Source organism: Peromyscus maniculatus, chromosome 7, assembly GCF_049852395.1.
Source record: "Peromyscus maniculatus bairdii isolate BWxNUB_F1_BW_parent chromosome 7, HU_Pman_BW_mat_3.1, whole genome shotgun sequence".
Taxonomy (NCBI): domain Eukaryota; kingdom Metazoa; phylum Chordata; class Mammalia; order Rodentia; family Cricetidae; genus Peromyscus; species Peromyscus maniculatus.
The window spans coordinates 75414909-75558293 of NC_134858.1; the positions used below are offsets into that span (position 1 = coordinate 75414909).

Here is a 143385-nt window from a genome sequence, read left to right on the forward strand (position 1 = left end):
CAAGGGAGATAATCTGATTCCAGAGAAAGCCTTTCCTGAGGCTGTTCTCCAAATACCTGGAATGTGTATGTCCAGAGAGTGATCAGTCTATACTGTTAGTCCTTCTTAGGGGAAAGTCAATTGGAAAAACTATGAAGGCACACATGATTTTCATAACAGAATACAGCTGATATATAACAAGCCAAGTAACACCAAAAACTCCTTGGGATTTGGCTTCCTCTGGAGGAATTCCTTGATCCCTCCAGGTAGTGACTTTGCCATAACCAGCTGAGTTCTTATGATATATTCCTGCGGCCCGCAGCAATCTGGCTATGTGGGAATACTAAAAATATGTATTCAACTGAATTGAATATAATTATTATGCACTCCCTGTATCATTCATACTCACAATTTAAACTGTCTTCATTGCCCTGCATTTTAAATGAGTCATGTCACCAACAAGCTCCCACATACTTCTTTGTCACCATCAGGAAGGTGCTGGTCTGTTCTCTCAAGCCCTACCACGTTCTGTATGTTCTCCTTCACACCCGTCCGTCCTTCCTTCCTCCTCGATGCTGTCTTGCTGTGGAGGTTCCTCGTTGCATCACAGGCCGTGTGTAAGATGATTCTAAATGATCTTGCCCCATCTACTGAACCCTTCTTATCCTATCTTCCGAAGCATAAACAATTTGTTTTTAAAACCTCAAGACACTCTCAGCTACCAAAGCCCTGAATGGCTTCTCCCAAGTCCTCTGCTCTGTACTCAAGTCCATGCTCCAGTATCATTTCAGCTGCTGGGTCTACAAGCACACTCAGTCGGAGGAATCCTCCAACTCCGGTCAGTTTGCACACTTACGTCACTATATGCCTCTGTTAGACAGCTCTCCAGCCTCTCAAAAACTCTGCATAAAGCCCAGGTTGATGGAGAATGAGCATTAACAGAGACAGGCAGGGGAGACAGCTGAAATGTCATTGGTTGTTAGAAGTCAGATCATCCCTATGGAGCATGCCACAGAGCGACCAAACCTCTGGAAAGGCAAACAGTGACTTTGTGTTTTGACTGGAATTGTCAAGAGTTTTATCTCGTTTGTCCCCTCATCTTCGTAGTGGCTGTCACATTCTAGAAACTAAATAAATACCCTGTTGAATGATAAAAAAAAAAACATCAAGTCATTTTTCCCATGGAAGAAACTGAGGTCAAAGTGCCTTTAACATACTGTCTTAAATGTAATGCCACTCCATCGCTGGCCATGCGTCAACACTGAGGACAGCTGTAGGCATAGTGAAGTCATGTTTGGCCCCTGAAGGAAATACAAGCTGGGAGAAGCACCACCACGTTCATAGAAACTTGACTGAAGACTCCTCCACGCCAGGCTGAGTTTCCTCTCTGAAAGGAAGAAAGGCTAAAATTCTCCACAGTCCCAGTCCTCATCCTATTGTTGAAAACAGACTGTTTTCCTGGAGGGTCTGCAGGCATGCCCTGGGATCCTGGTGCAACTAGTTCCTGCCATCATGAGAAGAGGTACAAGGAAAATTCCACCAAAGATGCCAAGCAAGGGCTAGAGAGAGAGCTCAGCTGGCAAAGAGCTTGCCTGGCAAATAGGAGAACCCAAGTTCGATCCCCAGAATTCATATTTTTAAAAGCCAGGCATAGTGAAGCAAAACTGTAATCTTAGCACTGTGGAAGGGAAGACAGGAGGAACCCTGGGTCTCTCTAGCTAGCTAACCCAGACAATCTGGAGCGCTCCAGGCCCGTGAGAGATGCTGTTTCAAGGAAAAGGACAGAGGATTTCTGAGGACCAACACTCAAAAGTTTTCTTCTGGCTTCCACGTGCTAGTGCAGACACATGCAAATGCACCAGCCTGCACATACATGCACACACACACATAAAAATGCCACCCAAACATTCAAGGATAAGATATAGGAATTTAGATGCTATTTAATTTGTATCCCCTCCTCCCAGGCCACTGGCAGTGCTGTAGCTAGACTGGTACAGGAAAGGAATTATGATAACTATCACAGTGGTCAGACTGAGACATAGTTTTAAGTCATATAGGGATCTTTAAAAAGAATGATGCTATACGTAACTGATCTAAAGATGAAAGCAAACATGTTTATAGATAGGTAGACAGGTATATGAACAATTTAAAAAAACCACCTCATTTGGTGCAAACTTTGCAAATGTTACTATGCTTCTAATTTTGTTCAGGCTGGGGAAAAAACTCTGTGTGTGTGTGTGTGTGTGTGTGTGTGTGTGTGTGTGTGTGTGTGTGTGATGCAAAGAGAGATGTTATATTAAATTCATAGACTGGGCCAGATACTTTTCTCCATCAAAGTATAGTTTTGGCCCCCGTATTATCCCCAGGGTCAGAGCAACTTTTCAGCCAACTCAAGTGACATTTTAATTCTGGAGCATAAGTAATTTTGACCATGGTAGAAATATCAGCGCCCTGGGAGTGGCTATTCTCCACGGGATAGCCTGGGTTGCTTCCTGGGCCATACGGAGGCCAGGAAGTGTGCGCTAGAACAGATCTGGGGCTCCAGTGTGGGCTGGAGCTGGTGAGAACCTTGCCACCTCCCTCTGGTCATACTCTCTTGAGCGCCAGACTCAGTTGAGCAATGGAGTTTGTCTTCAGCTTCCATCCTTTAGCCTGGTCCCGTGCTGCTGCCCCCTGACACATGGGTACCCCTGAATCTACGCTGGCTTTCAGATGTCGGCAACTTCAGAGACACTCAAACTATGCTGACTGCTGGAAGGTCATCATTCTCTGACAGCAACGCTCTGAAAGGGGTTGATTGTAGACGAATTTTTAAATGGTCTTATTATATTAAAATCAAGGAACCAAATATAGGGGTTAAGCCTTAAAGACATCAGGGAAATAGGAAAAGCCACCAGCCAACCTTACCCCCACCAACTCTGCAGCTTCCAAATGCGAGCTACTTCCTGTTTTACCCATGCCTTTATTGCCTTGCTGTTCTGCCCTCTCATTGGCTATCTTAGCCCAGCTACCTCACTTCCCCGTCACTGCCTGTCTATACAGACCTCCACTTCTCTACGGTTGGTATTGGGATTAAAAGCCTGTGTTACCACGCTTGGCTGTGTCCTTGAACACAGGGAGACTCTGCCTGCCATGTGATCGGATTAAGGGTGCATGCCACCACCGCCTGACTTCTGTTTATGGCTGGCTATGACCTCTGATCTCCAGGCAAACCTTATTTATTAGCATACAAATAAAATACCACCACATTTCAGCACAAATAAAATATCACCACACAGAGCAGTCAATCCTTCGAGTATATTTACATAAAAAGATAAAATATGTGTTGCTGGTAGAAATGACCCCAAGGCTATGTTTCTCAGGTGAAAACAGTAGTGTCAGACTGCGAACACACTGCAGAGATCCCATGTCATGATTAACCTCGCTGACACCCTATCCGGGCTGTGTGGCTTAGATTAGAGGGCCCTTTCACACACAGTAACTCATCTGATCCCACGACAAATGAGGGACACCACATTGAGTGTTCTGCCAAGTGCCATTACGCAAACGATATACCTAGCAGGTTCCCAGTTAAGCCACAAGGATCTCACCCCACACTGCTCCCCACCCCCAGAGTTCTCCACATACTGTTTTATTCCCTCCATATTTTACCAAATCCTAAATCCGTGGGTTCATCGTTATCTTTTTATTATCTCTTCTCTCTCACCCTTTCCTAAGCAACCTTCCTGGTACTCCAACATTGACAAATCGCTTCACCACAGGAATTTACTTATTATCTCCCAAAGTAATCAGTTGTCTGACCTAGTTCTGTCCAAAAGAAATACAAGATGGAGGACTGTTTTAATCTACTTGCTTTATTTTTGTGGGTTTACAAATAATTTGAAATCATGGTTAATCTCATCCATATATTTTTTTATTTTTTATTTTTTGGTTTTTCGAGACAGGGGTTTCTCTGTGTAGCTTTGCGCCTTTCCTGGAACTCACTTGGTAGCCCAGGCTGACCTTGAACTCACAGAGATCCGCCTGGCTCTGCTGGGATTAAAGGCGTGCGCCACCACCGCCCGGCCTAATCTCATCCACATTGACGGTAGTGTTTGTTTGTTTGTCCTTCGGTGTCGAGAAGTACACAGGTAGCCAATGTAAGGGAACAGCATTGGCCCAGGACACCCAAGACCAACTTCTCAGCACGATGGAGATTTATTTGTACCAAGGGACAGAGGGCAAGAAATAAGAGACTAAGACAGGAGATAGAGAATGAGGGGGAAGGTTTCCTGCAGCCTACCTATTCTTGCTGATGGTGTAGTCTCTGGTCACCACTTCAGTGATGGCAAAATGGCATTTCTAGAGCTCTCTTGGGTAGGAAGCCATGTCTCTAATTTAAATTTTTCTAGTAGAAAAGTAAGTCGAGATAAGTGAAGTTAGTTTTAAAGTTTCTTTCTGTAAAATGTACACAGCATAAAACTTACTACTTAGACCACAGTTTATTTATCTGTTTGCTGGCAGACATTGCAGTGCTGTGTTTGGAGCTCTTTTCAAGACTGCTGCCATGAGGACTAGTGAAATGGTTCACTGGGTAATAGAGCTCACCAGGCAAGCCTGAGGATCTGCGTTCAATCCCTGGACCCCATGGTGGAAGGAGATCAGTAACTCTGACCCCCACACAAGCACAGCAGCACAAGTGCCTTTCCACCGTCACAGGCACGCACACTAGAAGAAGCTTAAAGATCACTTTAACAAGGAAAAGAACAGTGTGATGAGTGTCGGCACCGGAGCATCTGCATCCTTGCCTCCAGTTCTACTGCTGTGAAATGAACTCTAACTGCAGTTTCCATGTCAACATGCGATCAATGGAAAGATGCATCTGCGGCGCTTTGTATAAGGTCTCAAAATCTGGGACAGTCACAGTACCACTCAATTTAGATGTGAAATTTTATTCTATATTTACATTTCATAAAATTTATAGTTAGAAAAGTAGATCCACAAATTGTTCCAAACATACTCTAGAGGGTGTGAGTTGATTTAAATTAAACTTAAAATTCAGTGCCTTGCTCACCCTGACCACATTTTAAGTGCTCGTAGCTATTAATAGCTAATGACTTCTGTATGGAACACAGCAGATCCAGCTGATGGGACAAAATGCCTGCCCCTGACCCCAATCACAATTTGGTGACTTCATCCTGCCTCTCTTAGCCTATCTTCCTCTACTCCCCAGCATACATCCTAGAGTAGACTGACTGATCCGAAACATTAATTTGACGAAATCTACATGGAACACTTGCCTATGTGCAAGCATTCTGCTAAGCACTGCATGGAACAGGACACAAAACCATGTCTGGATGGGGCATAAAAAAAAAAGGCCAGCAGATTGTAACACTGCTAATGTCACAGTAAAGACAGAGTACATCATAAATTGCTAGAAGCCTGAGGGGAAAGGATCTGATAGGAGATGCACATAAAGGACATCATTATAACACAAAAAACCCCAGCATCTTCTCAGTTTTGAGTATGTTGGGGGAAAAGATTTGATGGCATGTACAATAATAGTACATCTTAGGAATACGGGAAGATTCTAGAATGAAGGACAGATCCCCCGTGGAAGAGGTTAGAGAAAAGAGTCATGGTGGTGAAGGAGCCAAGCCAGCATGTGTAACCAGCCTGAAGTGAGAGACACCTTTGCCTCTGAGGAGCAAAGAGAAAATGACGGTTCATGTAGAAGAGGGCAGGTAAGCAGGACCCCGCTCACGCAGGCCTTTATGCCATAGTAGAGAGTTGCCATTTTTTTATTTTTTATTTATTTATTTATTTATTTATTTATTTATTTATTTATTTATTTATTTATTTATTTATTTATTTATTTATTTATTTATTTATTTATTTATTGCTTTTTTGAGACAGGGTTTCTCTGTGTAGCTTTGTGCCTTTCCTGGAACTCGCTGTGTAGACCAGGCTGGCCTTGAACTCTCAGAGATCCTCCTGGCTCTGCCTCCTGAGTGCTGGGATTAAAGGCGTGCGCCGCCGCCGCCGCCGCCGCCGCCGCCGCCGCCGCCGCCGCCGCCGCCGCCGCCGCCGCCGCCGCCGCCGCCGCCGCCGCCGCCGCCGCCGCCGCCGCCGCCACCCGGCTAGAGTTGCCATTTTGTACCAAATGCACTGGGAAATCTGTTGTACATGTTTTAAAGATGTTAGGTAGGCTGAAACTGGGAAACACTATACTCAGTGAGGTAACCCAGGCCCATAAAGACAGATACATGTTCTCACTCTTACGTGTATCTTCGTGTTGAATCCTTTGATTTGTGTGTTTAGCTTGGAGTACCTGTAGAATCCAGGAAAATAGAAACGGACCACGGTGGGGAGGAGGAACAAAGTTCTTAGGGAGGAGAAATAGTAGAACATAGGCGATATGAAGGGGAAAGGGGGAATAATGGGAAGGGGAGGTTTAAGCAGGGAGAGGGCTGGGAGGGCAGGGCAGAGTGGAAACTAACACTAAGAATGTTTGGGAAAGCCACATGGAAACTTAAGCTGCTATTTTATAAGCTCCCTGTTTATTTGGAATTACCCTACACAGGAAATAATGCTCCTGCAGGAAGCCATAGGTTGCCAAATAAAATCCCAGTGCCGGGTGTTGGATATCCCTCCCTCCATGAGTTGTTGGTTAGGGATGTCTCAGAGATGTCCAAAATAATACAAGCTATTGCCATTGCTTTTGGTTGCCCACTAGAACACGACGGTGCTGAAGGTACCACACACTTTGGTCATAGGACATGGAGCAATCAAGTTGGTACCAGGAAGTTTCCTCCTACCAGAGAGCCTTTAGCGTATTGAGTGCTGTGTAGATGGCTGGGGTGGCCGTGGAGGTGTGGGGGGAGGTATCAGCAACAGTCCTATCTAGTTGTGAGCACTGTGAGTTAAAATAATGACTGGGGTGGCAAGGTATGCTCATGAGTATATATGCTCATGCAGTGGTGGCACAAATATTATGGGAGTGTCCAACCACTTTCTGATCAGATTGAAGGCCACTGCACATGAAGAAACTCATGCTTAGTAATGTAAACCTGGCCAGCTGGGGAGCTCACAGGTTCTGGGGACGGACCTACTTTTATTATTTTGGCTAAATGGATATAAAACTGCCATCTAAATCCATATCTTTTTATTAATAGATCAGTACATCTCTTAGACCTCATCAGAGAAGTTTCTATGTGTAGTAGACAGTGGTCAATGTAGAAACTCACAAATGGTTAAAGTGTAGAGAAGACATGTTTATGAAGTGCTTACCCACAAATGTGACATCTGTATCACAACTCTCCTCCCAAGGCCCAGAGACCATCTTGGAAGAGGAAGCAGAAAGATCACATGAGGTTAGGGAGGCCTGGAGCAAACCACCTCTTGAACAGGACAGGACCACTGCACTCATGATCAGCAGCAGTTGTGGCTGTCTGCAGACGGTCAAGACAGCCAGCATTCTGGCCCCCACCTGGAACTGAGTAGCGATTGACTTCTGATGGATCCCAGGGGAGGAAGAGTCGGATTTCTTTAAGGGTGCGTCCCCCTCCCAGTAGGTCACCCAAGCTCCCACATCTAAAAATATATGGGCAGCTTAAACTGGACTGAGTGGATTCTTTTTTTTTCTTTTTTTTTTTTTCTTTTTTTTTCTTTTTTTTTTGGTTTTTCGAGACAGGGTTTCTCTGTGTAGCTTTGCGCCTTTCCTGGAACTCACTTGGTAGCCCAGGCTGGCCTCGAACCTGAGTGGATTCTTTTAAAAGATAAAAACAAAAGACAAGGATGTGAAGTTGGGGGAGGGGATGTAAGTGGAGATTGGGGGTATGAGTTCCAGAGAAGTTAGGAGATGAGTACGAGGTGAATACAGTCAAAATACAAAATAAAGAATTAACGCAAATATTATATTTAAAAGACATCGAGTTAATGCTTAATTTATCTTTTTACTTTCCTTCTATATATTTATTGAAAGAAGATCTCATCATGTCTCTGTAGACAGCCCAAAACTCACTGTGTAGCCCAGGCTGGCCTGGGGCTTGCTGGGATCCTTCTATCTCCTGAGTGCTAGGATTACAAGTGTGCTCCTCTTTTAAATCTTGAATCCTTCAAGGGCCTTTCTTTCCCCTGAGTTTTAACCTCCGCTGCTCTGTCCAAGTTTCCCATGTCCTCATACTCCTTGCTACAAAGATTTAGTTCTGTGAACAAGAATTGCCTCCTACTCCCCAGCACCTGGGCTACCAATACTTCACAACAAAATAGGACATCATTTTATGTCAGGTTGGGGTTACCTGCTGGCTGGTTTGTGTCAACTTGACACAAGCTAAATTCATGGCAGAGAAGCAAACCTTGATTGAGAAGATTAAGAAAATGCCTCGGTAAGATCAGGCGGCAGGCAAGCCTGTGGAGGCCCACAAAGGATTCCCAGTGAGATCTGAGTTTGCTTTACCCGGCAGGGGTGCATAAAGGGATGGATTGATGTTTGGAAGGGACTGCACTTGGCTGAGCTAGGGGGAGGTCTTTTGCTCCACCCCTTGGCATTCCTTTAAAAAGCCCTTTAGAAGAGACAGAAGGGATCAGTGGATAAGGATCCAGGCCTTCCTGAGCTAACTTGTGTTTGTATCTTTCTCTCTTCCCTCTATATGTCTTTCCAAGTATTTCTCACTTCTCCCTCCCCAAGAGTACTCTGGGGGAAAACTGGAAGCAGGACTCCTACACAAACCTGTAGGGCATTTTCTTAATGACTGATGTGGGAGGGCACAGCTCATTGTGGGTTAGGCCATCCCTAGTCTGTATAAAAGCAGGCTGAGGAGGCCTGTGAAGCAAGCCAGTAAGCAGCATCCATGGCCTCCGCATCAGCTCCTGCCTCCAAGTTCCTGCCCTGCCTGAGTTCCTGCCCTGCTGTGTTTGATGAATTGTTGTATGGAACTGTGAGTGAGATAGATCCTATCACCTCCAGGTTGCTTCTGGTTATGTATGGTGTTTCATCACAGCAATAGTGACCCTAACTAAGACAGGTGACAAAATAGCATTATCAACCCCTGTGTAACCTCGTGATTATGAGACTTGAACTTTTCTGTCCCTTCCAAGTTCTGGCTTGGAAACTATGTACTTCAAAGAATTCTTAAGAAACCCAATCTTTGATCCAAGAAAGAAGTGCTTGCATTTGGCCAGATGCACCCCGCTGACCTACACACCAAAAGCTTTCCTGAATGGCTTTCCCTGTGGATTCTCAGTTTAACATCTGCAAGACCAGGCATGAAAGGGTCCCACATTCAGTGACTTTCCAACCGCGGCCTTGGCAGATACATTTCTGAGCCTGTTTCTACGTCTAAAACTGGCCATGATTAACTGAGAAGTGAAAACATTTAGCCGTAGTTCATGATCAAACCGTTCTCTGTGCCTTTAAGGTTTCCCCCGAGGAGAGAAGGGAGGAAGGGAGTGACCCTTAGTTGACAAAAGAAAATGTCACTGTTTCCTCTTCCTGTCCAGAACGGTTAGATCTCCTAGCAGATAATCTCAGGAGAAGGTCGTTAAAATATGCCGAGGGCATTTTTTCACTGTAACTTTTTTTTTTTTTTGAGTTCACAAAAGGCAAGTGAAATCCAGCTTCTAGGAGAGCAGCCTTTCTCCTGGGTCCCACCCAGGCCCACAGCCTGCACTGGCTTTAAAAGGCCTGGATTCTCCGGAGCTACGGTCCGGGATGCATGTTCCCGCAGCCTCCTCTCTCAGGCTCCCGCGCCCCGCGCCGTGCATGCCCCGCCTGCTCGCACAGCTTGCCAGGTCGGGAGGTTCAGAGCGCGGCCGGGCCGCCGAGGCCAGTGCCCGGGAGTAACCCTGCGGGCCCGCCCCTCTGCACAGGCTTCCCGGAGCGGCGCGGTGATTGGCGGACGCCGACGCGGGTGAATGGGGTGACCCCGCTCCCCCCACCCCACCCCCACGCCTGCCCGAGGCCCGGCGCCCCGAAGCAGCCCGGAAGTGAGGCCATGGTGGTGGTGGTGGGGTCCTCGGGGATACGCAGGATGCATCATTCGGACAGAGAGCATTCGGCCCCGAGGGTCCCTCCTGCCGCCGGCGCTGATCGCCCGCTCGCACTAGAACCTTGGAGCCTGGGCAGGGCCTCGCTGAGCCTGGGCTAGCCCAGACTCCTGATGCTCGCTGTGTGTACCTTGTTGAACATGGAGTTTGGATTCAGCCGTTTCAGTAGACCAGACGCACACTCTTTTCGCCATGCAGACCTCAGTGAAGGAGGCCTCTGTCGTGGTACAGTGTAGAGGGGGAAGATTAATAAGCAGCATCATTACGGAGTGTGAGAAATGCTGAGAAGGAAGCAAACTAGAGGAGAGATTGGTTTTTGGCAGGGGAATGGCGCCCTGGTGGGGCTTCGGGTAGGGGTACAATGGGGATAGGAAAGGAGCACACAGGCTTTGAAAAGGCCCGGCTTTTGCAATGTTCTTTCCTCATTCTCTCAGCTTCTGAAATCTCAAGGCACTTTCATTTTTTTATTTGCTAAAAGTGCATCAGTTTTCATAACGTAATGTTTTTTATTATCTCAGTTCCTGGAGTATAGCATTTCCCGGAAGACAGAAAATATGTACGTGATGTTTACTGCCATCTAGATTTCTGGCTGGGTGCAGAGGGTAATTTTTAAGACGCATAACACATTGGTGAATGTTCGATGAAAATCAATTCCTATCTTTTTATGCTTATCCCACACACTCAGGGTGGCACTCCTCATCTCTGCTCTTTGTCAGGCTTTCTTGAATATTTAACCACAACACAGCTTTCTAGGCATTCATGCCCTCAAGTCTACTGACTGCTGAACTAGCTGACCCATAAACTACTGTCTCGGTGAGATGAAAGCACAGCACCCCATAGGATGTTTGTGTTCGATTTTTGTGTTGCCATAGTTACCTGCAATGCCTCCATCCACAGTAACAAATGAAGAAAACAACAGGCAAATAAGCGAACACTCGTAGCATGAATTTGAGACTCCCAAAGTCTTACTGTGTCTTGAAACAGCCGACTAAATCTAATTTGCTGTTATGATTATGAAGAAAGTAAGCGGTCTTCTTGGGATGTCGTTGTGTATGTTTTTAAGTATACAGTCTTTCACTAGTCAACTTCAATAAATATCCATTTCTTTTTTGCTTTTTTTTTTTTTTTTTTTTTTTTGGTTTTTCGAGACAGGGTTTCTCTGTGTAGCTTTTCGCTTTTCCTGGAACTCACTTGGTAGCCCAGGCTGGCCTTGAACTCACAGAGATCAATCTGTCTCTGCCTCCCGAGTGCTGGGATTAAAGGTGTGGGCCACCACCGCCGGGCCTTTTTTGCTTTTTATGTATCTGGCCCAACACCATCCTAGAAGTTTCTGCCCTTGACTTGTGGAAAAGAGATACTAGAAACAGTAAGTGATACAAACGAGTACAGAGTGCTCTGGTCTTGGGAAAAGGTGAAAGAGAAACATTTTCTTCTGCTTTACATTCTGTGAAGCAAAGCCTAGGGAGAGAGGAAAATAAAAAATGAAAAGGTTAAATATATGCATATTGAAACTCTATAGAAGTCAATCTTATGTGTCAATAAGATGCAGAGTGATAACATTGTATTCTACATTTCCTAGTTTAAACAGTTTAAAAATTGCTCCAAATTTATGCTCAGAGGGAATCTGCTTATCAGCTTCTATATTTGTTGAAACAATCTGATAAAGGGCAGCATGCTATATAATCAATTAGGTTAGAAGGCAATGCTGCACTTTGACATAAGAGACTATGTAGCTATGCAAGCCAATGCAAGCAGTAGTTTTCAAAAAATTAAGCTGAAGATATGGTTCAGAGGTTAATATCATTTACTGCCCTTTGAGAGGACCTGGACTTGGTCCCCAACACCCTCATGGTGGCTCAAAACCATCCCTCACTCCAGTTCCAGGGAGATCTGATAGCTGCCCTTTTTTGAACTCTGAGGGCACCAGGTATGTACCTGGTGCCTGGACATGCATGCAAGTAAAACACTTACACACATAAAATAAAGAATACAACTCATTAAAAAAAAATCAAGGTGCTGCACAAACTTGTCAAGTTTCACTTGAGTCTTAAGTGGTAAAAAGTGAACTGAAATTGCACTATCATATTTTGACATGGAAGAGTATGTCTAATAGTACAGATACACATAAGCAAGGCTTTTGATGAAATACTTTTTCAGATAACTAAAATACCCCATGACCTAGAATGACTATGTCTTTGAAGGCTAAATTTTAGAGAACTTGCTTTTATAAATGATAGATCCAGGGCAAAGAATATCGAGGGTATGTCTCCAGCTCTAACAGAATATAAATCACTTTAAAAGCATGTCACTTCACCAGGGTAGACTCCCTAACAGCCAATTTACACAGCTACTGTTGGGCTAACAGTAAGCTTATCACTTGCTTTTATCTAATCTTTAGCTCTTTGATATGGTATTGAATTAAATAAATTAGTTCTAAAATTTATCTTGATATTCAGCAAAGTAAAAGACCCAATGATAATCTTTCCTGGTTGAAAGCCTTATTTTCATTTCAGTTACAACTTCATTGAGATATGATTTACTGAACACAAAATTCAGCCAAGCATACAATTCAAGAAGTTGACGGCTGAGCATGGCCAGTTCAAGACTTAATTTTTGCCAACTGGCCTTGCAGCCACGAGTATGCTACTTTAGTCTTGTATGCCTTGATTTTCTCATCTTTATGCTGTTGACAGAAGACGACTAGGGGCTGGAGAGATGGCTCAGTGGTGAAAAGCGCTTGTTCTTACCACGCGCTGGGGTTCAAGTCCAAGCACCTACATGGTGGCTCTGAACTGTCCACAAGGTATCCAGTGCCCTCTTCTGACCTCCTGGGGCACCAGGCACACATGTGGTGCACAGACATACATGTGAACAAACACACGCATAAAACATAATAATAATAATAATAATAAAAAGAATGCAATCAAAAGTAAAATTCCCTTTTCTGGGAAATGTTTCAGTATTAAAAGAGAACGGGTACATTTTTTAGTTTATTTAAATGTAAAAAAATTTGTATGAATGTTTTGTTGGTGTATATTTATATGCACTATATTCGTGCCTGGTGTCTGCAGAGGCCAGAAAAAAGTGTTCAGTCTCCTGGAACTGGACTTACAGATAGCTGTGAGGTACCACGTAGGTGCCTTTAACTTCTGTCTTAGTTAGGGTTTCTATTGCTGTGAAGAGACGCCATGACCACGGCAACTTTTAAAAAGGAAAAACGTTTAGCCGGGGTGGCTTATTTCAGAGGTTTAGTTCATGATCATCGTGGTCTAAGATGGTGGTATGCAGGCAGACATGGTGCTGGAGAAGTAGCCGAGTGTCCTACATCTTGACTTGCAGACAACAGGAAGTGGTCTGTCTCCCTGGGTATGGCTTGAGAGCCCACCTCCACAGTGACACACTTTCTCCAACAAGACCACACCTACTCCGGCAAAGCCACACCTCCTAATAGTGCCATTCCCTTTGGGGGCCATTTCCTGTCAAACTACCACAACGGCTGAGCTAGCTCTCCAGCCCCCAAAATTTGACTAATTATTGCAATAAATATAATAGCGCTTGATATTCAAATTAATACAAATTTAAGATTTTTTTAAAAGGTATTTTTACTTATGTGGGTATATACATGTGTGCTCACATGAGTTAATGTGTGTTACATGTGTGCATGTGTGTGAGGAGGCCAGAGAGTGCCAGATCCCTTGGGACTGGAAATACAGATGTTTGTGAGCTGCCTGATGTGATTGCAGGGATTTACACCCAGGTCCTCTGCAGGAGCAGCAAGTGTTGTTCAGTGCTGAGCCATCTCTCTGTCAGTCTTCACATCACCCTAATTGTATTGCTTTGAGTCCGGGACACAGTCTGAAACAGAGCAGAGGCTGTGCCTTCAGTAAGCTTATTAGACGACAGGATAATAAATAATAAAAAAGCAGATGTGGTGTGTCAAATAGTGATGAGCGCTAAGGAATAAAACCGAATCGTGAAGAAAAGCTCCAGAAAACAGGAGTCAAAGAAGGCGACAGGATGGAGTGGCAGAAAAACGTCTCTTGCTTCCGGAGGAGGTGGTGTTTATGCCAAGATCACAATGAAACAAAGTTGCAAGCCTTCGGGATGTCTAGGTTAAATCCCTGGAGGCTTAGAAACCAACAAGAGCAAGGCTCTTGAGGTGGTCTGCCGCTTGCTCAGTTCAAGGAGTAAGAAGGAGGCTACTGTCTGGGAAAGGCCACAGTGTCCGTCATGGCTTAGTCCTGGAAACCTGACAGGGGTGATGAGGGAATGAAGAATGGACAGACACACGTACAGAAAAGCTGGGATCAGAAGGAACATGGCCCTTTGATGGACCAGCACCACCTATCAACCTGGGACCTCCCTTATTATGCACAGGAGAGGCTATTGAGTCTCTTAGAGGAGGTCTCTGGACGGGAGCAGTCTCAATCTGCAGTCATCCTGGAGGAGGAAGCTGCAGTTGCTAATTTTTGCACACACAGGTTAATCATTCATTCACACTCACACTTGGACCAGAGAAAGGCCTTGCCATGCCTCTGAGCCTCACCCAGATGAAGGCTTTGCTGGATCCCTTGGGTCTGAGGCATTGGGCCTTGTCAATAATGCACATTTACTCAGGACTCCATTCACTCCTTACACATTCACTCAAGGCTTTCTTGGCCCCCCACAGAAGGCAGATAATTTTAGAAGAATAGAGAAATAGCAACATGTTAAATAATTAAAGTCCAAAGGCGACTGTTAGGATTTGGGCTTTAATTCTCTGTTGAGATATGAAGTTGGTAGTACTACACAGAACTGAAAAACAGAGAGAAGACACAAGAGAGAAAGAGAGGAGGTCAAGAGGAGAGAAAGAAGCAAGAGAGCGAGCTCAATAGATGGATCTGTGTTGTCCTTAGTATAAAACAACAGTCGTCCTAGATTCTAGGTAACTTTGAAATGTCCAGAGACTGACATTTTAAAGACAGGTTTTGTTATGTCATGCAAATATCTCCTAATGAGACAGTAGCAGTTTTAGTAATTAGAATTGTATTATAATGAAACTGTTAATTGAATTTTTAATTCAACTGCAGCTGCTATCGCAATAAAACAAATTAGCCAGGATATTAAATAATCTCTTCCTTAGATCTAGACCCAGTGATAAAAACTAGGGGGGCGGGTGCTACCATAATTTAAAAGTAAATAAAGAGGAAAATCAGTATTTAATGGAGAAAATGTGATGCTTTTTTTTTTTTGATGTTACCATGTGAGTTTTACCAAGGAACTACCTTGGATCACATATGATGGGTAAAAGGGCAGCAGTGGCTTCAGGACAGTCTCATAGTTCTGGTGACCAAGAACCCAATTCTGTGGTACCCAAAACACTTCCCTTGAATTCCATTATTTAGTAAGCCTGGCATTGATGATAGGTTCATTTCTATTTGGGAAAAAATAGTTAAGATGGGAAGTTACACCAGTTCTGTGCCTTTCTTGCAGATTTACACTTGAATCCAAAGTTACTGAAACAGGGATGTCTTAGGGTTTCTATTGCTGTGAAGAGACGCCAAGACCACGGCAGTTCTTATAAGGGAAAACATTAATTGAGGTGGCTTGTAGTTCAGAGGTTCAGTCCATTATCATCATGATGCTATCGGAGAGGAGGTTGAAAGTCCTACATCTTGATGGCAGGTAACAGGAAGTGAATTCAACTAGGCATAGCTTGAGCATAGGAGACCTCAAAGCCCACCCCTACGTTTCCTCCAACAGGCCACACCTACTTCAACAAGGCCACACCTCCTAATAGTGCCATTCCCTGAGATGATGGGGGTCAATTACATTTAAACTACCAGAAGTATAGCTGTGAGGGTGGTCATTTCACACTCTGTGGTGTAAATTTAGCTGCTGGGGCAGAGAAGGCCCTGCTTGCCACTGATTGCATAGGTAAGTATATATTGCGGGGGTTCTCAACCTATGGGTCAAGACCCCCTTTGTGGTCAAATATTAGAAATCCTGCATATCAGATACTTACAATTCATAAAAGTAGCAAAATTAGAATTGTGAAGTAGCAACAAAATCATATGATTGTGGGTCACCACAATATGAGGAACCGCACTAGCATTAGGAAGGTTGGGAACCATCGACATACTGGAAACCCTAAGGCTCTGCTTGAGGAAGATGAGAGTATGGCCTTGCTAATAGCCTTGAGACGAGTTCAAATGCTGGATAGTGTAGGAAGTAGAGCTGAAACAGGAGCGAGTGTGACACTGCTGATTTTATCCTTCACCCATTCCAAACAAGGTTAGAGACTTCTTGTCACCCACCAGGGACTGCTAAGGTCTGTGCAAGTAATGCAGCAAATCTAGCATGTTTCTCCTTTCAGCGGTGTTTACAATCTCAAGTTGTGATCTTTAAAGCACCCCAGAGATTGAGACAATACAGCTAGGGAACAAATACAATGAATATGTGTAGACGAATTTCTAAACAGTCTTATTAAATAAGAAAGCAGAGCCAAACACAGAGGTATAAGCTGTAGAGCAATAGGTGCCAACTAACCTTAGCTCACCATCTCACCCTAGCTTCCAGAGAGGCTTCTTCCTGTCTAACCTGTACCTTTATTGCCTTCCTGTTCTGCCTTTTTATTGGCTCTAAGCCCAGCAACCACACTTCCTCATCACTGCCTGTCTATACAGACCTCCAGGTCTCTATGGTTCGTACTGGGATTAAAAGCATGTGTCACCACACTTGGCTGTGTCCTTGAACACAGAGACTCTGCCTGCCCTGTGATCGGACTAAGGGCATGTGCCACCACTGCCTGACTTCTGTTTATAGCTCGCGGTTACCTCTGATCTCCAGGTAAACTTTATTATTAACATACAAATAAAATATCACATTTCAGCACAAATAAAATATCACCACAAATATGGGCTAACTGCGTGTGCAAAGACATCCTTTAAATGATGGGAAGAAAATATAACTTTATTTTATTTCAAAGTAAGAAAAGCATTATTTGGTGTTTGATTTTGTGGTGGTTTGAAAGAAAATGCCCCCCCAAAGGGAATAGCACTATTGGGAGGTGTGACCTTGTTGAAGTAGGTGTGGCCTTGTTGGAGGAAGTTTCTCACTGTGGGGCCTATGTTGAGGTCTCTTGATCAAGTTTCGCTCAGTGTCACAGATCATTTCCTGTTGCCTGTAAAATGTAGGACTCTCAGCTACTTCTCCTGCACCATGTCTGTCTGCATGCTCCCATGTCTCACCATGACAACAATGGACTGAACTTGTGAAACTGTAAGTGAGCCATCCCAATTCAATGTTTTCCTTTATGAGTTCCTGTTGTCATGGTGTCTCTTCACAGCAATAGAAACCCTAAGACAAGTATTTCCTTACTGTTTGTAATTAAAGTAAATACAAATAGTTTGGCCGTATGGGCTTAAAACATTTTATTGGTGGAGACAATATAAACAGTTGAGTATGGTATAAAACTTGAGATTGAATTTTAATTTCAATTTGAAAACTTAAAACTCAAAAAGGAAAGAACATATAGGGCAGAAAAGTTAGCAAGTCTCTTAGGAGACAGAAGGAAGAGTGATAATAAAGGAAATTTACTCCTGTGCCATCAAAATATGTCTTTACATGCCACTTGAACAACACTCTGTATATGTAGATATCCATGTTATGAATGATTAGCACTCTGCACTGCTTCAGGGCAGGTGGTCCTTAGTGTTTGTAGAAGTGAATGGCGACTGTTACAACAGCAATTTGTGTATGTTTAAATTATCTAATGTGTATATAGTTTATCTGTACTCCTATTACAAAGGTTTGGGTCCTGGAGCATTGCTGGTACATGATAAACATTACCCTATAAACGAAAGTGCCTACATTGAATGGTTGGCTGTGTTGTGTCAATAGGTGTGGGACTGTGAACTAACACACACACACACACACACACACACACGGGTAAATTTCTAGTGCTTGAAATGGGAGTTGTATGATACTTGGATGAAGAAGGCCCTGCATTATAAAACAGCAGCAAAAACCAGAAAGACTTTCATGTTTGTGTCCGATTCCCTTTTAAGTGTTTAAATTTGCCCAGCTGAAAGACATTACTCTACCAACTTCTCCATTACAAGACTGATAGTTTCGTAGAGTGGAAGAATCAAAATTCCCAATAATGTGTGAGCAATCCATCCAAGAATTACCGTTACAAAGTGCCAAGTGATTTTTTGTTGTTGCTTCATCTTGCCCAACCGCAGCCCCAAACTGTGAACTGGGTCCCTTTCAGAATGGTGTCGAAGCCCGTTAGGGAGGTGGGCACCTGCCAAAAAAAAAAAAAACGCCGCACCAGGACCCTGCCCCCGGATGCTGGAAAGAGTTCAGGGCATCTAGAACTTCACTGAGGCTATTGCGCAGACTCTGCGTCCCACGCAGGCTTATTAGGAAGAAGCCAGAAAAGTGCTCCGAGACACGTGAACCACAGGGGACCAACCCGGGCCTCCGCTGAGCACCGCATCGGATTCTGGAATTTACAATCACGAAAGTTCTATCGCTCCAGGATTGGCTCCCAGGCCGCATGACATCATAGCGCTTGATCCAGCCTCCGGGCGCGGATTGGCTGGCCGCGCCATTGTGACGTCACGGTCAGCCCACGCCGGGGTTGAAGCTGCCGGGCGCCTTCCTCTTGCATCGCGGCAGCCGCTCGCTCCTGTTCCCGCGCCCGCTTGCACATCCTCCTGCTCGCGCGCTCCTGCTCCCGCCCGGTGCTCCCCGCCGCCGCTCCGGCCGAGAGGTGAGCCGCTTGCTCTAGGAACTTGGCGGGTGCCGTGGCACCGGGGCGCGGCCGGGCTGCTGGCGCCGTGAGGTCCGAGCTGGGCTGGCGGGCGGGCGGGCGGGCGGGCGCGGGGGGGGGGTGATTGGGGTGGAGGACCGCAGGCACCGACTGGGGCCGGGCGAGCGCGGGGCGCGGGCCGAGCGGGGCTCTGCCGGGATGCTGTCGCACCTGTTCGTGGGTGGCAGCCACTTTGGCGCGCTGACAGGCGCGGAGATCGCAGGGAGGGATGGCGGCGCGCTAGGATCTTCCGCAGAGCTTTCTCCAGGCGGCAGCAAGGGCTGCTGAGCAGGAGCCCCGCGCGGGTCCGGGCGGCACCGGGCGCCGGGGCCGCGCGCCGGCCTTTCCCTGCCTTCCTCTCCTTTGCCGCTGCCAGGGACCCTCGCTAGCCGGCGACCACTCTGCCTTACATTTAGCAGCCCTGCTTGCCCCGCGAGGGTGGGGACTCGGGCGCCGCGCTGTAGGCAGCGGCCTGGAGTCAGCGGATCCATAGTGTGCACAGCTCGGGAGTTTTAGGAAAAGTGCTCTTAATTGTTTCCCTGCCAGCAAGGTTTCCCTTTCCCCAATCCTTGGGGTGGAGATAGTAACGCCCAGAGGGAGAGTTGTTCTTTTTAAACGAACTTGAAGCCCTTCGGCGCCTTTGAACTTGGTAGCGTGCCCGCTCACGATTGTGAGTTATGCTCATCTCTAGGCTCCTTGATTGCAAATTTGAAGGATGCATTGGCTGACTTTTCGTAAGGGGCGAGGGCGATTGAAAGAATGCAATGCGTGACTCATTAATTGGACACCCGAGAGGTGTCTGATGAGAAATTGGTGGGGAGCGATCAACCTCTCCCTAGCTCCGATTCTCTGTTTTTTAATGTCAGGGCCGGTGGCAGGAAGTGTTTCTTACAGTTATACGGGAGGGCCAGTGTTGCCTGTTGGTTTTGTAATTTGTTCCTCTATAACCTGTTGGTTTGTACTTTGTTGCTTGCAAGTCTCAGGCCACAGCATTTGGGTCAGAATCTACAGCTGGCTTTGCATTAGGTGAACGCACACTTTAGATTTCCATTTACGGTTGGCCACACGTGGATCATTTATCAGTTCAGCCCAGGTACTGCCAGCGACCTTGAAAGAAATGCTACTTACGTAGCTTTTGAGATTTTTCTCCTGATTATAACATCACCGTGGAGAACTTTCTGTAGGCCATCTCATTTTGCATTTTCTTTCAGTTTCGAACTGAAGACAAAAGGGGAAATGTTACACACTTTCACAGAATGTAGGGTAAACTTGAAAGAAAAATGAAGGGAAGCATGGCTGTCAGATTTTTCAAAATAGGTATCTCGTAAGTTCAAACACTGTACTTGCTTGACTGGGTTTCCTTGTCAGTAAACCGGGTTCCATGTTGCCAATTTATTAGGTGGTTTTTGAGAGACTATAAATGAAAGAACCAAACTGGGGGTCTGCTCAATAGTGGTTTGATAAATGTTTCCTTTTACTTTCCTGGGATTAACAGTGTTTCTCTTGGCCAGGACCTTAGCCCTGGGATGTCTGCTGTTAGCAGAAGCCTTTCCCCCAGTACTTTCCTCCTCTGCGTTAGCCATAATTACTGCTTGGGCTGCTTTTAGAGGTGAAGTACTCACTCTTGTGTTTTATTTCCAACGTGAAGTATATACACAAATCAAGTCAGAATTGCTTACCTTGTCTCCCAGGCACCGTGGCAGAGGAGAGCATATATGTTGCCTTTTTCTCTACCACTCACTAGCCTTCCCCATATATATACGATTCTCCTTTGGCCTGCCAACTCATGGTCACCGTGGACCACCTCCCCTTAGCTGTCTGGCTTTCCCTACATGCATTCCCTTCCAGTTCTCCTGTCTGCCCTTCTCCCTGGCCTCTCTTCCCTGCCTTTCTTGATGCGGGGAGTTGAACCCAGAATGTCACACATGCTCAGCAAACCTTGCCTCTGAGCTACTTCATCAGCCCTGTTTCATGGACTAATGATAAGAGAACCTATTTGCTAAGTATTTCTTTCCACGTCCCAGGGTCCCCTTGGGGAGTCTCATCACCCACCGTTTTGTTTGTTTGTTTAGAATCGGGAGCTAAAGCCTAGAGATGTTGGTTTTTCTACATTCACCCAGCCCTGTCTATCTCAAGCAGCGTTCCCACCCTGGCCTCATCGCCTCTAGGCACCTGTATGGCATTTATGTAATCGTGCTGTTTGGTAACTTTAAAAACCCTTAAACCTTCCAGGATTAACAATCGGCTGTTTCTCAAAGCTGCCTAAAATATGTTTATTTATTTATCCTTTCCTTGATTCATTTGTTTTAAGACAGGCTCTCATGTAGTCCAGGCTTGCCTCTGCTTACCAGTTTCTGCAGGTGACCTTCAACTTCTGGTCCTCCTGCCTCTGTTTTTTGAGCACCAGGATAGTAGGCCTAGGCTAACACATCTGCTTTGTGCTGTGCTGGGGGTGGAACCCAGGGGTTCAGCATGCTAGGCAAGTGTTCCAACCGAGCCATCGCCCCAATGCACGACTTATTGTTATTAACTTGCTGACTTTCTTTAGCTGGTTTGTATGAAATGTGTGTGTGGATGGGGTGTTTGCATCCAAAGATGAGTGAAGCGGTTCCTGATGCCAAAGCCCTTCTTGATTTGGCTTACATTTTGAGCCTCTTTGTACACACTTTTATTCTTCACACAAAAGGGAGTCAGAGGTAGGTTTCTGGGGCGCGTGTCTGCGTGCTTCACGGCACAACTGTCTGTCAAATACTGCAGTCTGTAGCAGTGCTGAATTGGTCAGGATGCTTTTGGTGCAGGGAGAACTAGCTTAACCCCTGTAAGGGCCTTGAAAGCAAGACCTTTGCTCCACTTCCCTACAGCCCTCTGAGATACAGGTTCTGTCCTTAGGCTCATTTTGCAAGATGACTCTACCAGCGACTGTCTGGATTCCCCCTTGAGGTGCTTAAGTTAAGCCTTGGCCACTTTAAGCAATCACTGGGAAGAGTTGGATAACCTGGTATCCATCCCAACAGTGGGTTGACTCTTGCCACACCTAACTGGCTGCTGTGCCTTTAGGGAGGGCTTGCATTAACATCAGTGTGTCGAAAATAAGTTAGGGGAAGTTTGGAGTGAACATGTGTGGAGTTATTGGGCAAGAAGGAAGTGCAGGTGACCGAAGCTGTTAAGACGGCAGAAGCAGAACGTTAGTCTGGCTTTGCTGTAATAACAACTTAAATTATTGAGTTGTTCTATCAGACTATTAGATCACTTCCCTGAGAGTGGACCTCAGGCCTCATTAATTGATACCAGAACATTCTCACTTAATAATAAGATGCTTGGGGTTGGAGAGCTGGCTCAGCAGTTAAGAGCACTGGCTGTTCTTTCAGAGGACCCGGGTTCAATGTCCACCACCCACATGGCAGCTCACAACTGCCTGTAACTCCAGTTCCAGGGTACCTGAAACCCCCATGCAGGCAAAACACCAATGCATATGAATTGGGAGGGGAAAAAAAAGGATGCTCAGTTTAGATACTTGTCCAAGGTCATGACTCATGCAGCCTAGATGTTTCTGATGCCGGATCCTGTTTTCTCTTCTGAGGTGTTCAGTAACAGAATGTTACAATGGTTCCTTTTTTTAAAACTAGAAGAAATATATTGAGTGCTATGCTTAAGAAATAGGAATCTTATCAGCATGTATAGGATGGGTTGGCTGGGATGGAGGCTTGGGATGTGGAGAGGGCCTGAGAATGTGGAGAGGTAACAGTCTGCCTTACCTCACATAATGGTGCACGTGATAGACTGAAACACAGGCTTGGGATGCAGAGTTAAAGCACACACATGCTAACCAGCGTTCAAGTGTGAAAAGGCACGGGTGTTTCAGCATTGGTGTGTTGAACTGACCGCATGGTTCCTTGTCTTCACATGCCACCAAACATGAGAAATCAGCTTTGAGCACTGGTCTCTTTCTCTCTCCCTCTTTAAAAATGAAAGGAAGAAGTGAACATGTCTTAGTTTCATTTTTACCAAGAATCAACCCTTTGTTTCTGTTTGGCGGTGGCTAAAGGGTGAAACTTGAGATCTTTTAGGTCTTAGAAAGACATTACAACTGGAGGTAAAATTGCAGCCGTGGAAGCAGATTGCTGCTAGGGTTGGCTTCTGGAGCTTGAAGCGTTACCCTAGGAGATGAGGGTTCAGCCTAGAGAAGCAACTTGTTATCTGACCATGTGTTGAGATAGGACGCTCTCTTCCAGTCCCTCACTTCAACCATAAACGTTACAGTCACCCAACTTTGGTTCCCATTGGCATGTTTGCCCCATGGGGACATTTTTTTGTTGACTTGTAGTCATCTATTTTAAGCATTGTGTGGCCCCTGGGTTTAAAACAGTCCTACTTGGTGAGTTTTTAGAGATTTAAATTCCTGGTTAGGGAGATGGCTTTCCTTGCAAGCCTGAGGAACTGAGTGAGCTACTAAGAACCCGTGGCTGGGGGTGCGAGCCGGGCAGGGGGGTGACGGCACCCATTTTCACTCTCAGCACTAAGGAGACATTGGTTGGCAGGTCCCTGGAACTCCCTGACCATCCAGCCTTGATGCCTGGGAAAGTTCTACACCAATGAGAGACCTTGTTGTGCTCCCCCACCCCCAAAGGGGGGCCGCTGAGGAATAATGGTATTATGGTGTCCTCTGGCTTCCACAAGCCCACACGTGCACAAATATACAAAAAAAGCTAATTTCCTGTCCTTCCTGTCCCTTCCTTCCCCTCCTGTTGTGTGTGACGTTCAGTTGGAATTGTATCCAGGAAATAAGGGGTACCCTAGTACTCTTTATTGGGAGTTAGACTTTAGTGCTTTGGGCTTAACATCTCACATTGTTTGGGGTTCAGGACATAGCTTGTTATTTTTGTTGTAAGATTTTTCAATGTTGATTCTGTCTTGCTTTTTCTAACTAGAATAACCATTTTTCTAGAAACATACTTGTGATTTTCAAGTATATTCTTAGTTACTATACGAGGCTAGAAGTTCCCACACATGCTGGTTGTGGTTTCTACTGGTTGATTTCTCCTGTTGCCCCTTCCTCTTCCCCTGCTTAACACTTAGATTCTTGTTACTAACTTTAGGAAGCCATTTTGGACAGGCTTCATTGGAACCATGTGGGGAATTGGTTAGGGAATGTGCTTTGAGTTTCTGGAACCAAGAGCGCTGTTCCTGCTTTGTCTTGGCACAGTAAATGCTGGGACAAAGTGATTGTTATGAATTCTCCTTCCTTAAAGAATATTCTCAGGATACCAAATTCAGTAATTACTCATTTGTTTCTCTGGGACTTCAGCAATATGGTGTGTCCCCAGGGCTAGTGTTGAAGGCACACCTGCTTCTTTGGAGAAGAAACAAATTAATATTTACAGAGGTGGCTGACACCTCAGTCAGCCCTTGGTTAGTTGATTCGCACAACTGAAAATTAGCATTTGTTTCTGACCAAACTTGGAACTATCGATGTTATGATCTGAGGTGCATCTTGTCTGCATCTAAGTAAGGCAGGCTGTAGGAAGCATTTTAGAGCAGTGGCTTCCAAGTTAGCCACACACCTATGTAGGTTCCACACTTACTGAAGTGTGGACTGTGGCAGGTAAGTTACGCCACTTTCCCAAGATCCCGACTTGCGTAGAGAGCTTGGATAATAACTACAACCACTTGGAATGGCATTGGAACCATCAGTTTTATGTGTGGAAGTTAAGTAGGGTATTGGCTGGTAAGTGCAGTACAGAATTCCCTCTGTACAGGACACTACTCAAAGCATTGTTTATAATAGCAACAGGTGAGAAGAGCCAGTAGGGCAGATGTCCCGCAGCAGAATAAATTGTGCCATCGCTTGGCAAGGGACTACACCAATTGGTGCGTGCTAAATGGAGTTGTTTTTCACCATAGGCCACTTGGATGAAGTGCCCAACAGAAATGAACAGCTCACTGAACCTTATAAGATAAGAACCTGAGGTGTACAGAAGAGAACTAAGGCTCAGGAGTGTCACTTCACTCTTTAAAGCTCCACAGCTAGTAGAGCCTGGTCTCAAGTCCGGAAGGGTGCTGCAGAGCCTCCTAGGTCTTGGCAGTGCCTTGGCCTCTAAGACCCGGTCACTTAGACGGTCAGCTGTGCTTCAGAAGGCAAGTGGAGGTCAGAGCCACCACATTCCGGGAGGTTGGTGACAGCATAAAGCTTTTGTTGACAGTAGCTAGGCAAAGCTCTAGAAGTGGACAGGAATAACACTTGTGGTCGGGGCTCAAGAGGGTGGCCTTTCCTTTCTTCCCTTAACTCCTTTTGTAGATATTCTGGTCTTCGGGCGGCTCTGTCTGTGGAATCGGAGGGCAGCGCTGGAGACGCGCCTCAGTGGTAGAGCGCTCACTTAAGTTTGCCCGGGGCCCTCGTCCTCTTCTCAGTCCGAAGGAGTGCAGACACGGCCCTGCTGGTCTAAGAAGCCTGTGTGGAGAAGCCTCGTCTCCTGTCGTCTTGGCCTCGGGAATCCAGCCTTGGTGTCCTGGTGTGGCCCTGGCTCCAGTGGGTTTTCTTTACAAGGTGTAAGGCCTGAGAGGTGTGTGCTGCACTGGGTAGCAAAGGCACCCAGAGTCTCCGGGGAGCATCCTCTCAGTGCCCGGTGAGTGGACATGTAAGTCCTGAGCATTTGGGGAACACTAGGTCATCGTCCTGCTACCGGCACCGTTAGGACTGCTGTGCTGAGCCAGGGTTGCGGCCGTAAGCTCCTTCCCCCGTTCCGTTCTCCTGGGATCCCTCCGTCTTCTCAGCACTTCTTCTTTCTAGGTGAGCACCGAGTCACTCAGTTCGTCTGACAGAACTGTGATGACCTGAAAGTACCATCGTTCCTAAAATAAAATCACAAGTCATATGATGGCTTATGTATTAGCAAGGAATCAGATAATAAAACCATCCTGACCTTGGCCACGGTCTGCAGAAGAGATGAATACATGAATACTATTATGTTTGCTTTTTTTTTTTTTTTAATAGCACATCGCAGCAGGCTTTGAAAAACAGCCTGCACATGTTGATTGTGGCCATACTGCATTCACCTCCACACTCAAATAAGAGTTATGATATAGATATCTAGTTGAATTTTAACGAAGAAACGTGTTTTCGTATTGCACGGCCTAGGTCACACAGGCTCGGATGGAAACCTTTTAAGCCATTTTCTGTTGCAGGATCGTAGAACTCTGTTACAGCCTCCTCTCTTTCAATTTTAGCTTGGGCTGTGATGCAGCCTTTGTGCGCTTGGTACAAATTAGCTTGGAGAACATTAAAATTTATTTTGAATATTCAAGTAATCACATCAACCATGAGACTGCAATCAGATAGGAATTTTAAGTAGCTACCCAGAGTAGAAAATATTGCTTAAAAGCCTCTTGAAAATTGGTCTCCCAGCTATTTGCAGTGGCAGTCTGTTGGCCTCGTAGTTTCCAGTATCATTGGCTCTACTGAGCTAGAGCCCAGCCCAAGCCCAGCCCCTAAGGCAGCTGCTGAAAGGAGGCAAGTGGCGGTATCTTGATGATGACTGTCTTGGCTGGTGTCTTCTGTTCAAGGGCTCTTCCTGCAAGAAAGAATTGCTCCAAATGGGTGGGAGCTTCTCCAAGGAGACTCTTCAGATACATCACGACCTCCATGTCCCTAGAAACGCAGTGACTCCTGTAGTGGCTTCATTTTCAAAACAAGTAGCGTTTGGGGTGGGCTTAGTGACCCCAAAGGAGGTTGGCTGTGACTGGAGAACACTGAGCCCTTCCATTTCTTCCTCCCCATCCTCCTTCCCCGCTTCCTTTTTGGTGGCACTAGGAACTGAATCCAGGACCCTGTGTAAGGTAGCTGCTGTTGTGTTGTGTTTGTGAGACAGAGTCTCACACACAGCCTGGGCTGGCCTGAAACTCCGTATGTCACTCCCGTTGATGGCAGCCTCCTTTATCCTGCCTCTACTTCCCGGGTATTGATATTTCAGTTATGTACGTACCACTGTGCCCCTAGCTCACGTACTTTTCATTGAGCTATAGAACCTTTCATGGGGCTGATGTAACTTAAGGGTCTCCAGAGTCTAAGCTTGAGGTCAGCATTTGTAGACACTCCGATAGCTCATGGGCTGTCTGTTGGTAGGGTTTCAGTGCGGTAAACATTTGTAGATGCTCCCATAGCTCATGGGCTGTCTTGTTGGTAGGGTTTCAGTGCCTCTCCCCACTCACTGATTGTTCCTGTCAGCTTTCTAGTCCAACTCTTTTTTCCCCCACCCTGCAGGCTTCTAATATCTCTTATCAAAGTCAAAGTCTATGTGGCTGTCCCTACAAATTCTGCTATTTTTCACCGTGGTGGTGAACATCAGTCCATATCGGTTTGCCTAAGCCATCGAGCTAGAAGCCACGCTCCCATCAGCCCCCCTCGCTCCACCTACTGCTATCAGCTGCTGGGTATGGTCCGCTCAGGCCTGGTCCATCCTTACCCGCTGCCCGGCTTTCTCAGCACTTCAGTTCTTAGATGATTGCAGTTTCTCTCTGGCTCCTTTCTGCCCCCCTTGGGTTCTGCTGCCAAAGTGGCTTTCTGACACATCATTAGGATCATTTTAGCCTGTCCTAAAGGCCTCCTCGGCTCATCCTTTGACCCCATGGCCTTCATATACCTCTTAATCTGGACACTTAAGACTTTATATTCACTTGCCCCGTCTCTGCTTCATGTTTTATTTGGATAGCTTCCTCATTAATATCTGTACCTATTCCCACTGTTTATAAAGCAAAGCAAAATGATAATTGAAAAGCCTTGTTTTTCATGGGGCAAAACCTGACCTCTTTGATTCTTCTGGCTGAATTGTGAGTTCTGACCCCTTCTTGGCTGCTTGGCCCAACATTTTAACCTCTTGTGTGTCTCAGTTTTTTCTTAAAACGAGAATGACCAGTATTTTTCTTCTTCACAGTTCCTCAGAATCTGTCTGGCAAGAGTTTCTCTGTGTTTCAGAACCTGTGTGCTTTCTGGGTGTAGTGTAGGTATCTGGCAAATATTTGCATAAACATTTCTCCGAAGTGTCCTTCAGACGTGTGCTTGAGTCTGCACGTGGCTGTGTGATGCTGATGAGATAGATCCCTGAGAACACTGGACTGCTACACGATTCTTCCCAGTTGAGGAGCCCACCTGATCCGAGGACTGGGGCATGTCTCCAGGCCAAGAGAGTAGAGCAGTGGCGGCCCTCAGAGCATTCACATCGCTAGACATTCATCCCACCTGCCTAGGACCAGGGGTGATAATGACTGCTATTTTAAAGGTGGTGTTTATTTGCATATCACACTGTATGCTTCAAGGTTGTTAGTGCTAGAACAGTCTGGTGGCACTATTCCCAAAGAAGGAATAAGTAGTGAAGATACCCATTATTAAAATAATAGTGAACTTGCCACTCTTTTTAACCTTATTTTGGTTAGCATCATGCCCAGGGGAAGGGTGGACAGAGCTGGGTTAAGTAGCCACAAGGCTACCCAATTCATTGATCATGCACAGTCACTCATTATAGAGGGTGGGAACGTAAGTCCTAGCTGGGTGTGGTGGAGCACACCTTTAATCCCAGCACTGGGAGGCAGAGGCAGGTGGATCTCTTTGAGTTTGAGGCTGGCCTGGTCTGTGTAGTGAATTCTAGGCCAGCCTGAGTCTGATGGAGGACACTGAATGAACAGATAACTCAATGGTGAGGCCCGAGGTAGGATGGTGTTGAGAGCCAGGGGCCAGTCAAGGATACTTTCATGAGATTGGAAAGCCAGGATGCTGCAGGAATCGGGCTGGTAGAAGAGGAAAGAGGCTTGCTGTTGGGGGATGGAGAGTCATGTGAGGAATGAGAGTCAGGAGGACCAGTGATGGAGCAGAGAACTGTCCCTGTGGGCCCTGTGGCCACCCGGAGGAGTCTGAACATTTTCCGAAGAGATTTCACCTGTCACTGCCAGACTGGAGGGGGGTTTTGGGAGTACAGTGGAGCTAGCCTCAGGTAGCCAGTGGCTTTGTGGAAGTAGATCAAGTTTTAAAAATCTACAACATCTAGGGACTGGGGAGGGATTTAGAAATAATCTGGTCTCTTAAAGTTTACTAGGGCTGGAAGCCTAAATGGCTTCCTGGAGTTTTCACAGAAATTGAAATAGAGCAATACAGGAAACTGCTTGTCTAAACCTCTTTATGTCTCTTGGCTAATGTGCTAATTTGGGAGAATAGGGCATTGTGGACGCTGGTATTTTTATTTTATTTATTTTTATTCTTTGGAAATTTCATACATACATACAATGTTTTGACCATACCTCCTCCTCTTCCCACCCTTACTACATCCCGGAGTCCCCTTAGTGCCCACAGTGTACGCATGCGTGCAGGTCCATTGGCTCATGGGCCGCCTGCGGGGGTGGGGGAGGGTGGGGGGGTGGGGGCACATCCCGGAAAAAGAACTCATTTTCCCTTCCCAGTCAACTGCAGCTAGGGGTGGGGCTTCATGCTCTCCCCCTACTCAGGCTGGAATGTTGACTGGCTTGATCTCAGGCAGCCACGGCTGTGAGTTCCTGAGCACAGCATCCGATGTCCGGAAGGTACTGTTTTACGGCCGCCCAACCTCTGACTCTCTGAATCTCAGAGTTCCCTCCTCTGTGATGTTCTGGGAGCCTCTGGGGGAGAGGTGATGTAGATGTCCTGTTTAGGGCCGGCCTGAGCACAGCATAGTCACTTACTCTCTGTACTTTGATTAGTGTGAGTCTCTGTATCTAACCTCGAGTCATTACAAAAGGGATTTCCCCAGTGAGGGGGGCGGGCTGCGTTAATCGTGGTCAGCCAGAAGTGATACTAGCGGCTAGAGCAGGGTCCCAGGCTAGCTTGTTTAAATAATAATAATAATAATAATAATTATTATTATTTACATTTGGGGAGAGAGGAGAGAGAGAGGAAGTAAGAGAGTGTGTTTCAGGGATTGATCTCAGGTTGCCATTTTACCCTCTGAATATTCTCTGGCCCTCACTTGATGTTTTTGAGAGTGGGTCTCTATGTAGTCCAGGCTGGCTTGGAACTGCAATCCTCCTGCCTCCGCCTAGGATTTATAGGCGTGATCTGCCACTTGCAGCTTCTGTGGGCTTTTGAAGAAGCAGATTTGTTTCTGGCATGGAGAGTTAGATGACTTAGGAGGTGGCTGGCTTTTCATTTGAATCTTTAGAGCTGAGAAGAACTTGGAGAGAAGAGTGGTGAGGGCCTACTGTGTGGAAGGCCTACCTTATGGAGGGTTTACTGTGTGGAGGGTCTGCTGTGTAGAGGGCCTACTATGTGGAAGGCTCACCTTATGGAGGAGGGTGTACTCTGGAGGGTCTACTGTGGAGAGCAGCATGTGAGATCATGCCCTTAGTTCCATGCTGTAGTGATACGGGTACCTCCAGGAATCATGAGTATCCTTGGACACCAGGAAGAGCTCTAACAGCACCAGCTTGTAGAGCAACTTCAGTGTTTCTCAGAGTTGACTGGTTTTATTGTGTCATCATCATCAGTACTGAGGGTTCTGCTTTGCATAAATATGTAGTACAAAATGGCAGAAGTTAACTTAGGACCACTTTGGAAATTGTTGGAAATCTGTCCTAATCCCAAGCCAAAATTCATTCAGCAATTTTTTTTTTGTTTTTGTTTTAATGAAATCCACGTCAGCAGCTTCAACAGCAGTTTTTAAAATAGAATATACTAAAACAATAGCATCCAAAGATATACTAATTTGGTATTTACATGCTGAGGAAAGATAGTGGGAAAATACTAGACGTCTTTGTTTTCCGTAAGTAAACTATTACATTTCTGTACAAGGAGAAGACTTGGTACAGCAGAAATGCAATTTGTACTGTCCAGTCGTCTTTCCCCAAGGGTTTTCAGGTGGCAGTGGTTGGGGTGGTAAGGCATGATGCTGTGGGCTGTGCAGCCTTCACGTGTATGTTCAGAACCAAGGCTGCAGTGACGGGTCATGGAGCAAGGGGAGGGCTCCAGGCAGCCGCACCTTGGACTCATTCCACATTTGATGTGGAGTTCATTTTTGGTCATCGTGTATTCCGACACCTTTTACCGTCACCAACTTTTTCATGACTCCAGCGTTCAGTGTGGGACCTCTAGTTTAAGAAGGTGGGTCATAGCCAAAACTTAAGTCAGTCGCTCAACGTGGCCCGAATACAGTGAAGCGATGTGGTTAACGTGAGATGTGTCGGGCAGTTGCCATTGTTTGGGGACGTACAGTTCCCCAGTAAATGTTTATTTACAGAGTGATTGCTTGTGATAGGTGACTGCATGTGCCATAACCACCCTCCCCCTTCTTCCTAGTGTTTAGTCTAAATTGTGTTTGTTGTAGTTTACGTTATAACCCCCCCTTTTTATATCTTGGAACGTTTTATTATTTATTCCCTACTGAAGTCAAAGCCCACTTTGGGCCAGACTTCAACTAAAAATGAGAATAGTATAGAGCCCACAGTGCTGAAACCTGTATCAAATCTCGAAGACGATTGCTTTCAGCTGCATTGGAAGACTTTAACAAGCTGGTCCTGGGACACAGCAGGGCCCTCCTGACTCAGATAGAAAACTGTGTTGTCTGTCTCCTGTGGCAGCTCCAGCCACTGTCCACACTAGGGAGTAGAAGCAGGAGCCTCGAGCTTGGCTTTCCCTGAGTGCTCAGTAGCCTGGCTCAATCCTGAGACAGCTTCACCCTGTCTGTCAGTCTGTCGGCTTCTCCATTGCCCATGAATCTCGAAGGAAGGCCAGAAGCATCCAGCCGCTGAAGGTGCATGCCCTGGACGAGCTCCAATCTTGTTTGGTTCTGCCACACTGGTTCCTCACCCATTTTTCCAGTCTTGAGCCCAGTGTGTTATCTCTAGGAGGGTGTGTACACTGGCTCATCCACCTCAAGGGCCCTGGCTTTCCTGTGTGTGTCTGGAGTGTGTCTCCCTCCCTCCTTCCCTCCCTTCCTCCATCCTTCTCTCTCTCCCCCTCCCTACAAGGTCTCACTATGTAGCCCTGGTGACTTTCTTGGAACTCTAGGCCAGGCTGGCCTTGAACTCTCAAAGATCTCCTTGCCTATGCCTCCCAGCTGCTGGGGTCAAAGGTGTGTACAACCGTGCCTGGCCTGAGTCTCACTAGTTACAATTGCTCTATTTATTTATTTATTTATTTATTTATTTATTTATTTATTTATTTATTTATTTATTTATTTATTTATTTATTTATTTATTTAATTTGTATGTTTGTTTTTTGAGACAGGGTTTCTCTGTGTAGCTTTGCGCCTTTCCTGGAACTCACTCTGTAGCCCAGGCTGACCTCGAACTCACAGAGATCCGCCTGCCTCTGCCTCCCGAGTGCTGGGATTAAAGGTGTGCGCCACCACCGCCCTGCTGCTCTTTATATATTTTGAGTCAGCCTGGACTCTTACTTCCTGGTCTCTCTGTTGGTTATGCCCTTAGTCTGTGCCTGAAACACCCTGTCTTCCCCATTTCTGCTAGCTGTCCAGCCTACCTGAGCTCTACGCCATTTTCTCCAGGAATCCTCCCGTCTCCTAAGTGTCTCCAAAGTCTTGTTTTGTACGACACCCCGCCCTCATTCCAACATACCGTAATCTTGAGTTAGTTAAATGCATACAGAAATCAGGTCCTACAAGGGCAGAGCCGTCCCCACCCCATGACAGCAGACCTCTGCCTTCAGAATACTTCCTCTTTGCCTCACAAGCCAGATGCATCCTCACTACCATCTGCATCAGTGGCTCGCAACCTTTTCTAACACTGAGACCTTTAACACAGTTCCTCGTGTTGTGGTGACCCCCCCCAACCATAAAATTATTTTCGTTGCTACTTTGTAACTGTAATTTAGCTACTGTTATGAATCATGATATAAACATCTGATAAATATGCAGTTATCAGCAAAGGAGCCTCGACTCACAGGTTAAAAACCGATGCTCTAAATCCTGCCCTATCTCTGACCAGGGAGAAACTGCCTGTTCCTTTCACTATGACCAGAAATCACTCAAAGAAATAAGATTACAGCTTACCATTTGTGGTGAGCATAACTGTAAACAGACCAGGTTATGGATGTTCGGAGCCTTTTAGTTAGTGGCTTTGCAGGCTGCATGGAGTTGACTGTAGCCTGTGGAATCTAATACCTGCATTTAAAGGCTGTCCTGACACCCCCCCCCTCTTCTGTCAGTGAAGGTTCTTGCTCGTCCCTCTCAAATGATGTAAAAAACGTCTCCTTGCTGGTGGAGGGAGCTGACTGTTCTGTTTCAGATGCTTTCCACATGGGTCTCTGATTTCATTCACCCTCATCCAGAGGCTCCTGGGTCACTTGTAAGTTCTTACCTGCGATTCGTGTTCATGTACTTGCCCTTCTCCATCATCCTGCCCCTCGGTTCCTTAAAGCACTGAGCCTATGTTCTGTGGCAGCTGACCCAAGTCTGGCAGTGGAAACTGGTCTGCCTGCCTTTGTCCTCCTCCCCGCTTAGGAAGACCCCAGTCCTGTGGCCCTTCCTTCTGATGTAGACATCTTGAGCCTGCAGATGCAGCTGCTGCAGTGGCCTAGCCAAGGCCACTAGGGGTCAGGGACAAAAATCTGAGTTGCTTAGATACCAGGCCACATTTGCATCTTGGCCTCACTTCTGATGACAGTACCCCCTTCCCCCCCCTTTTTTTTAATAAGAAAATAAGTAAATGCAACTTAATTACGAAGTTAAAATAAAATCGAAATGGCAGTTCCATGGCTCTTTGCTGCTCCTGTTCAGTGTGCTTGCAAGGTTTTCCCAGAAGCCACTCTGGCTTTGGTTGTCCCCTCTCTGAGTAGCTCAAGGTCACAGGCTCTGCCCTCTGGGCTCTGTATTATTGAGCTTTACCAGTTGAGTCATGGAGGAAAGAAATCACAGCTTGATGACTTGTGCTAGAAGGGAAATGGGCGCTACTTGTTACAACATTTTCACATCTGTTTCTAAGTTCGTGGTTTCTAAACCCCTTTGTTTTTCAGAAATAAAGTGGATGTAGTGATTAAAACTACAGTGTTCCCCCAAGAAAAGGGGGGAGGAAGCTGTTTTAGAGCATTTGCAGAGTGTCTTGGCACTAGAGCTTATTTTCTCTGGCACCACATTGCCTGTCTACCTATCTGGAGATGTTATTAATAAAGCAGTTGCATACGCCGCATGTGAAAATCACTTCAATTACGATCATCTTTCCTGCTGTTTTATTCTCCAGAAAGGGAAATAGGATTGAAGTGAGAGCCACTTCATTTTTAGGTGACGAGCCCAACTTCCTGTTCTCTCTTTCTTTTGCCTTTTGCCTTGCTTAACTAAGTTTTCTATGTTGCAGACAGTGGGCTGTCACTTACAGTAATCAGTGTCCCCGTGAGACAGAGCCCCCTAGCCACGCTGCGAGCATAGACTGAGCACAGCCAGGCTGAGCTAGGTTACGGGAAGGACCCGCTGCGCTTCACTGCCAATGTCAGCTGTATTGTTCTCTATGAACAGTTCAGGTTTTCCTTCTATCTTCAAACCATTGTTTCCCCTTAATATGATCATGTGCCTGGCTAGTAGGCATCACTCTGTAATATTTTCCAAACTAAGAACGCCAAGAGTTTCTTGTGTTGAGAAACTCGCAGCTGTCTGTTTTGTGGCTGTGCCCTGGTGGTCAACGTTCTGAGCTCTGGTTCCTAACACAAGGGGTGTGCTGTGCGCGGCACAGCCGGGAGCCTGTGCACTCGGATGCACAGTGGTTCGCTCTCATGACGCTGCGCTCTTGCAGAGGAATCCATTCCCAGACCGTGAGAGGAGATGAAATGTGCAAATTCTCATTTTGGAAAAGACAGTGTCGTGTACTTTACCCTGTCTCTCTTCTTCACTCCCATTTTTTCTTCTCTTTCCCTCTTCTCCCTCCTCTTCCTCTTCCCCTCCCTGTCCCTTCCTTGTCCCCATCTCTCTTCCTTCTCTCCCTCTCCCTACACTCCTCTTTCATTCTCCATGGATATATTTGAATATGAGTACTTCATGTATGCAGTGGTTAGTAATTGAATGCATTCTTTTTTATTGAAATTTTAAATTAAGTTAGCATAAAAAGTAATGTGTTTTATTATCGTATTTTCTTTATTGTTTTTTCGAGACAGGATTTCCCTGTGTAGCCCTGACTGTCTTGGAACTTGCTCTAATGACCTGAGTGGTCTGAAACTCAGAGATCTGCCTGCCCCTGTTTCCCAAGTGCGCTCTCTCTGTCTCTGTCTCTGTTTCTCTCTGTCTCTCTCTGTCTCTCTCTCTCTCTCTGTCTCTGTCTCTCTCTGTCTGTCTGTCTGTCTGTCTCTCTCTCTCTCTTTCTCTCTCTCACACACACACAAATAATAAAATAAACCTTAAAAGAACCCTCATTTTTTTTGTTTTCTTTTTTTTGGGTGTGTGTGTGGATATTTTAAGTTTAGAAACTAAATTTTCAGTATCTTTTGGAAATAAAACCTTGGGGGAAGGAATCTGTGTAGCCCCTATTACAATAACTGTCAGAACTTTTTGACCCCATTACATTACTTTAAAAAAAAAAACTATTGAGCTTCATAGAGCTCTAGTTTATTCAGATTATATCTATTGGTGTTTAGCCTGTCAGATACTAATTTTTTTAAATTACTTTGCAGTTGAATTTTTAGGTAATATTTTTCTTCTTACCTGACAGCATAAACAGCCTCTTTGTGGAAAATGTGCTTTATGAAACTACAAAACAGCCAGGCGGTGGTGGCAACATGCCTTTAATCCCAGCACTCGGGAGGCAGAGCCAGGCGGATCTCTGAGTTCAAGGCCAGCCTGAATTACCAAGTGAGCTCCAGGAAAGGCGCAAAGCTACGCAGAGAAACCCTGTCTCGAAAAACCAAAAGAAAAAAAAAAAGAAAAAAAAAAAGAAACAACAAAACATTAGTGCAGACTAGAAAGCTTGATGGTTTTGTCCATCTCTTAATTACTTGGCTAATGAAGGACGCCTGGATCCTCTCAGTCCCCTGCATTCAGTAGATTCAGATCTCACACGTGAGAGGGAGATGGGGAAGTAACCTTTGAGTATTATGAAAACAGTTTATTTCTTACCAAAAAGAGTCCAGAGGCTACAGGCCTCTGGACTGCATGTTGAGAATCCTGCCACAAAAGGCCCTACATATTGTATTTTTAAAGAGGAGCCTTCTTCTTAATTATTACAAAATCATTTTTCATTTCTTCTTTCTGTGTGTCTTGCCATCATTTCCTCCTGCTTAAGATTCTTGACGTATGCTGCAGGGTATGTGTGCACTCCTTCACATTTTACCTGCGTCAGGTGGACAGCCATTTTGGACTTAATTGCATGAATATATCTGTAGAGGACCTTACTTAGGTAGGGTACGATTTACTGTTAATTTGTTCACAATACTGGTTGTTGGTAAGTTCTGGAAAATCTGAGCAGAAAGGAGCAAATAAGGTCATGATGTATGTTTGTTGGGGTGCACTTTTTAATCCCGGCACTCGGAATGCAGAGGTAGGTAGATCTGAGTTTGAGGCCAGCCAGGGCTACAAAAAGAGACCCTGTCTAAAGAGCAAAAAGATTATTTTTTTTTTACATAAAAGATTGTCATTGTAGCAGTAGTAGGTTACTTTTTAAAAAATACTCATTTTACTTTTATTTTTTAATTATCCCTTCCCATGGAATATCTTTGCTTTATAATCTTTGGACCTTAAAGTTGGCTGAACATCACTTAAAAATACATAATGTCATTTTTATCCAGGCTTGGTGTCTTTCACTGTTGATGTTGGAGAATGCCTTTGTTTTAATACAGAACTGCTGCATCATGTCCCCTTGATCTTGCTTTGTGTAACTATTTAACCCTTAATTCCCTGTGTTCCAGGGAATTAATTTTTTTACAAAGTGTGGTCTCTGGATCCTAGTCATTGTTGCGCGTCTCCTGGTTCTCCAGTGCAGTGAGTTACTGATTGTAGTTACTAGCTTTTCTGTTGGTTATATTTGCACTGTCCAGTCTAGTAGTCACCAGCTACATGTTGTCACCAAGACTTGAAAAGTGACTGATGTAACTGAGGAACTGAATGAATTTTTACTTTTTATTTTTACTGAGTTTTGTTTTATTTTTGAGACAGATCTGCCTGCCTCCATGTTGTGTGACAGACTTTTCCTGGGGAAATGTTAGGAAGTGTGTGCACAGAAACACACACACACACACACACACACACACACACACACACACACACACACACACACACGTTAGGGAGATCAGGACAGATCAAAGTACAGTTACCACCGAAGTCCAACTTGCTGAACCAGTGAGTTTTACTGAGGTCACTTACAGGAGCAGAAATGACTCAGACAGCTGCTTCACCAAGGCCACCCCAGCATGAGTGACAGCTCACACAGCTGGGGACCTGGAGCCCAGTCATCTGCTGGCAGCTCAGCAGGTCGGAGAGTGTCCTTCCCAGGTGGCTCAGCTGGTCTGAGCCGTTTCAGGCACTTCACTGATCTCTTACTTCCAAGCCGTTGGGCATGTCTTAAAGTCTCCTTTGGAGCTTGGCCCCTGAGAGGGATTACTGTTTATACTCTTTGAGGAGGTGGGAGGAATCTAGTGAATCCTGTCAGTTTTAGGGACTTCCTGAAGTGGTTTTGAACTGTCTTGAACTTCCCTGTAGGAGGGAATGTTTCAACATCAAGGAAACTGCTACATAACACTTCTCTTCAGGGACCCTATACCAGCCAAGCCTGGTTTTTGTTGTTATTGTTTTAATTTAATTTAATGAATTTACGTAGCCAAGCTAAGAAAAGTCTGTTTATTTCTTTTCTTAAGTTTTAATGAACAATTATTGTATATATTTAAAAAATATACAGTCGGCATTCGATATACACATACAAATATAGACAGATGTTATTAAGGCCCTCCAAACTCTTCTAGTGAGACACACACACACACACACACACACACACACACACACACACACACGCACACACACACACACACACACACACATTTAAATTGTTGTAAGTTGTAGCCACCCTGCTGTGCCTCAGAACACTAGAAGCTATTCTCCCCACCTGCCTGTACTTTCGTACCTAGTATCCAGTCTGTTTCTATCTACTCTTCCCCCTGCTGCTACCTGAAGGACTTTGGGGTTGACCTGATGGAAGCACCAGGGAATGAAAGTAGGGAATAAAGAAATATCAGACGCATGCATCCATAAAAGCTGGGGTCGGGTAGGACATGAATTCTGATCCAGACCAGCAGCAGCCCTGAAACTCAGCCGGTCTCTGGAGGGGAGCAGTCTCAGGCTGCACTCATCTTGTAGAAGGAAGTTGTGCTTTGGTATTTTCAGTACACACTGTCAGTATCCGTACTAGGACCAGCAGACGGCCTTGCCACTCCCATGGTGGGGGGCCTTGGCCTCCTTGACATGGCCAAGCTCATGTCAACAGTGCATCCTTAGGAGATTGTCCACTCCCCATGCCCCACCCTCCTAACTTTCTTTGTCTGTGGGATTAACATTTAAAATCCCACAAGTTAGCCGGGCGGTGGTGGCGCACGCCTTTAATCCCAGCACTCGGGAGGCAGAGCCAGGCGGATCTCTGTGAGTTCGAGGCCAGCCTGGGCTACCAAGTGAGCTCCAGGAAAGGCGCAAAACTACACAGAGAAACCCTGTCTCGAAAAAACCAAAAAAAAAAAAAAAAAAAAAAAAAAAAAAAAAAAAAAAAAAAAAAATCCCACAAGTGAAAACACCAGGTATTTGTTTTCTTGTTGTGCCTGAACTGTTCATGGGTCTCTTTTTTTAACCCATACTGTCACAGATGACTAGATGACTTGCTTTCCTTGTTTGTGGCATGGTAATACCCCATTGTGTATGTGAACGATTTTATTTTCATCCATTTATCTATCTACCGAAATCTGTGCATTCATTCCATCTTAGCTCTTGTGGATTGTGTTCTTGTAAGCATGTATGTGCAGGTAGCTCTTGGATTTACTGGCTTCTTGTAATTCTGTGTGTGTGTCTGTGTCTGTGTGTCTGTCTGTCTTGCTGAGGATGCAGCCTCAGCCATCCTACATGCAGAGTGTAAATGCTCTGTGACCAGCCAAATTCTTAGCCCCATGGCTTGATGATCTCATTACCTGTGGTGGTATTGTGTTCCCTAAAATATTGTGTACCCTAATAAACTTATCTGGGGTCAGAGAACAGAACAGCCATTAGATACTTAGGATAGAAAATGTTGGCACTCATGCCTTTTTTTTTTGTTTGTTTGTTTTTTCGAGACAGGGTTTCTATGTGTAGCTTTGTGCCTTTCCTGGGACTCACTTGGTAGTCCAGGCTGGCCTTGAACTCACAGATCCGCCTGGCTCTGCCTCCCGAGTGCTGGGATTAAAGGCGTGCCACCACCGCCCGGCGGCACTCATGCCTTTAATCCTAGCATTCCAGAGGCAGAAATCCATCTGGGATCTCTGTGAGTTCAAGGCCACTTTGGAAACAGCCAGGCATGGCTTTAATCCCAGGGAGTGATGGCAAAAACAGAAAGATATATAAGGCATGAAGACCAGAAACTAGAGGCATTTGGCCTGGTTAAGCATTCAGGCTTTTGAGCAGCAGTTCAGCTGAGACCCATTCGGATGAGGACTCAGAGGCCTCCAGTCTGAGGAAACAGGATCAGCTGAGGAATCGGCGAGGTGAGGTAGGTGGCTTTAACTTGTTCTGTTTCTCTGATCGTCCAGCATTCACCCCAATACCTGGCTCCGGGTTTGTTTTTATTAATAAGAACTTTAAAGATTCGTGCTACAATTACCTTTGGAGATCTGCCCAGGAATGGGCGTGCTGGTTCATACGGTAGTTGTGAGTTTAGTTTTTTGAGGAACTTCTTCCTTGCTGTTTTCTATTAGTGGACAGCATTATCCACATCCCTACCAAGAGAGTATGAGTGCTCCCTCTCACGCTCCCCATGAGTGTTTACTTTTATCTTTTTAGTCACAGCCATTCTGATTGGCAGGGGGTGATTTCTCAGTTTCCCGGGTGACACCAAGTGTTTTTTCTATTATTTCTTTGCCCTTTTTCTTTTGAGAAATGCCCTGTCAGATTGTTTGCCTGCTGTTTGAAAAGAGGATTGATAACAATAAGGAATATTTCACAGATAAGTGTTATCCTTGCCCAAGGGCCTAGCTGATGTTTGTTTCAGCCCATTGTAGCGCGTGTGCTGAAATGAATATTCCCACTTTTTAAAAAGGAGGAATCTTGGCCGGGCGGTGGTGGCGCACGCCTTTAATCCCAGCACCCAGGAGGCAGAGCCAGGCGGATCTCTGTGAGTTCAAGGCCAGCCTGGGCTACCAAGTGAGTTCCAGGAAAGGCGCAAAGCTACACAGAGAAACCCTGTCTCGAAAAACAAAAACAAAAACAAAAAAAAAAAAGAGGAATCTGGCTTTCGTGGTTGAGTGCGTGAGTTCTCTGTACTTGGGACAGCCCCTCATGGAGTGTTTTCTTCAGTTTGCCTGGTTATCCCTACCAGCAACTCTTTAGGATGTTCCCTTGTCTCACCACTGACCTCAGTTTCGCGAAGGCTCCCCCTGTCCACTCATCTGTTCCCCTCGGATGTACCGTAGCAAGTGTGTTTGACTGTCTGGTTTGCTTTATTGATGAGGCTGGAACTGGAGAGACAGGAAATTAAAAAAAGCAAGTCTAATTATGAACTGGAGAATGAGCTTTGGAGGGCAAACAGTTTAGGGGGCGATTGTTAAGGTTGGGCAGGGTCAACCTAGCTTTTGGAGAGAATACCTTCTTGAAAGGGAAACGATCCAGACAAAAGTAGAGGGGTGCAAAGACTCTGTGAAACAGGGTCACCAGTCCCATTGCTGATGATACACAGAGGAAGGAGAGCAGTATGCCGAAGAGAGCCTGTGCTTGGGAGTTGGTTGCTGCACCAGGAAGTGGAAATAACCAAACTGTCCATCAGCTGAGTAATGACTCAAGAAAAGAAGATCTATACACACAATGCAATACTGTTCAGCCTCTTTGTAATGTGGATAGAACTGGAGAACAGTATGCTAAGAGGAGTAAGTCAAGCACAGAAAGACAATTGCTACATGTGCTCAGGTCGACAGGAAGCTAAAGTGTTAATCTCATGGGAGAGTGCTAGTTATGTTATCAAGGGCCGGGAAGGGGAGGGGGAGAGGGACATGGAGAGAGTGTTCACAGGTGCAGTTGGGTAGGAGGAGTATCCTGTCCCGTTTTTCAGCACAAAACAACCATGGTTGCCTACAGTGACATATATAAAAGTAGCTCCTAGAGATTTGGGGTGTTCCTAGTGTGAAGAAGTGGCGTGTCCAAGATGATGCACATAGATGCCATGACTCTATCATCACATGTTTATGTGTGCAGAATGTCACACTGCACCTTCTAAGTGTGTAGTTATGTCTGTTACAAATAACAAAGATGGTCTTAAAATAGACACTGAGTGGGGAAGTAAACAATAAAGGTTTTGAAGTTTTTTAAACTTTAAAACCGTGGGGTTAGATGTCATCCTCAGTGTTCCACAGACACTGCTGTCTTGTTGCAGAACATTCCCTCTTTCCAAAGGAGAGTCTGTGCCGCGGCTCTTCCGCTCCCCGCTCACCACCCCAACCACCTCACTTGCCCCATTTCTGCAGACTTGCCTGCTGATGCCTTCCTACAGTGCACAGTGTGGCCCATCCTCTCTGTTGGGTGACGGTGATGTTTGAAGACAGAGAGCTAGTCATATGGACACCGAGTTTGGCAGAAGTATGGTTCTGCTAGTTAGTATTTTTCCTGGGAGTAAGGCTCCTTGGGTGTGGTGTCAAGAGTATTCCTGGAATGGCTAGCTAGGATCTAGCCTGACTAGATAAGCAAAGCTGCATGGGTGGGACCAACGACATCCCCCAAAGCAGACTGAATCCCTGGGAGAGCCCAGGAGGGGAAGGGCTGGCTGGGAATTTGTGTTTAAAGAGAGAGGGGTATCCGGTTTCAGGTTGGATAGTGGGATCCTGACTTAGAATACCTGTGGAACCATAAGCTCACCTAAACCGGGGTGTTATCTTCTGCTGTGCTCCATGGGGAGCACCCCAACTCTCTGCTCAGTACACAGATGGGCACTCCAAGGTTTAAAGGCAGCAGGGTGGGAATCTCCCTGCTTGGAGGGCTTCTCAATCAGTTGGAAGCAGCTCATTTTTCTGCCTCCTGATGAGTTATTTTCTGCCTCCTGATGAGTAAGGCAAGGAAAACTGAGTCAGCCGTAGCTGCTGGTGCCTTTGGCCAGCTGATCAAGCCTGTTGTGTTCCCAGTCTGCTTGCTAGTGTTACTGCGCAGCTACCATTCATCCATAGGATTGTAGTGGGCACCCTTTGTGTGCTCGTGGTGGGTCAGGTGATGGCCACAGCCTTTGTCTTGATGCTCACTAGATTGTGTCTAAAGTATGAATAGACAGTGGGATCTAACCCGGGCTGGAGCTTTTGGGAGGAGTCCCCAGGAGAGCGTACTGTGTGGTACACATTCGTTGCCCATTAGTGTAGATGAGAGTGAAGCAGGGAGCCTGGAAGACTTGTCAAAGCTTCTAGAATCTGCCTCAGGTAAGGGTGCACTGCTGGGGAAAAGGAGATGCCCCTGCTCAAAGCTTTGGGCACAGAAGGCTGGGAAGCTGATGTTAGCCGGAGCTTAGAGGAGCCTCTAAGCCAAAGGAGGGGTACAGACTCACTCACTGTCCACAGATCAGGAGGAACAAAAGGCTCTAGGCAGGAGCAGTCCTATTAGTTTGGGTGGGTAGTTTAAAAACAACACACTGGTACAATATGTTGATGGGTAGGCGAGAGCAAGAATAGACCCCTACAGTGGGTATGGTGGTACATGCTTATCATCCCAGCACACAGGATGCGGGGCACAGTGATCGTGAATTCAATGCCAGTCTTGGTTCATAGCAAGCCATTCTCAAAGAGAAATAATTAATAATAATAATAATAATAATAATAATAATAATAATAATAAATGTCTGAAGCCATCTTAGAGTTCATGTGAAAGCAATTGGATTTGCCAGTCACACATGCCTTTAATCTCACTGCTAGGAAGGTAAAGGCCAACCTGTTGTACATAGAAAATTCCAGGGCAGCAAGGGCAACATAGTTTTTTTTTTTAAAAAAAAAAAAAAAAGAAGAAGAAGAAAGAAAGAAAGAAGAAAGAGAAAATGGCTTTGTCTGGTGTGATGGGGATGTAGGTGGGAAGACTTGGGTTTTACAAAGTTCTTGGGAGATAATAGGCCCAGACATGGTTGAATTACCGATGCCCTGACTCTTCCATCTGCTGTTTCCTCTCATGCCTCTGTGGCTCTTCCCATGTTGTGCCCAATGCTTTAGATACCCTCCAGCATTGTCTTAAGGCTCTTCTGTCTTGTAAAGTTCTTACTGACTCGGCCAGATGCCACTAGTTACGGTCTTCTTGGAACAATTCACTGAACAAATATTTAAGCATGTCCACATGTTTTAATGTGCTGATTTAGTCACTGCTGACTTGGCTTTCTGGTGAAGCAGATTCAACACACGGCCGTTACAAGGTTGAGGCAGAATCTGAAATGTGGCAGGCCCCACCACAGTATTTCTCCCTAGAACACAGCAGCCTCCGCCCACCTCCCTTCCATGGGAACTGTTTCTGCCTGCTCTCACCGGCCAGCATCTCAAGTGCCAGGGGAAGCTTTGCTGAATCCCCACAGTGCCTCTGGCCTGGCTGCCTGCCCCCACCCTTTACCGTTTACCCTCTGTTGTTCTGTGTCTTGCTGGGTGCCTGTACAGTTCTTACCGCTGATCTGATACATGTCACTGCTGTGCCAGACACTGAGAGCTTGCCTAGGTCATTCCATCCAGAACAGCACTTTTAAATGGTTGGTATTTGAAAAATACCCAGATGGCATGCCAGCTTCATTATTTCCTGCGATAGATGTGAGGACTCCTCCCCTGCCCCCCAAGACAGGGTCTCAACTATGTATATCACTTATTAACTAGAACTTTCAGAGATCCACCTACCCGTGTCTCCAAGTACTGAGATTAAAGGTCTGAACCACCATGCCCAACTAAACAGACGCTCGTAGACTTGGACACTTGAAGTTAATGAGTAGCAATGTGATTGGCACTGGCATCTTGGAGGGTATGTTTGCACATTGACTTTCTTGGAAAGATGTAGCAGTGGATAGGACATCCTCATTAATTAGAAAGTAGGCTTGAGTGTGAGGCCATGCCGCAGAAACCAGTGACGTTTAATATTGTGCATTTCTACCTTGCTTTAGTCTGCATGGGCCCAGGATTATCAGTGCCCCTGAGTAGTCGTTGGCCCCAAGTTAACCCGTATTACCAACCACTGAACCCAGGTGGGGGCTCATGTATGCCCTGTCTCCACTCGCCTTTCTATTGGTTGCACATTTCACTGAAAGTTCTTCAAGCTAACGTTTCTTATTTGCAGCCAGCTTGGGAGATAAAGACACACATTTAAAAAACTTACAGTGGGCTGGTGAGGTGGCTCAGTGGGGAGGGTGCCTGCCTCAAGACTAGTGGCCCAAAGTTCGATCCCCAGGACCTACTATCTATAGTGGAAGTCGATAACCAGTTGATGTATGCACACACAACAAATAAATACAGAAATGTATTTTGAAAGTTTTTAAAACTTACTGTAACCTGTTCCTCTACTTTTTGTCTTAATCTAGGGCTAATCTCTGACCCCTTGTTATAGGTCTTTTTGATTGCCATTAAGCATTTAATACATGTTTTAGATGTGCATCTTAAATATATAGATATGTAACTAGTTCCCATAGTTTTATAATCGAATCTTATGTGCTTTATTATACCACATTTTATTTTTATTTTGTGTGTATGAGTGTTTTGCCTGCATTTGTATCTGTGCACTGTAAACAGATGCTTCCTGTTCTGACTGCCCAGTCCCAAATAACCAACTTAGAGACTGAATATTACTTATGAATGCTTGCTTGGTCAATAGCTCAGGCTTGTTACTAGCTAACTCTTACACTTAAATTAACCCATATTTCTTTTTATGCTTGCCCCATGGTGGTACCTTTATTAGCATGGCACATTGTCCTTCTCCCTCTGTGTCTGGCTGGCAACTCTGACTCCGCCCTTCTCCTTCCCATCATCCTTAGTTTGGTCACTCCGCCTATACTCCCTATGTGGCCAATCAGCATTTTATTAAACCATTTCAAGTGACAAATCTTTACAGTGTGCAAGAGTGTACACAGTGCCCACAAAAGCCAGAAGAGGGGTTGGTTCCCCTGTGCCTATAGTTATGAATGGTTGTGAGCCACCATGTGGGTGGCTGCTGGGAATGGGACCCAAGTCCTCTCTCCAAGAGCAGTCAGTGCTCTCAACCATCTCTCCAGCCCCTTTACAAAGTATATTAAAGGACTATGGGAGAGGCTTGTGGCTCCTCCTGTTCTCAGTCCTGCATGCTGAGCACAGTGGACATCCTTAGGTCATAGTATCCTCCAAGGCAAATGAGAACTTCCTTGAGACTTGTCAGCAAAGCCTTGCTAAAGTCACATCATTACTGTATGTATGTACTTGCCCACCATTTTGAAGCAGGCCTACTGCCCAAGAGTTGGTAGGTCCTAATTCCTACTGCCTCCAAGGTACCAAAGTCAATCTGATGCTTAATTAGAATGAAAACTTAAAGTGAAGGAGAGTGTGTGTGCTACCTGAGCTTGTCACCGACAGCTGGCTCTCTGACATCTTATAGAATCGTTGTCTTGGTATTAGGTTCCCCTGTATATAAAGTGCTCATCACAAACTTTACATGATGACTTGGATCCTGTAGTTCGTGGTAGGTGTCTACAGGTTGCTCGTTTGATGCACGCTCCTGTTTTCCTGGCAGACTAGATTATACCTCTTCTAATTTTAGTGGCAGTTAAAAGCCTGAGCAGCCAGAGTTGGATCTGTTTTCCACCTGGTACATGTAGGCTCTGCAGTTTCTAATGTGTGAGTCTCCACTTCTGTAAATAGGAAAATTACCCTTTAAGGACTATTGGGAAGATTAAATTGAACAGTTTGCGTGGTATAGTCCTAAGTGCACAGTGGTGGTTACTATTGGGATTGTTGTCATTGGTGTGTTTCTGTAACTAAGGGTCCCATCCTGAAGCCAGAGTCACCAAAGGAAGAGCGTTCAGGCTTCATAATGAAATCTTCTTACCTCATTAGTGAGGCATTACAGACGATAATGATGCCGAACTTGTTTGATGTTGGGACAAATTAGGCCTGAGTTCATGCCACCCCATCCTATTAAACCCAGAACAACTTCTCCCTACTTGCCGGTTTCCTGCAGTGAGACAATTCTCAGACAGGGGCCACTTGTCACCATAAGGCCATTATGACCCTGGTAGAAGTTAGACAACTCTGAATTGAAGCTGTTGTATCCCAGGCCTTATTCTGTGTTCGGCAAGTAGACAACACTTCAGGGTGTGGGTATAAAATTTCTCAGTGATCAAGTCAAAATATTTTCCTAACCGTTCATCAGCACCTGCACAGGGACTGGAAAAATCAAGCTGCTTTACACTGCTTTAGTCCCTCTGATAACTCATAGCATAAACAGAATTTGGCTGACTCAGCTGCTGATCACCAGGGCCTCTCTTCTGCAGAGTGCTATGTACACAGTTAGGAAATCAACCAGTGTTCTCTTAAATACATGACGGAGTTTGAATTTTTAAAAAATAGATTTATGATCCTCTCTCACAGACCAAATTGACTGTTGCTTCATAGGACCCCCCCCCCCCCCCCCCGCTTTGAAGATTTTTTTTTTTTAAAACAGCAGTCCACATTTTCAAAAGCCAGATGACAAATGAATATCTATGATACACCTTCACATAATGAGGAGATTGTGTGTATTAAAATAATTGGGGGGCCGGGGGAGGCTGGCTCAGTTGTTAAGAGCCCTTGCTGCTCTTCTAGAAACCTAGGTTCAATTCCCATAGCCCACACCAAGTGTTTCACGATTCTCTGCAATTCCAACTCCAGGGGATCCAATGCCTCTGGCCTCAATGGGCACTGTACCCAATAGTATTTCCCCACACATAGGCATACATATAATTAAAAATAAGTCTTTAAAAAAAGAAAAGAACTGGGTGTGGTCGAGCACACCTTTAATCTCAGCACTCCAGAGGCAGAGAGATCTCTGTGAGTTCAAGGCCAGCTTGGTCTACATAGTGAGTCCCAGGCCAGCCAGAGTTACATAGTGAGACCCTGTCTCACCAAACCAAAACAACAAAAAAAGAAAAAGGTCTGGACATTCTAGCCTCTGGAAGTATGAGAAAGAAATGGTTTAATAAGCCCTTTCATCTTGAGTATTTGTTACAGTGGCCCAGGATGGCTGTAGCCTTTTTCCAGTTGGTTGGAATGCATTACATGGCTCGTGTGTATGACAGAAATGGAAATGCAGGCGATTTTAGACACGCTGTTGCTGAACAGTTTCAACTTTTCAGCTTTTTTGTGCACCAGGAAATATGTGATAGCTTTTCCAAATCAACTAGGCTATTTATGCACCATTTTGTTTCTGTTACTTGCCAGGTAGGTAGTCAGTTTTAGCTTTCAGTGTATGTCCGTCCGTCCCCCTGTCTGTCTTGTGTTGGGCTTTGTGAATTTGTGCTGAGTGTGGATAATAAGGAGTCCCACGCACTTTTGATCACCATCTTGTGTGGTACTCCTGAAGAAATCTGGTTTTGAGAGCATTTTACAGTTTCTTTTATTAAAATTTACCCAATTGACTTCTCTAGGAAAGGCTATTTATAACTTCTATACACAGATGGGGTCTCCTCCTCTTACATCTCCTTAATTTTCCTGTGGGGACCTCTTAGTTAATCCTTAATGGACTTCATGCTCATGTCATCGCTGGCCTTCCTTTGTTTTGTTACAATAAAGTGGTTTTTCTGAGCTCAGAATTGAATATTGCTGCTTGGGGAGAGCTGGGCTGAAGGGACCCATGGCAGAACACCGGCTCATAGTGCTGTGACTTAGGAAAGCTTTAGTAGTTCACTCAGATGCAATCATGTGGCCTAATGTTAGCTTTCCAACTAGATACTTGTCAGGACTTAAGCACCCGTGCACCTGGTGGAGACAGGAAAGCGCTGCCTGAAAGAGACTGGATCTAGATGGAGTTTCCAGAGGTGGCTCCGGAAGCCTTCTCAGTCTGCAGCGGGGTCGCGCCCATTGAGTAGCTCCTCTGTGCAGAGCCAGGTGGCAGCAGGAAGTTGAGTCACATATTGTGACAGGAGTCCCTCCACATGTAAAATTGCTCTCTTCTTGTCTTTTCTGGTTTTTTCTCTTCTTTTTTTCTGAGACAGGCTCTCTATGTAGCCTGTGGTTGGCTTGGAACTTACCACCTGCCTCCACTTCCCCTGAGTGCTGGGATTAAAGCTGTGTGGCACCGTGCAAGATAAAATATTTTATTCTTGCCATTTTTAGTGGAGTTGATAAGAAATTAATTAGATAATCAAAAAAATTCTTAGTTTTTTAAATAATGCAATGAACTTTTATGTTTTATTATCAGAAACACCTAGGATATGACAATATAAAACCACTGAGAGGATTTTTGTTAAAAAGGGGGGGGGCACTGAGACTATAACTCAGCAGAACACCACTGTGTGAGATCCTCCGTTCACTCTGCAATAGAGGGAGGGACTGAGGTGAGGGAAGCGTGTCCCACTTGAGAGAGGACGTGACAAACTCCTGGCTTGCACTTACTGTTAAACGAAGCCCTGGAGCTGTTCCGGATTTATCCCGGTGTCTTTGCCCATCTACAATCCTGTAAGATGAGGTTTTGAATTTGTTGTCATGACTGAAGTAGTTCAGCCCACAGTGTGTCTCTGAATCTCAAAGATGACATTTTATTCAGGGAGGCTTTACTTGTCCCATGACTTGCCTGCTCTTTGAAAAGGAGCCTGTGTGCAAAGCAGAGCTCCCGGAAGGGAAGCAGAACCAAGGCCGATGGATGCTAGCACTCCATCCCTGTGGTCTGGGTAGGTGAGTGTTAAATGAAGCTAGGTCAGACAGCCATGGAGCAGGGGAAACACCAGTGTTTGGGTGACGTGTAAACTCTGGGGCAAAGTTCAGAGGACCCCCCTCTTCCTTTTCCAACACACACCCTTTTTACTTTGTCACACCTAAAGTCACCGCCATGTAGAGCAGATTGAGGATGGGGGTGTTCTGTCTTTTGTTTCTGATAAATGCTTAGCCTTGCTTGTTGGTTAGTTTTTCTTCTAACAGTTATAGATTTTTGAAAATTGGACTTTTTGAGAGGGTTGTAGATTCATATGCAGCTGTAAGAGAGTATTCGCGCGCACACATATGCATGCACACATGTGCGCGTGTGCACACACAGAAGGATCTGGGGGCAGGGGCACATGGCAGAGGATGAAGGGAAAAGGGAAAGTGATCAGATTACATTTTAATTTAAAATAAATAAAAGAGATAGCACATGGATCCTAACCACCCTTTCCCTGTTTCCTCGGAAAACGCCCTGCCGACATGGACCTTGGTACAGTCTGGCATGGGATGGTGTCGTCAGTGTAAGTTTACTCAGATTGCCACATCTTTTCCCCCCACATCACCCTTGGCAGCCACTGGCTCTGCACCAGCCCTGTAGTTCCATCATTACAGAATGTTATATAAGTGGACTTCTTCGACTGGGTTTAAATCTTTGGAGATTCACCTAGGTTGTTGGTATATCAATAGGCTTTTTTTTTTTTTTTTTTTTTGGTTTTTTTCGAGACAGGGTTTCTCTGTGTAGCTTTGCGCCTTTCCTGGAACTCACTTGGTAGACCAGGCTGGCCTCGAACTCACAGAGATCCGCCTGCCTCTGCCTCCCGAGTGCTGGGATTAAAGGCGTGCGCCACCACCGCCCGGCTAACAATAGGCTTTTAAAAAATGTCTTTTATCCTTTGACAGATTTGTACATGAATACAGTATATCTTGGTTCTTTCTCCCCCCAAGCCTCCTCTCCTACTAACCCTGGATGTCTCCCAACAATGTCCCCTTCCCACCTTCATGGCCTCTCTTTCCCCCCTCCCTTTTGGAACTCAGCAAATAGAGTTAGTGCTGCGAGCTGGAGCGTTGACTGCTGGTGTTGACCCTTGGCAAGTCTTGAGCGGGTAACTGTAGCTTCAGCGAGTTCATGAGTGCCATTCATGCCGTGTCTGTGCCATGTCCAGAAGATAACACTCACAGCATCCTTCTCCATCCTTCGGCTTTGACATTCTTCCCTTTGACATCCCTCTTCCCTGATGTTTCCTGAGCGTTAGGTCCTATTTAGGGCTGAGTACTCACAGTCATTTATTATCAACAGCTTAACCAGTTGCTGCATTAACTGCCAAAAGAAACTTCTCTCTGGCCAAGGTAGAAAGCAGCACTTCTCAGTGGATATAAGTGTAACTAATTTAGGAGGCAGTTTGAAAACATGTCCATTTAGCAGAACAACAGAACCAGATTCTTCCCTTCTCACTCTCAGGGCCTTAACTACCCGCCCCAAGCCATGGGCTTTTGACCTCATTTCCCTCTTTTGGAGCAGGCCTCAAATTGAATCGGAAAGGGGTTGGTTGCCTCCATAACTTTGATGCACTATTTTCCAGTAGGCATACCTTGCCAGGCTGGTTAGTGCCCTGTTCAAGGTTTACTGCTGGATAAAACCATTGATAATGTTCCTCCTCCAGTGATCCACAGCATCTTCTGGTACTGTGAAAACTAGCCAGCAAGGGACAGAGCTTTAGACCAGTTCCAGCTTGGCTTCTCTAATGTCCTGCAATCAAAGTGTGTCGTGCCTTCAACAATATCTTACAGCCTGTTGGGCAACCAAGAGCAACACTAACAGTGGCTGGCTTGCATTGTTTGGGGGCCACCCGGGCTAACAACTCATGGGAAGTGTCCCATGCCTGTTATTTTATTATTTATTTTTTGTTAATACTAAGGACAGGACATACTGCTGTGTAACTGTCCACCCATTAAAGAACATCATAGTTACTTGAATTTAACTTACCATGATAAAGCTGCTTTGCATGTGTTTGTGTGAACACAAGTTTTTATTTCTCCCAGTGTTCTGTAAGTTCATTGTGGCAACAGAGTAGTATGTAATTGTGGGTCTTTATAATAGGTTGTTTTTTTTTTTTTTTTTTTTTTTTTAATTTGATTTTTCGAGACAGGGTTTCTCTGTGTAGCTTTGCGCCTTTCCTGGAGCTCACTCTGTAGCCCAAGCTGGCCTCGAACTCACAGAGATCTGCCTGGCTCTGCCTCCCGAGTGCTGGGATTAAAGGCGTGGGCCACCAACACCCAGCCTGTTTTTTTTTTTTTTTTTTTTTTGAGACAGGATTTCTCTGTGTAGTTTTGGTGCCTGTCCTGGATCTTGCTCTGGAGACCAGGTTGGCCTCGAACTCACAGATCCTCTTGAGTACTGGGATTAAAGGTGTGTGCCACCACCGCCCAGCTACAGTAGTTTTTATTGATATCCTCTTGAGTCGCTGTAACTTTGGGGCTGTTAGAAACAATCTCTCTGGTAGGTTCTCATTCTCTTGGGTGGATATCTAGAATTGCTGGGCCACAGGAAATTCTTTCTCATTTTGAGAACTTGTCGAACCGTTTTTCCTAACACATAAACCGTTCCATAGTATGACTGTCAGTTAGCATTAGTTATCTGACCTGGCAGAGGCAGGTGGGTCTCTGCAAGTTTGAGGCAGTCTGGTCTGTATCGTGAGTTCCAGGCCAGCCAGGGCTGCATAGTGAGACCCTGTCTCAACCACAAAAAACAACAACGAACCGGACAACAACAGATTCCCCACAAATATCCCATATCTTTGCCAGCACCTGTTTTTGTCCACCTTTAGTATAGATTATCACAGTGTCTGTTATGTGGATCTTTTCAAAGAGAGAGGGCTGCTACAGCAACCCTGCTTTGCGGTCCCCCCTGGTGTGACCACCACAGTGACTCTGCTTAGGTTAAAAGTCACCTGTGAACCCAGTTGACTGCTTCTGGGCTTCTGTGAAAGAAGGGGAAAAAAAAACCTTGTATTTTTTTTTTTTCCTGTTAAAAATGAAAGAATTGCTGTTGTTATGACACAGAATGGCATGGAAAACTTTTTAAAAGATTGAAAGTTTCTTTTTTTCAAAATAATTCAGGCTCTCTTTTTGTGGCCTAAAGAGCTAACATATGCAAGCTGGGGGGCTTCTCACGGAACTTCACATCCGTTTGGGGACTTTGCAGGAAAGATAGCGGGGCTGTGTAATGCATGCTGGGGCGATGTCATGTGTGAAGTGGGGCGGTATTAGCACACGTGAGGAATAATTTCCCCGTTGGTAGGGTTTTGTTTCACTTGGAGAGGTGGTTTGAATAGAAGTGGTCTTCCTGTCTCTTAGCTGGTAAAATGACAGCAAACGAGGAATTCGGGCCAGAATCTGCTGGAAGAAAAACCAGCTTGTCCTTGAGACGAGGCTTTGTCGGTGTGATAGGATATACGGAGGCAGCGGGGTGACTAAGCAGCAACAGCCGTAACGGTAGGGGATTTTGTTAAGCGTTCAGAAGCCCATTCATTCATGAACCAGTTACCAGAGCAGACCACTCTTCAGAGAGCCGTGGAGACGCTCAGAGAGATTTCTCAGCCTCCAGAAGAAGGACCCTGAACTTCTAGGGATAGGTTCCAGACATCTGTGTGTTAAAGCTTCTGGGTGACTGAGGTGCAGCCACATTTGAAAAGCTATTGCTAGGAAACTGGGAAATCACGAGGGCATATTCATTTCCTCACTTGTCTGGGCTTACATGGGCAGTCACATGCATATCCAGGTTCTCTATAAAGATACAGATGTGAATGTCAAACTGAGGGTTTTATTGCTGTGACAACTCTTTTTTTTTTTTTCAAGACAGGTTTTCTCTGTGTAGTTTTGAAGCCTGTCCTGGAATGAACTCTGTAGCCCAGGCTGGCCTTGAACTCACAGAGATCCGCCTCTGCCTCCCTGAGTGCTGGGATTAAAGGCGTCACCGCCACCCGGTGCCCATGGCAACTCTCATAAAGTGCTGCAAGCCGCAGGAAAACATAATGGAATTCAGCTACTATCACAAAAGCTTCTACTTGGAAAAGTCAAGGACTTCTCCAAAGGTCAAGCCATGGCTTAAGGAGTCTTGGTGATATTTTAGCTTTTGTATATATTTTAGCTGGTTCCTAAAATGATTTTCTTGTGTGCTTCCAAGAACTCCTAACTGTGTTTATCTAAAATGCCTATCAAGCATCCAAGGCCATACGAAACAACACCTGTCTCCTAGGTCAGGTGGATAGCTTTATTTCTTTTGCAGTTTAGGGTGAGACCCTTCTTTCTTATAGAACCTTACTAACAGACCCCTAACTTCTTACCTAACCACTTCTCGGAATTCAGACTGAGCACATAGATTCCCTTTTTGATACACTTACTGGTCATTAGCACTCAGTTGACCTCCTCCTTTACCACTCCCATTTTGGATTGTAAGAGAAAGCCCGGTGGTCACTGCCTGAGGAAAATTCTTACCTGCCTTTATGACCCCATAGAATTCAAGCCTAGGGACCTTGCTCAACCAGGGGACTGCTATTGCTTGGGTTTATAACTGGATTCCTGGGAGAGTTAGGTAGATAAATATAGAGAGAAATCAGGCAAGAAAGGAGCTAGGCACGAGAACAGAACTGAAGCTGTGTATACAGGATGTTATCCCAGAGGAATTAAAGCAAGTGGACGATAGAGCTCAGTGTGCTGAGATTCTATTTCCCCAAAATAGTCCTCGACGTTAGTAGTTCTCACTTCTGAGCCCCTGGGATGTATAATATTAAGACTGATCCCTCTAATATTATACAAGAATAAAGGAAAATATTTAAGTGAGGCTTATACTTCAGAGGTTTAGTCCATTATCATCATGGCGGGAAGCATGGTGGCATGCAGACAGACATGAGACTGGAGAGGCAGCTGAGAGTTCTACATCTGGATCCGCAGGAAGCAGGAAGAGACTGCCACAGTGGCCCTGGCTGGAGCATCTGAGACCTCAAAGGCTGCCCCAGTGACGCACTTCCTCCCACAAGGCCACACTTCCCTGTAGTGCCACTCCCTATGGGCCTATATGGCCATTGTCATTTAACCCACCACAGTGAATTCCAGAGGTTTCCGCTCTTGAAGAGCTTAGGCCTAAGTGGAACTGTGGACAGATGAACAGATGGTTTTAAGTAATAATCACATTTTACAGATAAAACACCCTTTTATCACTGATTGAAATACAGTGGAAGTGATGGTGGAATTGGAAAATGAGGCCAAGGGAGGATCATGGCCTCTTTTTCTCCTAAGACTGCAATGGGCAGTGGTTTCTGAGGCCTCTATTACCACCCATCTTAGGGGAACACAACTGTTTTGGGGGTGTGTTTATGTGTGTGTTGTAATGTGATACCATTTAAAATTACATTAATTCTCTATATTCTCTTAGAGGTCTGTATTCAAGCAATGTTGATAACTATCTTCATCATCTTAGTACATTCAAGTGCTCCTTTGGAAGGTTGTCTGGGTGTTCTAAGGGTGGTAGGCTGTAGAGCAAAAGACCCAGGTTCAGTGTCTTGAGTGCATGACCATTGGCAGCTCAGCACCTCCCTAGGTAAAATGCTTCTTGATTTGGGACAGTGAGGTCCAGATAAATCCATAGCAACTTAGCAACCGACCCAGTCCACTTGCGTTTTCCCGTATGAGCGCATGGCTGATTGGTAGTCGTGGCTCACAGTATCAAAGGGAGAGAATGTCACACTGCCTGTCACCAGGCCAGGAAAAGATCAAAATTGAAAACCCAGTTTCTCCTGAGGACTGTTTCCACACTATCACCATGTCAAAGAACTGGAGTCCTCTTGGCCGGAGAGATGGCCCTAGTGAAAGGCACTTACTGTTCCTGAAGAGGCCCAGGGTTTAGTCCCCCGCACCTCAGGTGGCTTGCAGCTGCCTGCAGCCCTACCTCTGATACCCTCTGACACCAGCGTTCTGTGCACATGCACATTAACTCATACCAGGTACACAAACATACAAAAGCAAACCCACCCAGAGTTTAATTAGGGAATTGAACTAATTAAAATTAATTAAAATAGTAAATTAGGGACCATCTATATAGAAAACTAAGAAATTCATTATGCACTTACCATTTGCTGGTTGTGAGGAGTAAGAGGCAGGTCAGACACAGACTTACATATGCTCTGTACTAAGGATGAGATGGAACCTGATCTGCATTCTTCCCAGAGAAATTCATGACCAGTATCCCCTCAGCGTTCCAGAGAAATCCACCTAGAGATTTCTTGCAGGTCCCATGATTCGATCCAAGTATCATTGCTTGTGATTACCATCTATAATAGGGAAGAGCAGAGCCCTGAGGTTAAGCACGTTTCACTGCCCATGACCTCGTAGGGAGTTCCAGTTTTGGGCCAAGTTCATAAACACCAGTGTACAGTCGATCAATGTTGTCTTTCTAACAATGGTGAGAATATACGTTTTTGCAGCACAGTGTGACTCACTGGGTCACACAAAGGTATAATTAGCCTTGTTTCACAGACTAGAGAACTAAGACACTAACAGATTGAGTAACCTTTTCTCTGTCACTCTGAATGCGAGGCAGCCACTTGAACCCTGGCTTTTTGTTTGTTTGTTTGTTTCATTTTTTTGAGACAGAGTTTCTCTGTAGCTTTGGAGCCGTTCCTGGAACTCGTTCTATAGACCAGGCTCATCTTGAACCCAGAGAGATCCGCCTGCCTCTGCCTCCCAAGCACTGGGATTAAAGGCGTGCGCCACCACTGCCCAGCTTGCTCGTTTTCTTGTGTCTGAGTTTCTTAGGTTATTTATATATTGCTTTTAAGGCCCAGAAAAGCACATCTCTGTCCCGAGTGGAAAAGAAGCTCCTTTTGATTTTGAAAGGGGCGTTCATGCATGAGTGCCTGTTTGCATTTTTAAAATGGTTTCATATCTTACAGAATGCTTTTGCTGAGCATATCGCTAAGAGGAAAGCAGAGCATTGAGGAAGGGCTCCCTGGGAAAATGCCTCTGTAACTAGCATTTCAGGAAGCTGTTGTTGTGGGTGGGTCTTCCTCTTTCTTTCCACTGTAATACCAAGTGTATCTTTCCACCTCTGGTATCTTGCTTGTGGACTGTCTTGCTCAGAACAAATTGGAAGAAAGAAGGAATTAATCTAAGGTGGTACAGCGCTGTGTTTGCTAAAACCTAGCGGGAAATAAGCAGGTTCTGTGTAGACAGTGCTGAGTGCTGAATGAGTAGTCCAGACCGCAGAGCTACGGGAAGCTAGAGAGAATGCCTAATGAGGCGTGGAGGAAGGAGAAAGGGTCGGAAGTGAGAAGAAAGCAGAGTAGGAAGGAGGGCTGAAGATGTTCTCTAGAACAGAACAACTGGGCAGGTGGTAAACCCCTGCACTTCCAGGGCTTTGAGGCTGAGGCAGGAGGATCCTGGGGTTTGAGGCCAGTTTGGGCTACATAGTGAGACCTTGTCTCAAAACAAACAAACAAACAAAGAAACAAACAAACAAACAAACAAACACCTCCAAACTACTACTACCACAGACCACAACAAAAAGCAAAGCCAGTGGAGTAACTATTAGTTTAGAAAAGTGTCCTCTAGCTGAGTTTAGAATAGTAAGTACCCCCACGCCTTCCTTTCTATGTGACGGTGTGTTCATGAGTCCTGGGGTCAAGTACTTCAGGGCTTCCTGTATGCTAGCCAAGTACTCTGTCAATGCAGTGTGCCTCAGCCCCTAAAATAATTCCTTTTAAAAAAAAAAAATACTAACCGGCAGCAACAGAAATTGGAGATGGAGGCTTCCCATGTGAAACATCTCATCTTATTTTAGTGCAAAGAAATACTGATTGTAGCAACATTTTAAACGTGATTGTCCCCAAATTGTCCATTATATCCTAACAGTAGGGAGGCTTTCCCTTCTGGTCTGTGACCCCAATTTGAAGAACACATCCACGCCTTGCTCTTAGAGTTACTGATCTGAGACCCTGTGCTGGTTTTCTTCATGTTTAGCAGAAAAAAGGATGTCACCAGGGTGGTAATGAGAGTTAGGGTCTTTGAGTGAGGGGAGAGCATATGGAATTTCTAGAGTAGACAAAGAATGTAGCTTTGTATATGTGGGAATGGTGACATGCAGTTGGACGAGGCAGGGAGCTAACATGGCAGGTCATGTTTTGTAGCCAAGATTTCACCCAACTTTATTATTTAAATGCCAGAATTTTTGAGGGATTTTGTTATTAGGTTATACTCATGTCCTAAAACTTGTTAGTACTTGTGTGTTTTTTTCCCCTTGGAGACTTGTGTAGTTAACATTTCAATTTTTTTTTTTTTTGTTTTCTTTTGTTTTTGAGACAGGCCTTCCTATATAGAGTAGGCTGGCTGGCAACTCACAGAGCACCAACCATGCCCTGAGGCTGTGTTTTAACAAAAGAAAAAAAAATTGCTGCTTGTTCTCTCTGGGAGCTAATGTTCTCAGTATAGAACACCTCTAAAATTCAGGGATCATGTGTTGTGGCTATGGCTGTGTGTGTGTGTGTGTGTGTGTGTGTGTGTGTGTGTGTGTGTGTGTGTGTGTGTGTGTGTGTGTTGGCAGCCAACATGAAAGAGTGTTCCATGTCTCCTGACCCTAAGTTGACCATTAAAAGGGATGGATGAGCCAGCATGCAGGCTGTTAGGTACCAGCCTGCTACCTCTCAGGGCATAGGTTTGTTAGCTCAGCTTAGTTGGCTGTTTGTAGGTGAACTTTGACAGTTCAGAAAAATAAAACACAAGGTGATGATGTGGTTACATAGTAGACAGCTAAACTTCCATGATACATTTTAAGCCAAAAGGAATTTGACTGGCCTGATTTCACGGAAAAGGAGACTGTCGCCTGGCAGTATTATTACCTTTTGCAGCCAGATTTCCAGACTGTCCCTGGCATGGATGGGTCATCAGGTGGCCTGGTTGTGGGTTTAGGGCATCAGCTGTCTTTGCTGTGGTTTGTATTCCGACTCTTGGATGTAGTTACATTGAGCCTTACCTGTCCAGGCAGGTTGCCTTCACCCCAGGCCCTTCCTTTCCTTCCTGGCACCTGTCTTTCTCTCTCTGACGCGTAGACTCTTCCCGGGAGCGCTCACACAGGTCAGACTTGCTGCTGTTTCCATCTCAGCCCCACTGCCACACTCCTGTTGTCCTTCTTGGGAGCCCAGTGGGAAGCAGGCAGAGGGGACTGGTTCGCTGTAAAACCCGTCGGGGTGTCATTATTCAGTGTTTGAACGTGCTTCTGGTAACTCTGCTATATGATTCACCTGGGCTTACACTACATTCGAAGGGAGCTAGTGAGGAGATAGATGGAGGGTGGGTTTTCCACACCAGCAGAGCTGGGGTTCTCTTTGGGCATGCGGTTTGCCCTCTTGGGTTCAGAGTTTACAGTATTTCATGCTGTGGTGCTTCTGATCTTTCCTTGAATTCAGGCCTAAGGATGCGGAACTCTAAGCCCTTCCTTGCCAAAAGTGATTTAGGTGGTGTGCTGGACTCTTTTCTCCCATCATGCTCTCTTTCAGATGCCTCTTTAAATACAGGGAGTGCCAGCCTCTGTCAGTTTTCTATAGTGGGATATTTAAAATGTGACACAACATCGTCTCGTGATTACCGAAAGTAGTCCAGAATTTTGTAGTGAGAAATGACTCAGCTGAGAGTGTCTGCTGCGAAATGTACATAATAAAAAAAGGAATTCGGGGCTGGAGAGATGGCTCAGAGGTTAAGAGCACCGACTGTTCTTCCAGAGGTCCTGAGTTCAATTCCCAGCAACCACATGGTGGCTCACAACCATCTGTAATGAGATCTGGTGCCCTCTTCTGTGTACATAATAAATAAATAAATAAATCAACACCTGGTGGGTGGTAGGTATACACCTGTTTTCCTAGCACTTGGGAGACTGAGGCAGGAAGATCTCCAGTTTGAGGGCACCTTAGGCCTTTTTGTCTGTTACTGACAGAAAAGATTTTCCTGAGATCTAGTCTAACTTATCATCCCTCCCTCACTATTTTTTTTCTTTGTCCATGTGTTTTATGTGTGCTCTCGAGCTCCTGAATAGCTTTGGGGGTTACTGTTATGGTTGGAATTTTAAAATGGATTCTGGTATACCTAGCTATGGCCTGCAGTTTCCATGAGGCCATCTGGATTGAGTGGAGGGCAGAGACGCTCGGCTAACGAGGCTGTGACTTTGGTTTGGTGTCAGCAGGGTGTCGTTTCTGGGGATAGTAATCCATTCTTGTCATGTCCCCTCTTGTCGATTTGTGGGGAGCCAGGCAGATGAATGAAAGGCCTACTGTTTGCTACACAGAGGATCAAAGCTCCTCCTCTAGAGGGTCCCAGTGCCTGCCTTGGTTCCTGCTAGCACAGTGGTACAGAGCACCTGTGTTCCCACTTGGTCCAGCACAGTCGAAGTCATGTCACTGGGCCACACAGCTTGGAAGCTGGAAACCCCGGCAGATAGGCAGGCTGCAGACCCGGCAACATGATTGGACATCGTCGCAAATTGGGTCCTGGCAACAGCTAGGCCAAGTGTCGAGGGTCCTTCAGGGTCCCGTGCCTATACAAGGGTGTTGCCCACAGGCCGCTCAGCAGTGGGCCAGTCCAGCCTGTCAGTGAAGACCTTTTTCACAGCCCCCTGGCATAGCAGATGAGGCTTAGTGAGGGAGAGGAAACTGGACAGGGCCCCGTGCTGGCAGATGGCCTACAGCCAGCGTGGGGACAGAGGTGGTGTGAGCAGCTAAGGATCGGCACCTCTCTACTTTTCCCAGTGTGCCATCTGCAAGGTGTGCCATGTGACTGCCCACTGTTGAGCCGGGCCGAGTGCACCCAGGCCTCTGAGCCACTGTGCTCCTCTGTAGTGGGCACAGTGCCCTTTCTCCTGATGGACACTGGCTCATACACTGAGGCCCCCTGTTGGTGCCAGCTTCTCAGGGCAGCCTTCTCTAACTCCGTTTTTGAAAATAAATCCCGTTCTGAGGTTCATTCCGTCCCTTTTCCCCCACTTTAGTCTTCTTGTGAAAGTAGATCACATTTCATGTATGTAGCTGTCATTAATACAGTTGTTCCCCTTAGGCATCTGGGTCTGCTTCAAGACCTCCCCTGAATGCCAGAAGCCAGAGACTGTATGAAACCCTATACATACTTTATTCCCCCCTTCTCTCCCTCCCTCCTTCCCTCCTTCCTCCTTCTCTCTTCCACCCACATTGTAACAAACTTTGACCTTTTCATTTGAAGCACACCTTAAAGTGCATATTCTGACCTCTCCAAATTGCCAGCGCCAGTATTCTCTAGGTCCATAATAAATACAGGCCGTGTGAACAGCCAGTCCGATAAATAGATGTGACTGAGTGCTGGCCCTATTGGTAGCATGTAGTTGGTGGGGATGCCCTGGACCAAGCAGTTTGTGCTCCAGACGGGATGGTGTGAGCTGCTCCTCTTTCCTCAGAGTATTTTACAGTCAAAAACCAGGAATTATTTTTTCTATTTTCACCTTAATATTTTCAGACTGCAGTGATTGCAGGTCATTAAAACCATTTAGATTGCTGTTTGTTCATATTATTTCTTTCTCCCCCACCTTGAGTTCTGTTTCCTAAACTACTGTAACTCTTAGGGTTTTAAGACCTTCATGCCTAGCACCTGGTATAGACAGTAAGTGTGGGTGTAAATGAAAAACATGAATGGCGTGGATCGGTGAGTTGTGAACAGAAGTATGGCATTTGGTGCCTTTGGTGATGTCTGTACCTTCTAAGAACAAACAGCCTCAGCTCTGAAGAGCATACGGACACACCCATATGGGAGTCATGGGCCTGAGTCACAGGCCCACCTCCCCATGTCCCTTCATCACAGGACCCCCAAACTGTTGTGTGAACTACCTCCCTCTTGACCATTTCCCATGTCTGTTCTTTCAAAGACTGTCTGGCTGCTTTTCCCCTTTGTTCCTAAGTTTGGTGGGAAAAGTTCTGCAGATCTCAGGGAAGGGTCATGCAGTTGAGAAGAAAGGCGTCCTCAGAACAGATGTGGCACTCTGGCAGTCTCCTCCTGGGTGTGATTTGAAGGGAGCCCTGTGCATGCCAACTCCTGCAGGCCTCACAGCAGGGCAGGTTGGACAGATTATCCATTCCAGTGCTGACATCAGTGTCTCCAAGTACTAGAAACACGAGTCCTTTTGGTATCCCACTGCTGAATTCAGTACTCTTGGACTGGAATTTGACCTTACGTTTAATCAAGCTGCTTTTCTCTGGCCACGTTAGCCTAGATTCTCAAACTGAGCTCTGTCCTAGGCTGTTGTCCTTGGAATAATGGGTCATTGAGCAGTTCCCGGAACTTATTTTCTTCCCAGTCCACTAATGGCTCTCTTGCCCTGTCCGCTCCCCCACTCCCAACACACACAACCAGTTAGCATTGTACCATTTAAAGCCTTTCTTCACCCCTGTCTCCAGCTTTCCGTTGGCCTCTGCTTAGGAAACCAAATCTTGCAGCCTTCTGTAAAGCCTCTTAACTAACAGGCAAAGAGAACGATTCTTGTACTGTACCCCCCGTGTCTCTCTGGGAACTGTTCCTGATGTTAGAAGCTGTTAGTTGAATTTTATTCTTCCAGCACAGCATTGAATGGGTGCATGCAGCTATCATGGAGGTGCATTCTAACATCTGCTGTCTTGAAGGCCTGGCTTTGGCTTGGGGTTCCTTACACCTTCTGGGCACATCTGGGTGATGCTTCTAAATGTTCATCCCTGTTTGCACACAGTTGGACACAGCAGGTGATATTTAGTGTTTTCGTTCAAAAGTCATGACTTTATTTAGATAATCTCTTGTTCTTTCAAGTTCCTCTCCTGAACTATTATCCATCCCCACACCCCACCTTTCCCCCAGCGGTTTGGCAATACTTAGAAATGGTTTTGAAGGTTATCAGAAGAATTGGAGACTCAGTGATACTGTTTAGTGGACAGGGACCAGGGATGGGTTAATGATCCACCAGGTACTGGGCAGTAATCGTTTCCCTCAGAATGTCAGTGGTACCCAGAGCAGTACAGACGTTGGTGGCTGACTGGTAGCAGACATAGGAGAGCTTCCTACCTGCCCCAATACTGCCCTAAAGGACTTACACGTAGTAAATAAATGCTGTCTATAATCATCCAGTCGTTGAGGTAGTTACGTCACTGTTCCCCTCACTTTACAGATAGGAGGTTAAACGACCCGCCTGCCACATACTGAGTAAGTAGAGAAATGGGTTTCAAGGCTTCAAGGTTTCAATGCCTTTTAAAGCACCCAGCCCCCCGACCCACTCACTGGCCAACTTAAACTGTGCCTGTATCCTCTTAGTGTGACCCTTCATTAACTGAGGAAGAGCGCTCACCAGGTAGTAAGTCTAGAGGTAAGATGCCTTGGGGGAAAGAGACTGTTTGGTAGTCATAGTCTTTGTTTCTGAACCAGTGGCCTATCACTGGGGATGGAGGTTGATGCTGTCAGTTTCTACCACAGGCTGAGGGTGCCAGTGCCTTCCCAAAGCAGGAGAGATGCTCGGACACAGCTCAGGAGCTGCTGCATTCCAGCATAGGTGGTTCTCCTAGCCCCCTTCGTATTCCAGCTGTATTGACGTAATTATAAATACTAGAGCTATCAGATATTTTCATGCATAAAGGTGTTTATCTGGAAACCAGCCAGAGAGTACACATACTTGAGTGTGGTGAGCCGAGAGCGGGAAGGAAGCAGTTACTGAAACTGGCTTTGCTTTTGCCCTTGGAAGTTACACTGTTGTTGGTGTTTTCTTTTTTACACAGTATTTATTCTTTGAAAATGGCATGCATTGATAGAGTATATTTTGATCATATCTGTAAGTAGAGTTTTTCTGTCCCAACCACCGGCTCCCAAATAACTGAACAGAGGCTTGATACTACTTTTAAATGCTCGGCCTATAGCTCAGGCTTGCTACTAGCTAACTCTTATACTTAAATTAACCCACCACACCTGGCTTCAAATGTAAACTCTGAGAAGACTATTTATTTGAGAAAAAGGTACACAAAATATCACAAATAATGACTTACAACAGAGGGATATGAGAGAACCTGAAAGCCAGTAACTTTTCCTAAGCCATTCATTTAGAAGGTACTTGCTTTTTGGTTTTTTGAGACAGGATTTCTCTGTAACAGTCATTGGCTGTCTTGGAACTTGCTTTGTAGATCAGGGTGGCCTTGAACTCACAGAGATCCATCTGCCTCTGCCTTCTGAGTGCTGGGATTTAAAGGCATGTGCCACCACTACCGCCCAGCTCTTGTTGCTTGTTTTGAGACAGGATCTCAAACTTTGTAACCCTTGCTGACCTAGAACTATGTGTAGACCTGGCTGGCCTCAAACTCAGACTTCTGTTGCCTCAAAAATGTGCACTTCCGCCGGGCGGTGGTGGCGCACGCCTTTAATCCCAGCACTCGGGAGGCAGAGCCAGGCGGATCTCCGTGAGTTCGAGGCCAGCCTGGGCTACCAAGTGAGCTCCAGGAAAGGCGCAAAGCTACGCAGAGAAACCCTGTCTCAAAAAAACAAAAACAAAAACAAAAAAAAAAAAAAAAAAAAAATGTGCACTTCCACACCCAGCATTAATCCAGAGTCTTAAGGATGAAGCACTGACTCACTGCTGTGATCAGTTTACTATTTTCTAATGCTAAGTTGGCTTGGTCATTTGCCAATGGATTATAATCCAAACTTATAAAAATCTGTATATGACTGGGAGAGAGGAAGGGGACCAGCAAAAGGATGGCAGCTGTGAAGGTGTGTGAGTGTGTGTGTGTGTGTGTGTGTGTGTGTGTGTGTGTGTGTGTGTGAGAGAGAGAGAGAGAGAGAGAGAGAGAGAGAGAGAGAGAGAGAGAGAGAGAGAGAGAGAGAGAGGCGAAGCTATGGTAACAACACGGGGGGGGGGGGGGGGGGGGGAGGATGGACTAGCAAGATGGCTCAGCAGGGAAAGGCACTTGCTGCCTAGTGTGACAACCTAAGTTTGAGCCCCATGGATCCACAGGGCAGAAGGAGAGAACCAGTTCTGGAACTTGTCCTCTGCCTTCCATGTGCATACCCCTACTCTCCCTTTAAATAAATACAGTAGGAATATTTTAAATTATATGGTATATGTTATATACGATGTATGTTATATACAATATTATGTATATATAGTAACAAGCAAGGACGCCGCCACTCCTCTCCTCTTGTCCTTGAGTGTGATTTCCCTGTGGGGATGGATGTCTGCCACCTTTCAGTCCCGTTCACTCTTCACACCGAGGTTCAGCATCACAGGGATGGCTTTTATGGAACTGAGAAAAGACGTTCAGAAAACTGGGACTTTGTTTTTGATGTGAGTTCACAGGATGCATCGTTCTGAGTTTCAAATTAGACCTGGCATATCAGTTGCATGGAGGAGTTAAGAACAGTTTTGTTTTTGCGGGAGGAATTCAACCTTTCCCTTTGCACCTTTGAAAATGGCTTGTTCTTGTTCTTTTAGGAAAATGCATATAAGAAGTATTTTGAGTAGACACTAATCAATGTCTCCTTTTCTCTTTAATAGGTTTTAAAATGGAACATTTTGATGCATCACTCAGTACCTATTTCAAGGCATTACTGGGCCCCCGAGGTAAGGCGGTTTTTGGTTTTGTTCAGCATCTAGGGCTTCCCTCCCATCTCTTTATGGTCTCTTATAAATATTGCATGAGGAGATCTTAGAAAATGTTTTCTGTGGTGAGATCAAAACTTTATCCCCAGTAACAAGGGGCCTTGCCAAGTTCTCTTGCAGTTGAATGCTTTCCCCTGGCTCCTGGGACAGACTCAGCTGCTGTGGCCTTCTCTCTGCTGGCTTCAGCTGCCATGCTTACAGCCTGGGATTAACGGTGGTTCACTTTTCTTAAATCTTGCCAGTGCATTCCAAACACGTACTTAGCCTGACCATCAGACACTGTCTCCCTTGCAAAGTTTAAGGGCTTCTTCCCTCTGAAAAGCGGGTCTTGATGTATCACCCAGGCTGGCCTTGAATCCATGGGGATCCTCTTGCCTTAGCTACCCAAGTGCTGGACTGTGTGTGCAGCACTACCCAAACAGAAGTATGTGCTTATGGTACGAGGCATGAAACCCAAGGCTTCATGTGGGCTAGATAGTGCTCTGTTGTTGAGCTATAGTGTAAATAAGCACATTCAGGACTTTTTCTCTCATTTTAAAAATTTAATTTTTTAAATTATCATGTTTATTTTAGCATATGGTAATGGTACAAAGTAATGGGCTTCATTTTGACATTTCCATGTCTACAGAATGGCATTGCTTTATATTCATTCCCTTGGTTACCCTCTCTTCTGTCCCCTCCCACATCTCTAATAGTGCTTTAAGGACTTGTTTATAGCTCATTACACTTCATGTCATACCCTTGAAATCCCTGGTTATACTGCTGTGGTAGTCTTCATTATCTCTTGGTATTTTTTAAGTAAATTAGCTCTGCATAGCCTTTTAGTATTACCTGTAGTGTCTTTAGAAAAGAATTTTTTGAGGGGTTCACAGAGATGTGTTAGACTTCCGTCACGGGGACAGAATCACTAAAAGTCATCTTACAGGAGGGAAGGTCATTTCGGTTCCTGGTTCCAGAAGTCTCAGTCCATCCTGGCCCTGTCTTTCTGGGCGTGAGACAAAGCTGACTGTCATTGTTGGAAGAACATGGCAGAGGGTGTAAGGACAGACCCCAGGATAAGGTGTTCCCTCCAAGGGAAGCCTTACTGACCTGTACTCTCCGTCAGGCCCCACCTTCTACAGTTTTCAGGGGCTCTAAGTAGTCCAGTCAACAGTGAACCCAGAGATGGATTCATCCATTCGTGACATCAGGGACCTCACAGTCCAGTCGTTTCGCTCAAAGACCTAACCAGGAAGATGTTTGTGAACATCTTCTATCAGACAAGAGTCTCAGTTTCACTCATGATTTTTAAAGTGTAGAAGAAAACAGCCAAAGAATTTCATCTCTCAGTATGTCAAAGATGAAATGGTGTTTGATACCATCTGTGATAAGAATAAAGGTGTGTGGTGATACTTTGTTTGTACTCCAGCAAATAAAATTTGTCTGAAGATCAGAGAACATAACAAGCCACTAGAATAAACATAGAGGCCAGGCAGTGGTGGCACACACCTTTAATCCCTGTACTTGGGAGTCACACACCTTTAATCCGGGTGTACACCTTTGTGTAAACACTAGAAGGTTGAGACAGAAAGCGATATGGCTGGGTAGAGAAGGGAATATAAGGCAGGAGGAGACAGGAGTTTGGTACCCTTAAGGCTGAGGACTCAGGGGCATTCAGTCTAAGGATTTGTAGAGGAGCTGGCGAGATTAGAAGTGGCTGTGTTTTGTTCTCTCTGATCTTTCAGCATTTACCCCAATATCTGGCTCCGGGTTTTTATTATAGACCATTTAGGATTCGTGCCACAAGGGTGTGGGGAGTCTAACTTGGTACAACCTCTTTTCTTCTATGGTAGTTAAAATACACATGACTAGTGATCCTGAGCTGATATCTATAGTGATTCTTGACCAGTTATACAAAGATAGATGAAGAATGCTCATTTCAGAATTGTCCATCCATTAGGAACAGGTTAAACGAGAGGGTGGTCAGTTTGAAGGAAAAACAAAACAAAACCAAAAACGAGTTAGGTTGGGAGTGGTGGCACAAACCTATAATCCTGCACTCAGGAAGCTGAAGCAAGAGGATCATGTATTTGAGAGTAGCACATCTGTGTAACAAGTCCCAAGACGTACCAAGCTGTACAGTGAGAGACAAAGAAAAAAACAGATGCATTTGCATCAGCTTGTGTCAAGACAGTGCCTTCTTGGCTATAAGAGACAGAAAATCCAACTTTTAGTTGTCTGAAATAATAATAAAAATGATGATCTTGCTTTGCAAGGAAGAGTAACTACTGGGCTATTTCAAGGGTTCTCTGACAGTAGCCAAGAGCCCTGTTCTTGATATTTATCCACTTTGTCATCCTCATCTGAGCAGCGTAGTCTTCAGGATGGCTTCCTTTATGACGGCAGCCCCTCCAGGCTGTACATCCAACATAGGCAGAAGACATTTGTACATTGTATGAGTTGAAGAACAAAGGCTTTTCACCTAAAAGCTTAGTGGTCACAGCTGTTCCACATCTCCATTTCTGGACTGGCTACCACACAGAGCAGCGAGCTACCCTGATCAGCTGGACCCCGAGAAACCCTTTGTCTGGGGCTAGGGTTGGGACCAGCTGATATGGGTACCCCTGGAGGGAGGATGGGTACTTGGTGAAAATATACTGTACAAAAGAGCAAGGTGCTGGACTGAACCTTTAAGTAAAAGAACATGAAAAAATTGTAGGTAATTACATATATTCGTTGCATTTATAATATATATGCAGACAGAAGATGTTAGCTGGTTAAGTGGTAACTTAACTTTTTCAATATAGACTGCTAAGGCCCAGAGCTGAGAACAAAAGGTGTTAGGAATGCCTGCCTTTGTAGCTACTTCCCTGAAAGACTTCTGAGAACTGACGGTTCTTAGAACCGACAGTACCATCCGCCACCATGCTGGTGGGGAGGATGTAGAGGCAGCATCTCTTTCTGAAGCCAAAGAAAGCAAGCCGTGAAAGATGCTGGGAAGGCTCAGAGTGTCTGCAGAAGGCTGACAGACACATAGTTCACCAAAGGGAGCGCGTGGTTTATTGAACTGTGAGATCAAGGCAAAGAACTTAGGGGGGTGAGCATGGCAGTCCAGCCAGAGGACAGGGCTGTAGGTATCAGGTACCTGGACCTAGGTGAGAGGATAAGAGTGGGGTGTCCTCTTCTACACAGGTAGCCCCTTTGAGTTAGTATGGGTCTCAAGTTCCTATAGTGCTCTAAATCTCTTAAATAGTCCCTGTCTGATCATAGCCCACCCAATAGCATTTCATTATTTTTACTCATTGGCCCTCTGCTGCTGGCCTTCTAGTCAGGCAGTGTCCCTAACCTGACTACAGGGCACACAGGTTGTGCCTGCACATGCTAGGCACATACTAGGCACATGCTGGGCACTCACTGAGCCGTTTCATGACTCCATGTTAACTCAATAAACATAATAAACTTGGTGGGTAATTTAGCTTTAATTTTCTTTCGGGATTTTGGAAAGCACGTTTTTACTGTTTTACGTAGCAGAAACACAAGTAATCAATCATTCTCAACCTGTATCAAAACGCTGTGCTCTGTTTGATGTGTATCCGTATGTATTCTGCTTTGTACAGATTTAATGCAACATTAGTGTCAGGTGGATTGGGAGTGGGTTTTCTTATGCGTATCTTCCTAATCACTGCACATTTTCTTCTGGTGTTTTTCAGATACCAGAGTGAAAGGATGGTTTCTTCTGGACAACTACATACCCACATTTGTCTGCTCTGTCATCTACTTACTGATCGTGTGGCTGGGGCCAAAGTATATGAAGAATAAGCAACCGTTCTCTTGCCGGGGAATCCTAGTGGTGTATAACCTTGGACTCACCTTGCTGTCTCTCTATATGTTCTGTGAGGTAGGTCAATGTCTGGCGAGGGCTTCCTTCCACTGCTCTCTCTGCTGGGGCTCCTGTCCTGAGTTGTGTCCCTACGTGAGGAAAGGCAGCTGCCCCACTCGAGGAGAGAGCTGGGCAGCTAGCCTAGTAATGCATTTTGAGTAGGTTTTAAAATTGATCTTTAAAAAAACAAAACAGCTGTTTGTACAGATGTCTCCTAGACTACCTAAAGTAGAAGCCTTTGTTATCGATTCTTTTATTACTCATGTTTCATGTGACATTGAAACTAAACTAAATATCTTAAAAAACATTCATATGCATGCAAAGTACAGGTTGGAAAATGAACAATGTGAAAAGCAGATCTGTGCACATTTTATTATTTATTAATAGATGCTCCTTTCTGAGGTGGAGGGAGGTGGAGGAGGAAGGAAGTGGGTGGCACATTGGTAAATTCTGTGGCAGTCAGCCTTTGTTCTGATCTGATAACTTGTCAGGTCTCACAAGTTTTGTTTTTAAAGTTTTGCTGTGCATATTCATTGTACCTGGCCCCGTGTTAAGACGAGGATACTTTTACACAAGTGTACACTGTGTGTATAAGCTGATTTTAAAAGCTGAGACACATGAATGGTAAGATCCTCATTTAGAATTTTAATGGGCTGTGTGAATTCAGGCCCAATACTTTTACATGACTAGAACGTTCAGATTAGGTATTTTTGCTTCAAAGGCAATTAATCAGAATCAACATTTCAGTTTTCCCTATTTTGCAAGGGATAGTAAAGCCAGGAAGGAAGGGGAAAGTTGTCCACTGTTGATAAGCACAGTTTGCGTCTTTGGGAAGGACTGTATTTTCCAGGCTCACATTAACCTCTTGCTAAACCCCCTTGGACAGAGAATTGATATCTATACACGGAATGGACACTTTCAGCTACTCTTATCGTGGCTTTAATTCTCCAGGGGGTAGTAGAGAAGAGGAAGGGGGAGGGGGAGGGAAGAATTGCAGTGGTGACTTCCTGGCTCACACTGAGCTAGTAGAAGCTCCTGGGACAGTTGGAAGGGCTGCAGCTGGAAGGGATGCAGTGGGAAGGGATGCAGCGGGAAGGGATGCTCGTCCCCTCACGTGTGCGCCCCTCTGCCAAGGTGTGACTGGGTGAGAGCAGCACTAGCATTGCTTTTATGTTACACACTCAGAAATGCCTGTGTGCGTGCGTGCGTGCGTGTGTGTGTGTGTGTGTGTGTGTGTGCGCGCGCGCGCGCACGTGCGCCTTTTTTCTGGCCCATTCTAGAATGAAGGCAGTTTAGCCTCCAGGATGGCAGGATGGAGATTGCAGGCCCAGAGGCAGGGCAGTACACGGGCATGACTCCTGGCCCAGTGCTGGGCCCTGCTCTCCATGCTGGAAGGACAGATTGCAGCAGCCGTCAGGTTCCAGAGCAGACTTGTCTCTCACATCTTTGAAAGATGACAGAGCCGTTTCTTTAAGGAAGCTTCTATAGACTTTAATAGTGTACGTAGTATGTTCTAGAAGGAAATAAGGTGATTGAATTTGAGAAGCCCTAAGTGTTTGCCTTACATGATGTTTCGCTTTTCACAAGTCGCAACGACATAACTATTATGTAATTTAGCGTCCTATACAGATATCTCTGAAGTAGAGAAGAAAATTGCTATATAAACCACGGTTTGTGCATCTGATTAGGGGCTTCTGGACAGCCTGTAATCAAAAGCACAGTTTTTCCTCTGGCACTGTGGTAAGCGTGAGGGAGTTCTGTGAGGACCATTTAGCCCCATGTATAGAGAAGAGATGTAAGAAATAGACAGAGGGACATCCCACCCTCAACCCCTAAGCTTACAGGACATAAAGGGTAACACACGACAGGCAGCTGTTACTTGTATTAAATCAGGTTTGTGAATTTGTATTCTAGTCACTTATGCCTGAGTGATAAACCCTGTTGCTCCAACGTGATCATCATGTGTGATTGCTGTTGTTTGATTCTTCCATAGGCTCATCAGTGATTCGACTGTAGTGTGTCCCTTGTCAAGGCTGGCACTTCATTTCAATTCAGGTTTTTTTCTGGAACTAGCGTTTGTATCCCATTGCCTAACAAGACACATACGGCAGCCCTGAAGCCTCGGCTGCTAAGCTGAGGGGATCCTGAAGCCTGTGGGGTGCCGTGCCATGCACAGCCATCTCCAGTTACCTTCCTGCTTATTGACATATTGAGGCTGTAAAGAATTTTTAACGCAAATATGTAGTCGTGGATATTTTTGTTTATTGATTACCAATCTGCCTTGAGAAGTTCTGGGTCAGTACAAGGAGAAGTAATGGCTGCAGGAAAAGGAAGGCCGTCCCTCACCTGTGTTTCCCCCCCACACCTCCCCATATTCAGGCCAGGGATGTTGCCATTCACAGTCAGGGTGGGCCTTCCCACGTGAACCTCTCCATAAACACACCCAAAAGTATGCCTCAGTAGTGCCCTAGACAGTTCCTAATCCAATCAAGCTGATGTTTAGAATTTACCAGCATGGGGTTCTCACCGTGAACACTGACGTGGATAATTGACACACGGTGGCACATCTACTCAGCTGAAATACACTCTCAGGGGGCAGGGAGCACACGGACTCTGTGTGCCTCGGTAAGAGCCATTTCTCAATGCTCAGTAACTAAGGCCCTCCTTTCCCTGCTCCCAGAGTGGAACGAGCCACTCTGACCACCGTGAGGGAATGCAAACTCTGAACTGAACCAGAATAAACGCTTCCTCCTTCAGGCTGCCTTTTGTAAGGTAAAAGGAACCAATACAAAACCCCCTGCCTTCATGATAGCCTGTTTCTGCACCAGCTGGACCTGCATTTCCCTGTCAGCCCGGCAGCAAGCCATATCGCAGTGACTTCTGCTCCTTTGTTCCAGTGTGACACAAGGTGTCCCTCTGAGGCAGCCGCTCTGTTCTGACGTGAAGCTGTTCTGATGTGTCTGCTCTTTTCCCATTATGCCTCTGACCTCTGTGGCCCTGCACGGAGTGGATCTAATTGTGTGGTCTGATGGAGTCTGAAAGGGCACGTTCATCTTGCTCAGCCTGTGCCTCACACACTGATCAGGACTCAGCAGCAGCTCTCAGGAAGCCAGGGTCCGTGCTGTGCAGCCTTTGCCTTTGGTCCCCCCAGGGGTGCTTCTCTTCCAGAAGACACGCTCCAGGCTCCCCTAGGCTGTCCTGCTCAGCTCTGCCTGAACCCCACCAGCGCTAGCTCTTGGGTTCTTCCTCCCTGCCCCCCAGTCTCTTCAGTGTCTCTGCTCCCAACTGAAGTGTTTTCATGGTACACCCATCAGCATCTCATTCCAGCCCAGCCCAGCCCAGCCCCACAGACAACCTGTGAGTTCCCTCTACATTGTTGTTTTGGTTGTTTACACCACAAAAAGTAGCCTTGTATAGATAGGAACAGGGAAAAGTCAGATACGAGAACCACATTTTTATACTATTTAACAGTCAGTTATAAATTACAGGTTACAAGCAATTACTTTTTGAGTATGCCTTTTTCTCTAGTAGCTGTATGTAGAACGGCATGAAAAAAATGTGATCAAATGATCTTTCCAACATCAGAACATTTAAAATTTTGTTTTAAAAAAATTATTCCTGAGAAGACAGACCTGGTTTAACATACCAAGCTTATTCCTTATTCTCCTCCCCAGTGCTGGGCTTACATACTTATGCTGCTATTCCTGGGTTTCCCAGGGGTTCTAGGGTTCCCAACTCAGGTTCTCATGCTTGCCCAGCAAGTACTTTACCAACAGAGCCGTTTCCTTATCCCCAAATCAGCTTTTTTAGAGAACCGATACTGGGCGTGGTGGCACATGCCTGTCATAGCTGGAGGATCAGATCAAAGCCACCCTTGGCTACATAGTGTGAGGCTAGCCTGCCACACATGAAACTCTGTCTCGAAACAAAACTTCTTAAAAGTACCCTCTAGCTACCTCTCTGAGGTCATGCTTCTGAAGTCATGGTTTAGCCTATGCTAATTTTTTTTTAACACTTTAAAACAGAAGTGTTTGTTGAATGTCCCAGATAAGCGTCCCATGTTAGCATTGTCGGGTTGTGTGAGATGTCTTCCCCTGACTGTCTGAAAGATGATGGAAGAACTTGAATACAGACTTCAAAGAACAACTAGGGGGTAGGGCAAACCAGCTTAACCTTCCTGGTTAAGAGGTAGAGTTGGGTGTGTTTTGTGTGGATGGGTGTCCAACCTGGGTGGTTTCTGCCTTTGTTCAGGTTGCCAGGAGTTCAGACTGCCTTTTCTTTGAACCAGGCTTTGAAAGTCATGGTGCTTTATTGGAGAGGTAGAGGTAGAGGATGCGGCGTTTGGGTTGGGTACTGTGCCGGAGCCTCCTGGTCTGTAATTGGAAGCTGTTAAACACCTCCCTAGACACCTCTGGGCTCTGCCTTGCTTGGGACTCTGATGTGGCCAGGGAGCAGTTGCTTTGGAAGTATTATATTCCAAACTCTCCTCTTTTTCTTTTGGCTCAGACTTTCCTAAAATAGATAACATTATTGTGGGAAACACGGGATTTGAAGGACATGTTTTGTTTCCCAGAATACTTTGAAAAGGGTTTTTGCTCTTGCCTTCTTTAAGGAGGGTGTAGAGAAGTTGACTCAACTGGAGAGACCAGTGTCTGTAAGAAAGCTCTGCTAGGTGTGCCCAGCGTTTTGATATTGTGACAAGACATTGTTGCCTATGAAGTTCACACCGTGAAATCATCAACCCCTCCCTAACATGCAAAAAAGTCTGAATGTTCTAATTATGTTTATGGTTTTATGTTGGGGTCTATTCATAGCTGTCCCTGGGGTGCACAGTTGTAGGTTGGACATGGCTGGATTGTTGCCCAAAATTGGTGACCCTTTGTTCCCTTACAACTGAAGTTCCTTGTTCAGAAAAACTCGCCCGAGGGATTGTAAGGGAATAGTACTTGCCCCTCAGTCTGTCTGAAGCTCTTCTGAGAGGAAAGGGAGGATGTAGTCCAAGCACCTCCTCCCTCCTCACCCACACAGGGAGGAAGGGAGAGAGGGAATGCCTTTGCCAGAGAGGAAGCCTTGGACCTGATTCTCCAGACTCCTCAGACCTAACTTTGCTACAAAGTAATGAAGTAGTATATGGGAAGGCCAAGGCTGCTCTTTCTTTTTCTCTTTCCCACTGTCTGTCTGTCTGTCTGTCTGTCTCAGTCGCTGTCTCTCTCTCTCTCTCTCTTTTGAGATAAAGTCTATGTACACCAGGCTGGCCTAGAACAGAGATTCTCCTGCCTCTGTCTCCCCAGTGCTGGGATTAAAGGTGTGTACCACCATGCCCACCTTACCAGTTCCTGACTAAAGCAGGGCTTTGCAAAGCAAGACTAAATGAAGTAGGTTGGCTGAAGGAGAGTTTTAACCTATAAAGGACACTGGCAAGGGCTCCTGTTTCCGCCCTGATTGTAGATTCTCAAGTACCGGAAGCAGAAATACCATACATTTGGCTGGAATCCTATCAGACTTATGTGGAACCTACCAAAGGCTGTGCACCGACTTCCTCATTTAACCTTCGGTCTCCATATTCCTGTTCTTTTTTTATTGTATATAAACAGTTAAAAAAAAAAAAAAAAAGACCTCCAGCATAAAGAGGGCAGGGCTGGTACTGAGAAGATGCCAGGCATACTTGCTTCAGGTCGGCCTGTTTGCTCTGTGCTAGAGATTTGTCAAGTGTGCAGGAGCGGTCCTCATGGGTAAACAAGGGTGGTGCCTTCAGCTGTGTTCGTGGTCATAGAAGGAAAAACACTTCTGAAGGGCCTGGGTGTGAAAGTATCCTCACAGGCTTCCATGTGCTCTGGACATGAGATTGCAGATTGAAAGCTACCTGCTGCTGTGACTCCATTCATAATAGTGTCCAAAGTGGCCCGATACGCTGTTGGGGAAATGGGTGCCTTTGAATTCAGAATGGCTTCTGATTACTTACAAATCAGATGTCTGCTAAGGAGATAGATACAGGTAAAGGTCTAATTTCCCCCAGCATCCTTCATGGATCGACGAACCAAGAACCCAGAAACAGGCATGGAAAGCATAGAACTGCTGTGTGAGTTACCCATGTCATTTCTGTGTCTCGGTTTCCTCACTTACAATGCTCACTTTTAGCAGATATAAAAGCATACACACCCCAGCAAGCAAATCTGTGAAATGTCTTAACGGCTCTTAGGAGCGTCCATTGGGCTGCGATATTGTCATATTCAAGCATTGAGAGCTTGCTTTCACTGCCCTTCACTCGTCTCTGCTCAGGGAACGATGTCCACATAACTTACCCACCTTTAACCACCCGAACCAGACAGCCCTTCCAGCATCCTGGGGCGTTGGGGTACCGGGGTAGAACTGTGAGGAAAGAGCTTCTCCAATTAGACTGGAGTGCTTCAAATGACCTTATTTCCCAGGAGGCTTTGGTAGCATTCCAGGAAGTACTGTGCCGAAGGTTAGACTTCATTTGTGGTTTGAAGTCAGTTCTCACCCTTAAAGGTCGTTCGCGCCCTTCTTGCATCAAGCAGACCTCGCTGTGACTGATGCTCACCTACACTGTTCTTAAGGCGAAAAGATACACAAAACCTCCATCGGCTATTGGATTTGTCTCCTAGGAGAGAAGGAAGCCGCTCGCTGTGTTTTAATTATAGCTCTTCACACACTCCTGGCCTAATTAAGGGTTGCTTTACTCCAAGGAAGGAGAAAGCGCATATGGCCTTACAGTGGGAGCTGCCCGTATCTTGGTTACTTAGGGAAAGCCACGTAAGTAATCCTCTCTTTGTTGTCCCTGGACCGGTTAGTGGTACAGGGAGTGTGAAGATCGAGACAAGCTGTTCCTTGTGGCCGGCTTTGTCACTCGGAACCGTCCCTTAGCTGCGTCTCAGAAGCTCAGGGTCGATGGCAGTCCTTTCCCTGAGTGCCTCGCTTCGTCCATCCTCTCGGGCCCTCTTGCTGCACCAAGTCTGCTGACACACAACATCTTGAGAGTCTCAGTGAGAGAAGGCTGCAGTCTAGGTGGCCTCCACAAGGACCAGGAGAGGTGGAGGAAGGGCAGGCTCAGGCCAAGAGCATGGCCACCGCAGGAGCAGCTGATGCTGTATGGAGCTGGCTGTTGCTGACCAAGCTCACCACCCAGTGCCCACCCACACCCGTGTTCTTTATCCTCCAAAGGTGTTTTACATAGAGATTTTCATTTTCCTCTTTTATCCGAGGCCATAGGAAGGGGCAAGTAGGATTTTGAGTCCCATTGCTTATAGAAGGAAGTCCCACTTGGATTCCTTTAGAAACAAAAATGAAAACGAGGCACGTACGTGCCTGGAGGGCTCTGCTGCTCCATTAACAAGAGTCTTCCTTGCTAAGAGACACCTGCAGAATTCCAAGAGGTAGGCTCTTCCCTAAAGAACAACCCCACCCTGCACAAGGAGGTCAGGTCCTCAGTACCTGAATAAGTGTCTTGTACTCATGGTCATCCAACCCAGGATACAAAGATGGTAGCTGAGAAAATGGTGATGGTAGGGTCTAGATGTGACTTTTTTTGGTTGTTGTTGTTTTTGAGACAATCTCACTATTTACCTTAGCTTCCATGGAACTTATTACATAGACCAGGTCACAAACTCAAAAGAGATCTGCTTGCCTCTGTCTCCCAAGGGAGATTAAAAGTGTGTGCCACTGCACCCTGCTAAATGCGACAACTTTTAATATGGTAAAATTTCAAGAGGTGTAGCAATTGAAGGTAACAATTTTAGCACATTCCTCTTATTGTACATATTTATCCTCATGGGAACTTTACTGCATTGTCTGTGACCTTTTGGGAAGGAGCATTTCCTCTCTGTATCTCAGAAGATATCTAGCGTTTCTGTCATGGGATGAAGGCAGGACAGTAGACAGTGTATTCTGACGGCATGACCCTCTTCAGTTAGGTTTCCTGCGGAACCAAGTCCACCTCCTCACCCTGCTTTCTGGTCCTCTTTTCACTCTGGTTTTGTATCTTGAGTCTTGAAAGTTCTGATAGGTCTGGGAGAGACAGACCTAACTGGCCTTGAAAGAAGACATAAGACCAAAAATATATGCATGCCTAGGATGTTACCTCATCATGCTGGTCTAGAAAAAATAGCATTGTATGTGGTCTGTTACGGAGTCTAGCGTAGAAATTATTGAAAACTTGGGCAGAAAACCACTTAGAGATAATGGAGTCCACCCTCACTTTGACAGTGAAAAGCACAGTGCTATCGGTCAGACCTTCCCAACCCACAGGGCTTTTCATCTCAAGGCATTCTAGACTCCTGGGCTGTTCTTTGGCCTTGAAAACTGTGTAAACTCTGAATGTTTCCATGTGGAGAAAGTAACAAAACAGAGGGAAAACATCAGAAAGGAAGTCAAAAGAAACACCAGCTGCTAGCTCAGCATCCATGCGAGTGTACCAGGCCTGGCATTTATTTCTCACGTTAAATTGGATGAAAATGTGACAGTGTGACTCAGCATCCATGCGAGTGTACCAGGCCTGGCATTTACTTCTCACATTAAATTGGATGAAAATGTGACAGTGTGTCTTCCAGTCCTTGTCCAAACATGCTGCTCACTGTAGGGCATCTGTGCTGTTCACCAGGCTGAGCAGTTGTCTCAAGGGCAGTGGGCCTGAAGCCTCCTGGATCCTGGCTCTTAGGTACCCCTTCCCTCAGACCCTTTCTGACTGATCAGTAGCATGAAACCGCTGGGTTACCACCGTCCGAGCTGCATACTGAATTCTCTTGAGACCTTTACAAGAGGCCCCTTGAGGTTATGTTTCATGGTGAGAGTGAGGCCAGGCATTAGTAATTCTTTAGAAGCTCCCAGGTGATCGTGCTGTGCAGCTACAATGGGACCCACAGCTGTTTCCAAATTTCATCTGATCAGAATCACCTGTTAAAACACTGGCCAGCTGGTAAATCACAGCGCTCAAGAGGTGGAGGCAGGAGGATCATTACTTCAACCTTGGCTACCTGAGACCCTGCCTCTTCACACACATACACACACACACACACACACACACACACACACACACACACACACACACACACACCACATTGGGTTTCCTGCCCATAAATTTCAGAGTCACAAGATCCAGGGTGGGGCCTAAGGCTGTTACAAGTTCGTGGGGGGGGGGGGGTGTCAGCTCTGCTGGTTGGGGACAGTTCTTTGAACCAACATCATTAGATTCTCTAGAGTTTGTAATCTGGGTCCCTGAGTGCCAGCCTTGGTGATCTAGGGTTTTGGATTCTGAAGGTGTGGGGTAATCCAAGAATGCATTCCTCAGGGGTCCTGGGTGCCTCTGGTGGTGCTGGACGAGGATACACACTTTGATAACTAGTGACTGGGTCCTTGTGTGTGTTTCATGCTTGTGTGAGATGAGACTTAAAGCATGCCATCTCAGCACCTGGCGTTCTGTGGTTATCAGGAACACTCAAGATTGTTCCAGACTATAGACGAGTAAACAAGCCTGGAGCTGTGCTTTTCATAGACAAATAGCACCCCATGGCTGTTAGGAACATGGCAGGTGGGCAGCGTGGAAAGAGAGTAATTCAAATAAACTTCCTGTCCGGACCGTTGGCGTGGGTCCTCAGGTCTCATAGGCTGCTCATCTCGCTGTGTGGAAACTGCCGAGGAAACAGGCCCTGGAAGAGAGCCCGTGAAAACTGCAGGACTATAACAAAAGTTTGCACCTGGTTCTGGGGTCTTCTGTGACACCACAGTGTGTGCAGACAGCTCATCCGTGAGTCCAGAGGGCGACACAGCAACAGGAAGTGACAAGGAATAAGGAAGATGGACTGGGTTGCTCCTGGTGTTTAAAGCCTGGTTCCAGGCCAATGGTCTTGGTACCGGCAATTTAGGGACTCGTTAGAACTACACATGCTTGTACCCCCGTGCCCCAGATAGTCCATGACTGGCACACTCACATCTGAGTGCACTCAGGTTTGAGAACCCCGGCTTAGGGAGCGTGGCATACAGAGACAGGATGCCATCTTGGAGTTGCACTGGTCTCGGGCATGCTGAGGCTCCAGGTAGAGGGGGTTTCTGAGGGCAGCAGCCTGGGAGTGACTTCAAGCTCCCCTTCAGCCTTCCAGTGTGCTGACCCTGTGTGAACGCAGGTACAGTGTTAGACTTCCCTCTCTCCACAGTTCCCGAACTTGCCTCAGTACAGCCCCGAGTAACTTTCCACATACTCGAAACGAATGAAGTTCAGCTGAACAAAGTTCACTTGAGCAGGGTTCTCTGCGGTAACTGTTTTTCTTCTCTTTTTTCAGTTGGTGACAGGTGTGTGGGAAGGCAAATACAACTTCTTCTGTCAGGGAACACGCAGCGCAGGAGAATCAGACATGAAGGTACTGTTTCAGGGGTGGGCGTGGGTGGGCGTGTCTGTGTGTGTTTGGTTCTTCAATAAAGAACTTCTACAAAAGGCGAAAAAGACCATACCCTCTCAATCCTGAGAATTCCTGATGACATTTTGAAAAGAGAAAGAAAGAAGTGCTGGGTGTGTGGTAGGAAAACATGAACATGAATGGCATACAGAGGATGAAAATGTGAGCCGCCCTCTCTGTAGAAGAAATTCTGTGAGCAGTTGACAGGGGAAGATTGTGTTTATCAGCTTTCATATTTACATAAAAGAGATCATTTGGATTTCAAATCATTCTTCTAAGTGCCTTCTGAGTGGTGGTATTAAAGGTAAAATCCAACTTCCACTCTTGAGGATTGGAGTTTGTTTTTTTTTAACAGAAGGCTTACAGTCAAAGCTCAGCCCGGCCAGCATTTCCTTTGGACATACTGATTGGACCAGCAATGGGTACCACACATTCTGGTTCCGTTTCTTCCACGATTCATGCTACCTCACACCAGTCCCTCAAGCCCAGAGCATCCTTCTCCCTCCTAGAAGCTCTGCAAACTACTTGAGAAAAGTGCTGTTGAGGCTGGAGCTTCCCGGGGCTTTTGTGTTGACTTAGTTTTGCTTGAGATGGGATCCTATAGGGCCTCGCATTCTATGTAGCTAAAGATGATCCTGAACTCTGGATTCTCTGGCTTCTACCTCCAAATCCCAGGAGTGCAGGTGTGCGCTTCCTGTTCTTCTTAGAGTGTGCAAGAGTGTCAGGAGCCCTTGGCAGACACCCCTGCTGCCCCTCCAGTCCTCCCAGGATAGCATGTTCATTGATTAAAGGCACCCACAGTGACCAGAGCTCAGACACCCGAAGGCACTGGGAGCCAGCGGGGCTCTCCAGCTTTTTGTGTTGAGTGTACCTATGTATAGCATGTTCCAGGTGACATTCCAGAAAAGCACTGGAGAAAAACCATAAACCCTTTGCTTGTAGATCATCCGTGTCCTCTGGTGGTACTACTTCTCCAAACTCATAGAATTCATGGACACCTTCTTCTTCATCCTTCGCAAGAACAACCACCAGATCACAGTCCTACATGTCTACCACCACGCCTCCATGTGGAATATCTGGTGGTTTGTGATGAACTGGGTTCCCTGCGGCCATTGTAAGTAATAGTGTGTTTGGGAACATGTGATAGAGGCAGACTGGAAACTTAGGCACTCAGCAAAGATGTTGTCTCTGTGAATTCCTAGGTTAAGCTTTGAATTTGTGTTCAGTTTTTTTCTTTTTCTATTTATTATTATTGTTTCAGTTAGCATACATTGTAAAGGGTTTCATTGTGACATTTTCATAGCATTATACTTTTTTCTCATTTGTCCCTCCTCCGACTACCCCCTCAAGTTCCCTTTCTTTACCCCTTTTTGTCTCCTCCTTTCTACTTTCTTAGAACATCTATTAGACAAAGTAATCCTAAGCAGAAAGAGTAATGCTAAAGATATCACAAGACCCAATCCCAAATTATACCACAGAGCCATAGTAACAAGAACGGTAGAGTACTGGTACAAAAGGGGCATGTGGACTCAAAGAATAGAACAGAAAGAAGACCAGAAATCACACAGCTACCACATAATCTCTGACAGAGTTGTCAGCAGAAACACTCATTGCTTTAAAAAAAAACAACACAAATTATTCATTAGTAAATAGACTGTTGAATTCAATACACAGTTCATTAAAGGAAACACAAATGCCCAATACTTTTAAAAAGTGCTCAGCATCCTTTAGCTACCAGGAAAATGCATGTTACAGCTGCTTTGAGACCCCATCTCACTCTAGTCAGAATGGTTATCCTCAAGAAAACAAACCAGTGGGGGATATAGCAGAGCGACAAGCACTTGACCAGTATCAGTGAGGTCCTAGGTTCAATACCACTAGAGGCAAATGCCGGTAAGGACATGGGCCAAGAGGAGCTGTGACTCACTTCCGGTGGCACTGTATCCTCATTTAGCTGATGTGGAAATCAGGAGGGAGGTTCCTCGGGAACTGAAGCTAAAACTACCATATGACCCTCCTGTACTGCTCTTGGGTAAAGAGCCAAGGACTCCAAGTCAGCAAACCACAGAGGTACAAGTACTTTCATGGTTATTGCTACGCTCTTCACGATAGACAACAAATGGAACCAGCCTGGATGGCCATCCACAGGTGAAGGTCAACAGTGCACAGTGGAATTTTATGCAGGTATAAATCATAGCATTTGCAGGAAAATGGAGGCAAGTGAACGTAGCCAGGCTTTCTTTGGACCACCAGTTCCCAAATAATGATATGGAGACTTATTAAATATGAAAGCTTGGCCTTAGCTTAGGCTTGTTCCCAACTAGCTCTTAAAACTTAAATTAACCCATTTATATTAATCTACATTCTGCCTCGTGGCTTGTTACCTCTGCTCAGTACCATGAGTCTGATTTCCTCTGTGATTGGCTGGCAAATCTCTGCCTCTCTTGATTCCTTCCCAGAGTTTCTATCTCTGCCTGGAAGTACTGCCTATCCTCTCCTGCCCAGCTATTGGCCATTCAGCTCTTTATTAAACCAATTAGAAGGTGCTTTGGCAAAACACATCTTCACAGTGTACAAAAAGATTATCCCAGAACAAAGTAAAATGAGCCAGACTCAAATACTGCATGTTGTATATCATATGTGAACCCAAATATAAAATTGTATATGTGCATGTATTAATGTGTAGGTCACAAAACTAGGAAAAGGATCATGAGAGAGGAGGAAGAGAGCTTAAGGGAGGTGGGAAATAATGAGGGTAATGGAGTGTATGTAAGAGCAGAGGGGACTGCTTGCTAGGGAAGGTAGGAAGCCACCTTGACAAGAGGAGGGATAGGGAAGGACACCACCAGGAAGGGGAGCAAACAAGAACAAACTACAGCCGGGGCGGTGGTGGCGCACGCCTTTAATCCCAGCACTCGGGAGACAGAGCCAGGTGGATCTCTGTGAGTTCGAGGCCAGCCTGGGCTACAGAGTGAGTTCCAGGACAGGCACCAAAGCTACACAGAGAAAAAAAAAAAAAAAAAAGCACAGTGACAGAAATGTATGAAGATGCCACTGTGAAACCCATTATTTTGTATGCTAATTTAGAATTGAAATCATTAAAAAGACAAGCCTCTTCAATAGATGGTTCTGGAAAAACTAGAAATCCACATGTAAAACTAGGGAACAGAACACAGATCTCTTGCTCTACCCCAAAATCAATCCTAAATAGGTCAGAGGCTGTAAAGTAAAACCGGAAGTTATGAACCTGTCTAAAGAAACCCAAGGCATCAAGATACAGAAATAGGCAAGGACTTTATGAAGAGGACCTGGGGTTGCCTTTAATGAGTTTGTGTGACCTAAGAGCACAGAACTTTCTCTAGCAGTCAGTGTCTTGTGCTGATTGGGTAAAATGAAGGAACTACCAGCCTGGGTTACATTAAGAAGTGGGGGATGGGTGGTCAGGTAGGTAACTCAGCAGGCAAAGGTGTTTGCTGCCAGGCCCAGTGCCCTGAGTCCAACCCCAAGAGCTCATATGTTGGAAGGAGACAACCAACTTCTACACCCCTTGTTCTGTCTAGTGTGGATGGTATGTGCTGCCAAGTGATGGAGTCTGTCTGGTGTGGTAGGTATGTGTTGGGGAGCAAGGCCTTCTTGGCTACAGCACACGTTATGAAGCCCCTATACCCTCTCACTGAGTGGGGCTACCAGTCCATAGCATGCACTGAAGTTTGCTAGCTCTTTAAGGTTGGTTATGGTGCTGGCATTTGCATCTTCAGGTTCCACTTAGGATTCCAACAGATACCTCAGTCACGTGGTTTTTTTTATCCTGACATTGAAGAATTTGACTTAGAATCTTAGGATCTGCTCATGGATTCTCCCCTGTCCCCAGCATAGTTGCTGATTTAACTCTGCCCACCAAGATTCACAGCTCTATCGGGTGTATAACTGGACAAAATTTTCTAAATGCAGTGCCTTTGCGCTTGGGAGATAGGTGAGACCCTTGGGGGATGGGTTGAGCTCAAACCCCGCCCCCTCCTTTTTTAATATTTTTATTCACCAATCACAGTTTTCCTCCCTCCCCACCCCCATCCATTCCTCAGAAAGGGTAAGGCCTCCCATTTAAGTCAACAAAGGCGGTACATCAAGTTGAGGCAGCACCAAGCTCTTCCTCCCCTGCATCAAGGCTGAGCAAGGCATCCCACCATAGGGAATAGGTCCCAAGAAGCCAGTTCATGTGCCAGGGACAGATTCTGGTCCCACTGCTAGGGGCCCCACAAACAGACAAAGTTACACAATTGTCATCCACATGTCTAGGGCCTAGGTCCGTCCCAGGCAGGTTCCTCAGCTGTCAGTCTAGAGTCCATAAACTCCCATGAGCTTGGGTCAGCTGTCTCTGTGCGTTTCCTTGTCATGATCTTGATACCCCACCTCACCCCCGCTTGCTCATATAATCCCTCCTCCCTCTCTTTGATTGGACTCTCAGAGCTAGGCCCAGTGCTTGGCTGTGGGTCTCTGCATCTGGTTCCATCAGTCACTGGATGAAGGTTCTATGATGACAATTAGGGTAGTCATCAATCTGATTACAGGGGAAGGCTAATTCAGGCACCCTCTCCACTATTGCTAGAGTCTTAGCTGGGTCATCCTTGTGGATTCCTGGGAGTTTCCCTGGTACCAGGTTTCTCCCTAACCACTTAATGGCCCCCTCTATCAAGATATCTCTTTCATTGTTCTCCTTTCCTGTTCCTCTCCCAACTCTGCCATCCCAATACCTCACATTCCCATCCCCCATCCTCTATTCTCTATCCCCCCTCCCCCCAGTTTACCCAGGAGATCTCATCTATTTCCCCTTCTTGGGGATGATCCATGTTTTCCTCTCAGGGTTACCTAGCTTCTCTGGGTCTGTGGATTATAATCTGGTTATCCTTTGCTTTGCTTTACATCTAATATCCACTTAGAAGTGAGTACATACTGTGTTGGTCTTTCTGGGTCTGGGTTACCTCACTCAGGATGATTTTTTTTCTAGTTCCATCTGTTTGCCTGCAGATTTCATGATGTCATTGTTTTTTACCACTGAGTAATACTCCATTGTGTAAATGTACCACATTTTCTTTATCCATTCTTTGGTTGAGGGACATCTAGGTAAGCTCAAACACTCTTAAACTAGTGTTCATCCCTTACCACCTGTGGATAAAGCTAGCCCAAATTCTAGTATGGACCGCCCTGCATTTGATTACATTCGAAGAATATTTTACATTCCAACATATCTGGACAGCTAGCCCCACCTGGCCCATGGAAAACTAGAGAGAGTATACATGACCTCTGCAAGGCTACAGGACCAGCTTCTGTCATAGTCAGTAGAAACTCCTTCTAACATAAGTCCGTGTATCTGAAGCGGGGGTGGGGCTTTGGTTCCTTAGTCACTGTTGAGGATGAAAGTGTAAAAAAAAAAAATGTATTGTACTAGAAATTGAAAGTCGTGGTAAAATGGATCTTTCATCTCGAAGGAACTGACTCTAGATTCTGCTGTTTACCACAACCATAACTATAGTCCTAAGGAGTAACCGTAACTTCCAAGTCTCCTCCAGACCTCAGCAAAGGAATGGAAACAGCATGCTGCCCATCACTTAGCCTCCCCCAGTATTCAGAATGGCACCTCTTAGGCATCTGGGAGGAGAAGTCCGCCTCCCCACCAGCCACACCTGCAGGTGCCAGGGCTGGGGCACGAGTAGTCACGGGAGCTTCAGTTGACCACTGGGATCAAGGTGTCCTGGTGGCTGCTTGCCCTGCCCACCTAAGTGGAAACTGACTTTCCGTTACACATCCGTGTAGTACGTAGAGCTGCAGCGGTTGTTGTCCTCTGGAGTCTCAGGAGTTTCTCTAGCTCCAAAGGGTCTTGAATTTCCCCCGACTGTTATTTGCGAAACTCTAATGCATTTCTCCAATCCCCTTTGTTCCCACAGCTTACTTTGGTGCCACACTCAACAGCTTCATCCATGTCCTCATGTACTCGTACTATGGTCTGTCCTCTGTCCCTTCCATGCGTCCCTACCTCTGGTGGAAGAAGTACATCACCCAGGGGCAGCTGGTGAGTAACTTAGTCACTGTGCCCAGAACTGGCTCCTTGCTGGCCACAGCCCTCTTCCAGGCCACACTGTTGTTTAATCAAATCCAGTTGATCTAGTTCAAGTTTCACCGGCAGATCAGGGAATGCTCTTGTAACTAGTAGATGGAGACACTGCTCTGGACTGGGGGTGCCTCAGGTCTTGAGCTCCCAACTTCAGGTCAGTCATAGTTCTTATTTTGTGTGTGTAAGCACATAATGTGCACACGTGTACTCAGGTCCAAAATGAAGCTGAAAACTGCTTATCTGTGTTCCCAGGAGTTTCAGGTAGAACTTCCAAGGTGCTGAGTCCAGAGCCTTTGTAGCTTACTGGAGAGTGAGCCTGTTGGCTAAGATGGGTACAAGGTGACTGCTCTGGCCCCGTATAGCAGAGCACCTCACACTGCTTCAGATGATGGGCCCTGGTAGAAGCAGGCCAGCAACTGTCTGGTCTGGATGGTTCTTCTCACCATTCTTTCTTAAACCTTGGCCAGTTGTCAGTATATTATTGGTGCACATTCCTCCCCCCTCATGAAGTCTTCCTGAGCTGATTAGTAATACTACTGTTGACCAACACTGGCGCCTTTTGTCCTGGGTGCCAAGTACTCGTGCTAAGGAAATGATTTTTGTATGAGTTGTTTCAAATGTTGTCTCCATTCTGTAGGTGAACACGTTGAGGCAGGAGGCCAAAGCTGGCTGCAGGGGCAGGCACTGAGCCCCCCAGCCCAGGCTTGCCGTATACATTTGTTCCAAATGAATCTAATTTAGATCCCCTGAATCAATCTTGATTTCTCAAAATTTAAAAATAACATTCTGAGACGCTCCTTCTGTGTTTGGTGTTTCATTATCACCTCTGCCAGCTGCTCTGCAATCCTTATTAATCTTGTTCTCACCTGTGAGGAAGGGTAATTGTTCTCTAGCCTCCTCTGCTACCAGAGGAGAAAGGATGCAGAGATGGATCGATGCCGTAGTCGGGGCTCTGGCAGACAGAATGTGGAAGAACACCATGGGACATTGACATCCTGCTGGGCTATGGGCCATCTGCCTCGTTATGTCTCGTCTTGGAGGACTAGCCTGAAGAAAACAGGGAGCTGGTGGAAGCTTCCAGACGTCACTGGGCTGGCCTCACCCGTTGGTCCTCCTGAAGGTTCTTTAGTAGTCAGGTGGCCCTAACACCTTTTCAGTGTATCTCTACACGGGGCCACCGTTTTTTCAAGGTCGCTCATCAGGAGTCATCTGTGGAGCTGGCCTTTTGGCCAAGAAGAGTTTTAATGTTCATGACAGCTTTCACCACATTAAGTGAACACAGATCCCGAGGAGGAAGCATATCAGTCAGATCATGTGTAGCAAGCGACATCTCTGGCCCCTTCAAACACATACCTCGCTCCTCTCTCTTGTATCTGTCGGTGCCGAGTCCTGGAATAGGATGAAGGTGGTTTAATAGCTTTGAGGAGAGAGAGGGAACTTGGAGAAGACACATACATACACAGTTTAGGATAAAATGTGGTATAGAGGGCTGGCAAATGCCGGTTCCCAAACTTGGGTGGAAGCTCCGATACACAGTTCTGGTTGGAACCCCATCTGTGTTCAGCCCTGGCCTTTCTCCTCTAGGTCCAGTTTGTACTGACAATCATCCAGACGAGCTGTGGGGTCATCTGGCCATGTACCTTCCCCCTCGGGTGGTTGTATTTCCAGATTGGATACATGATTTCCCTGATTGCCCTCTTCACGAACTTCTACATTCAGGTAACCCTCGCCTTTCGCTGGCAGCCGGCCTTCAGCCTCTCACTCAGGAGGGCTCTGTCAGCCCCTGCTGGTGCTGGCACTGTGCTCTGAAGGAGCCTGCGTAGGGATGGAGGGACCGCCCGCTTTGCTCAAGATGCGGGAACTGGGCATCTTGGGGCTCAGGTGGGAGATGAGCAGTGTGCTTTATTCCTTCCCTCTGGCCTAGTGCAGAGAAATAGAGGTGATTTTCAATCAGAAATCTCAGCCTCACTGCCCTGCTTGTCAGAGCTAAGTGACATTTCCATCGAAGTCCTCTGCTATAATTGAAACCTACCATTTTGTCCCACTTTTCTACGGCTCAAGTTGGGGCCATGAGTTTGGTCTCATGAAGTGATAGAGGTTTGCGCACAGACTGTCTCTGGGGGCGCCTGACCACTTGGCATACACTGATGATTCTCCTGCTTCTGTGGCCAGTGCCCAGTGGCTTCAGTCCTCACTGACCTGGGCAGAAGGTCAGGAGCAAGGGCAAAGGTCATGGGTCCTGCGCAAAGGCCAGTAGTATGGAAGGGCCACCCGGAGGCTCAGCCACTGTTTCTCTTCTGTGTCCCCATGTACCTGCGTGTGACTTGTTGACTCATGTTTTGCTGGGGCCTAACTATGGGACCTTTCTCCAGTTGCTCCTAGCACAAGAGGACTGAGGTAGTAGCTGAGGCAATAAGACAAGATTAAAGATAAGCAGTGACGTCTGTGTTAGAGGAGCTGCTGTCGGGTGGGAGGAGCCAATTTGGTCATAGCCGGTCACTCTACCATCCAGTCCTTGAAGAGGCAAAGCAGAGTGAACATAAACTCTGTATCATAAATGTTTCTTTTGTGACCTCGGAGTCAGAGAACCTATGAGCTAGGCTTCAAAACAAAACAAAACAAAACCCCGAAAGTGTGATTGAAATAGAAAATGGTTATTGGAGCACAGGAATTACTTGACGAGATTCATCATACAAGTAGAGCAGGCCTAGTTAGGTGCAGACTAGTATAGTTCTCCTGGTTAGCAGGCACTCAACTGCCTTGTACATTTCAGACCTACAACAAGAAAGGGGCCTCTCGGAGGAAAGAGCACCTGAAGGGTCACCAGAACGGGTCCACGACTGCGGTCAACGGCCACACCAACAGCTTCCCTTCCCTGGAAAACAGCGTGAAGCAGCGGAAGCAGAGAAAGGATTGACAAGGCGGAGGCGACCCCTCCGGACCACGGCGTGTGATTGTAAGCACAGTATGAGTTGTGCCCTGACGCTCGTAACAGCTGCTGTCACTAGTCTGGCCTACTGTAGTGTGATTTAGGTCGGGCCTTCTCCATCAGTTCCAAACCCCTAGTATGTATACAGATTATACAAGTAGGCATACGATTTCTCCCATTTCTGGGCTCTCATCGACCCCCGCGCTAGACTGTGGAAAGGGAATGTTATTGTAGTATCCGACACTGCTGTTGCCTTATTAGTTATAACACGATAGGTGCTGAATTGTGGTTCACAATTTAAAACACTGTAATCCAAACTTTTTTTTTTTAATTGTAGACCATGCATGTGATTGTAAAATGTAAATTTGTACAATGTTGTTAACAGTAGAAAAACACACATGCCTTAAGACTTAAAAAAGCAGGGCCCAAAGCTTATTAGTTTAATTAGGGTATGTTTCAACTTTGTATTCATTTGTAATAGCTCCGTTTAGAAAAATCAAATATGTGATTTATGAAACTAGCGTGTGATGTGTAACTTCAAGTGACTTGGAGATGCGAAATGGACAGCACCTTCCGCTTTCTGATGCTGGCTTTTAATAGGCAGGCTCAAGTCTGGTGGAACAGTCAGTTTAACTTTTTAACAGATCCTATTTTTTTATTTTGAGTGCCACTATTAATGTGTTCTAAAGAGGTGGGGAAGGGTCCAGAGCAGTCTGGAGACACTTGCATCTCTCTTCTTGGTCCTCCAGAGTCTAGGGCGACTGTAGGGTGAGCAGGCCACTTGACACTTCTGAAGTGCTTAGTGTTTATACGGGAGACAGAAAGTCCATTCTGCGTCCCTCCATTTGCAAAGAAGAGAAATAACTTTTCAGGAAGGGTGATTAGACACTCACCATGTGACCGTTACGTGGACCAGCGATAGGGAACTGGTTGCCTGGGTCCAAATTTTTTTATTGTTTTTCTGTAGTGCTATTTTGACATATACTTCCTTTTAAAATGTGCCTAATTTACCAAAATTTACCAAGAGACCAGGAAGCACCTTAAGTATTTTGAGGTAAAATTAAAGAGGTAGCTAGAGCATGAAGGAACCGGGCATTTGGGGAGTGATTTTATTCAGTGTATATCTTGGCAGCATCTATACTTTTTTTTTTTCTGCTTAGCATCTAAAGATTGGTTTCAAGCGCTTGTTTCAAAGTAATAGACTGCTTATCTTAAAATCGTGTCTCGTGTACCTGAGGCGGTGATCATACAGATGAGGACTCTTAAACGTGTGTCGTTTTTAAAGTGTTGAAAGTTTAGCCTTTGAATACCTTCCGCTTTGAAAAAAATTTCGTTGAACCACTCACGACACATCTTAGCAGATGATTGACAATGTATAAACTAATTGTGGGTTTGATATTTATGTAAATATCAGTTTACCATGCTTTAATTTTGCACATTCAATTATAAGGAGCCAATTGGTCCTAATTAGTCTTGTGGGTTTTCTGTTCAGAAGGAGTTGCAGCATCTGTTTACATTTACCTTATGAAATCTAGAATGTGTATATTTGTGTGTGTCTTCATCCTAGGTACCGGTTTGCAGGTGTCTTTACGTATTTCAGTACAAAAACTATAACATTCAGTAGTGTGCTGTCAAAGTGTGCTTATTAGCTTGTCTGGATATACCCACACTGTTAAATAATGTCTAAACATTAATCATTAAAACATTTTTGATTACCAGTGCTGTGATTTCATTGTTTGATGTGCTGCCAGTTCTGAAAGGCTGGAGGTTGGTCAACTCCATCATTTTATAGGCGCTTTGGGAGTGGGCATGAGTAATGCCATGTGGAAAGTGGTTGGACTAGTCAGGGTTCTCTAGAGGAACAGAACTTACAGAATGCATGCATGCGTACATATATACATACATACATACATTCATATACACATACATTTTAGATTTATTAGAATGGCTTACAGGCTGTGGTTCAGCTAGTCCAACAATGGCTGTCTACAAATGGAAGACCCAAGAATTCTGTAGTTGTTCAGTCCATGAGGCTGGCTGTCCCAGCTGCTTTTCAGTATATACTGGAATCCTGAAGCATTAGGATCTAATATCAGTGAAGGAATGGATTTGCTAGTGAGAGTGAGACAAGCAGGCAAAGAGAAGAGAGCTTCCTTCTTCCATGTCCTTTATATAGGCTGCTAGCAGAAGGTGTCATCCAGATTAAAGATGATGATGATCTTTCCACCTCAAAGATCCAGATTAAAAGTAAGTCTTCCCACTTCAAATGATTCAGTTAAAATTTTTTATTTTTTTAAAGATTTATTTTTATGTGTATGAATGTTTTGCCTCTGTGTGTGTGTGTGTGTGTGTGTGTGTGTGTGTGTGTGTGTGTGTGTACATACACACGTGTACCATGTGCCCAATCAAGTCAGAAAGTGTTGGCTGTCCTGGAACTAGAGTTACAGATGGTTATGAGCTACCATGTGGATACTGGGAGTTGAACTCAGGTCTTCTACAAGAACAACCAGTGCTCTTAACTACTGAGCCATCTTTCCAGATACCAAATGATTTAATTAAGAAAAAAAAATCCCTCACTGGTGTGCCCAGCCATTTGGGTTTTAGTTACTGGACAACCAAGAGTTGCCATCCCAGCATGCTACCGCTTCCCACGAGGAAGAACCCCACAGGATAAAGCACAGGGTCTCCCAACCCTAGCTGCACCCCCACAAGAGGTTCCAGCTCTGAACACATTCCTGGATCCTTCCTGGCATCCCACCCACTCCCTTCATCTTTGGGCTGAGTGACTTTTCTCGTTGTAGATTGTACGTGCACATTTTTCTGTGAAGAGCAAGCTAGACAACATCTCAGTCCACGTGGAAGCTGCTCAACTGAGCCACTGTGGAGCACAAAACAGCCACAGGCATGTAAGTGAGTGGGTGTGGCTGTCGTGACACTCCATGTGCAGAACAGAAGACCCGTGCCATGGATTGCTGAGTGTGCGTGCTGGAGAGTGATGGGTTCCCTCCTTCATCCCCGAGTTTCATAACTCCTGCCCCTCCCGGCCTGTCCCAGGCTTTTCTCTTCCATCCTCCCAGCCTGTCCCAGGCTTTCCTCTCCCATCCCTGTCTACAGTGAGGTGGATGCTCTAAATGCCTCATCTTTCCCAGGGAGACTGGATGGCCTAGATGCCCCATTCTCCTGCTCCCTCCACACCACAGCCTGAAATGTAGGCTGGAGCTTTTGTATATGTCAGTAATACTTTCAATTGTCACCTGAAAACTATATAAGTCAATGGCATGTTAAATATTACTAAGGGAACTGTTGGAGGTTGGTTAATGGTGATAAAGAATCAAATCAAAGCCGGGCGGTGGTGGCGCACGCCTTTAATTCCAGCACTCGGGAGGCAGAGCCAGGCGGATCTCTGTGAGTTCGAGGCCAGCTTGGGCTACCAAGTGAGTTCCAGGAAAGGCGCAAAGCTACACAGAGAAACCCTGTCTTGAAAAACCAAAAAATCAAATCAAATTAGCATTTCCCCCTTTATGTCTAGAACAGAGGTAAACAACAGGAATTAGAGTAATAGAAAGCATAACAGCCGCGTCTGTTGGCACAGAGGAGGCAGAGTGAGGAAGACGATGGTAAACTAGGCGAGCCTAGAGTTCCAGGCCAGCCAGGGTTACATGGAAAACCCCTTTCATCCTGAAAGAAAAGTGAGGAGAGGAGAGAGAAGAGATCGAAGTGGCACATCTCATTGAAAAGACCAGGTTGTTAAGCCACAGTCTAGCGCTCCCTGGCCAACAATGTCCTGAACTGAACTCGGGGCTGCCTCCATCACCAGTGGTGACTGGTTTCTCGTCCACTGCTGAACTGGTAATCAAAACGTATTTTTTAATGAAATTGGTGATAAACCAAAAATTCAACCCCTGACCTAATCTTATATGCAAAAATTCCAATGCAAGATTACAAACAGTATAAAACCTAAGACCACGTGACTTCTCCAGAAATTATAATGATCCCAGAGCAATGGAGCGCCAATAAAAGTAAATTAGACGAAACCCTCAAGGGTTAAAATAGAGTTGGTTATTTATGTTTTTAATATATGGACTTCCTTGTTTCATTTCGCTGTTTGTGTTCTCTTGGAATTCATTCAGGAGTATCACCAATATTTCCCTGAAAGCATTTGCAGTGCTCCAGGGGGACTTGAGTCATTTTCTCTGCTGGATTGGTGTTCAAGGCGCCAGGCTCAATCCCCAGTAGTCTGTGAGAGTTGAATACTGTCTGGGAAAAAAAAATTATCAAAAGTGTAGGCAGCTATAAAAATACAGTGAAATAGAAACCAATCACCCGTAACATCGGTTCTGTCACGAAGTAAGGAACACTGACGGTGCCGTGTGCACTAATGTGTTAGTTCCGGCAGGCATGGGTGTAAACAGGAAAAGCAGAGCGAGACTAGTGATGAAGAGAGGGTTTGCAGAGAAAAGCAAAGAGAGGAAACAGAAGCAAAGGGGGGGGGTGGGGAGGACTGGGGGAGGGGGCCGTGATGCCATTTGAGCCAAAAGTACGATGAAGAGGTAGAGAAACAGGCTGAGCTGCAGGACGTCCAGGAAGCGGTCAGGCCTTTGTTCTTCGGGACAGCTGTGTGAAGGAGAGGGAAGAAGAGGGCACGGCCGAGCAGAGCGACTGGCCTGCCAAGGTGACATTGGGTATGAAATAATGTTACACACAGGGGAAAGGTGAAGAGCAGAGAGCAGCCGGGGGCCGCAGCCTAGTGTGTTCCTTCTTCCTCGGGATCTGCTGCTGCTGGTCAGCTAGTGTGGAGGGAGCAGAATAGGGATCAGCGTTCGGACGGCCGTGGATATGACGGAGATAGCCCTCCGGGAGATGATTTCAGTGAGACAACTCAAGTTTATGCCAGAGTGTAGGAAATATATAGGATTGAGACGCCTGGGACAACCCCTCATTTCCACTGAGTGGCACGCTCCTATCATAAGGCTTTGTATGTGGAAGCAGGGTGAAAGTTCCTAGTGCGAGTCCTAGTTACCCTATCATCGGCAGCAGGGGCAAAGCTTCTAGCAGGGAACCATGCCAAGGGTCACGCTAGAGATGAGTCAGGCATCCCAGCCTAGAGACATCCTCCAAATAAGGGCAGATAGAGAGCAGGAAACCTTACTGGGGAGGAAGTCCTTCATGTTGCTAAGCTTGGGGGAAGCTGCCAGGCCATGATAGATTGCAACCTCGGACCGGGAGGGCCTCTCAACTGACTATGAACATGATCTGGCCTGTTGGCTGTTTCCAGTATGAGCCTCTGCATCCCTTCCCTGACTTCCAGATGCCTGCTTGTCTGTCACAACCCCTGGGTGTTCCTTTGTGAGGTTGAGTCTCAGGGGAGTCAGGAGTTGAGTTACAAATAGTGTTCTCACCTCTGGGCTGGCTTTGTGTGGTTTCTGCCACTGATGCTGGGCACACCTTTTCGGTAGTCCTGTAGGAGTCTGGTTAGGGGTGCTGGCACAATCCCAAGCAGGTTGTTGCAAGGCTGGATTCACAGATGGTGTTCCTCTCTCTTCACCAGTCAGGTCACCAGTCAGTGTTGGCCCTGCCCTTAGTCCTATTCGGCTTTCAGGGGTACCACATGGAACCTATAATATTCCCCTGCAGACTCTGGCTCCAACTGGGCTTCTACCTCACTGAACACAGCATGTTTTTCCTTCAGACCTCCTTTCCTACAGATTTGGACCTTTCTGCTGGACACCTTTTGGTGCATCATCCTTGACACTTGCTTTGCGTTTGCTGAGAGAACACATGGGTCACAGGCCCTCCAGACACCTAGCTGCCAACCCAGCAAGGGTCTTTTTAGGATGGTGTACAATGGCTACCCAGTCGAAAGCTGAGATGAGGTTCTTCCCTCTACCCGGTATCACTATTCTCTCTTTCCCATTCTTCTTTTTCTGATCTGTAGATTTTCCCTTACTGAAAGAACAGCGCAGATTCTCTGGGCTTCTCCATGTAAGCCATAGTTCCCACAGTCTGTACTTGGCATTCCTTCCCTCTGGGAGTAGGGCGTTTCCCAACTAATACAATCCCCTGGGGTGCATTCTGGACTTTTTTGCTTTGTATAGTCCTCTGTTTTTACCTTGGTTTAAAAATCCAGAGCTATCTGGCTATCGCTTACCTTGTCTAAAAGCTGTTATCTAATTTTGCCCAGTTTATTTCCTGAAGAGACTACGCCATCTCCGTATTATTACTATTATTTTTGTGTTTTTTTTTCCCCCATCACAGGCAATTTATTTTGTTCTATTCATTCACAGTTAATACAGAAAATACTTGGAAACATTTCCATATAATGTTTGACACAGAAATCATCAAATAGAAGTATACAATGTTGACAGGAGACAGTACATTTATAATTTATAACCCCAAATGTATTTATAAATTAGAAATGGAAAGATCTACAAATGAAATTATGAAGGTTCACCAAAGTCATTTAATCTGTTAGTTTCTTATTCATTTTTATATCTTAATAATATTCTATTGTATGAATAAACCACATTTTATTTCTCTCCAGTATTTGATAGCTATTTGAGTTGTTTTAACTTTTTTACTATTAGCAACACACTGCTGTAAACCTTCATGTACATGTTTCATAGGTGCACATTTTCAGTAGTTTGAGGATTTATTCCTAAGGGTAGAATTGTTGAGTAACAGTAACAATGTTTTGCATTTTGACCAACCACCAAACTGTTTTGCCAAAGTGGCACACCATTTTACAATCTCACCAAATCCTTGTTTTTAAGGCTCTGATTTTTGTACAAAAGCATTCAATCATTCTGTCAGACCAAACCAGGAAAAGTAAGCTATAGTTCAGAGCTGTTCTATTCCATTTACTATGCAAAGCCATTCTTGGTGTTTGCAACTCTCAGCCCTTTTGAGTATTCTTGCAGTGTTCATTTTCCTCCATCACTTTTTTTTTCTTCTTTTTTTCTGGTTTATTTCTATCTATTACAAATGTATAAAAAATCCTCCACCAACGCTGCTGATAGCAGCAGAACCTTGAGAAATATACCTTTGGTTTGCCTCAGAAAAGGAACACATATTGCACTGTCAAGTTTATAAAATTGGCGCAAAACATTGTAGTAATGTTACAATACCAGTTTTAAGAGTTCAGTGACTAATGGGGAGCCGATGGGATACATGCAGAACTGTGAAAGCGATCTCACTTAGCCAGCTGTACGCGTAGACTGTAAATCTACATTCAGATCATTTCTGAACTAAGACTATCATCTCAGTTTATCTGTTGAGGTCAACCAGGAAACCCTAGAATATACCTTGATTTTTGCAAAAAACAAAATAGGGGGAGGGGTTTCTTCAGCATTTCAGTCCACGAGTAACAGTATCCTAACAGGCAAAGTGTTCTCTCACTGCTGCTGGAGGTCAACTTGGGCTTTAATTTGCATTAGCACTTACATGCATAGTAGTCTATTTTTGTTTTTTTAATGTGCATTTGTGTATTGCCTTGGTGAGTTTTTGTGCACCACATGCATTCAGGAGCCCAGAGGCCAGGAGAGGGTGTTTGAATCTCTGGACTTGGAGTTAGAAGTGGTTGTGAGCTGCCACGGGGGTGCTGGAAATTGAACCCAGGTCATTAATAAGCACTGAGCCCTCCCCCCAGCCCTAGTACATTCAGCGCCAAGACATTCTGGATGTTTCTAAAATCTCCTCTGCTGTTTGGCAGACAGGGTCATGATTATCAGTCTGGCCTGATGATCATTATCCCCAGAGCTCTGACAGCAACACTCCAGTAGTCAGGTTTATTCGATGCCTGAGGTGTGTTTGACAGAAACGCAAATGGATCCCACTGTCCTCTTGGACCTAACCTAACGGGTTTATTATCTGCACTTCTAGACCCGAGGGGTGGCTCCTGTGGAGAAACAGCAGGGCAGCAGGGCTGGCTCTCCGCTCTTTTTTACCCCGGCTCTTTGGTGCCACCTCTTCCAGGAAGATGTAAAGCCCGTGATTGTCATTCTTGATGGGGTTTTGTGATCGTTGTTTTGGCTTGGTTTTGCAGCTCATCTGTCTTTCTCCTCTTGGCTGTGTTTATGGCTCTCATCTCTAAGGGGTCATTTTTACACCCATCTTTGCCACAGTCCACACAGGACGTCTGGGCTTAACTTTGGTGAGGCCATGGAAGATGTCCAGGATGGAAGTTGTAGGAACAAGCAGCAGGGGCAGGGAGCCAGTGATGTGGTGACAGCTGTTCCTTTCTCAGATCACCCGGACTCTGTCACGTCGTCCGGTTTCATCACTGTTGACCAGACTTTGGCGGTCACATCTCCTAACTCGAGATGACACTGGAAGTCTGAATCCGTGGTGCACCTGAAGGGGATAAGTTGGTGTATGGCTTGTAAATAAGCCAGCTCTGTGTTGACTGTAAGCAAAAAATTGTTCAATGGTTACGTCAACATTCTGCTGGTATGATTGGTTGAAATAACAGACACAGATATGGCTTTCCTTCGTAAGTGAGTCTGACAAAGGTTTAACCAAGCTAGCGCCTCTCGGCAAGCTTCATGCCTTCCTCTGTGAGTGTTCCCACTGAGATGGGTGCTCATTCATAACTGGGTCAACTTCAGGTTCGAACCCACGTGGGCCCTACCCTGTTCCTCAGGCATCAGTTCTGAGTCCTGAGGAAGCTGAATTGGCCAACGGTGAAGCTTTGGCTCTCTGCCCTATGCTATTTGGGTTAAAGGTATTTTAAGAACAAGGCCAAAAGTCACTGCATGCCCTTACAAGGAAACAATCAGAAGCCAAATCCTGAACACAAAATTGCTTCCCTGAGGAGAGGAGGAGAAAAATGATGGCCCTAAGTGAGACAGGGAGTTACACCCTTATTTTGGAACTGGGGTTGAAAGGACACATACTAGATGGGGTCCATCTGTTCAAGTTTGATGGCAGAGTAGCATCCTGTAGGGTAGAGGCCTCTATGGGGACCTCAGGAAAGTTAACCTTGCTTTCCTATTCAACTACGAAAGAGATCTAAATGCCTTGCTGTGGTTTGAAAGAAAATGGCCCCCAAAGGGAGTGGCACTATTAGGAGGTATGGCCTTTTTGGAGGAAGTGTGTCACTGTGGAGGCGGGCTTTGAGGTCTCGTGTGTGTGTGTGTGTGTGTGTGTGTGTGTGTGTGTGTGTGTGTGTGTGTGTGCGCGCGCGCGCGTGCATGTTCAAGCCATGCCCAGTGAGACAGTCGGCTTCCTGTTGCCTGCAAGATAGGAGTCTCAGCTACTTCTCCAGCGCCATGTCTGCCTGCCCGCCACCATGTTGCATCATAATGATAATGAACTAAACCTCTGAAAATACAAGCAAGCCACCCCAGTTAAATATTTTCCTTTATAGGAGTTGCTGTGGTTGTGATGTTTTATCACAGCGATAGAAACCCTAACTAAGACACTACCCCAGATGGCTGAGGTTAAGTCAGGAGATAGGAAGCTTTTAACGCAACCTAGCAGTAACTATCATGGGTCATTTCTTACCAGACAATGTCTTAGCCAGGGAGATAAACATTAGTCATTTTTGCCCGAAGCAAATTATTAGCCTAAATTATCACTGAGGTTTAGTTACTACAAGCGTTTTCCATAAAGGATTTTTTTTTTTTTAAGTTTTTAGATGTCTTAGACTTAGTTGACTCACAATATGTGAATGTGAGAGTTGCCTCATCACAGGCAGATCCTGGCAAACAAGCCGTACTCACCCTGACTGGCATGCTACGGAACTGCAAAGGTGAATCAGAACTCTGGGATCGATCTACTGAGTGAAGGAGGGGGCTGCAGGCATGCTGAAGTTCTTTCTATCTACTTCTTTCTGTGAAAGGCATGAGAGATCATGCTCCCCACATGCTTTTGACGTCACACTCGGAGCACTGAGAGATAAGGAGCCTGTGGCAGATTTCCTGGCTTCTGCCTGGTCAGCAGTCCTTCATGGCGTTGTTAAAGCACTTCTCAGGAAAGCAGCCTGAACAACCAACTAAAAACCTATCACCTCATTTGTATTAAATATTTAAGATATACATAATTTTTAAAATACCGTTCTCAGGGGCCGGAGAGATGGCTCAGAGGTTAAGAGCAGTGGCTTCTCTTCCAGAGGACACAATTTTCAACTCCTAGCACCCACATGGCACCTCACAACTGACTGTATTTCCAGTTCCAAAGGATCTGGTAGACAAAACACCAATGCACACAAAATAAAAATAAATAAGAAATTAACTTTAAAAATGCCTTTCTCACATGTATGTTTCTGTGGGGGTGCTTGTGTGAGCAGATATGAGTACATGTATGTGCATGTGTGTATGAAGGCCTGAAGGTGACATTGGACATCTCCCTCAGTTGCTGTCTACCATGTTTGATTAGGTATGGTCTCTTATTTGAACCCACGATTTGCCTATCTGACTAGCCTGAAGTGCCAGCTTGCTCTGGAGTCCTCTATTTTACCTGCCCAGCTCTGAAATGACAGGCGGGCCACCACGTCCACCTGGCATGGGTTCAGGAGACTCAAATTCTGCTCCATGACAATCGCTTTAACTAAGGATCCATCCCCCTGAACTAAATATCTTCCTGTTAATCTTCTCTTTTCAATTCATTTTTTTAAAAAGATGTATTTATTTATTTATTGTGTATACAGTGTTCTGTCTGCACATATCCCTGCAGGCCAGAAGAGGGCACCAGATCTCATTACAGAAGGTTGTGAGCCACCACGTGGTTGCTGGGAATTGAACTCAGGACCTTTGGAAGAGCAGCCAGTGCTCTTAGCCTCTGAGCCATCTCTCCAGCCCTCAATTCATTTTTAATGTTTGATAGAATACATTTTATAGGACAGTTTGTATAACTTTGTCACAGCATGTTTTAACTTTTGACTTTGGTTTGGGGTTTTTTTTGTTTGTTTGTTTTGTTTTTAAGAGAGTCTCATGTCATGTAGCCCAGGTAGCTTTGACTTTGTGTAAATTGCAGATAGACTGGCAGCCTTGGATTCTCTGAGGGTCTGGGCCACTTACATAGTCAACATGGCCAACTTCCTGCCACTGCTTCCTCTCCAGGACAGATTTGGTGGGCTTTCCCTTTTCTCTTCCAAAGGGAAGTGTTCGACAGGATTTTCAAACGGGGTGTTGGGGTTGGGGGGCTCCTGTGGTCAGAACTAATCAACCTCCCTTTGTCTGGATTATGCAATGTGAATAGCATAAACCAGCCTATTCAGAGAAAGAGAGAATTCATTCCCAAACACATAAAAGTCCCAGCAGACTGGGGTTCCAGCCCTCTGAGAAATTTGTGTGTGCTTTGCTATATGCTTTCAGTCGAATTCTGGCAGAATGCTGAACCCTCACTTTTTCTGCCCTTTTTAGTCTTTAAATTGCAGGAGAAGCAAGAATGTACCCCAGAAACCTTAGCCCTCCCCCTGACAGCACCCTCTGGACACTTTTGCCTTTCCTGTGTTACCAGGACGGGGGCTGGGGGCCGGGGTGGGGGGTGGGGGATGTAGTCCAGTCCGGTCTCGAACTTGTGATCTTCCTGTCCCACCTCTCAACTGCTAGGATTGCTAGGTTATCAATGTGATCCTTTTGGGGAATGAGATCAATAGGGCCTGGAGCAAGGGAGCACAGACTGGGTCCTAGCCCGGGAGTGGGATTTCCAGTGAGGTTTCTGCAGCAGAGGTGGAGATAGAGTAGTGTAGAGGGAAGATTGAGAATTTAAGTTCAGGGCAGAAGGGGTATGGACAGAAGAGTGTCCTAAGGACAGGGACTTCCCTCAGATCTGCACTCAGCCGTGGTGCGCTCCCAGAGGCCATCCAAGTTGCTGGCAGGGCTCACTGACTCAGACAGGAAGTTTTTAGAGGAGAATCATGCAAGCATGAGTTCCTGCTGAGGGTGATGCAGAGGTACTTTTCTTCCCAGGCCTACTGTCCTGTCTGGGTCATTAATTCTCAACCTGTGGGTTTCGGCCCCCTTGGAAATGACCAACCCTTTCACAGGGGTCACATAACAGATATCCCGCACATCTGATATCTACATTATGATTCATAACAGTAGCAAAATTACCGTGATGAAGTAGCAGTGAAAATAATTTTATGGTTGGGGGGATCACCACATGAGGAACGGTGTTAAAGGGTCGCAGCACCAGGAAGGGTGAGAACCACTGTCTAGGTACTGGTACTTTCCCACTGTGGATGAGGAAATGGCTGTTCAAGGAAGTCATAGAGTAGTTCCTGCTCCAGTGGTAGTGAGAAAAAGAAACCGGCCAACCAGTGCCTCTGGGCACATTAGAGCTGTGTCCATTCTAGCCAGCCAAAGTCCACATTACCAAGTGAGGATGCCTGTTCCATGGATGAAGGACATGCCAGGAGAATCCCTCAAACACCCAAATATTATACCGTTGCCATTATAAAGCTTTGCCATCTCATAAAGACTGTGACATGTCTTGATATATGTATACCAGACAAACTGGCCAAATCATAATAATCATGTCAGTCTCATCAGACGGTCATTCTTACGCTTTCAGGATTTTGTGCTCTTTAAGTACAGCAGACTATTGCAAGCAAAAGTTGTCCTACTGTGCTGCAGAAAATCAGCCCCAGCTGTGCATGCTGCTGGTCCATGCCTAAACTCCTAGCACTGGTGCTCAGGCTGAGGCAAGAGTATTGCAAGCTTGATTTTTTTTTTTTTTTATAATGGTTGAAAACTATTCCCCCATGTTCTGTTGTATATATTGTATGTATATATAGTATGTTCTGTTGTATATATTGCATACTGTATATACACATTCTACATCTTCTTCCCCAGTCATTTGCCGAAGGACATCATTTGTATCTTAGCTGTTGGGGATAGACCTGCAGGACAGTGCTGAGTATCTCTTTGCTAGGATTTCATTGCATGAGCAGGGGTGCTCAGGGGTGAGAGCATTGGGTCTTTCAGTAGCTTTCTTTTCGTTTGTTGAGGACTTACCATACCGTTCCCATCACTGTCTGTATTCCTTCACACTCTCACCCACAGTGGACAAGAAGCCCCCTTTCTCAAATCTTGGTCCTGTATTTTTTTTTTAACTCTAAAAATTGTTTTAATTACTTGCATTTATTTGTGTGGGGAACCAAGGATAACTTATAAAAGTCAATTCTCTCCTCCCACCATGTGGGTCCTGGGAGATTGAAGTGAGGTCTTTGGGCCTAGAGGGAAGTGCCGCTACCTACTGATCTATCTTGCTACCTCCACCACCCAGCTGAAGCTCTTCTAGCCATTCACAGTTGTGGTCTTGACCTCCCTTCCCCTGCTGATTAGTGATGCGTGGCATTTCTTCACATACTTATTAGCCATTGAGACCACTGGGCTGTTTTTAAAATTGCATTCTTTGGGGGGTTTTCGGAGTTGTGTTTTGTAGGATATCTTTGGGCCGGTTTCGTGGGTTCTTGTACATTTGGGATGTTAACTAACCTTCCTGTAAATGAGTGGTTGGCAGATCATTTTATCTCCTCCTTTAGATGGCCACTTCACCTCATTTCCTTTGCTTTAGAAAAGGTTCTTAGTTTAATGAATCCAGTTTGTCTCTTTGCTTTCGTTTCCTGTTCTTTGGGGTCCTGGTCACAAAGTTATCACCTGTAGAAGTACCTTGAAGTACTTCCTGTATCTTTGAAGTGTTTCCTGTGGGTTTCCTTCTAGCAGCTTCAGGCATGAAATTTAGGTCTTCGATCACATTGATTGATTTTTGTATGGGTAATGTATGGGTCAAGTTTTAATCCTCAACATGCGAACGTGGTTTTCCCAGCTCTGTCTGTTAAGGATTCATTGTGCAATGTATGTTTTTGGTGCCTTTGTTGAGAATCATTTCGCTGCCGATGTTTTTACTTCTGGGATTTCTTTGCTATTCCACTTACCTATTGCTTTAACATCAATACCATCTTGTTTTGGTTACCATAGCTTTGTGATATATTTTTAAATCGGCTATTATGCTGCTTCCAACTTTATAACCCTTCTCCCAAACCTCCAAGATTGCTTTGGCTATTCTGGGTCTTTTGTGATTCTGTATGAATGTCTTTTTTTCTACTATTGTAAAAACAAGCAATTGTTATTTTCATGGATTATTGCTTTAAACCTATAGATGATTTTGGTACTGTGGTCATTTTAGCAATATTAATTCTGCTCCATGGACATGGGATGACTTTCCATTTGTGCATTTATGCATTCATATGTCTGTATGCATGATCTCTACAATTCTTTATAGTTTCCACTGTAGAAATTTTTTACTTCATTCTTTAATTATTACAATTTTTATTTTTTACATTTATTGATTCATGTATGTATTTGCGTGCGTGTGTGTGTGTGTGTGTGTGTACGTACGTGTAACATGCCACACTTTGGGAGGTCAACTTGTCTAAGTCTGTTCTATCTTTCCATCATGTAGGCTCAGTCAGCTTTAACCACGGAACCATCTCTCCAATTTTAGTCCTACATTTTTTATTTTTATTATGAATGGGATTGATTTCTAGATTTCATTTTCAGCAATTTTATTCTTTTTTTTTCTGGTTTTTTTTTTTTTTTTTTTTTTTGGTTTTTCGAGACAGGGTTTCTCGGTGTAGCTTTGCGCCTTTCCTGGAACTCACTTGGTAGCCCAGGCTGGCCTCGAACTCACAGAGATCCGCCTGGGCAATTTTATTCTTGATGTAATTAAACAATAGTTGTTTTCTTTGTTGATATTGCCGGGGAGCTGAGTTTTGGGAGAGAGTTTGTTTGAGAAGGAGTCTTGCTGTGTAACCCGGGCTTGTCCGGGATTCACTATGTAGACCAGGCTGGCCTCACAGCTTTCCTACCTCTGCCACTTGGGCGTGTGTCCTCACCTTTGCTGGATTCAACATCAGTCCTTGGGAACGTTGGAAGGACTTTTTATTCATTACGCTATTTCATGCTTCATCCTGTGATGGTACTAAGAGCAAATATTCAAATACTAAAAGACAATAGCAAAATCTATAATAAAGTCTTTTCAGAAAACAAACATGTAATATGTTCATAACCCTATTTGAAAACCTAACATTTACCAAAAAGTATCTAGTGCCAGCTGAGGTGGCACATACCTTTAATCCCAGCACTTGGGAGGCACAGGCAGGAGGATGTTTGTGAGTTCGAGGCTCACCTGATCTACATAATGTTTTAGGACAACCAGGACTACATAAACTCTTCATTGAAAAGGAAAAAAAAAAGTGTATAGTCTTTTCTTTTTAAGCATTATGGTAAAACTTTCGCGTCTAAGCTCCCGTCACAAAATGACAAATGTATTGACAGATGATTCAGCAGAGGCACAGATGACGGCCACATGTATTCTAGCTGATAGATGATAAATCTGTTTCTGAACATCTAAAATGGTGTATATTGTATGTGTGTGTGTGTGGGGGGGTATTCTTATACCATCCTGGGGAGATAATAGATTCTAGACAACACACTCAATTCCACGACACACGAGAACAGGGACTCTGTCACTCATCCCTCCATCCCTACTGTATACCCAGCAGAGCACCCAACACATAGATGTTCAGTAAAAACGTTTTGAATCAGAGTTGCCCAGCTGGCCACAAAATTAAAATCCTCCTGCCTCTGCCTCCTAAGTGCTGGAGTTAATAAACTTTGAATCGCCACTCTGGCTTCAAGAAATGTTCAGAAGAATGAATAGAGGCAATTGGGAAGTACTAGACAGCATCATGCACATTGAGAGAGAGGCTTTTGAGCCAATTAAAGCTGAGTTTAAAAGTTTTCATCCCTCAGCAATCATGTGACCTTCCTTGTCAACCTACTTAACCTCCCCAGCAAAGATCTCTGGCATCTGAGAAACTATGCACGGATTTACATGATTTGCATGGACAGACCCAAGGATTTTGATCCCCATGCAGCCCTCAGTGGTGACATCAGATGGTTGAAAATTAGTCAGTGGCACAGAGGGTAAATACAATCTGCTTCCAGTTGACCACGTGCCAGGGCAGTTCACCTGAATGGTGAAGCCTCCAACAGGGTGGACCTGGGAGACTGCATCACTGCCCAAGGCCTGGAACTTTTCCTTGCAATTCCTAATGGATGCTTCCTTCTGCCTCCCGGCCACCTCTGGATGATTGCTTCATGGGGAACCAAGCCCAGTCCATCCCTCTCTGTATGCTGGCCCTGAGCTGGCCCACCCGCTCTCAGACCAGCCTTCCTCTCCCTCCCACATTCAACCACACTCAGCTCTGGGCTGTCTAGAGCAGCGTGGCCTGCAATGCTGGAACCTTGGCTCTTCTGCAGATACTTGGGTGGCCTGTCCCTGTACTGAAATGCCACCTACCCAAAGAGGCCTTCCCTGGTGACCAAATCTAAAAGCTTACTCTTGCCCACCTCCTTCCCCTCCTTGCATTCCTGTTCTTTGTTTTCCTTCTAGAAGACCCTGGCTTGGTGCCCATGAGCCTTAATTACTTAAGTTAACATGGATGAATGAGCTGAGCTGGTCTGTGTAGATGGCACCTACATCCTCCCTTGAGGACATTCACCTTGTCTCAGATATGAAGGGTGTTGTGCTTTTAATAGCCCCAAGGTTGTCAGTAAAACTCCTTAATCGTCTCAGAAAAGTGCACCCCGGTTTATTTCAGAACGAGCACATGACGGTGACCAGTCAGATCTGGCCAGTGTTCAAAGGAATGGACTTTCTGGTTTCCTCTAAACAACGCACAGATTCTGCTGCTCCAGGCCATTTGCATTTAGAGTTGAAGACAATAATTGTGAAGGTGAAGAACAGCATTGGAAACTATTTTTAGAACCTGCAGCAAATGAGGTGGCTGGGGTGGGGTGGGGTGGCGGTTACTGATGTTCAGATACTCAGTTGAGGTTTATTGACTTTTTATTACCTCTCTCATCTGTTTCTCAAATTGTTGTTTGGCAATGGTTTTCATCCCAGATCTTTTCAGTTGCTAGAATCACAAAACAACCCCTGATAGGAAGAGAATAGAGATTTGGAGGATGGTAGCTCAATCCAGTAAGAACTGCCCTGGGCTGGGCGTGTGGCTGTGGGTAGCATGCTTGCCCAGCATGCACAAACCCCTAGGTTCCATTCCCCACAGCATATAAAATGGAATAGTGGTGCATTCCTGTAATCCCAACCCTCAGGCAGAGGCCAGAGAATTGAGAGTTCAGAATAATCCTCAACTACATAGTAAGCTTGAGGCCAGCCTGGGCTATACGAGACGCTGTAGAGAGAGAGCTGAAAGAAATCCAAAGGTCCTGTCGTTACTAATCATCTTCAAGATTATTCCCGGGGTCACTTGTTGTGAAAATGGACCCATAGGCAAAATGGTGCAGGGATTTGTCAACCTCAGATAGTGTGACAAGAAGCCTTCATTAGCTGCCCTTAGAAATACCTTCTCAGTCACGGGGGTGGGAGGGGGGTGGGGGGTGGATGAGGGGTGGGGGCGGGGGGGTGGACACAAGGCATTGCCAATGGCTTCAGGGAGCAGGAAGCTGTGTTCTGTAGGGAAAGCTGGGCAAGGTGGAGGCTGGGAGGCAACAACAGAAACGGAGGTGATAAGCAGAGCAAGAGCTGAGCTAAGAAAGAACAAAATTGACAGCAAGCAGGAAACAGCCCTCTCGGGGACCTGAAACCGGCAGCCTCAGCTCTTCCTTCTCCAGCAGACCAGCAGAAATTGAGGTCGTGTCTGTTAGCTTGCTTTTCCTCTATTTTCCAAGTCCTCAAATCAAAGGCCCAAGCACTGACTGGCAGAAAACATCTTTATATCTTAAAAAAAAAAAAAAAAAAAAAAAGGCAGTGGATGCACATGTACTCTTGTTTATAGTTAAAGGGCCAGTAAAAGCTTTAGAATCCCAAGAGTCACATAAAGCTGGTGCATTATTATATAATATGATTAGACACACTTTGAAAGAAGTTTATGGTGTTTTATCACAGCAATAGAAAAGTAAGATACATGGATAGATTGATGGAGGCATAGGTGGATGGATGGATGGGTGGGTGGGTGGATGGATGGATTGATGGATGATGCATGGGTGGGTGGGTGGATGGATAAATGGAAGCATGGATGGATGGATGGATGGATGGATGGATGGATAAGAAGATGGAGGGAGGCATGCACAGATGGATGAATGTAATTGTGAATAAATGTAACTTGCCTCCATGCTTTCTCCAGTCTTTGTCTTGAAGGAAGAAGCAGATAGCTTCCAGCATGAGCTCTTGTGGTTGTCTGCTCTTTGCTTCCACGTCCACTGTCTTCCTTGCCCCGGCCTTCCCTTTCTTACTCTGCTGAACCCGTGGCTTTCTTGCTGGCTAGGACTCCTAGCCCCAGATCAAGTCCTACCACCTGCCCATCTTCCTTGGCCCCTTGTATTGCAGGTGGCTGTGACTGGTTTCCAGCTTCAGGTGCAGATTATCCTCAAAGGCAAGTTGGCCCGAAAGCAGCTGCTCCCCATAGTGCAGCTGAACTCAGATCTCCCCAGAGCAGATTGGGGTGGGAGAAGACCATCCTTTCATTTGTATAAAGCCGTGGTTCTCAACCTCCTAGTGCTGTGACCCTTTAACACAGTTCCCCATGTTGTGGTGACCCCCACCCATAACGTTATTTCATTGCTACTTCAAAACGGTAATTTTGCTACTGTTACGAAGAATTGTAACATAAATATCTGTGTTTTCTGGTGGTCTTAGGTGACCCCCATGAAAGGGTCTTTCGATCCCCAAAGGGGTCAAGACCCATAGGTTGCAACCAACTGGTATAAAGCAACCTTGGACAGAAAAGAAAAGAGGCCCATCAGAATGGAACTGGGGGTGTTTAGGCTGATGCCCTCTGTCGGCACACATGCCCCCCAGCTAGGCTGCCTTTGGGATGGTTGGCAACCCAGTGCTGTCTGTTCTCTTCCCCATCAGTCCTCCAGATACTCAACCATGGCTTCAACCTCCTTCCCAGCCTTTGCCTGGTGCAGTTCAGAGGGTCTCAGTGAGAGCTTAGGTTAGCATCTCACTGCCTTGGAAGCCTGGGTCCTGGATGCCAGGTGATATAGGTTCAGTCCCGGCTGAGGACTGTGCTTCCTCCACATGGGGGGACCCAGGGGAGGAAGCACTGCCCGGAGACTGGAAAATAAGGGGTGCGTTCCTGTAATCAACCAAATCGCACGTGCAGAGCCTTCTGACTAACCTGGGCTTTTGCATACAAGCTGGAATCCCTGCCTTGTATTTGGGTCAGATCAATGGGAAGGACACACGACTTGCTTTAAAATTAGCCTCAAAACTCACTGTATAATAGTTCTAGTTTTCACTAAATAGAATGGTTGGGTTTTCATAAGGACACACACAGCATTTATATTAGTGTACGTGATTGAATTAGCTTAGAGAAAATCCTTTAGATTCACTGAGATGCCTCGTTTACCTGTAAAGTGATGTTGTAGATTTTGTATGAAAGAAAAGATTAACAAAACTAACTGTCCTATCCAGGACTCATGCACAACACACACACACACACACACACACACACACACACACACACACACACACACACACACACACAAAGTTTTTGAGCTTGTCAATGAAGAGAACAATCTCTTCTGTCCCTGAAGGACAGGGTGTAACTGGAAAGGAAAGAAACGCTAGCTTCCTAAATCATGCCAGAGCCCAGGGTTAATATTCTGGGAGGTTCCTAAGCTCAGAGAACATTTTAAATCTTAAGAAAACAAGCTCACCCCCACTCCCACCCCCACCCCACCCCCACCCCGCCCTGAATATTTCCCCTCTGACAGTGAGATAGTCTTCACACAAACTCAAAATCAGCAAAAAACGGTTACCAGCAAAAGCTACCTCCTGTTGTCCTTTGCAAGGGCAGCTTGTTTTCCCAGATTTCTGATTCACCTTGGCTGAATCTGCAGATAAGCCCAAATGACCTAGAGGCCCAGGAGATGCAGAGAACTGTGTGTGCCCTTAGAAAATCCATCTCTGTAGTAAGGAGAGAGAGGGAGGCTTGAGCTCAAGGCCAGCCTGGACTACATGAAACTCCATCTCAAATACAAAAAGGAAACCACTTTATAGCAAGAAAATCATTTTCCTGCGATCCTTCGAGCTAGAAAGATGCTTGATGGTCACTTACGTCTCATATCTCGTGTGATGTAAAGAGCCGGAGGCTGGAGAAGAGGTGTTTGGCAAGCTCGACCTTGGGTGGGCAGATGATCAGGTGACTGTCACCGTGCCTGACACCTTGAGTTTGATCCCTCGGGCCCATATGGTAGAGAGAACTGACTTCTGTGGGTTGTGCTCTGAGTTCCACAAGAGTGCCGTGGCATGCACGCACCAGCACACACACACACACACACACACACAAGTGTAATAAAAGCTTAAGAAAAAGAGCTGGGACTCTCTAAGTAGAGGAACAAAGACTATATAAAACAACTGGCAAGAAACCACAAGCAACCATGGGCTTTGTTTCTCACAAGATGTGACCAGGCAGGCAGGGAGGCTTTCATGGGCGATGAGAGGTCCTCTTTGGAGTCAGACATACTGGTCTCAAACCACGCCTCTCTCACTCACTGGCCGTGTGGTCATGCCCTTTGACCTGTTTAAAACTTGTTTCATCATGGGTAAACTAAGCATAATGATGACAACCACCCGTAGGCAGTTACAAGGTTTTAATGAGGTAATGCTTGTAGCATGTCCATAGCAGAGTGGCTGCAGTCAGGCCTGGTAAGTACTCATCATTGGTGACGGTCATAACCGACCCCCACGGCCTCAGACGGCCATACTACAAATTTTGTGCCTTAAGACAACAGAAAACTCTTCCATAGTACCTGATGCCTAAACTCAAGGTCCCAACAACCCTGCTGTCTCAGAGTCCCAAGTCCTTTCTCTGATGACTTAGCTGTCATTCCGCTGTCTTGGGTCCACAGTTCTTTCTCCTATCCTTCCGGCTCTTATCTCCTTGTCCCTTACAAAGCCTGGACCTCTTGCTTCATAAGACCTCTGTCTCTTGGCACCCAGCTCTTGCACAGTGTAGCCCCTGACCCTGAACAACCCAGGGGATGTCTGTGTCTGTGGCCCTGTCTTCTCCAAACAAAAGGTAAATGTCACCTATGCTGCAAAGGTTGGTAGGTTGTGATTCCTGATGATGCCATACAGATAGTGGAGCATGAGGAAGCCTGGGGCATCAGGGCCTCCAAGCTTTCCAAAACCTTCCTCCCTGTTGGACTGGAGGCCACAGGTCCTTTCTCTTCATGTTCCACCTTACAGTTCTAGAGTTACACTATAGAATGTTGACAACAGTTGATGTGTCTTTTTGCCATTTAGTTGGGCTTTGCTGTTGTTTAGCACTCTCCCTATGTTGCCCAGGCTAGCCTTGAACTCTTGGCTCAAGTGATCGTTTGATTTTAGCCTTCCAAGTAGCTGGGACTATAGCTTTGCTGCTCTTCAGTGTGTGTACGTGTGTGATGGTTAATCTTGATTGCCAACTTGATTGGGTTAATGACACTTAGGTTGTTGGTAAAGCATACCTTCTGGTATGTCTGTGTGGGCATTTCCAGAGAGGATTACCTAAAGTGGAAGACTCACCCTGGATGTGGCCATATCATCCTACATAGTGGGTACCTGGGTGCAAGAAAACGAGGAGGAGGAAGCTTCCCAGCATAGGCATGTTATCACTCGTTGCTCCCTGGCCATACGGTAAGCAGCCTCCTCCACATGCCATACTGTTCTGTCTTGCCATAGGTCCAGCATAGCCAGCCATGGGTTCAAACAACTGAAACCGCCAAAAGAAGTTCCCCATCTTAAGTTGTTTGGAGAATTGTCACAGTGGCGGGAAGCTTATACACCAGGTTCTCACATGGTACACATGAAACGTAGACACTCTTTACAAAAGGGTTTTTAAAGATTTTTGGAAATCATGATACAAATGCCATAGGATAAACACAAAACAAAGCAACACTCAAACAAATGACATAGGTTAAAGTATCTGATCTGGAGAGATGGCTCAGTGGTTAAGAACACTGATGCTCTTCTAGAGGACCCAGGTTCCAGTGCCAGTATCTACATGGCAGCTCACAGCCATCCATACTCTAGGTCTAGAGGATCTGATGCCCTCTTCTGGCTTCTGCTGGTACTGTACACATGTCGTGCACAGACACATGCAGGCAGAACACCTACACGCATATTTTTTTAAAAAAGGTAAAATGATCTTGTCTGTCACAATGAAAGCATATCATCTGTAACCCAACTACAATACTTGATAGGAAAAACTCATGATTCATTTCCAAATTTGAGTTAGTCAAATAAACATCACAGAACAACCATTTAACATGCTAGTTTTCGTTTATTTTGACTATACACCCAGTAGCGGGATGATTGGATCAAATGGTGGCCCTATTTGTAGCTTTTAATGCACCTCTCACAGTTTTCTGTAATGTCCACACTGATTTACATTCTTACTAGTGGCATGTAAGGGTTCCCCTCTCTCCCTGTTCACATCGGTATTTGTTACTATTGAGTTTGGATCTTTGGTGGGGAGATGGGTGCTGGGAACTCAACACATGTCCCTGTAGATGCTGAATGGATGCTCTACCATGGAGCAGCATCCCCCATGCAGTTTCTATCTGTTTGGTAATAGCTATTCTACCTGGGGTGAGCTGATTCCTCATTATTGTACACAATACCATGTGTACTGATCTGTGAAAGCTTAAAAAAGACAATGTAAGGCTGGAGGGATGGTTCAGCAGTTAAAAGCACATACTGTTCTCCTAGAGGACACAAGTTTGGTTCCTAGCACCCGCGTTAGTTGGCTCACAACTGCCTGTAATTCCAGCTCCTCCAGGAAGGAATCTAGTGTGTCTGGCTTTCTCTTGCATTGCACACATGGATACACTCATGTGCATAATTTTTAAAAATGTTGACATGTAGAAAATAGGTTAGTAGAGTGGGGGGGGATATTTAATGGGAACATAAGAACAGTTAGACAAAAGGAATAGATTCGAATGTTCCATAGTGTGTGTGTGTGTGTGTATGTGTGTGTGTGTGTGTGTATATGTGTGTGTGTGTATGTGTGTGTGTGTATGTGTGTGTGTGTATGTGTGTGTGTGTGTGTGTGTGTATGTGTGTGTGTGTGTGTGTATCATACCTGCTCTTTAGCTCTCCTGAACCTGGTCCTCTCTCCCTTCTCTTCTCCTTCCTCCTCTCCATCTCCTTCCTCACCTCTTTTTTTAAAAATTGTTATTTTTATTTCATAAGTACAAGTGTTTTGCCTGTATGTATATGTGTACCCTGTGCTTGCCTGGTGCCCATGGAGGTCAGAAGCATTGAATCCCCCTGGAACTAGAGGTTTAAAAGGTTTGTGAACTGTAGATGTAACCAATCGTATTATTAAAATAAGAAACACAGAGCCAAGGTAAAAGAGAAAAGCCGAGAGGTCAGAGCTCAGAGATAAAATCTTACCTCCTGCAGTGCTCCTAGCTTCCCCGAGAGAGGGAGGTACTTCCTGTGTCCCTGTTTAAATAATCTGTCTGTTCTGCCTTCTCATTGGTTGTAAACCCAACCACATGACTGCCTCATCACTGCCTGTAAGTACCGCCCTCCAGGTCTTAAAGGCGTATGTCTCCAATACTGGCTGTATCCCTGAACACACAGAAATCTACCTAGCTCTTCTAACCACCACGCTCTTACTATGGCTCTAATAGCTCTGACCCCAGGGCAACTTTATTTATTAACATAAAATTAAAATAACATTTCAGTACAAATAAAATATCACCACAGTGAACCACTATGTGGGTGCTGAGAATCAAACCCAGGTTCTCTGGAAGGGCAGCCAGTGCTTTAACCACTGAGCCATCTCCCCATTCCCCTCTCTGTCTTGCAACAGGTTCCCATGTACTCCAGGCTAACTTTAAATTCACTATATAGTTAAGGCTAGCCTTGAACTCCTGATCCTTTGGCTTCCATCCCCCAAGTCCTATCCCAGGTGAGATAGGACTCCAGACATGTGCCACCATGTCCGGTCTTTGATAATTATATATTTCAAAATAGCAAGCAGAGAAGGCTTTTAATGTTCCAGTCATAAAGCAACAGTAAACATCTAAATGATAAATATGTCAAGTATCCTGTTCTAATCATTATACATTGTGTGCATGGATTGGAATATCACACTACACCCTATCTCTGTCAATTAAAAATAAATTATACAGGTACTTGGGATGTTGCTCAGTAGTAGAGCATTTGCTTAGCATGTGAGGCTCTGGGTTTGATCTCCAGTCACACACCACACCACACACACACACACACACACACACACACACACACACACACACACACACACACACACCCTTTAAGGTATAGTGATGGGTAATGTCAACTTGACCTGATCTGGAGTCATGTAGGAGATAAACGTTGGGCATGCCTGTGAGGGATTGTCTAAGCTAGGCTAACCGAGGTGGAAAGACCCACCTTAACTGTGGCTGTATCATTCCGTGGGTTGGGGTCCTAGAGTGAATAAAGAGAAGGCAAGCTAAGCACCAGCACTAGCTGTCTGCTGCTTCCTGACTGCAATGTGACTAGCAGCCCTCCACCCTGCTGCTGTGCCTACCCCGCCAGGATGCACTTCCTCTCCAACTGTGAGCCGGATTAAACCCTCAGGTTGCTTTGTTGCAGCAGGAAGGCCAGGATGTTTCAAGGAGAGCTGCTTTAAGCCAGGCATGATGATGAGCACTTGTAATCCCAGCACTAGGGAGGTAGAGGCAGGAGGACCAAGGAATTCAAGGCCAGCCCTGGCCATAAAGGATGTTGGAGGTCATCCTTAGACTCCACCTCAGTAACAAAGCCAAAACAACAGAAAAGAATTAAACTGACAGTTTCAGTTGCTACCCTCTCTTTGTTTTGGTGCTGTTTTTCTAAACAGGAAAAAGGTTTTAAAATGAATAAACCAAGACTCAAAAATACTGATTATAACAGTATAATTAGCAACTTAATGAAATGAAAGCCCTAACTAATTTTTGGTGAATATGTGAATTGTGGGTATGTTATTAATCAAGCAGAACATGCAGGAGTGGGCAGTAGTAATGAGGTCATTTCCTTTCAGTTTTTAACAACCTAGAATCATACAAAAACCATACATTGCCAACTGTTCCAACGCACACATAATCCCAGCTCCTGAGAAGTGGAGGCAGGAAAATCAGGAGCTCAACGGTAGCTTCTTCTCCATGAAACCCCGTCTCACAAACGAAAAGCTCATACACTCCTCCTCCTCCCCTTTTTCTTCTTCTTCTGTTATGAAGGAGCATTTCCCAAGTGTGAAACAGCATTTGTTTCTGCAAATATGTGATGTGTCTCCCCAGGCTCTGAGCATCTAACTCTGTGACAGATGGTTACCTGCCTGAGAATCTCCCCTGCTGTCCCATGGCAGGATCACTCTCACCTAGCCTGCCTAGGAAGAAGACGAACATGTCCAGCCTTCCAGGATCAGGAAGGAAGTTCTTAGCACAGCACACAATGCCAGGCATTCACACAGCAGCTCATGGCTTACATCTGTGGAGCTAGATGTAATTGTCAACCTTGGGGCATCTGTGTTTAAAACCTGGGACAGCTTTTAGACATCTTCATGTGCAGAAGCATAGCTCTTCGAGTCCCTCCACACCCACACACTAAATTTATCAGTAAGTGAAATTATCCAGCTGGACCTAATGAGGCCATTGGGTTTTGCTTCTCCTAGCTTCATGATCATTGTGCCTTTCCTCCCTCGGAATGTTACCTGTCTCCAGCCCTTTGGAACTCAAGGCCTTTGTATTCTAACCATGCTTTGCATCAGAATTCCAGTTCTGCCAGTCAGGAAGTTCATTTGCCTCACAGCGCGTGTACATGTTGCCCAAGCTGCCCACGTTCACATTTGTGTGTAAACCTGCATCATGGATTTATAATAAGCTGTGTGCCTCACAGGGAGCTTGCCCCCACAAACCCTGAAGGTGCCCACTGCACAAGGTGCCCAGCTGTGTGGGACTGAAACTCCCTCTGCGCTCCCAGGACTGCTGGAGAGCCAGTGCCATCCTGACGCCCCAAGGGGACACTCAGGCTTGCAGCTTTTCTAAATCACATAAAAGCAGGTGTCCAGGCTGGAGATGGCCCGCTTGCCCTCGTCTCTCTCCGCTGTTGTCCTCTTTCCATTCTCTGCAACTCCAGGGTCAGGAGAACAGGCAGTTAACCTAGATGAAATACAACAACCATGTAAGCGAATAGGTCCCAAACTGTTTAAGTTGCAAACAAGCGTGAACTTGCCTTTGAAAATCTGTGCTGGCGTAACAGATAGCAGCCACCCACAGCACAAGTCTGAACAGACTGTCCTAGAGTTCTCCTGACCTTGAGCTGCCCTGAACACGAGAGAGAGCAAACCAGCGCCACACTCCCAGTGGCTTCCTGCCAGCCCACCAGCTCCTGCAAGGCACCGCGCCTCTCCAGGCTCTCGGGCTCCACCTTCTGGCCTGTGACCCCCTTCTGGCCTGGCCTGTTCCTTGACGTTACAGGTGGACCGCAACTGCAAACAATTTTTCCAGATTCCTCAGCTCCTCAGGGACAGCCTGGGATGGTGCAGCCTTGGCACAGGGTGCTTGCCTGAGTCGGAAAGATGGGATCCAGGGATGCTGAGACCCCTACTGTGGTAAACAGAGCAGATCCACCCAAGGATGGAATCTTTGTCTCAGCTTCCTGGCACAGCCAAGGCTGTGAAGTCCTGGCGTATGCTCACCTGGATCTCTTCTCTCGGATCTGGTTCTTGCTCTTTTATTGACCCTCAAATGGCCAATAAAATCACAGTCCCAAATCTGCTCTTCCTTGGATGTTGATGTTAGGTTTCTTTTTGCGCCTCACCTTGCACTCCAAATTTTTTGTGTGGCCGCAGCCCAGTGTGGAGCTTCTTGCCTGCTCTGCCCCTGCCCTGAAATTCAAGGAGAGTGAGGCTGGAATGTCTCTGTGGTCAAGGTCACAAACTGCCCTTGAAGAGGGCATGTGGTAGTGTTGTCCAGTGAGAGAATACAAGTCTGTTGAGCATCTTCCTGGAAAACTCACGCATGCCTCTCTTCCGCATCTTGCATTTATCTTCCTGCTTAGGTACAGAGGTTACATGTGGAGGTGCAGCAGCCATCTTGGAATCAGGAGGACATTAGGCATTTTTCAAGGATGAGTAGAAGCATAGGAAAAGCCTGAGCTCAGATGATGTGGGGTCATCTCACTCAACTTGGACAGCTTTTGGTCTTCTTGAGAATGTGAGAAAAAAACAAACTATTGTCTGGCTAAGCTATCATACATAAATTTGTTTCATGTAGCCGAACATCCTTTTATAGGTATGCACCATATATCTAACTATAGATACCTCGAAACAAGATGAGTTACCTCATCAAGACAGTACACCGCAGAGCACATTGCCCTCTGCTGGAATTACTAGTCCAGTTAGGGGCCTTGTGTTGCAAGATGATGTATTAACTGGAAGAAAATTCAAAATTCAAAAAAAAAAATAAATTCAAAGTGTGCTTTTCCAGAACAGGTGTCATGTTTACATTGGCAACATGTCAAAAAAATTGCAAACCAAATACCATAGTTAGGGATCTTGTGCACACGACAGTTTCAGAAGTTACACATCAGCCTCAGATGTGTGAAACCCACAGAGGTCAACACAGAATGAAGCAGCTCAGTTCAAACCATGCATCCTGCCCACAGCTAACAAAGCCCGGGCTTTCTGGTAAGAAAGGGCTGCCACAATCTTGGCCCTTCAAACTGAGATGAAAGTAAAGGAAGTAGCACAAACGGAGCCCCACCCGCTTGGAGGGTGAGGTTGATCTTAGTTCATGCTGGGTACCAAGGAGCCAGATCTACAGTTTTGCAAGAAGCCGTCATTCAGGCTTTTGCTTCACCGGTCACCTCCTGCCTGCTGCCTCCATTGTTGTCGGCAAGGCAACAAGGTGAAAGTACACCTGTGATTTGTGTAAATCTCAGCAATTTAAGGACTTGGATGTCAGACCGGTGGGGTCAGGCTGTGGCTCAGCAGGAGAGTACTTGCCCAGCATGCTTTGCGTTTGATTGCCGTGAGCACCATCAGGAGGAGAGAGGCCTCATTCCACTCTAGCCTGAGACATCTTAACTCACTGTATTCTAGCCCAGGATGACAGCTTTCTGCCCTTCTATTAAATAGCTAATGATTACTGAGCACTCTCAGAACCCCATATACTTTCGTTTCATCCTCTTGAGAGTGCCATGGGATCGATATGTAGGGATATTGTGTTCTTGGGAAGCAAATAGAGCCAATGCTCTTCCTGCTGCTGCGGGATCATCTAGGTACAGAGAAGGTGGAGAGTTATTTAGTGGCAGCAGCAGTGGTCAGGCTGACCTGAGCCCTGGTAACAGCTGGTATTTAGCCAACTGATGTCAACACTGGATCCCTAGCAAGCTCAGTCTCCCGCTCTCAGCTCGCACAACTTCTCTTGTTGGCTTAGCTCTTGCACATCTTCTGTTCTCGGACATGGCTTCCCTCTGGTGTATGGGTCTCGGACATGGCTTCCCTCTGGTGTATGGGTCTCGGACATGGCTTCCCTCTGATGTATGGGTCTTGGATATGGCATCCCCTGAGGCACATGACCTCCTCTATGGTACACCTCTCTTTGGTGCACAAAACTGGGACATGGCCTCTCTCTGGTATATGTATCTTGGGTATGGCCTCCTCTCTGGTGTACGGATCTTGGACATGGCTTCCCTTCTGGTGCATGGACCTTGAACATGGACTCCCCTCTGGTATATGAACTGTCCACATTTTGTTCACCCCAGTCAAAAACATTTTCTATTGTTTGCAACCAAGAAATATTCTTTTATCTTTTTCACATGAGCAAATTGGGTCTTGGATGTAGGGAACTTACCAAACATATCCGCTCACCCTCCAGGATGGTCCCAAAGATCCACATGTCTTGGGAATTCATGCCAGGTGAACACTCCCCCCAATGCTGAGTTAGGGTTGGCCTGTATATCGTACAGTGTGTGACTGCTGAGCCCAGATCCCAGGGGCCATAGTTCTACCCTGTTCTCTGCCTTGCTTTCTCTGAGCAGAGTCAACATCATGCCATAAGGCTGTATTAACTGTATTTGTGTTGTTGTTTATTACTTAATACTTTGGTATCTAAAGCCTTGGTGACCTAGAGAGACACACACCCACATCCCCCATCTCCTAGCTAATTCCTAGAATTAGTAAACAACTCTGAGTGCACTTTTCATATGCAACCCAACCACTTCAGCACCCACATCCCAGCTTCCTCCTTCTTATACTCTGGGTCACTGTCCCCTGCTCTACTTATCCCAGGACAGTATACAAGTCAACTAGTGCAGCCTTGTGCCCCAGAGCGAGCCCACTGAAATTACTCCAACTAGCCAACCCCAAACCTGATTGCCCTGCCTTGATCATTTCTCCCCTCAGAGACCTCAGCAGACATGCTTAGCTGCGCTGCCCTGTTCCCACTGCCTTCTGCCTGCCCTAGGGTTTCTCTAAGTGCTCCCCCCCCCCATGGCCTGGAATGTTCCCCCTCTTGGGATCTTTGAGGTGTAATGACTTTGTCTTTTATCTTTTGTAGCACGAGGGATCAAGTCCCAAGCCTCATGCATGCCAGGCAAGTGCTCTACTGAGCTGTAGCACCCATCTTTTTACGGGCAATCACCTCTTGATGTGTTGGCCTTGGTATACCTATAATACTAAAGCCTATATTTTAAGGCGGAGGATAATTAAGTAGGAGACACCCATGTGTTGAGAAGCAGAGGCCTCCGTCCACAGCCAACACCTGTCTATGAACTATCAGGACAAGTCACCCTGGCAGAAGCCCCAGGGGCAGTGCCCAAGCCTGCAGATGGCAGCAGCACCAGGAGACACCTCAGAACAGGACAGATACCTCAGAACAGGACAGCACTGGACCCATGATGCTGACTGCAGGCATTCCCAGGTATGGCCCCATGGAAAGTGAGAAAATACATGCTCATCTCTATAGGAGTCCCACCCACCTGTGGGCTCACCTTCCTGTTCTCTCACAGGCAGCCAAGACCCTGGAGTGTTAAAGGAAAATTTCCAGAAATAAACAAACAAACAAACAACAACAAAAAAAAAAGATGGGCTGGCGAGATGGCTCAGAGGTTAAGAGCACTGACTGCTCTTCCCGAGGTCCTGAGTTTAATTCCCAGCAATCACATGGTGGCTCACAACCATCTATAATGAGATCTGGTGTCCTCTTCTGGTGTGCAGGGATACATGCAGGCAGAACATTGTATACATAATAAAGAAATAAATCTTAAAAAAAAAGAAATCATAAATTTTAACTAGCTTTCGTAACTATAACAGCAGTATAATTATTCTACTTTCTTAGCAGTGATTGTGAGTCCCTCACTATGGGTGCTTCACACATAAAACTTCGTTCTAGGTATGTATATATAGCAAAACTTGTGAGATAACAAGGTTTGGTACTAGCCTTTGTTTCCAGCATCCATGGGCATCTTGGGATGTGCTCCCGCGTCAGAGGCACTGTATTCAAGCTGCTAAGCTCTGAGTTAATTTGTTCCTCAGTGACAACGTCTAAGTGGAAGAACTGAGGCTCGGAACCAGGCCAGTGCACTTCTAAGTGGGCAGTCCTCCAGGCTCCTGCAATGCCACCATACCAGCCGTGTGAAGAGGCTTTAGGCTCCCCATTCAGCAGTAACCTGAAGTCAGGGTAGTTCAGGAGACAGCAGGTCTCTGGGTCGTACATTGACCAGCACACCGTGTCACCCAGGATCCAGGCAATTCAGCTGGCCTCACTCAGCCTATCATTCTAATCTTCAAAGGATGGCAGTGGCATTCAGGCACGTGGCACAGATGTCCCAGATGCTTCTCAATGGACTGGGAGGGCAGTCCTAGCCATACCAATTAGGAGTAAGCAGGACAGGAACATTGGAGTGTAATGGACTAGTCAGGTGTGTCCATGAAACAGATGCCTGGGAATCCTTCACTTAGTCACATGGGCTTTGGAATCCCCTTGCACAAAATCTGGGTTCTAAAGACACAGAATGTGTGCAGAAGGTTGGGGGTGGTGGTGAAGGATGTAGGTGTAGCATCTTCTATAGGAGCCACCGAGGAGCAAGTGGTATTAGCCAGGAGGGGAAAAGTAAGCAGGTGAAAGGTACCAGAGAAGCAGAGGAGCCGGAGCAGGGGATGGGCTCTGCACCAAGAGCTAAGAACCGGAATGAGTCCTTCCCTACAACCGTTGCTCACAGCCCACCCTCCCTCCTGAGGCTGCGCTGGGTGGGGGCTGGCACATCTGACCACTCACTCTTCCCCTTTATCCATGTGGTCGAAGTCGTGCGGCCCTGTTGCTTCCAAGGGCCTCCAGGTAGTGGAGACTGCAGACAAGCCAGCCAGCTGGTGGCTGCTGATCGGAAATTTCCGGGGTGGGAAGGCACTTGCACCTCTTTTGAGATTCAGGGAGGCTACTGAAGAACTTTTTTTTAATATAGAGCTCTCTCTCTCTCTCTCTCTCTCTCTCTCTCTCTCTCTCTCTCTCTCTCTCTCTCTCTCTCTGTATGTGTGTGTATGACACATGTGGAGATCACAGGACTTCAGTTATTAGAGGTAGAAATCACAAGACAACTTCGGTTATCCGGTTCTCTCCTCCCACCATACAGGTTCTGGGGATGGAAGTCAGGTCTTCAGGCTGGGCAGCTAGCACTTTTACCTGCTGAATTGTCTTACCCAATGGTAAGACTATTTAAATGGCATTTAGTGCTACATTTGTCTCATTTATCAGGACATGGATTAATCCAGAGCAGTAAGTGGTCTTTGTAGATATGGAAATCCAAGTTCACAGTGAAGCGACTTGGCCAGGGTGACAAAGGCAAACTGAACTACCGCTGGGTCTTAGTGCACGTCCCATCACACAGAAAGGTCTATACCAAATGCCATGGAGATCCACAGCCTTGGTTGTCTGGAACACAGAACTGATGGCTGTAGGTAAAATGTCCTAATTATTTGTGCTCATTTGAAAATACTAATTACGCTTAACACAGAGACATTTGTTTTAATGGCATCAAACCAGACATTCTGTGCTGATGCACAATTTCTGTCTACATAATTAATTATGACTTATTATACATCCCCAAGCAGGCAGAAAAGAAGGGATTTGTTCTGTTTTGAGACAGGGTCTCACTATGCTGGCCTCAAATACATGATCCTCTTGCATCTGTCTTACTGTGCTGGTCTTAAACCCATGATCCTCCTGCCTCTGTCTCACTATGCTGGCCTCAAATGCATGATCCTCCTGCCTCCATCTCCTACGTCCTGGGATTACAGGTCTGTGCCACCATATTCAGTGAAGAAAGAGTTTTGAAAATTCCCAACACAAAGAAATGATTATTTAAAAATTGAGGTGATAGATAAACCAATGATCCTGTCTGACCACTGTACCTTGTATTTGTCTGCTGAAATATCACACACTGCACCCAATGAATGTTTACGGTTATCACATGGGAATTATATGAGGGTTAAAGCAAAGATGTATCTCCTTCTTTACCGAAACAGGCCAAGATTGCAGCTAATAATATTTTGCACCACTTTTAGGGACTGTCAAGACTGAGTGCTCTCCAAATGACGACAGAAACCAGGACGTCTGCTCTCCAGTTCAAGAGTTCATTAGGCTCAATACTTCAAAGGCCGCCTGCTAAGTTTCCTGAGAGGATCTTTCTAAAATAGTTCCTTTCTCTCTCCCAGCTGACTTGCAGGTCTGACTAGGCCAGACTCTGGTCCACATGACAAGCTGTGCAGGGGTGGGGTGAAGAGTGGGTGGAGGTGGTGTGGTGAAGGGTGGATGGAGGTGGGCCTTTGGCTACTTCAGCAGTTTCTGTCTTCGGAAATAGTTTTCCCTTTCTCTCTATTCCTCCTTTCTTTCTTTCTTTCTTTCTTTCTTTCTTTCTTTCTTTCTTTCTTTCTTTCTTTCTTTCTTTCTTTCTTTCTTCCTTTCTTCCTTTCTTTCTTTCTTCCTTCTCCCTCTCTCCCTCCCTCCCTCTCCCCTTCTCTCTCTCTCTCTCTCTCTCTCTCTCTCTCTGTCTCCCTCCCTCCCTCCTTCTCTCTCTCTTTCCTTGTCTTTTCTTCTTCTTCTTCTTCTTCTTCTTCTTCTTCTTCTTCTTCTTCTTCTTCTTCTTCTTCTTCTTTTTTTTTGGTTTTTTGAGACAGGGTTTCTCTATGTAGTTTTGGTGACTGTCCTGGATTTCACTGTGTAGCCCAGGCTGGCCTTGAACTCACAGAGATCCACCTGCCTCTGTCTCCCGAGTGCTGGGATTAAAGGTGTGTGCCACCACTGCCTGGCTCTTTGTCTTTTTTTGATAGGGTCCACAGTGTGGCTCTGGCTGACCAGGCTGAACTCACAGAGGTCCACCTGACTCTGCCTCTTGAGAGCTGAGATTAAAGGCATTCTCCATACACTCAGCTTAAATATCTTTAAAAAAAAAATTATTTTTTTTGTTGTTCACTAAAAGGTGTCAAAAGTCAGTATCAGATGTCAACTCTGGCTGGGTATGGTAGATCACGCCTATAAATCCCAGCACTAGGAAGGATGAAGCAGGAGGATTACTGTAAATTCAAGTCCAGACTGGATTGTGGAATAAGACTAAAAAATAAACAACAACACCAGAAAGATGCTGATTTGATGGGTACTTTAGTTAGGGTGTCTTATTGTTGCTATAAAACACAATAACCAAAAAGCAAGTTGGGGAGGAAAGGGTTTACTTGTCTTACACTTCTGTATTGAGTTCATTACTGAAGGAAGTCAGGACAGGAACTCAAGCAGGGCGGGTTACTGGAGGCAGGAGCTGATGCAGAGTCCTCAAAGGTGTGCTGCTTACTGGCTTGCTTTCCCTTGGCTTGCTCAGCCTGCTTTCTTATAGAACCCAGGACCGCCCAGGGATGGCACCACCCACCGTGGGCTCGGCCCTCCCCCATTGATCACTGGGAATCCCTTACAGCTGGATCTCATGGAGGCGTTTCCTCAACCGAGGCACTTTCTTCCCTGATGACTCTAGCTTGTGTCAAGTTGACACACAAAACCAGCCAGTGCCGTGGGTCTCTGTCCTACAGTTGCCCCTTCAAAAATCCGCTAGAACTCTGGGGAATGTGACACTGGTCCTAGAGGAGGGGAACACAGACAAAACCTGCTAAGGTGGCTTGTAAGAAGTAAGAGAGGAGTTTAGGAGTTTGAGATCGAACTGTAATACTTCAAACACTGCTCCAGTTAGGGGCGGCACGGCCTGGGATCCCAGTCCTTGAGAGGCAGGGGCAGGAGGATTGCAAGTTCAAGTCAGCCTTGGCTACAGACCGAGGTACAATCTCCAGAAAGACCCACGTAAGCTCAAGCTGTAGACACTCTCAGCATGGATGTGGGGAGTAGGCGTGAACTCCCACCCCAGCTAAGGAACTATTAGATTGTGATAGCTGCTGGGAGAGGACGAGGTCATTTTCCTTGAGGACGTGGCCCCTGGTAAGTTGACCCCTCTTCATGGCAGGCTCCTCATCCAAGTGTATTTGGAAACACGGATTGAATTCCGAACGTTTTGAGGGAAAGGGGAAGAAAAGAACACAGAGTTGCAAGGGTAGGGAGATGGGGTAGATTTGGAAGGAGTTGGGGAAGCAGGTGGATATTATATAAATCTATGAAATTCTCAAAGAAACAATGGTGGTCTCTTCAAGACAGGGTTTCCCTGTGTAGCTCAGGCCATCCTGGAACTCACTGTAGACCAGGCTGGCCTCAAACTCAGAGATCCCCCTGTCTCTGCCTCCCCAGTGCTGGGATTAAAGGCAGGTGCCATCATGCTCAGTTTAAAAATAATAATAAAATATTTTGAAAGATAAGATATATACACAATAAATATAATCACCATTTAGCCATTCTAGTTATTTTTTAAAAGATTTATTCATTTACTATGTATACATATATCCCTGCAGGCCAGAAGAGGGCACCAGATCTCATTATAGATGATTGTGAGCCACCATGTGGTTGCTGGGAATTGAACTCAGGACCTCTGGAAGAGCAGCCAGTGCTCTTAACCTCTAAGATATCTATCTCTCCAGCCCCTTGGCTATTGTTGTATGCAGTAAAAATAATTTAAAGCATTCCTGGGTTAAATAGACGATTCATAGCCAAAAAGCAGGATCTAAATTGGTCCTCTGCTCTCCAGAGTCTCTCTCTACCTTCTGCCTGCAGATCAGACGCAGAGCTTGCAGCTGTTTCTCCAGTACCATGTCTGCCTGCAGGCCACCATGTGTAGCAGGAATCTTAGAGAGTCTTTATTAATAAAACAAACCTGGAGCCAAGTATTGGGGTGAACACTGGAAGATCAGAGAGAAAGAACAAGCCACAGCTACCTCACCTTGCCGGATCCTCAGCTGGTCTTGTTTCCTCAGACTGGAGGCCTCTGAGTCCTCATCCAGAATGGGTCTCAGCTGAACTGCTGCTAAAAGCCTGAAAGCTTAACCAGCCAAATGCTTAACCAGGCCAAATGCCTCTAGTTTCTGGTCCTCGTGCCTTATATACTTTTCTGCTTTCTATCACCACTCCCTGAGATTAAAGGCTCGCTTTCTGGGATTAAAGGCGTGAGTCACCATGCCTGGCCGTTTCCAATGTGGCCTTGAACTCACAGAGATCCAGAGTGATTTCTGTCTCTGGAATGCTAGGATTAAAGGTGTGAGTGCCACCATTTTCTAGCCTTTGTATCTAGTGGCTGTTCTGTCTCTGACCCCAGATAAGTTTATTAGGGTGCACAATGTTTTGGGGAACACAACACCACCACAACCATGCTTCCCACCATGATGGACAACTGACTGAACCTCTGAAACTGTAAGCAAGCTGCAACTGCTATCCTTTATACGAGTTTATAAGAGTTGCTGTGGTCATGGTGTCTCTTCAGAGCAATAGAACAGTGACTGAGCCAATGATCAGGCCAGTGTGTGCCGGGAACAAGGTTAGAAACAATATATCCTTCCAATGTACTCTGTCTGTGACAGGCTTTGCACTATGATGAAAGAAACACTAAGTAAGGGAATGCAGTGTTCTAATGCTGAGCATGCATGAGGTGTTAAGTGTTTGCATTATGTGTGGGAACAGGGTGGCCAGGAGCTTGAGCAACAGGACGGCCCAGGAAGGTTTGGTTGGTAGGAAGGGTGGTTGCCTCTGAATAAAATGTGGAGGGCAGATCAGGGATGGACAGACCTGGAGGTAAAGGGAGCAGGAAGAAGCCAGAAAGGCAGGGCTGTGGCCATGGTCTGCAAGTCAGTGGGAGAGGCCAAAGCCATGAAAGGAAGGAAGGGAGCCAAGGATGGAGGGCAGTGTGCCCAAGGCTGCCCTGGTCTGCCCAGAGGTCATGAGAATCGCTGAGGGAATAGTTTCAAACAGTTCTATTTTGGGGTTCCTAGAGAAGTGAAGAGATTGTGTGTGTGTGTGTGTGTGTGTGTGTGTGTGTGTGGACACCATGCCCTAGCCCTGTGCATCAGGATGAAGGTATTCTTCACATACATTTCTTTCTTCTTGAACACAAACACAGGTGTTATTGGGTGGGAGACAAAGCAAATAAGAGCCATGGCCAGCTTTGATAACCTTTATACATGGACCACCAGCAGCGCTTCATCTCTCATTTTGTCTTAGTGGTCTTTGGAGACAAGGTCTGTGGTCGCTTGAATGTAACTGACCCCCATAATCCCAAAGGGAGTAGCACTACTAGGAGGTGTGGCCTTGTTGAAGTAGGTGTGGCCTTGTTGGAGGAAGTGTGTCATGGTGGGGGTGGGCTTTGAGGCCTCTCTTGCTCAAGCTTCACTCAATGTGACAGACAGACAGCGTCCTATTGCCTATAAGATGCAGGACACTCGGCTACTTCAGCACTATGTCTGCCTCCTTTGGTTTAAATCTGTAACCATTATCACCTCGATAACCACATGGTGGCACCCCTCTGCATCCCTGGTACCTGAGGCCTGAGGACTAACAGTCCAAGCCAGGCTGGGTATAACCACACTTGGTGCAAGTTTTTAAAGAGATTTTTTAAAATTTGTCTGGATGTTTTGCCTGCATGTATGTCTGTGCATCATGTGTGTGTAGTACCTGAGGAGGCCAGAAGAGGGAGTCAGATCTACTGGAACTGGGGTTACAGGTGATTGTGAGCCACCATGTTGGTGCTGGGAGCTGAATCTGGGTCTTCTGAAAGAGCAGCCTTAACTGAGGAGTCATCTCTCAGGCCTCGGCACTCAGCACGTGTTAGAGCACATTACCCAGTTTGAGGAGTGTCACCAAATGCATCCATTTTTCATTGAAAATCCACAATTTCAGATCTACTGAAGTCGTTTCATTTTTGACACCAAGTTTTGCCATGTAGCCCAGCTGGCCTTGGATCCGAAACTTCCTGTCTCATCCTCTCAGGTGGTAGCCTTACAGTACGTACCACTTTGTCTGGCCCACTGAGATTTTGCATTTACTGACAAAACTCTGTGGTGCTTTGAAAGAAAATGGCCCCCAAAGGGGAGTGGCCCTGTTAGGAGGTGTGGCCTTGTTAGAGTAGATATGGGCTTATTGGTGGAAGTGTGTCACTGTGGAGGAGGGCTTTGAGATCTCATGTATGCTCAAGACATGCCCAGTGTCTCAGTTCACTTCCTGTTGACTGCATATCTGGATTAAAACTCTCAGCTCCTTCTCCAGCACCATGTCTGCCTGCATGCTGCCATGTCCCACCATGATGATCATTTATAACTCCTTTATAAGAGTTGCCGTGGTCATGGTGTCTCTTCACAGCACTAGAACACCCTAACTAAGATAACTCCTTTATGGTTCTCTTTCTAGTCACCATAATTACATCTCTTTGAAAAATAACAAGTTTAATCAGATAAATCAATGTTAAGAACTACTGACTACAACCATGCAATCTATTCCTTGTTTTAGATATAAATATCTCCCATTACAACTATTTGTATGTATTTGTTCTCAAGAAATATTATCTGAAGCTAGAGTGGTTGCTCATACTATAATCTCAGCCCTTTGAAGGCTGAAGCAGGGGGATTGCTATGAATTCAAGGCTAGCCTGGGGTAAACAGTGAGTTTCAGGCCAATATAGGTTACAGAATTAGAACCTGTCTCAAAACACCAAAACATAGGGACAATGAAATGATCAGTGGGTAAAGGTACTCACCGCACAAGCCAGGTGTGGTGAGTATTTAGTTTAAATAAATAGAAAAAAACTGAACAATGCTCACAGGTTTTGAACTCGGTGAGGGAACATTATAACTTTCGTGGGTTTGTTTGTTTTTAAGATTAGTCAAAAGTAGGGAATCGGGGAGATGGTTCAGTTACTAACATGCTTGATGTGCAAACCCTGAGTTCAAATCCCCCCTCACCAAAAACAAAAACAAAAACCACAACAATAACAAAACCAGATTGGCATGGAGGCATGTGTCTATGATCATAGAGCTGGGCAGACAGAGTTGAGAAGATCCCCTGAGCTTACTGGACAGGCAACCCAGCCAATCAGTGAGTTCCAAGTGTACCGGGCGATCTTGTCTCAAAAACTAAGATAAGATCAGTAGAAAACATCTGGCTTCCACACACCATGGCACACACACACGCATGCACACCCAAACACAAAGTGAAAATAAGTGCGCACACACATTTTTTAAAAGATGGGGCTGAGAATGGGTAGTGTACTACCATGCAAGTTTGAATGCCCAGAACCTATGTAAAGTGGGGCATGGTGGTACTTCTGTAATGCCAGTGTTCCTGTGGTGAGATGGGAGGTGGAGATAGGAGAATCTGGAAACTAGACAACTAACCCAGTGCACACAGCAGCGACACAACAAGAGGCCCCTCTCAGGGTCACTCAGAGACCCTGTCTCAAGGAAATAAAATGAACAGCGACGGAGCTAGACACCTAACAGCCTCTCTGGCCTCTATGCATGTATACTTGCACATGTGTGCTCATACACTACACACACATACACACACACACCCTTGAAATGAAATGATTAGTCAAGGGTAATTGTGGTAGTTGAAGGTAATTGGCCCCTATAAGCTCATAGGGAGTGGCACTATTAGAAGGTGTGACTTTGTCGGAGTGGGTATGGCCTTGTTGGAGGAAGTGTGTCACTGTAGGGGTGGGCTTTGAGGTTTCCTATGCTTGGAATACCACCCAGAGAGTCAGTCGACTTCCTGTTGCCTCCAAGACATAGGACTCTCAGCTACTCCAGCACCATGTCTGCCTGCACGCCACCATGCTCTCTGCCATGACGATAATGGACTGAACATCTCAAACTTTAAGCAAGCCACCCCAATTAAATGTTTTTCTTATAAGAATTTGTGTGGTCATGGTGTCTCTTCACAGCAATGAAAACCTTAACTAAGACAGTAATTTAGCATAAACTTTAAACCCTGGATGCTAAGCCTGAAACTCATGATCCTAACATCCTCACCTCCTGAGTTCTAGATTACAGACCTGCACACCACCACTCCCCGTGTGCCCCTGTATTTGATGACACAGGCAAGTACCTCCGTCATCTGTTTGAAGATTCAACCAAGTCATCTGCTTTAAAGACTGAAAGAGTTAAACTGGACTTTAAACATTATTGAAGGATTGGGTCTGACAGTGAAGATCAGATTGCATGTTTAGCTGGTGTAACACTCGGAGTTCAATTTCTAGCAACAAGCAAACATTATTCATCATAGTGCTACTGCCTCTAATAAGCTGGAGGGTGAAAGAAATAGTCTTAATTGGGGGTGGGTGAGAGATGGGGGCTTGAAATTCATTTTGTTTTTAATCTCAGTCTGTGGGTGGGGACAGGGCTCGCTTCTCTGGGAGCGACTGGAGGAGCAATGGGTTAAACATCGAGGAGATGGCTAGAGTTAATCACTCAGGACATGGGGTGAAAGCTGGTAGGAATTCTAAAAATAATTCCTTCTCCCAAACTGAAGCAGTCTGCAAGAAGCAAGATCGGAGTGCTTAATAGCTCGACTCCTTTGCCCTCTGCTGCCCTCGGCTCCCATTCAGAGCGGAGAACAATCCTAACGGGTGTGGGGACGGTGGGGGATGGATATCTGCAAAGGCTGAAAGAATTGAGCATGCCCCAAAGGACACGCATCAGCCAAGTTTGGTGGCACAGGGCTGAGTGGAGTTCCGCGGGACTTCGGGGGCAGCTCTGCCCCTGCTGCTGTTGGTGAAGCTGCAGAAGAGCGGCCGAGTCAGTCCTTGTTCACAACCTTCCTCTCCCGCACCACCGTCATTTGTAATGTCACGGGCTTCGAGAGGAGCAAGAAGAACTGGGAAGCCCACGTGTCTGGTAGCTGTGCACATTCCTTCTGTTTTCTGTGCCCTTTCTGCAGAAGAGCCCCCACTCAGGTCCCATCTCCTTCAAATCTTGCTAACCTGCATTGCACCCCCAGTGACCAGGGTCACATGGTGGATCCCCTCCGCTCTTCTCCTCCTTGCCTGTCTTTCGGTCCTCAGCATGTTAGGATCCCCAGTGAGATACTAGCCTGTCAATCCAGTGGAAGAGATGGAAACTGGGCTCTGAAGTTTTCTAGTAAGCTGCAGCGCATACTGCAAGTGGAACTCAGGCCCTCTGACTCTGAGGCCACTGCGCCCAACAACACACACAGTGGGGACGCGGCCAGTCCCACTTACCTGGGCTCAGCATTTCAGAAACTGCGATGTGTGCAGATAGCACACACGCTTTTCCCACGCCACACCTTATTTTTCAAAGCGAGGCTTGAACTGAAAGAATGTGTGTGCCCTCCACCAGAGAGGCCCTCTAAGAACACAGGCTTTCCTTTCTGCGTGATATGGGCCAGAGGGAGAATCCATCCCTGTTTAGAGGGCTCAGCATTCTTGCTACTGTTACTGAATGGCAGTGTGAATTTGTACTTGCACTGAAATGCAAAGTTTCTGAGCCTCCAGTTCCACAACGATGGCACAGGCTATTTTTCCTTCCTTATGTGATGCTCCTGGTAAACGTACCATAAACAGATGTGGAAACTGTTAACAGGGAGCTGCAGGCACTATCCTCCAGCTCTGACCTCTTCCTGGCTGGTTGGTGCAGCTTGCAGGAGCGGGGAGTGGGGGGGGGGGGCGGTGGCACAGCCTTTCGGGGGGGGGGGGGGAGGCGTGGCTTTGCAGATGGTGTGCCTAGCAGCAGAAGTGGAGGTTTGAGTCCTCTAGAAACTTCTATCTTGATACAATGTTCTGTGTAGCTGAGCTTTTGGCAGGGTGGGGGGGGGGTTGGAGGAGGTGTACATGATACACCGCAAACCAGGAAATTGGAGTCAAATGACAGCCGGGCAGCAGAAGGATGAAAGGTCACAGGCTGATAGAAAAGCCGGTTACCTGGCCAGAGAAGGCTTTGGGCTGCCTATGTGTTTGTTCTCTTATCCCAGCCCCCAGATCCCTTTGCTTTCACATATTACACATTCACCATACCATCACTGCAACCCCAAGTCGCAAAGGAGGTCTCCACTGCTCAGGTGAACAACCTTCGTCTGCTGCTTCCGGCGCCCGGGCCTGTGGTACCGTGTGGTCAGAGCCCTTCCCTCTGCTCTTCCTTATGAGCTCGGCAATGGCTCTGTAAGGCACCACTTACAGCTGTGGCCCACGCCTTTAGTCCCAGCACTCAGGAGGCAGAGCCAGGTGGATCTCTGTGAGTTCGAAGCCAGCCTGGTCTACAGAGCGAGATCCAGAACAGGCTCCAAAAGCTGCGCAAAGAAACCTTGTCCCCAAAAACCAAAAAACCCAAACCACTGCTTGAGGCTGTGCTGAGAATCTTGCTGATTGCTAAAGCTCAAACCTCACTAAGACCTTCCTGCAGCACTGTGGTTTGCTGCTGCTGAGGGATCCTGCAGCTCTTTTAGCGTTCAGTCCCAGAAGTCACACAAACCTCGCCTATGCTGCGTCCCACTAGTCAGCACAAGTCAAAGGACTAGCCTACGCCCAAAGAAAAGGCAGTAGACACTTCTCCAGGGAAAGGAGCCCCCTCCCCGCCCCAATTTACAGCCATCCAGCATCTACCATTCAAGATCTACCTGGCCTGAATTCCAGTTAGTCATGGGCCTGGTGGCCTCACCTCTCCATTCTTCATTGCCTTCACTGTGAGTTGTCTGTAGCTTTGAGGAGCTGTCTTCCCCACAAGAACCTATGTCCAAAGAGGACAGACATGACTTAATGCCCACTGCCAGAGCCTCGTGCGTTCAAGGTTCTCAACAATACAGTGGGAAGTAGGAAAGGGATGACTATAGCGGGAAAGCACACCCAGGAAAGACGAGAACAATGTGATGTCATCGGGAAAACAGAATTCTCAAGGGGTAGCTCTTGGGAGGCAAATAAACGCGGTTATGTACCAGGCCTTTGAAATCTGTCTTTTGACATCCAATCTCTCATCAATCACCTAGAAACCTCATACTGAGCCTTGTAGCTAGAGTTTTCCTGCCTTGCCCACAGTCAGGACAAATCTTTGTCACCCGCCAGTCCCACAGCCACTCAGACCCAACCAAGTAAACACAGAGACGTATATTGCTTACAAACTGTATGGCCGTGGCAGGCTTCTTGCTAACTGTTTTTTTTTTTTAATCTTAAATTAACCCATTTTTATAAATCTATACCTTGCCACGTGGCTGGTAGCTTACCAGAGTCTTTACATGCTGCTTGTCCTGGCGGTGGCTGCAGTGTCTCCCTCAGCCTTCTGCTTCCCAGAATTCTCCTCTCTCCTTGTCCCACCTACTTCCTGCCTGGCCACTGGCCAATCAGTGTTTTATTTATTGGCCAATCAGAGCAACAGTTTTGACATACAGACCATCCCACATTACTTCCCCTTTTCTTTTTTTTAAAAAGGAAGGTTTTAACTTTTATACATCTCCAAAGCCAGCTTGGTATATTTGGGAATTTGGGCGTAGCTTCTCTTACTACTTCCTGCTGGAGGGGGGCGCTGTATCTTACGGTGACACAAAGAAAATTTTAGGATCATGGAGTAGTCCGTGAGACTGTATCGTCTGAGCCAGTTGCCTTGAAACAATTCTGGATGTTGGATCATCTGGGCCATGGTGTCATCGGAGACCTTTCAGGTGGTCTTGGCTGGTCAAACCTGATGTATCTTAATCTGGAACAAATCCATAGCCTCTGGCTTTCTGTAGAAACAAAAGCAGAGCCTCTTTTCCAAAGCAACATATCCTTACAGCCAAATTTTGAAGTCAAGGTACCTTTAAAATATAAATTTTGGCATAACTCAACAGCTTTTGCAATCAAATGTTTTTCTTCAGTTACAAATATCAAAGAGAACATAATCCAGATTCTCTGTGTGGTAGCCATCTTTATGTGGCTTATGTTTTATATTACCTTGAGCCCATTGCTTTAAACTGCAGCCTTCTTAGCACTGTGGCTGCTGGCTCCGCCCACTTCAGCTTCCCAACATGGCGGTGGTACGTTTTCCGCCAGCTCTGGGAGCCATCAACTCTCAGAAATAGTGGGTCTATGCTTCTTATCAAAGCAGCGTGTAGCCCAGAAACCTCTTTTTGTTTTGTACTAGCAAAGGCTAAATCCACCATGCAGCTTAATGTGCCACTTGCAGAGGCCTCATTCCCGCCATACTGCAGATTGAGCGTACAAGCCAGGATCCCGCCAGTAACTCAAACCGGCAGCTGCTGCTCATTTGAGAGAGACAATTAGGAAGCTGTTTTTAGCTCCGTTTTAGAATCTTTTCTCAGGTTTTAGGTGGAAACTCTTGCCCTCTCGTTGGGCACCATTGTAGATGTAACTAACCGTCTTATTAAATAAGAAACACAGAAACAATGTAAAAGAGAAAGCCCAGAGGTCAGAGCTCAGAGCTAAAATCTCACCCTTCTGCCTGCGGTGTCCCAGCTTCCCGAAAGAGGGCTACTTCCTGTCTGTATGTCTTTTTTATAGTATTATTGTTCTGCCTTCTCATTGGTTGTAAACCCAAACACGTGACTGCCTCGTCACTGTCTGAATGTACAGCCCCCTAGGTCTTAAAGGCATATGTCTCCAATGCTGGCTGTATCCCTGAACACACAGAGATCTATGGGATTAAAGGCATGTGCCACCACCGCCACACTCTGTCTATGGCTCTAATAGCTCTGACCCCCGGGCGACTTTATTTATTAACATACAATCAAAATCACATTTCAGTACAATTAGAATACCACCACAGAGCCTCATACTTCTGTCTCTTCTACCACGGAGGAAAGAATCTCCAGTGTTCTGCCATATGAATGTTTCTGCACCGTGGTTTGTGCTTGGTTCCATCAGAGACTGGAGGAGGGCACTGGAGTCTTTGGAACTGGAAAAAGGGATGATTGTGTGAAGCATGATCCCAATTAGTCTTATCAATAAAAACCAGGAGTCAAATATCGGGATAATAACCCGAGGGATCAGAGAAGCCAAGGAGCTGCCACTAGTGACTTCTTACCTCTCCGGATCCTCAGACCAAAGGGGCCCAAGATCCTGCCTCCACCTCCTGATTGTGCTGGGATTAAAGGCATGAGCCTCCCAAGTGCTGGGATTAAAGGTGTGTGCCACCACTGCTTGGCCTCTATGGTTAGCTAGTGGCTAGCTCTGCCCTCTGATCTGCAGACAAGCTTTATTTGTCAGAACACAAAATATCACACAACGGTTGTAACCTGCCCTATTGGGTTGGGAGTCAAATCCCAGTTTTCTCAAGAGGCTGCTCCCAACTCCTGAGCCATATCTCCAGCCCTTTCCTTTCCTTTCTTGTTTTTTGGTTTTGCAAGTTTTGACAAACTGTACTTCATTCTCTCTTTTTAAATATTTTAAAAATTTACTTTATAAATAAAATATGTATGTCCATATGTGTACTCTGTGTGTGCCTGGTACCCATGGAAGCCAGAAGAGGGTGTCAGACTCCTGGAAGTGGAGTTACAGATGGTTGTGAGCTACCATGTGGGTGCAGGGAATTGAACAAGTGCTCGTAACCACTGAGCCATCTCTCCAGCCCCGCACTTCATTCTCTTGGCCTGTCAGTGCCTTGATGGGTTCCTGTAATTTTTACTACACTACTGGTTACTCTCTGCTTTCTCTACTTTCTCATATTTAATTAGTTTCCTGTGACTATGGAATAGCAGCAGTTTTTTTGTTTGTTTGTTTTTGGTTTTTTCGAGACAGGGTTTCTCTGTGTAGCTTTGCGCCTTTCCTGGGACTCACTTGGTAGCCCAGGCTGGCCTCGAACTCACAGAGATCCGCCTGGCTCTGCCTCCCGAGTGCTGGGATTAAAGGCGTGCGCCACCACCGCCCGGCTAGCAGCAGTTTTTTTTATATAGATAAATGCTGTCTCCCATAAAAACGAGATGTTCAGAATGCTGTGCCCATCATCTCTACTTAGCGAAAACAGAAATTCTGCCCACTTTCACCCCCCAACATGACTCAACACTAGGTTTTAAACAGCTGATTTCCAGCCGAGTGCTGGTGGTGCACTCCTTTAGTCCCAGCACTCTAGGAGGCAGAGGCAGGCAGATCTCCGAGTTTGAGGCCACCCAGGTCTACAGAGTGAGTTCCAGGGCTACACAGAGAAACTTTGTCGTGTGTGGGGGGGGCTGGTTTCCCCCTTTTTGCTCCTGGCTATTAACAGCCTTTCCCAAAAGGTCTGTTTTTTTTTTTTTTCTGTTTGAAAGCACCTTATGGTGATATTTTATTTGTGCTCTAACAAATATAACTTATCTGGGGATCAGAGGACAGAGCCAGCCACTAGATTAGACATAGAGACCAGACAGTGGTGGCACACATGCCTTTAATCCTATCACTTGGGAGGCAGAGATCCTTCTGGATCTCTGTGAGTTCAAGGAACACTGGGAACAGAGCCAGGCATGGTGACACACACCTTTAATTCCAGCACTTGAGATATCATGTCTTTGCTTGGGAAGGACACATGCCTTTAATCCCAGGAAATGATGGCGGGAAGCAGAAAGGTATGTAAGGCATGAGGACCAGGAACTAGAGGATTTTAAGCAGTTCAACTGAGACCCTCAGAGGTGAGGACTCAGAGGTTTTCAGTCTGAGGATTCGTGGAAACAGGATCAGCTGAGGAGTTGGCAAGGTGAGGTTGGCTGTGGCTTGTTCTGTTTCTTTGATCTTTCAGCGTTTACCCCAATATTCGGCTCCAGGTTTTTTGGCTTTTTTTTTTTTAATTAATAAGACCATTTAGCAATTTGTGTTACAACACCTCTTTATGTTGAAATTATGCTTTTCTGAAGACTCCATCATTGCCCTTCCGACCACATACCATTGTAAAATAACTTTATTCTGTTTTAAATTTCTGTTCCCATTTCTTTGTGACTAGACAGGAGATCTCCAAGACCCCTGTGAGTAACAGCCTATGACCCTTTACTGTCTGGAAATAGCTGTTCCCAGCCTGGAGGGTATTGGGGTTGGAGCTCAAACGCCTGGGTTTCATGTGTGTTTCCACAGTTGGCTGAGGAGATTCTGCCAGTATGTTGACTGAAGTCCTACATGAATTTGCTTCTTTTTACTTCTGCCTAGAAATGTACACAGCTTTTCCAGTTCAGGGATTATTTTTAAGGAGCCCGCTATTCACATGCGTGGTCCCTTGGATCATCTTCAAAATCGTTTATTATATTTATTTGTTATTTTGATATCTTTTTTTTTTTTTTCTGGACATCTTTTTTTTTTTTTTTTTTTTTGAGACAGGGTTTCTCTGTGTAGCTTTGCGCCTTTCCTGGGACTCACTTGGTAGCCCAGGCTGGCCTCGAACTCACAGAGATCCGCCTGGCTCTGCCTCCCGAGTGCTGGGATTAAAGGCATGCGCCACCACCGCCCGGCTATTTTGATATCTTTGTAATTTTTCCTCTGGATTAGGAGGCATTTTCCCACTTTTGTTCTTCCAGAATGTAAGGAATGTCTATTTCAAGACACACCTTGAACCTTGGTCTGATGGGAAACAGAGACCAGGGATCATGAGTTCAAGGCCAAGCTCATCTACTCAGGGAGCACAAGGTTAGCCTGGCCTACAGGACACCCTATCTCAAAAATACTGAAGCCAAAGAAACAAACAAAGACCTTATTTAAAGAGAGAAAGAAAGAGAGAGAGAGAGAGAGAGAGAGAGAGAGAGAGAGAGAAGAGAGAAGAGAGAAGAGAAGAGAGAGAGAGAGAGAGAGAGAGAGAGAGAGAGAGAGAGAGAGAGGAGAGAGAGATAGAGGGGATAGAGAGAGAGAGAGAGAGAGAGAGAGAGAGAGAGAGAGAGAGAGAAGAAGGAGGAGGAGGAGGAGGAGGAGGAGGAGGAGGAGGAGGAGAAAAAGGAATATGGTGGTGCACATTTGTAATCCCAACATTTGGGAGATAGAGGTGGGGGTGGGGATCAGGAGTTCAAAGCCAGCCTGGCCTGTATTAGCCCCTATCTCAAAAGACAACAGTGACATCTTGGGGTATGGGTCTCAACACTGACCATCGTTTCTTTCAAATTATTTGCTCATATTTTAGCTTGCAAATTAAGAGTTTTGGTCTTAGGAAGGAGTGTGTGTGTGTGCATGCATGTGTTTGTGTGTATGCATGCATGTGCACACACAAGTGTGTGTTGTACTTGCATTCCCTTAAGCCCTCCTGCCCGCTCTTAGGTTCTGTACTGCATGATTCCTCCCACAGTTCTGTTCTCGTGGGGACTGGAGCCATGTCTCCTGTGAGTGGCTTTCCTCTGACTGGTAGGTCACTTAGCTGTCCTTGAGGCCTTTCCCTGCTGGGTCACTGAGGCCCTGAGAGAACTTGCTGAGACAGCATACCATCAGTTGTACGAAGGGCATAGCAAAATCTCCTTGTGTGACTTAACCCGCCGATCAGTTTTCAGAGCCCACCTGAGCACAAGAAGGAAGCGGTGCCCTCCACAGTCTCTCTGTTGGCCTGAGTGGAGAGGTCTCAGCTCCTTAGCCCTCTGGGCCCTGAGAGGGCAGCCCAACCTCTAAAGAAGTTTAGAGTGGACAAATTCGGATCTTCCCTCATTGATCTGTGGGCCTGCCCACCTTCAGAAGAGAGTTTGGTTGGATTCTCACCCCAGGGCCTCTCTACTGTACCCATCTTCCTGCTCTTAGGGGCTCAGCTGGGAAGGTAATTAGCCAACTCTGTCCTGTAGAGGGGACCCCAGGCCCTATCACGCTCTTAGCTCAAGACATGTAGTTTCTGGATTGGAGACGTGGGCCAAGACAAGGGTGAACTAAGGCTGTCATTTGCTAGTAAACAATTGCCTGAAACACTGAACTTCTGAGCTGGAGATGTAGCTCAGTTGGGAGAGTGCTTGTCTGGCTTCCATAAAGCCCTGAGTTCAATCCCCAGCACCACAGAAAACTGAGTGTGGTAGTGAAGACCTATAATTCCAGCATTAGGGAGACAGAGGCAGGAGGATGGAAGTCCAAAGTCCTCTTGGCCTGGGCTACATGATACCCTGCTTCAAAACAACAACACTAACTTTCTGACCTTCAATTGAAATAAGTAATAAGAATCATGTAGATTTTACAGATGCATAGAAACCCGACGAAAATGTTTTCATTTCTCCACGTTCCGTTCTAGTCTTTCTCCCTTTGCAGGGAATGTTCACACAGGTGACTGAGAAGACACACCCCGTCGGGCCTGCTTCTCTTACTGAGGATGTGTTCTGCAGCAGAGAGGTGCAGGATACGTCAACAAGGCCTGGAGCATCTGGTGGCTGACACCACAGGGATATGTGAATGAGCAATGGGGAATCCTCCAAGTGATTACAGCCCAGCCTTAGCAACCTGCGTGGGGTGGGCTGTAATGACGACTCCCTCACTTCAGTGTTCTTGTGGACGCATCTTTCCAAATTCTGCGAGTCTGCCCTCCTGGGCAGCTTCTCTCTCCACGGTGCCTTCCGTGTTTGACCTTTGACAGTGTCAGCTTCTGCAGGCCAGGTCAGTCCCAGGGGAAGGACACCGGCTTAGCCACATTCTCTCAGCGGTGTCCCCAGTCTCTTTCCCAGCTATCACTCTTGTGCAGGCCTGGAAATCAAGCTTAAAGCACCTTGGAGTCTTATTGACAGTTTCCTTCACTGAGAGCTCATGCTCTTCTGATTGTTCTATATGGTAGTATTTTATTTGTACTGAAATGTGATTTTAATTGTATGTTAATAAATAAAGTTGCCCAGGGGTCAGAGCTATTAGAGCCGTAGCAAGAACGTGGTGGTGGTGGTGGTGGCGGCGGCGGCGGCGGCGGCGGCGGCAGCGGCGGCGGCGGCGGCGGCGGCGGCGGCGGCACACGCCTTTAATCCCAGCACTTGGTAGAAGATCTAGGTAGATCTCTGTGTGTTCAGGGATACAGCTAGGATTGGAGACATACGCCTTTAAGACCTGGAGGGCTGTACTTACAGGCAGTGATGAGGCAGTCATGTGGTTGGGTTTACAACCAATGAGAAGGCAGAACAGAAAGACTCTTTAAAGACAGACAAACAGGGAGTAGCTCTCTTTCGGGGAAGTTAGGAGCACTGCAGGAGGTAAGAGTTTAGCTCTGAGCTCTGACCTCTCAGCTTTCTCTTTTACATTGATTCTGTGTTTCTTATTTTAATAAGATGGTTGGTTACATCTACAGTTCCGTAGAAAGCAAACCTTATTTAAAATGTTCTACGCTGGGCTGGAGAGATGGCTCAGCATTTAAAAGCACCCGCTGCCTTGCAAGAGGACCCAGGTTCAGTTCTGAGAACCCATGTGGCGGTTCACAACTGTCTGAAACTCCAGTTCCAGGGGATCCAGTGGTACATGAGTGGCACACAGACATACATGCAGGCAAAACACTCATTCAAATAAAATTAAAGTAAATAAACTTCTACACTGGTAAGAGGGGTCGTTTGCCAGCAACTGAGGTCTGAACAGTCACTTCTAAGCAGGCTTAGTCGCCTTTCCCACAAGCCCTTCAGGCCTGTGTATCTACCCACAGCTGCTCACCCACTGAAACCCACATCCTCGTCTGGAAGTTTCTTTGGTCTCCAGATCTAAACTGCTGTCCTCATCTTTTCAGGAAGAATCAATCTGACCCTTGAGTATTGCAGAAATCTCTCAAGCATTTCTTGCCAAGAAGGTATGCTCACGCTTTCCTCCTCACACAGAGAATTTCATTCCACATCGGTGAGATTGCTCCCAGCTGCGGGGATCCACCTCCTCTGCGGCTCTCCAAACCGCGCCCCCCATCCTATCCCCCTGCAGCAGCTCTGGAAAACGGTCAGAAGGAAGGAAGAGAAGTCTCCCCTGGCACCTCTTCCTCACTGGGACTGAGTTCGTCACGGAGAGAGCGGGTTTTTGTAAGGTCAGGCCGCTCCTTGCTCTCTCTCTGTCCTCAATGTCACGGTCCTTTTGTTTGTCCACATATTAAAGTGGAACATGAGACTCTTGCCACATGTGGCTGACCGGACTTGGATTTCCGCCCTCCAGAACTGTGTGCTAAATAAACCTCTTTGTCCATACATTCCACAGTCTCCTGTATTCTGTCCTAACAACAGAAATGATAGCCAGTCATTTCTGCCCCTTTGGTGGCCTCCATGGATGGTAGGTAGTATCCAAACCTTTAGCAAGGTCTGTGACTCTGCCTTCCTGGCCTGGATCATCACTGACTGCACATGCTCCCCTCCCCCCTCCCCCCCTCCCCCGGGCCTCAGCTGCAGTGGCCTCCTTCTGTCCCTCAGACTCCCTGGCTTTGGAACACTGTGCTTCTGCAAACACCCTTCTCCCTGGCCCTGGATGCTGCTATCACACTCACGCTGCAGCAGAATGTCAGCTGGAGAAGCCTCCCCTACCCCAGAGGCAAGGCAGCCTCCCTGTCACAGCTCCTTTCTGTCCCAGCCTCTCTTCACAGCTCACGTTATCGAGCCCTCAGTGGACACTCAAGGCTGAGGTTGACACTGGACCCGGACACCAGCACTGCGGTGGTGTGATGCTGTGGTGGTATTGCCGGCTGATGAATGGGCACAGAGTGATGTACATGGTAGGGTGGACAGGAAACAGGAGGGATGCATTATCCCAGCGGGTCAGAGCAGGACAGACATTTCACCGCACTGCTCAGAATAAAATGCAACGTAAAGCGGGGGGTTGGTTATGCTCAGAACTTTCCCTTTGCCATCTTCAGACCACATTTCAGCAGGTAACTGAAACCACAGACAACGGGACCACAGAGAACGGTGGGGGCCACTATGACGTAACACTAAGAACTACATTTGGCTAATGGGTTTGGGGAGACAGAGTTCGGTCTGGGAATCAAGAGTGCTTTGTTTCTTCTTACAGTTTTACATTTGACCAGTGTGATTAGCTATTCTGCCCAGGGGCTGTTCTGAAAACTTTTGACAGCTAATCGCTTTTTTTTTTCTCTCTTTTTTTCCTTCTCACCACACCTCTGTATATCCTGATGAGTCTCGAACTGCCAGATGAGACACGGTCCAGGTCATGGCATCTGGAAATGAAAATGACCTTGGCAGGATTTCACCTCAGACAGCCAGGGATATGTCATTCAAAAGGAGATTTTACTCATTAACCTAGACCTTAATCTTTTTTGCTATAACTGCTCATAATTGTCCGTACTGTCGCTCATCAGTGCCATTCCCTTCCATATTTAATCATGTCCAGATGACCGGCTCAGAAAGGACTTTTTGTCACTTTCAACAGCCACCCCGCCTCCTTTCATTCACGGTTTTTGTTGTTGGTTTTGTTTTCTCAAGAAAGGGTTTCTCTGTGTAGCCTTGACTGTCTTGGAACTCGCTGTGTAGATCAGGCTGGCCTTGAACTCACAGAAATCCACTTGCCTCTGCCTCCTGAGTAATGGAATTAAAGGCATGCGCCACCACAGCCTTGTTACTCATGGTTATTTTTATTAAATTTATTTATTTATTGTGGGTGGTGATGGTTGTGGTTATACAACATGGAATGTTTGTGGACATCAGGAATCAGTGCTTTCTTTACCTACTGAGGACTGAGCTCAGATTGTCTGATAGGCAGTAAGTACCTTATCCACCGAGCTGGGCCAGTCCATAGTTATTATCTCTATTTTTTTTATTATTACTTATCCATTTTTTTTAAACGGTACAAGGCCTCACTACATAGCTCTTGATAGTCTGGACTCACTATGTATATACCAGGCTGGTTCTGAACTCACAAAGATCTTCCTGAAGCTGCCTCTTAGAGTGCTGGGATTAAAGATGGATGTCACCAGGCCAGCCATCATCTCTATTTTTTCAGTGTGGAACTCCTAACACTCTGCTTCCTGGCTTCCATTATCTTTATCCCTCTCTTTTCTACAACCACAGAGTAATATGTCATAGCCCTACTCAGGGGCCTGGGCTGTAACTATTTTCTTTGTGTTAAAACTTCGAAGTCCTGCTGGGTGTGGTGGCACAAGCTTTTCATTTCATCACTGGGAGACAGATAGGCAAATGTCTGTGAGTTCGAGGCCAGCCTGGTTTCCATGGTGAGTTCCAGACTAGCCAAGGTTACACAGTAAGGCCCCATCTCAAACAAAACACTCCCCAGCCCTGTCTGAAGTCAGGAGGGAGATCTTCAACCAGTTCCTGCATGAGAGATGAGTGACTGACCTCCGTGACTAACCTGGCCAAGCTGGAGGCCAAGGCAGAGAGAACCAGAGCTACATCACATCTGGTGTGGTCATGGTGGTGGCCTTGTTCTTGGTGTTGGGTTAGGTGTGGTGGCCTTGTTCTTGGCAGGATTTAGAAATGCAGCCTCCACCTCTCTGCATTTCTGTCATGTGTGGCCCTGAGCTCTTCTAATGGGGTTGAACTTCTACAGGTCATTGACACTTTCGTTAACATGCCTCCTGAAGCCTGTGTCCCAGGCAGACAGAAGGGTCTAAAGACAAAGCCAAAGAGACTGCAGATGCCATTGCAGAAGAAGCCAAGAAAGCTATGGTGAGTGACTGAATGAAGAATAGCATCTAAATAATTGACTGGCTGGAGCGTCTGGCTCTCCCTCTCCCTTCCTCTTAGGGCTTGATGCTGCATTGTGGACTGTGCATTTAATAACGCTGCTTGGAAACATTTGTTGTTTGTTTTTGAGACGAGGTCTCTATGTAGCCATGGCTGTTCTGGAACTCTCTATATAGACCAAGCTAGTCTTGAACTCACAAAGGTCCACCTGCCTCTCATCCTGTGTGTTGGGATCAAAACCATGTGCTACTATGTGCCTGGCTAGAAGTGTGTGTGTGTGTGTGTGTGTGTGTGTGTGTGTGTGTGTGTGTGTAGAGAGAGAGAGAGAGAGAGAGAGAGAGAGAGAGAGAGAGAGAGAGGAACATATAAAAACAAACCTTTCCAGGTGTGGTGGTGCACACTTGGAGTCTCAGGGTGGTGCACACTTGCAGTCTCAGGGTGGTGCACACTTGCAGTCTCAGAGAGGTGCACACTTGCAGTCTCAGGGTGGTGCACACTTGCAGTCTCAGGGCAGTGCACACTTGCAGTCTCAGAGAGGTGCACACTTGCAGTCTCAGGGCGGTGCACATTTGTAGTCTCAGCACGTGGGAGGCAGAAGCAGGAAGATGACTACAAGTTTGAGGTTTCCCTGGTGTAAATAGTGAGTTTCAGGCCATCTGGGGATACAGTGTGAGACCTTGTCTCAAAACAAAACAACCAAACAGCTTACTCCTTAGCTTCTGTGCTGTGACTTTACTCATAGACCACGTCTGCTCCGGTGGAGGCAGGAGGAGATGTAGGGTGCAAAACAGATTCTCAGTCTGGAGCTTAAGCTTGGGTTCTGGCTAGCAATCTCCCTGCCTCCGTCTTTAGAGTCTGGGATTATAGGCGTGTGCTACTGAGGGCCTTTAAATGAGGATGGCTCCAGAGGCTCTTACGTTTGAATACTTGATCCTAGATGTTGGAACTGTTTTGGAAGGATTAGGGGGGTGACCTTTTTGGAGGAGGTGTGTCACCAGTGGTGGGCTTGGAGGTTTTCAGAAGCCCATGCCATTGTCAATTAGCTCTATCTGCCTTCTACTTGGGGATCCAGGTGTGGCCCCTCAGCTGTTCCTGCTGTCATGGGTTTGCTCCACCACCATGGACTCTGACCCTCTGAAACCATAAACCCAATTAAATGCTTTGTATTGTAAGTTACACTAGTCATGGTGTTTTGTTAGAGCAATAGAATAGTATCAGAGACAGCTACTGTACTCGGTCCTTAGTTCTTTATCAAACTCAGTTGGGGCTTTGCAAGTGACAGAAGTTGAAACCCTGGCAAATCACTGCATAAAGCACTGGGCTACATGTTCCAAGAGAAGATGACAACAGTGAGAGCTTCTGAGAGAGGGAATTCCTAGAGACGTGAAAATTAGGGGACCTTAGGCGTAATAACCAGGAAGAGGACCCCCCCACCACCACCACGAGGTATCATCAGGTCTCACGTGGAGGTCTTTGATCCGTTTGGAGTTGATTTTTGTGCAGAGTGACAGGGATTGTGTTAGTCAGGCCACTGCTCCTGGTCCAGACTTTTACCCAATTATTTAAACTCACACTTGGAAGGTGGAGGCAGTAGTTTAAGGATAATCACATGCATAGCTATTTTTTTTTTTTTTTGGTTTTTTCGAGACAGGGTTTCTCTGTGTAGCTTTGCGCCTTTCCTGGAGCTCACTTGGTAGCCCAGGCTGGCCTCGAACTCACAGAGATCCTCCTGGCTCTGCCTCCCGAGTGCTGGGATTAAAGGCGTGCGCCACCAACGCCCGGCACATGCATAGCTATTTTAAGGCTAGCCTGAGCTACATGAGTTCCTGTCTCAAAAACAAACTCAGGAATGGAGGCAGAAGGCTTAGGATTTCACTATCAGTCTCAACTAAAGAGCAAGCTCTAGGCTTAATTACAAACCTTAATTACAAAATAATGAAGCTGGATATATAGTAGTGTAAGGACTGAGGGAGGAGATGCTGGAAGTTTTTTGCAAACCTGGGTTACACAGTGTGGTTGGTTTGAAACAAAATGACCACCATAGGGAGTGGCACTATTAGGGGGTGTGGCCTTGTTGAGTGGGTGTGGTCTTGCTGAAGGAAGTGTGTCCCTGTGAGGTGGGCTTTGACGTCTCATGCGTTCAGGCTACTCCCAGTGTGATACAGTCTCCAGCTGCCTGTGGATCAAGGTGTAGAACTCTCAGCTCCCTCTCCAGCACCACGTCTGCCTGCAGGCCACCATGTCACGCCATGAAGATAATGGACTAAACCTCTGAACCTGTAAGCCAGCCCCAATTAAATGTTTTCTTTTATAGGAGTTGCTGTGGTCATGGTGTCTCTTCACTGCAACAGAAACCCTAACAAAGACACACAGTGAAATCCTTTCACTAAAACAAAGAAAGAAACAACAACAACAACAAAAAAGCTGTGCTCGGTAGGTAGAACACGCCTTTGATCCCAGCTATCAGGAAGCAGAGGCAGGTGAATCTCTATGACTTCCAGGCCTGCCTGCTCTACCTAGCAGTTTCTAGGACAGCCAAGTTACATAGTAAGAATCTGTCTCAAAACCAAGACAAACAAACAAACCCCTAAAAAATTAGGGCTTGTAAGATGGCTTAGCAGGTACAGGTGCTTGCCTCTAAGCCGGACGACTTGAGTTCAATCCCCAAGTCC

At 46.0% G+C, this 143385-nt stretch overlaps 2 protein-coding genes across 9 annotated transcripts; both read left to right on the forward strand.

Moving 5' to 3' along the window:
- Positions 1 to 18631: 18631 nt before the first annotated feature.
- Positions 18632 to 89506, forward strand: Elovl5 (ELOVL fatty acid elongase 5). Of its 6 annotated transcripts, none has more exons than XM_006973715.4 (8): positions 18632 to 18763; positions 64381 to 64446; positions 68175 to 68362; positions 78637 to 78714; positions 79693 to 79864; positions 84693 to 84817; positions 86444 to 86578; positions 87633 to 89506. In XM_006973715.4, exons 2-8 carry the CDS (start codon positions 64389 to 64391, stop codon positions 87774 to 87776), a joined length of 900 nt encoding a protein of 299 aa, XP_006973777.1. In that variant the 5' UTR covers positions 18632 to 18763; positions 64381 to 64388; the 3' UTR covers positions 87777 to 89506. The 6 variants fall into 6 exon arrangements, with proteins under 6 accessions (XP_006973777.1, XP_076431555.1, XP_076431559.1 ...); XM_076575440.1 differs by having other exon boundaries at positions 18699 to 18835; XM_076575444.1 differs by lacking the exon at positions 18632 to 18763 and adding an exon at positions 25013 to 25589.
- A 138-nt stretch (positions 89507 to 89644) lies between these two features.
- Positions 89645 to 120579, forward strand: LOC143274085 (uncharacterized). 3 transcript variants are annotated; one of them, XM_076575447.1, is made up of 4 exons: positions 89645 to 90035; positions 90590 to 90694; positions 104398 to 104532; positions 120364 to 120579. In XM_076575447.1, the coding sequence occupies exons 1-4, from the start codon at positions 89997 to 89999 to the stop codon at positions 120493 to 120495; spliced, it is 411 nt and encodes a 136-aa protein (XP_076431562.1). In that variant the 5' UTR covers positions 89645 to 89996; the 3' UTR covers positions 120496 to 120579. The 3 variants fall into 3 exon arrangements, 2 of the variants coding, with proteins under 2 accessions (XP_076431562.1, XP_076431563.1); XM_076575448.1 differs by lacking the exons at positions 104398 to 104532; positions 120364 to 120579 and adding exons at positions 117362 to 117397; positions 117584 to 117876; XR_013052498.1 differs by lacking the exons at positions 89645 to 90035; positions 104398 to 104532 and having other exon boundaries at positions 90048 to 90694.
- The last annotated feature ends 22806 nt before the right edge of the window (positions 120580 to 143385 follow it).

Bases quoted from the DNA above. Each gene is read 5' to 3' on its own strand.
- Elovl5 (XM_006973715.4), top strand. From the start codon at position 64,389: ATGGAACATTTTGATGCATCACTCAGTACCTATTTCAAGGCATTACTG. The intron at 64,447-68,174 runs GTAAGGCGGTTT...GGTGTTTTTCAG, and splicing joins GGCATTACTGGGCCCCCGAG to ATACCAGAGTGAAAGGATGG. The intron at 68,363-78,636 runs GTAGGTCAATGT...CTCTTTTTTCAG, and splicing joins CTCTCTATATGTTCTGTGAG to TTGGTGACAGGTGTGTGGGA.
- LOC143274085 (XM_076575447.1), top strand. From the start codon at position 89,997: ATGATGATGATCTTTCCACCTCAAAGATCCAGATTAAAA. The intron at 90,695-104,397 runs GTAAGTGAGTGG...GGTTTATTTCAG, and splicing joins CACAAAACAGCCACAGGCAT to AACGAGCACATGACGGTGAC. The intron at 104,533-120,363 runs GTGAAGAACAGC...CACCACTTTTAG, and splicing joins TGAAGACAATAATTGTGAAG to GGACTGTCAAGACTGAGTGC.